General features: G+C 50.9%; 4 protein-coding genes and 1 long non-coding RNA gene across 59 annotated transcripts in view; 1 reads left to right on the top strand and 4 right to left on the bottom strand.

The window, feature by feature from the left end:
• The window catches only part of SPTAN1 (spectrin alpha, non-erythrocytic 1), a 61,703-nt gene extending 15,027 nt beyond the window's left edge, over positions 1–46,676 (bottom strand). For 2 of the 26 annotated variants that reach the window (XM_082695808.1, XM_082695812.1), the window contains exons 1-39: positions 46,254–46,497; positions 33,500–33,739; positions 32,216–32,341; positions 27,844–27,984; positions 27,594–27,740; positions 25,724–25,857; positions 25,425–25,569; positions 25,188–25,342; positions 24,523–24,658; positions 23,198–23,299; positions 22,250–22,387; positions 21,791–21,901; positions 21,033–21,110; positions 20,738–20,893; positions 20,306–20,510; positions 19,633–19,814; positions 19,062–19,305; positions 18,749–18,871; positions 17,986–18,203; positions 17,090–17,182; positions 16,612–16,746; positions 15,402–15,550; positions 14,299–14,358; positions 12,958–13,156; positions 11,864–11,968; positions 10,966–10,989; positions 10,383–10,421; positions 8,593–8,640; positions 7,636–7,727; positions 7,270–7,414; positions 6,987–7,168; positions 5,216–5,315; positions 4,846–5,043; positions 4,602–4,748; positions 3,819–3,922; positions 3,544–3,706; positions 3,149–3,163; positions 1,398–1,529; positions 843–980 (exon numbers count right to left, since the gene is read on the bottom strand). In XM_082695808.1, the coding sequence (XP_082551934.1) occupies positions 843–980; positions 1,398–1,529; positions 3,149–3,163; positions 3,544–3,706; positions 3,819–3,922; positions 4,602–4,748; positions 4,846–5,043; positions 5,216–5,315; positions 6,987–7,168; positions 7,270–7,414; positions 7,636–7,727; positions 8,593–8,640; positions 10,383–10,421; positions 10,966–10,989; positions 11,864–11,968; positions 12,958–13,156; positions 14,299–14,358; positions 15,402–15,550; positions 16,612–16,746; positions 17,090–17,182; positions 17,986–18,203; positions 18,749–18,871; positions 19,062–19,305; positions 19,633–19,814; positions 20,306–20,510; positions 20,738–20,893; positions 21,033–21,110; positions 21,791–21,901; positions 22,250–22,387; positions 23,198–23,299; positions 24,523–24,658; positions 25,188–25,342; positions 25,425–25,569; positions 25,724–25,857; positions 27,594–27,740; positions 27,844–27,984; positions 32,216–32,341; positions 33,500–33,736 (5,046 nt within the window). In that variant the 5' untranslated portion in view covers positions 33,737–33,739; positions 46,254–46,497. Of the gene's footprint in view, positions 1–842; positions 981–1,397; positions 1,530–3,148; positions 3,164–3,543; positions 3,707–3,818; positions 3,923–4,601; positions 4,749–4,845; positions 5,044–5,215; positions 5,316–6,986; positions 7,169–7,269; positions 7,415–7,635; positions 7,728–8,592; positions 8,641–10,382; positions 10,422–10,965; positions 10,990–11,836; positions 11,969–12,957; positions 13,157–14,298; positions 14,359–15,401; positions 15,551–16,611; positions 16,747–17,089; positions 17,183–17,985; positions 18,204–18,748; positions 18,872–19,061; positions 19,306–19,632; positions 19,815–20,305; positions 20,511–20,737; positions 20,894–21,032; positions 21,111–21,790; positions 21,902–22,249; positions 22,388–23,197; positions 23,300–24,522; positions 24,659–25,187; positions 25,343–25,424; positions 25,570–25,723; positions 25,858–27,593; positions 27,741–27,843; positions 27,985–32,215; positions 32,342–33,499; positions 33,740–43,062; positions 43,114–46,253 lie in introns of all 26 variants that reach the window. The other 24 variants (XM_082695798.1, XM_082695811.1, XM_082695810.1 and 21 more) reach the window with 18 other exon arrangements.
• LOC309846615 lies at positions 40,246–44,492 on the top strand. Its single transcript, XR_014302013.1, has 2 exons — positions 40,246–41,907; positions 42,124–44,492. It is a non-coding gene; the product is annotated as an uncharacterized lncRNA (long non-coding RNA).
• Positions 46,677–52,156: 5,480 nt separating the features above from the next.
• Positions 52,157–80,313, bottom strand: GLE1 (GLE1 RNA export mediator). The gene is made up of 17 exons (XM_082695849.1): positions 80,118–80,313; positions 76,469–76,690; positions 75,375–75,485; positions 71,153–71,301; positions 70,788–70,848; positions 70,300–70,560; positions 64,461–64,692; positions 62,991–63,103; positions 62,761–62,830; positions 60,569–60,711; positions 60,279–60,469; positions 58,001–58,130; positions 56,912–57,016; positions 55,436–55,518; positions 54,409–54,472; positions 52,810–53,551; positions 52,157–52,600 (listed from the first exon to the last, which is right to left on the bottom strand). Exons 1-16 carry the CDS (start codon positions 80,214–80,216, stop codon positions 53,483–53,485), a joined length of 2,103 nt encoding a protein of 700 aa, XP_082551975.1. The 5' UTR covers positions 80,217–80,313; the 3' UTR covers positions 52,157–52,600; positions 52,810–53,482.
• Positions 80,314–82,330: 2,017 nt separating this feature from the next.
• Positions 82,331–119,373, bottom strand: ODF2 (outer dense fiber of sperm tails 2). 23 transcript variants are annotated; one of them, XM_082695831.1, is made up of 22 exons: positions 118,642–118,839; positions 115,918–116,008; positions 115,307–115,422; positions 114,913–115,066; positions 114,506–114,631; positions 108,121–108,291; positions 107,120–107,280; positions 106,245–106,374; positions 105,519–105,650; positions 98,541–98,612; positions 96,800–96,871; positions 96,562–96,678; positions 95,850–96,035; positions 95,314–95,423; positions 93,694–93,829; positions 90,202–90,312; positions 90,000–90,104; positions 88,896–89,054; positions 87,494–87,594; positions 85,138–85,300; positions 84,562–84,687; positions 82,331–83,750 (listed from the first exon to the last, which is right to left on the bottom strand). In XM_082695831.1, the coding sequence occupies exons 1-22, from the start codon at positions 118,803–118,805 to the stop codon at positions 83,562–83,564; spliced, it is 2,892 nt and encodes a 963-aa protein (XP_082551957.1). In that variant the 5' UTR covers positions 118,806–118,839; the 3' UTR covers positions 82,331–83,561. The 23 variants fall into 23 exon arrangements, with proteins under 23 accessions (XP_082551957.1, XP_082551942.1, XP_082551953.1 ...); XM_082695816.1 differs by lacking the exons at positions 115,307–115,422; positions 118,642–118,839 and adding an exon at positions 119,312–119,373 and having other exon boundaries at positions 114,913–115,029; XM_082695827.1 differs by lacking the exons at positions 115,307–115,422; positions 118,642–118,839 and adding an exon at positions 119,312–119,373 and having other exon boundaries at positions 108,142–108,291; positions 114,913–115,029.
• Positions 119,374–124,482: 5,109 nt separating this feature from the next.
• Positions 124,483–137,547, bottom strand: CERCAM (cerebral endothelial cell adhesion molecule). 8 transcript variants are annotated; one of them, XM_082695851.1, is made up of 19 exons: positions 137,267–137,404; positions 136,092–136,271; positions 135,900–136,021; positions 135,189–135,262; positions 134,804–134,908; positions 134,435–134,575; positions 133,664–133,811; positions 132,172–132,282; positions 131,866–131,983; positions 131,188–131,322; positions 130,877–131,081; positions 129,617–129,736; positions 129,209–129,285; positions 129,001–129,107; positions 128,112–128,244; positions 126,558–126,685; positions 126,159–126,362; positions 125,534–125,792; positions 124,483–125,030 (listed from the first exon to the last, which is right to left on the bottom strand). In XM_082695851.1, the coding sequence occupies exons 6-18, from the start codon at positions 134,496–134,498 to the stop codon at positions 125,534–125,536; spliced, it is 1,809 nt and encodes a 602-aa protein (XP_082551977.1). In that variant the 5' UTR covers positions 134,499–134,575; positions 134,804–134,908; positions 135,189–135,262; positions 135,900–136,021; positions 136,092–136,271; positions 137,267–137,404; the 3' UTR covers positions 124,483–125,030. The 8 variants fall into 8 exon arrangements, with proteins under 8 accessions (XP_082551977.1, XP_082551981.1, XP_082551982.1 ...); XM_082695855.1 differs by having other exon boundaries at positions 134,419–134,575; positions 135,155–135,262; positions 135,900–136,271; positions 137,267–137,408; XM_082695856.1 differs by lacking the exon at positions 135,900–136,021 and having other exon boundaries at positions 134,419–134,575; positions 135,155–135,262; positions 137,267–137,386.
• Positions 137,548–137,772: the final 225 nt, after the last annotated feature.

Genomic DNA, 137,772 nt, shown 5'->3' with positions numbered 1-137,772 from the left:
CACAAGTAGATGGAGAGGCAGGCAGAGAGAGAGAGAGGAAAGCAGGCTCTCTGCTGAGCAGAGAGCCCGATGCAGGACTCGATCCCAGGACTCTGAGATCATGACCTGAGCCGAAGGCAGCGGCTTAACCCACTGAGCCACCCAGGCGCCCGGAAGAATTCTTTTTTTAAAAGATTTTATTTGTATATATGACAGGCAGAGATCGCAAGTTGGCAGAGAGGCAGGCAGAGAAAGAGAAGGAAGCAGGCTCCATGCTGAGCAGAGAGCCCGATGCAGGGCTCGATCCCAGGACCCTGGGATCATGACCTGAGCTGAAGGCAGAGGCCTTAACCCACTGAGCCACCCAGGCGCCCCTTTAGGAAGAATCCTTAATGATTCAGAATAACACTCCCAAAACACACTCATGAAAAATTATATTCTGAGATCAACTCCATATACAAACAGAACTACGCTACTGTGATGGAAATATGCGTAGACTGGAGAGAAATATTAACGGTAGGCTCCAAAAATTTCTTTTCCCGAATTTTCTCCTAACTCTGGCTTCCTGACTTAGCTGCTACGTTGGTTTCCACCCAGGCAGAGTCTCTAGAGCTACCACCGCAGAGACCCTACTGTCGCTCCCTGTTCGCATTCCCACGGAGATAAGCGAGCCACTGCCTAATTCCTATCAGCGCTTTCTTCTTGAAACTTTCATTCCCTCTGACCCCTTAGAGCACAAGACTCTGATAAGGAAGATTCTGTGGAAAGGGGTGCCTTTTTTCATGGTTTGGAGCTGACTGACTGCCCGGTTATCCCAAACGACCAGAACCCCTCCGCTGGTGAGAGGGGAAACCTGCCATTACCTCGGAAAGCCAGAAGTCGAAGTCCTTGATGCCGGTGTTGAAGTTCTGCTGTTTGTTGGCTTCTTTCAGCTTCTGGCTCTTCTCCGCTGACTTCTGCACCAGGAACTGCCACTGGTCAGCTAAGGCAGCCAGTCGAGCCTGGCGAAGAGAAGGGGCCATCAGAGATGGGGAAGTCCAGGAAGAGCCCCTTCTCTGAAAGCTGAACAATTCGTGGGGAGAGAACAGACAGCCTCATGGGAGCCCTTCTTACCAACTCCCCATCGCTCATGTAGGCAAAAATCTTTATCTGCTTTTGTTCTTTTTGTTTGTTTTTTTAGGATTTTATTTAATTATTTAACAGAAAGAGCGAGCGAGTGCACAAGCAGGAGGAAGGGCAGAGAGAGAGGGAGAAGCAGGCTCCTCACTCAGCAGGGAGCCCAACGTGGGGCTCAATCCCAGGACCCCGGGATCATGACCTGAGCCAAAGGCAGACGCTTAACGACTGAGCCACCCAGGCACCCCCATCTGCTTAGTTCTTAAAGCCATATTTCAAAGTCGTCACCACGCGGCCCGTACCTTGACAGCATCCTCACTGCCCGCACAGGCCCCGCGCTCGATGAGGGAGTTGCCCGTGTCGATGACCCCGCGGATGCGGTCGGCGTTGGCGTGTAGTTCTGCTTCGAAGGCCTGGTGCTTCTGGTGCTTGCTCTAAAATTCCAGAAAGATGACCTTTCAGAACCAGGTCCTGTGAGGTTACCTCCGTTTAGGGAAGAGGGAGTCTCAGAAACTTAAGACAACTGGGGGCAAGTGTCAACATTTCTTCTAGAAGGCAGTCATGGCATTTGTCAAACAATGTGGGGTTCAGCCTGCTGGGAGCAGGGCAGAAGGACCTGGCTGGGAGAAAGGAGATGGACCAGCTCAGGAGCAGGGAGTCAATTCTTCAATCAGCTGGGAGGGAAATCCGAGAATTGAGTACTTTCTACAATTCTGCAGAAAACGCCAGCAGCCAAGGGCAGTGTTTAAACTACTTGGACATCAGTTTCCATCCACAACCTTCTCCTCCACGGACAGACGATCTTAACAGGTGACACACACCTGGCTCGCCTGTCATACACATGAGGCCGTGATCACTCTGGCTGGCAGGCAGACTCTCCGCCGACAGGCGAGCATCTACGGCTGCCCCAGACCTGGACTTTGCGGCCTTTTGTAGCTGTCATTAACCAAAACTCCTGAGCACTGTTAAAATCCAAGCTTGACTGGAGGTAGGAAATGACTTTTGTTTGCTCAGGAAAGAGAGGGCTGGGAGAAGGCTCCTGATGCTACGTCTCAAGGGGATTTTCAAGAGTCTGCAAAGCAAGAGAAGGCACGGGAAACACTACAAGACAATGCAAGGACACAGCTGTGACACAATTCTGGGTGAGAAAGGCAGGGTCTCGGGAGATGTTATTTGGGGGGAAAGAACTAAAAGAAAAAAAAAAGTACGGTCAGGGAAGGATTCTGCACCAAATGTTTCATTTCAGGGGCAGCAACTGTCGAAGGACGGAGCCGCCCGGCAGGCGGAGCGCAGTGCCCACATCGGGCGGCCTCCTTCTGCGTTCCGCTGCCCGAGTCCGAGCAGGGTCTCAAATACCCACAAACCCTGACCCGAGTCCAGTTCCTGCTTCTCTTTCTTGCTCTGATCACTCTTTGGTTCCAACCCCACCTATCCCATTTCTTCATTTCTTCGATCCGTTTAAAGCACCACCTGGACTACATTTTCACCGAAAAGTCCCCTACGCTGCCCCCTGCGCAACAACGTCCCTCTTTTTCCTTAATCTCTCACCCCTGGCTCCGGTCAGCTTTGGAAGCAGATCATCTGCTTCCCTGAGGCAACTTAACTGTCTGTCTCCAGGGACCAGCACCTCTGATGGCAGCCTGGCTGCGTCATCAGACTTGTACCACGCCAGACGCCTTGTCCTCGGCCACCGAGAACCGGGAGCACAACTCCATACAGAAAAAACTGATTACTCCTTTTTTTTTTTTTTTTAAAAGAAGCACCTCTGAAAAGCCGTAGTTAACTACTGCCCCCAAATAAAACATCGTACAGAACTTGCCTAAGTGACACATGGGGACAAGGGAGGGGGTGCAGGGGTGCAGGCTAATTACGACAGAGAAAGCCACATCCCACAGGGACACTTGAATGGAGTGTGATGGGTCATTAGAAATGAGAAGCACGCGTGAGGAGACGCCAGCCGACCACGCGAGGCCACGACAAGGATCTACGCAGAGGGACACAAACACTGGAGCGCATTTAACTAAAAAACTCTTGAAGAAGATTAGAAACTTACCAGCAGCTTGGAAAGCTACAAAAACAGATTAAAATAACAAGAGTTCAGTACACGGAGGTGAAAAGTACATATCCGCTCCTAAACAGAGGCTCACTCTGTGGTCCTTCCCCTGGAAAGCGCGGCGTGGGGCAGAGCTGCTAGAGGGGGCGCCGCACACTTCTCTAGCGGACACAGCCTCCACGGGGACCAGTGAGGAAGGCACTGTCTCCCATCGGGTCATTTAGTGACACCTCTCCGCGGGCTGAGCTTCTTGGAATAACCTTGGCTGGCTTCCCCAAGGACACAGGAAATGGTTCTCTAGGTGGAGCCCCCACAGCTGAAGCTGCCTTCTTTACCAGAACCTGTCCTGACACCAAGGCTGCCTTGGGGACGAGCGGCCACTTGGCTCGGCTCACCTGGATGTTAGTGGGGTCCTTGTAGGACTCATCGCTTGCGGTCTGTAGTTTCTCACTGATCCACGCCTCGATCTCATCCACGTCCCGGCTGAACTGCTGGAGCGTCTGCGATTCTCCTAGCTTCGACCTCTTCTCAATCATCTGGGCTTTTAGGCGGCGCCACCTGGGATGGTGAAATGGAACCCAAGCGTGAAGCTCCCGGAGAGCAAGACGGGCCGGGGGGGCCCCCGGGGCCCGTGAGCGCGCGCAGCACCCCCCCCCCCACCGACACGCACCTGTCCAAAACCTCGTTGCGCCGGCTGCAGATGTCGCCCTTGGCATAGTGGCCGGCGGCGACGAGCTGCTCAGCAAAGGACTGCAGGGCGGCGATCTTCTCCTCCTGTGGGCAAACAGAGGCATGAGGCCAAGACGGGCGGGCGGGCGGGCCCAGCCTTGCACAGGCCACAGGTCTTGCACAGAGAGTGGCTGTTCTGGGTGGCGGGGCCCGAGCCGGCGCCGGGATCGGACTACGCTGACACTTTAGAAGCCAGAGAGCAGAGGCCAGGAGAAGCTTGATTTCGACCACTAGCAGAGTTTAACTCAAGACGACTCCAGGTCACCCTGGGGACAGGGGCTAGGACACCAGGAGTTGTCACACACAAAATCAAGCTGATTGTCAGATGGATGCCAGATTTTCAACAAAACGGGCTATAAATCAAAGAGGAGCCCATCTTCCTGAGCTGTTAGCGCTCAGGCGTTCTCTCCTCACCAGCACATTTGTGATTCTGCTTTGACAATACGTTTTTTTCTGCGGGGCATCGCAGTTACTAAAACCTCACGAGTATCAGAACTTAGAAGTTCTAAAAAGCATCCAGGTCCATATGCGCTTTCCCACAAGGGGGGCCGCTCTTCCTTCGTGTGGCCAACAGCAAGTCCCTTCGCTTCAGGGAGCCGCCAAGGCTGAGTTGGGCACGTCAGGGACGAGTTTTTATTCTAGTCGTTGAGACGGAAAGCGGCAGCAGCCCCCGAAGAGAGCCGTCCGTCTGGACAAACCGACACCGAGGAGAGAAAGGCCTCACCTGGACGTTGATGGCTTTGTCGAAGTCCTCGTGTTTTTTGATCAGAGCCTCCACGCTGTCCAGCGAGTCTCCTTTGTCCTCGGTATTCAAGAAGGCCTCGCGGGCAGCCATCCAGTTCTCAGCTTGCTCGCAGTCCCGATGAAAGAGCTAAAGAAAAGGAGGCAGGTGGGCAGATGGGGCCGTCGGCCACGAAGCTCCCGGTTCGAAAGCCCATGGCAAACAGGACGCCACGTCCTGTACGCACCTGCAGCTCGAGGCACTGATCCAACATCATCCTGCGCTGAGCCCAGGCCTTCTCCAGCCCCGCGCGCTCCCGATCTAGAATATCTAGTTTCTCCTTGACCTCTGGGCTGGCGTAGTGCCCATGAGCCAGCAGCTGCTGCCCAAACTGCTCAAAGGCCTGGAAAGTGCCAGCCCTGGCATCGATTTCTGTCCGGTGCTCCTGCCAAGAGGAGGGAAGGGGTTAGGTAACCGGCACGAGATGCCCACCGCCCTGTCAACCACTGATGCGCGGCTAGGGTGCTGCTGGCGGCAGGGGGGCGGGGAGGGCGCACAGTCTTCCTAGCCCAGCAGCTCAACACCCCCACCACCACTTGGCGGGCAGAGCCCCCTACCTGGTGTCGTTCCAGCAAAGCTTCAGCTCCGGTGACATCCCTGGCGAGCTCGTCTGAGGACACCAACCCTCGTATTCCATTGATCCAAGACATGAGGTCCCTGGCAAGCAGACACAAAGGAACAGCGATTACATTACCTGGCAAGCAGGCTTTCTGCCCAGGAAAAGAGAACCACACAATTCCTGTCTCAGAAGATTATTTGGGGTCAAGTAGTTAATCTACTAAATGATTATTCAGGGTCAACTAGTTAATCTACTAACCAGCTAATCTACTGAATGGTTAACTAGTTATAATCCGCATCTCTGGGCAAAATATTTCAAAGCCTCTTGTTCATCCTATTGAGATGTTAAAAAAATTAAAAACGACAACAAAAGACTGAGCATTCCTCAGAAATCAACGCACTAAACTTGTGACTAAGATCTTCCAGCCGTAAAGTAGGTTTGACACAAGCAACAACTATGGTGCGGTTTTCCACAACTTCGGAGGAAACACTTTTCTCTGAGCTTGCAGCAGTCCTGAGCCCACGCAGGCGCTGAACCCAGCTTCTGACCGATGTCTGCACGTGAGGGCACAGAAATCAACGTGTGAGGTCACAGGTCCTATCCTAGAATTCCTTTGATCAGATACACCCAGGATCGGCAAATCCAGAGACGGAAAACAGACTTGATGAGGAGAGGAGAAAGGGGGGTGACTCCTCATGGTGCTCGGGGTGCTCTTCTGAGGCGGTGGAAAGTATAACTTCAGAGAGGTACTACTCGTATAACACAGTAAGATTACCAGTGAATGACATCCTTTAAGACACATAACTGTTCTGTTATTTGATTTTTACCTTAAAAAAAAAAAAAAGAAACCGGAAACCAAAAACCCAACTGGGACCTCCTACCAGAGGCCTGGGAAGGGGAAGCGCATCACCTGCCCAGCCCAGCCCCGCAGAGCTAGTGCCTGGATAAAACACACCTATGTGTATACCCCCGTGTGCACACACCCGTTGTGAAACCCTTGTAAGCACAGAAGCGTGCCACAGAGAAACACCTGTCCTGAATGGGTGCCAGGGACCAAATTCTACCTCACCCGCCGGTGGGGCACTACGTAGCCTTAAAAAAGCCTGAGGCCCTGGTCATGGGACATCCCGCTAGACACCCAGCCTCGACCCTTCAAAACCGTCAGTGTCATGAAAGACAACATGCAGAGGGCGGAGGGGTCAGGCGACCACTGCCACTGCGATGGGAACTCTCCGCCGGACCCTGGACCCAAACACAAACCCGGACTCGTGAACACACATTTGAGACGACCGGGAGAACCCGAACCGGGACTAGGTAAGCCGTTGCTGTGCTGGCCTTGGACGTGAGGGTGGGGGGTGGAAACGCGGGGCACGCAGGAGGCAGAGGCCCAGGTATTTAGAGGAAAGGGGCCGCGTTATCTGCAAAGCACCGACAGCCGGGTCAGCAACACAGAAGCGTGTGTCCGGCGGCAAAGCCAACTGGTGGCTACCTGCGAAGGGTGTCGGCCGGGTTCCTGTTTCATCCTTTCTATTTTTCGAAGACTATGAAGTTTCTCTCACTAAAACAGGTTTGCGAAAGAGACTACGGTACATCTGTAGTAAGTGAGAGAGACGTCGAAGGCAGAAACCGAATGCCATCCGGCGGGAAACGGTGCGCATGTGGACAGGGACGCGGAGACTTCTTCTGGCACGGGGGAGCCAGACGATGCCGCCTCGCCCAGAGGGACCTGCCCGAAGCGAATGACCGCCCACCGGCTTCAGGCCTCGTACCGGAAGTCACTGAGGAAGCGCTGCAGGTCGTGAGAGTCGCCCAGCTTGGCCTTGCGCTGGTCCGCGCGCTTCCCCAGGCTGCTCCACGCCTGGTCCAGCTCCGTGCACTTTTCCTGCAGGTCCTCGGCCGACTCGGGGTGGGACTGGATCAGGCGCTCGGCCGTCTCCCCCAGCGAGTTGACCTGCGGGAGCAAGGTGGCGGCACGTGAGGGAGCTGCGCTCTGCCGAGTGGAAGAGTCGCGCTGCCCGGGGCCCAAACGTCCCCCGCCCTGCCACCTCTCACCTTGTCGCCGAGAGCCGCGAGGTCACGCTCAAAGCCCTCGTGCTTGCGCTGCAGGGCTTGAACGCTGGCCAGGTCGTGGCCGTAGTTGTCGGTGTTCAGAGCCTGATTCTTCTCCTCAATCCACTCTTTGGTCTCATCCGCATCTCTGTGGGGAGGCGCGCGGACGGTGATGGACTGCTGGGCACAGCGGCTACCACCAAAAGCTCCACAAAGCAAAAAACCCACATTCGCTCCCTCCCTCCGTCTTTACTGAGCAGTGCACCCCGGGACAGGTGTGGTCCCGGACGCCAGAGCACGGAGTGAGCAGAGGCAGCCCGTGCAGGGACCGCCAAGGGCAACCCACTGCAGCCCGGAGCTGCCCCTCACCTGTGGAACCTCTGCACCTCGTGAGCGCTGCCCAAGAGCTGGCTCCGCTCCTCGGCCAGCTGCTGCAGGGACCGCCAGCGCTCGTTCAGCTCCTGCAGGAGGACAGCGGTCAGCGCGGTTGCACCCAGGCCAGCCTCCAACACGCGGCCCAGAACCAGAGGACCGGCGCTCGGCTTGCAAGGAACGGCCGGAGCACGGACGATTTCCTGTCTCCACCCTTCCCAGCGCAATAATCAGTACAGACGCGACAGCACAAATCCAGAAGCTGAGGACTGCAGCAAAGTTAGCCACGTCTGATGGCCTGAATGCTCCGTGAGCATCTGACCTGGAATCATCTCGAAGGCTGCAGGGATATGCAGCCGACTCAGCCTCCCTTTCAGCTCCAAGCTGCCGCCTGGAGCAGTTGCTTCATCAGCAACTACCCTGCCGGGGGGCGTCTCACTCCACCCCTGTCCTGATCTCAGGGTTCTGGGCCTGGCCTGGGTCTGGCTCCCTGCTCAGTGGGGAATCTGCTGCCGCCTCACCCTCTCGCCCTCCCATACATGAGCTCTTTCTCAAATAAATGGACAAAAATCCTTACAAACAAAGGAACTAGCGTGTGGATGAGTCCCAAGCCCTGAGCCCAGCCACACCCCATGCCACGGCAGGCCACGTGGGGCCCGGTGCTTGAAGAGACAAACACTGGGGGGACCTACACTTCTCGCAGCTCCTGGCCCTACTAGAAGGGAAGGGAAGGCTAATTTTACCACTAAGAGCAGGTGAGTTCTTGAGCAGGGAAGGCCACCCGGCCACCCTGCTGTGGGCGGAGAGCAGGCATTTCCCCAGGAAAACCTTGCAGCCGGGACAGCGACAAGTGCAACAGCTCGCGTGATGACTTAGGACAAGAGCTCTGCCATAGTCCGGAGAAGAAGAACAGGGAGGGAGACTGGGAGACGAGGGGGCTGGCCAGTTTCTTACCTTGATGGAATTAAAGGTGGCCACGGTGTGAACCATCAGACGAGCAGACTATGGAGGGAGGAAAGCAAAAGAGCAACGCTAATCCCGTGTCTGCCAATTACGGCACAATTCCCATGTCTGCCAATTACGGCACAATTCCGAGGAGCAAGTGCCATTCATTAGGTCTCAATCATCAACCAAAATTGTCTTAAGGGGACACGGTCAAAATGCTGAGCAGAGCCACAAATAAAGGATTAACCAGTAGAAAGGCACAAAGCACCCAAGTGCACAATTTAACTAAGTTCACTGGACGAAGAGTCAAGAGAGAGTGGTGACAACCACAATTAAAACAGCTGGCTGGGGCGGGGGCGTCTGGCGGGCTCCGGCGGGGGAGCACACAACTCTTGATTTCAGGGTTCTGAGTTCAAGCCCCACACTGGGTGTAGAGATTGCTTAAAAATAAAATCTTAAATACACACACATAAAACCCCCCAGCTGGCTGACAGGAAACAGAGCTCAATGTCTAAGTATTAGTGTTGTTCATGCAGAATAGGCCAGAAAACACCCAGTTTAACAAATGCTGGCAGTTGAGACTGTTTATGCCTAAAAATGCCAAGAACCTCATATCTCTTCTTGGCTATCGGGCTGCTCGTCTTTTTAACAGTGTCCCCCTTGAACTAAGGGCAACAGCCTTACCAGATAGGGGCAAAAAACCCCAAAACAAAACACAAAGACCAGTGAATTAGCTTTCTTCTCACCAAGGTACAAACCAGACATTCCTTGGGATCACAGAACCCACCAGTTTTATGTTTAAAAAAAAATCCCACATTACAATACCAGTAATCTTCAAATATGTTAAGAAAATCAGGGGCCAAAAGCTGGGATGTGGGGGAGTCGGGCTCATCGGTGCTGCCGTGACACGCCCAGGTGACATTTTCAACCAGTGTGGGTGTGTACAGGTTCAAAAAGTACACACCTTTGTCTCCAATCCGTTTTAGAAATAAAAATTAAAAAGAAAACTCGTATGTATTTGTTTGGTGGCGTTGGTGTTCACAAAGCCACCTGAAGCACACTTCTGAAAACATGCCCGTTACCAGAAAAACCAGGAGGGGAGACGGGTGCAGATGTTGCCCACTCACATCACCAATGATCATACCCTGCAACCTAAGAATAATTACGATTGAAAACAAGGAGAAAAAGCTGAATCGAAGAGAAAAGTCATGCTCCCCCCCCAGTGTGAAACTTCTTTAATGACGGAAACATCCGGGCCAGGAGGGGTGAGGAGGCCAGAAGCAGGGGGCCCTAGCCAAGCACCCTGTGTCTGTCTGGAATCGTGTCTGTCATGGAAGATACATCTCTTTCTACTCCTCCTTCTACATCTCTCTGCAGGATCTGGTATCTTTGAAGAAGCATTTCTTAGGCCCCTGAGGAAAGTGGCTAGGCAGAGGTCGGTTTCTTGTCTCTGTTCTGTCCTTCGGGACTGCAATCCCATGGGTGCAACCACGCCTAACCACGCAGCGCCACCGTGCAGGCTTTACTCTGGCAGTGACAGTATACAAGGCCATCTAACCGAACTCGTCCTGAGCACCTGCACGGAACACCTGCTTCTTTTTACTAAGGGCTGCATTTTAAGACATGACAGAATCAAAGGATAGAATGCCAGGGTCAAAAGGAAACCAGCCAACAACTCCAGAAATGACCAGAGACTCTCAACATGCCCAAATCCTCAGAAATAGACACACCAGAAAAAATCATAAAATATGTCTATTCCTGAAAACCTTTGAAAACATAACTGGCAAGGGAGTTCCTACCTTCCACGGGGATGCAGTCTTGGAATCCGTGTCATCCTGCTTAGGGGAGAGGCAGACATTAGGAAGCCATGCAGAGCAGAACAACTCAGCCTCCCCACCTCCCATCCATGGTTGGGGGTCTCTAGAGCCATCAGCCAGGGTAGCATTTCCCTGAGATCAGAAACTGACTGCTGCTCAGAGCACACCACAAGGCAGCTTGAGGGAAGGGAAGCCAATAAACAGGAGAGGAAAATTTCTAGTCTTTTATGAAGTGGACAAAAATGAAGAGAATGAAGAAATTTAGTAAGAAAACACCAACTCTTGTCTCTGTCCTACTCACTGGATTCTTGAAAAAAGGATAATAAATAAACATAAAATAATTGCTGTGGAAAAAGCTTTAGAAAACTGAAGAGAACTTTTTTTTAATGGTCTTCAGGAGAATGGCAAATTAAAACCTGTTTCTGCTCTTCTTTCTCTTCCACAGATTTTTACCAACAAAAGGCCTCTCTGAGGTTTGGGGACGGAAATCCGTAAGAGGTTCATGACTGTCTATTCTTCCCCCAAACCTACCCTTCCTCACGTTCCAGGTTCCACACAGACTTACCCTGGGCATCATGCCACACACCTCCTACAAGGAAAGAAGAAAACGAGTTTCATTATTCGAGAAAACACGCAACTTTCTGTGACACTTTCTGATCCCCCGGACACGGGGACAGAATCACAAGACAGACAAATTGCCCCAAAGAGCTTCTTAAGAGTCTGACAGACTGTTTATATGCAAGACCTTTTATTCATTTAAGAAATGGGTAGGGTAGGTGGCTCTGTGGCGCAATGGATAGCGCATTGGACTTCAAGAAATGGGTAAGGTTACTACTAACTAAGGGCCATGTAACAGCAAACAAGGGGCGCCTGGGTGGCTCAGCTGGTTAAGCGTCTGCCTTCAGCTCAGGTCATGATCCCGGAGTCCTGGGATCGAGCCCCACATCCGGCTCCCTGCTCAGCAGGAAGCCTGCTTCTCCCTCTCCCACTTCCCTTGCTTGTGTTCCCTCTTTGCCGGTGTCTCTCTCAAATAATAAAATCTTTAAAAAATAATAAATAGGGACGCCTAGGTGGCTCAGTGGGTTAAAGCCTCTTTCTTCGGCTCAGGTCATAATCCCAGGGTCCTGGGTTTAAGCCCCGCATCAGGCTCTCTGCTCGGCAGGGAGCCTCCTTCCTCCTCTCTCTCTGCCTGCCTCTCTGCCTACTTGTGATCTCTGTCAGATAAATAAGTAAAATCTTTAAAAAAACAAATAATAAAAAATAAAGAGTAAACAACTTTCACGACATGAAACGGGCACATGGAGAAGACAGGAGGTAGACGAAATGGGGCCAGAGAGGACCTGACCACACGTGGGCCAGCACAGTGCGCTACGGGACGCCACGTGCTGGGCCCAGAAGGGCACAGGAAGGAGCCACGTTCCTTCCCGCCGGCACACGGCTCCATGCGAGCCCGGGGTACTCGCCTGCTGCTGCACGGCCTGCACCTCCTCGGCCATCAGACCTTCGGACTCCAGGTCTTCAGCCACCTTGTTGATGTCCTTTAGCCGCGACTCATTGGCCTTTAGATCCTGTAAAGCAAAACCCGTAACAGCTAAGACGCTAAGAGTAATACAGAGGAGGAGGCGAGCAAAAGAGTTCAAACTGTAGTTTGAACCTACAGGGTTTCTGTTCACTAGGTATCCTGTGAACCAGTTTCTCTATTCCACGGGAGTCACCTAAACCAGGAAGTCCTGACTGTGGCGATCGAGCAAGCAAGGCAACAATAGGGCACTGACTGACAATGCCTCGTCTGCAATCTGCCTCATCAACGGTGGTTCATACGCCACGATTCTGTCAGGATGGGAATTTGTGTTTCGCTTTCTTCGGAGGAACATGTTTTTAAAATGTGCTGAAATTCTAATGACAGCTCCTGGGGGCGGCGACGACAGCCCCTCACCCACACGAACTGGTTATGAAACTCTTGAAGTGGGAACGAGAAACAAGATGTGGTTTAGGCACACAGTGGAGACCCATTCAGCCATTAAAAAGTTGTGGAGTCCCGACACCAGGGAGGCAAGAATGAACCAGGAAAACACGCTGCTCCGGGACAGCCGCCGGCAGTGAAAAGTCACGTCATACAGGAGTCCACATGTACGGAATGTCCAGAATATGTCAATTTGGGGACAAAGGGCCAGGGATCCCGGGAAGGATGCTGTGCTGAAGGTGCAGCTCCCCCGTGACACGGGAAATGGCCCAGGACCAGAGAGGTCAGTGGCTGCGCCACGCCAAACCGCCTACTTGAAAAACGCGTAACCGTGTGTTGGGTCCACTTTACCCCATTTACAAAAAGTACTTTAACATGTTTTTGTCTTTTAAGTACAAAAGCTCTTAAGAGAATTAGAGAAAAGCGCCTCGACTTCCGTGAGGCTAATTCAGCCAAAGAAAAATTCTGGTTCATGTCCCTGTGACGCGGCTCCCCGGCGGGCCAGCGCCACCCGGGCCCTGTGGGTTCCTGTGAATTTCAGTCACGAGGCCGGCACACCCTCGGGCTGCTCATCAGAGGCCAGACCGCCCGTACCTTCTGGAAGTCATCGAACTTCTTCTGCAGCACCTCGACCTGCTCCAGGTCGGCGCCCACCTCCTCGCTGGTCAGGGCCGCCTCCTTCTCGTTGATCCACTGCTGCAGCTCGTTCGCCTCCCGGAACAGCATGAAGCGCTTGCAGCTCTTCTCCAGCATGGCCTTGCGCTTCTCGCCCAGCTCCAGCAGCGAGTGGTACCTGCGGGAGGTGAGGAGGGTGACAGAGGGGGCGGGCAGGCCGTTAGCTTCCCACGGACGCTCGCTTACGGCCAAACCACCAGTGTCTCTGAGATGCGGGTCCAAGGCCATGAGTGTGTCGCGATGGTGCCCGGGTGACAAGGTGTCAGAACACAGATGAGGAGGCGGCTCCTACGGGCCCGCGCCACAGCCTCGGGGATGAGTGCCCACGGTACTGGTCGCCACTGGTGGCTGGGACAGCCGGCACACTCATCCCTGGGCCCACGTGGCCCCGAGAACATCACAACCACAAATGACTGGAACCAAGCGTCGAGCACAGGAACACAGGGGGCATGCGAGCAGCGCGGAGATGAGAGGAGTGTGCGGGCACGATGCAGACCGAGGTGCCGCTCCGCTCTCCTAACTCCCTGAGCCGCCCCGGGCCGGGGGCGGGGGTGGCGGGGGGAAGGCATGCCCGGCTTTACAGCAGCCTCGTACCGGACGCTAGCCTCTCTGAAGGGTGGCCGAGTGATACGCTGATTTCTCAGTGGTTTAGCAACTAGATGGCAAATCAGGTCAAGTACAGAGTATCCACACCATTTTGGTGTTGGAAGATTTCAGAGGAATCCAAGAGTATTTGAGCTCTTAGGAGCCAAAATACAAAAGGATGAGCTACTTACTAGCTTTGGAGATATGAACGTGACAAACGTAGTAAAAACGAAGTTAGAGGCCAAAGAAAATCCACCGTCACCATCAAATCTAAGCTTCTCCGAGTGAGATTTAAAGAAAAAAAAAAAAAAAAAAAGCAACGCGGTACCCAGACTCAGAGCACTTTAAAGGGAGGAGTGGCGTCTGCTTCCTACTAAGAAACACTATGGGCCCGGCCTTCAGGTTCGCTGCCGAGCGCGGCTGGCCCACCACCAAAGCCAGCGGGGGACGCGGGGGACCAACGACACCGAGCGCACAGCTGCACACGGAAGCGACCCAGAAGACAAGCGGCCATCGACTGACACGGCGCCACCGAAACCTCATCCCTGGTGAGCGAAGCTGCCGCAGGGCGGCGCAGTACCCCCCCACCTCGTCCTTCCGGATGAACAAGAGCCTTGGAGAGAAGCGGCAGAGGGAGAACGGACACGGGCACCGGCAGGGCCGCCGCCTACTCACAGTTCCTCCACCTGTTTCATACGCAGAGACACGCTGCCGGCCTCCTTAGTTACGCGCGTCCTGCACGGGGGGCACAGCAAAAGCATGCACAGATTAGTGCGATTAATCCACGGGAAAGGACAGTGGCCGCTCCGACGGGCGCCAGGAGGCCGGATGCTTCGAGTGGGGGCAACTGAGGAGCCATTCAAAAGCTCTTAGGAAGGAAGCCAGGCCACGAAGGAAATCAGGAAAGAAACAGCCAGCAAAGTAAATTAGAGGGTTAGTTCACTTTCCTTTTCCACAACAGTCTGCCACGTTGAAGGCGGACAATTTTCCTTATACTGGCCGCTCTGGGCACTTGACAAAGCAAGGCCAGCGGCGGGAAGGGCTGCTCCAAGGAAGGGACTGGATAGAGTGAACACAGCCCTCCAGTCACGTGTCAGGCCGGCGGCTTTACTCCCACGGTTCGACCCCGGCCCCAAGCGCGGTCCTGTCTCAGCAGGAACGGAAAAGGTCTGGAAGCGGACACGTAACTGATCTTCTCAGGGATCATCAGACTCACAGAAGTTCTACTCTAATAGAATCTAGTGAGAACGTAACTTCTGGATATTTTCTAGTGTCTAAAAACTTCCGAGCTCATTAGCAGAGCGAGACACCCTACGGGAGGGACTCAGGTCACTACGGGAGCTTAGCTAGAGGACAGAGGACAGAACTACTTCGTAAAAAACCACCTCTGCGCCAGAGCAGAAAGCAGGAGACACCCACTCTCCCAACAGCCTTTGAAAAGGAGAACCTCTAGATCTCAGTCCCAGAGCGCTCTCCCCAACTGAAGGACAAAGATTCAGAGGCTGAGGTTTAGAAAATGCTGTGGAGGAAGAGAAACTCACTTTAGGGGAAGAAATAAAACATGGAAAATAAAGGGGTCAAGGGTTTTAGGTCCAAACAGAACGCTGTGGGTTAAAAGGGACTTGGCGGCAAGTGGGAAGCGGGTGTCCTGAGTGCACACAGGCACAGGAACAGTCGCTCCGAAACTTCTGGACACTGCCTCAACCGTGGCCTACATGGGACGTGAAGGAAGCCCCGAGGGACACCGGGGCCGTGCTAGTCGCCCGTGGGGCCCTTACTGGTGGTCAATCTGTTCTTGCCGCACAGCTATGCTGCCCTGCTCCTCCAGGAGGTTCTCGCGGGAGGCCGACTGCGCGGGGTCCAGCTTCTTCACGTACGCCGCCGGCACGAAGCCCTGCCGGTCATTCACTTCCACCTTCCACCAGTCCTAAGGAGACAGACGGACAACCGGAAGCATGAATTCCCGAGACCGAGGAGGCCTGTGCATACGCACGTGCGTGCACACACACACACACACACACACACACACACAGGCACAGCCCTGACCAGGTCAGGAGGATCCCATGACAGTGTAAAAGTCACGTTCCTCAAAGACTATCACCTGCCAAGCACAGTGTCACAAGAAAGCTGTGACAATACCCAGCATGAAAGGCAGTCCTGTTACTCTCCGGAACTGCACTAATCGTGTGGCCACTAGCCACACGTGGCTGCGTAAATTTAAATAAATTAGAATAAAACTAAATTTAAGAGCTCCATTAACCACATTTCTAGTGCTTAATCAACACTTGTGGGCACAGCCACGGCAGAGCCGGCACACACAGCAATGTCCACCATCACGGTAATTTTCTTGGGACAAGACAGGCTGAGAATCAAAAGAAACACAAATCACAGATTTCCTCAAACGCTCACGGTCAGGGTAAAGGAGGGCTGTACGAGTAAGGGTCGTTGATGGCGACGGCAGCCATCTGTCCGGCCTCGACTGGCAGCTTTTGTGATTTATCGGACAAAACTTGTGGCGTGCCACGCACCTCACTCCAAGTCACTATCAAACCAGCACAGGTCAAGGAAGGCAGGCTGAGGACCCGGGAAGCATTTAACGTCAAGGGCTTATGGGGTGACATCACGACTGCTGTCAGCTCTGCTGGAGCCACACGGTCTAGGTTAAGAACCTGCAGCTACGAGTTCCAGAAAAGCAAACTCTGGTCTCAGGAGTAGGAATTCCTCCTAGATGTGTGTAATCAGGAAAAGCAGCTGCCCTCTAGAGTGGGAGCCAGTGCACTGCCCCCAGGTGTCGGGCAGACGCACAGATTACCTTCTTGATCTCCCACGAGATGGACCTGTATCAAGGGGGAGACTGATGGGGTGACTCTGGTCTCTCCTCAAATTCTAACCCAGGCTTGGTCCAGACACAAAGACCCACAGAAACCCCATCGAGCAAAACCGGCGGTGCTAATAGAAACAGACACAGGACCACTTCTGATGCCTTGCCTTGTTGGTGCTGTTGAGCAAGGTGAGAATATCCCCTTTCTTCATGGTGACCTCTCGAGGGCTCTTCTCCTGATAGTCGTAGAGAGCCAAGACCAGCTCCTTCCCAGTCTCGTCATCCATGGGGGCCACTTGTTGCTAAAAATCCCAAGGAAGGGCAAACCCGATTAAAGGATGCTCATGGTATGTCACTGAGCACAAGACAGACTCCGATTTCAACTCCAACTGGACCAAATGTCCCAAACATACGTTCATGAGAGTTCTCCTCTAAGCTACCAGTAAAATCTGATTCCAGAACTTTAGCTATTCTGAATCTTAAACAAAACAAAACAACAACAAGAATCTCATTTTAACCCGTATATACGTCTTTGTGTCCCAGGACGTCGCAGTGAGGCCACCAGAACGTAGCCTACGACCGTCACACGTGCTGGAAGGGCCGGGGCCCTGCAGCTTCCTGTGCCCCAGAAGGGCCCCAGCTCACCCGGCATGACTGAGCCTGGTCCCGCAGAGCCTGGATGCTGCTGCCATAGGCGCTGAGATCTGACATCAGAGCTTCGTGTTTCTTCAGTAGAGCCTGAAACCAAAGTCACAGATGAGCCCAGCGCAAGGAGCTGGGACGCTCTGGCCACGCTGCCCCAGTGACCCGCCAGCGTCCCGAGACGCACTTGGTTACACGCTGATTTCATCACCTCCTGCTCCACGCTCTCCCCCCATTTCTAATGAACGTCAAACGTGGAGGGCGTACTCTATGTTGATTCACAATACTCTCTTTTCTCCCTGCCTGTTCGTGCCTCTGCGGGGCTGGGAACAGACAAGGAGACACAAGGCACAATGTCGTACACATGGGGAGCCCACTACCCGTCATGAGAACTCAACAGCATTCGCAAACCGAAGCGCGCCGGGTACGTGCCCTCCCCGTGGCTGCTACTCTCCCTCGCCACGTGGGGCTTCACCATCGCCTGCCACCACCGCTGCCCAGGCTCTTCAGTCCCCGCGCCCCGTCTCTGGGCAGAATCCGGTTTGCTGCATCAACATTCAGCTACTCTGCTCACGCAGACTCGCAAGCTAAGAGGTCAGTAGAGCGCCACCAGCCCTTCGTGAGCAAGATGTCAGAGTTTGACTCAAAAATGCAAAACATGGGCTCATGGACATGTGTGCGCGTGCATGAGGAGAGAACAGAGGGACAAGAAGAGAAAGACGCTCGAGGTAGGAGGTAGTCTCCGCTCTCTCATGGCCAGGCTGAGTTTCCACGGTGGAAAGTAAACAGGTTCTAAACTGCCCTGAACACCGACAACACAGAGGCCACACCCGCCGCACACAGGCACTTCCCAGCAGGGCCCCGCCGCAAGCCCCGGCAGGCTCCTGGCGCTCGCTCACCTCCGCGGAGTCCTCGTCCTTCCCGTAGTCGGTGCTGCCCACGATGGGCTCCTTCTCCCGCATCCAAGACTCGGCCTCGTTGGCGTCGGCGAAGTACTGCTGGGCCTGCAGGGAGTCTTCCAGGTCCTGCCGCCGCTGGGAGGCCTTGGACTTGAGGGACTCCCACTTCTGGTTCAGTTCACTGAGCTTGGCTTTCACGTCCTCGGCAGCAAAGTGGCCTGGAAGGGAGGACAGTGCAAAGGAGGCTGCCAGGGCGCCAGACAGACAGACAGACAGGCCTTCCAGGCGTCCACGGCCCCTCGCTGATGCCGCCGTGGCGAGCCAGGCCCCTTAGTCCCGTTTTAGGAGGTTCGGGTCCCAAACTTCTAAGCAATCTGCTCTATTTTTGCCTCTTTGAGCCATGATCTCCATCCAGACCCTACGAAGCAGATACCCCAACTGACACCAGGGCCTGGAGCGCAGACACATAAGGAAAGCTTAACAGCGCCACCCCCGGGTCCTCACTGAGACACGCACCAGGCTGTTCCACTCTGTCCCCTACTTGACCTCAACCGACCCTCACAGCGAGGTCAGGAGGAGGCCTTATTACCCGCATCTCACAGGTAAGACGTTCAGATCGGGAGGACAGGGTCTAGTCAAGGGCACACAGCGAGAGGACGGAGAAGATCGACCCCACAGTTCCACCTGACTCGAGTCCACACACTTAACCACAGAAAGGACGTAAGGACAAGGGCACAGCGCTCCCCGGGTGGCAGCCTCTCACCTTCCTCCACCATGGCGTCCCCCTTCTGCGTGACGGCTTTGATGCGGGGCTCGTGGCCAGCAATTTCTGCTTGGAGGGCCTGGTGCTTCTTCAGCAGATTCTGGACGCCAATCAGATCTTTGCCTGAAAGCAGAAACCGCTCCCTGGTCACCCAAGCCATCAAGGGCAAAGTCAGCCAGGTCGTTCTTCAGGTTCCACCAGGGTTCCAGTTTAACTTAAACTTGACCTTCCTTGTTCTGACATGCACCTCCTTAGGCTAGGAGAGTAGAGCCCCTTCTCAGACTTGATTCTCATCTGGCGGAAGCAGACTGACCTCTGTTGGTGGACGCGGCGATGGGCTCTTTCTCCCGAATCCACGTCTCCTCGTCCTCCACATCACGGAAGAGCTGCTGCAAACGCAGGGAGTCAGCCAGCTTCTGCTTTCGGGCGATCATGGGTTCTTTGAGCGCCTCATAGCGAGCCACAAGGGCTTCCTGCTTTTTCTTGATGTTTTCGGCGTCAAAATGGCCGGCATCCTGAAACTGGCGGGCCTGAATGGTGATGCCATCAATTCGATCCTGGGGACAGAAGAGGACAGAGGCTTGAAAGCGTGGCAACTGGGTTCTGGACGGATCCGATCCGACTTCAAGGGTCGTTTGATCACATACAAAAATACTCTTCCCAGCCCGGGGAGCATTTTTTCTGCCATCTCCTCCCCGCCATTTGGGGCCCCCAGAAGGCTCCGTGGGAGGAGTTTAACCAGAGAAGACGGAACACGTAAGGCCACCGAAGCAAACCCACACCTTTCATCCTTCCAAAAACAAGTGTGGTCTCACGTCGCCTGCCGGTCTTCGTTCCCATTTCCACACCACTGGCCTGACGAGAGCCCCCAAGTAACCCTCTACCTGGTGAGCGGCCACGTCAGCCTCCAGCAGGGCGTGCTTCTTCTGGAGGTTCTGGACGTTGGTAAGATCTTTGCCGTAATCGTCTGAAGCCAGGTGACCCTCCACCTCATACAGCCACAGCTCGATATCCTCGACGTTGCGGTTGAACTGCTGCTGCTGGTTCGCCTCGCGGAGCTTTATCCCTGGTCAAAGGAGCACGTCTGATTACCTAGCCGTTCACGCAATCCTTCTGCCAACAGCGCTCACCACGACGGCACCCTACTGAGGGACTCTGGGTCAGGACCGCAGCTAACGCTTTGTGTCCTTCACAAAGGACAAACAGTGAGATACGGGCTTGGAAGTTCCGGGGGAGAAGAACATCTGAGAATTACTGAGTGTCCTCGTCTCTCAGCTGAGCCTCGATTTTCAGTGATGGGGCCCAGTCCAGTCACGGCCGAGTGACCAGATCTCCCCCTTCTGACTCGGGCTCCCGCACTCCCCAGCAACATCAACCGCACGTGCCCCATCACAAAGCATCGAAAACGCATGGCAAGTAACTCCCGCCCGGGACATGAGCCTGCGTACATCTCCGGGCCCCCCTTCCCTCGGTGCTGTAAGTCCCTGCACTTAACCGGGAAGGGACGTGGAAACCCCCAGCCTTCCTGTCACGACCCAGGGAGACACCTCCTCTCACCCTTCAGTTCAGTGGCTTCCAGCAACTTCTTCCACAAACTGATGACCTCATTCATCCGAGCGGCTACCTCATCCTTGGCGTAGTGGTTGACATCAATCAGCTTTTGCCCTGCTTTCTCCAGGGCGTCAATGCGGCTCTGGTTGGCAGAGAGCTCAGCCTCAAAAGCCTGATGCTTCTGTACTTTTCCTTGTAGGTTGGATGGGTCCTGCCAATAAAAGGAAAAAGGGGGTTCTACCTTGAACCTGAGCATGGTCAAGCTACCCTGTGTTACCTTCATACTTCTCTTATTGGCAGGGGGTAGAGGTAGAAAACCATCTAAGTTAAATAGTGCAGTTTTGGGGATTCCCTATTTCTTTCTTTAGCTATAATTTATCTGAGAGCTGCCTTTAACCTCCTAGCCTAACGCTACACCGCAATGCTGCAAGACGTTACTTTATAAGCTTCATCTGTGGCAGTTTTCATCTTCTCGTTGACCCAGCTCTTGAGCTCATCCGAGTCGCGGAAAAACTGCTGCAGGTGGAAAGAGTCGGCCAGCTGGGCCCGGCGACACATGGCTCTCTCGTGAAGGGCGTTGCGGCGGCTCAGCAGCTGAAAGACAAGGAGCCACGTGAACCTCTGCTTCCTACTCCCCAGGCATTTCTGGCTCAAGAGCCTACATGGCAACACACGTCCCAGAAGGGAGAGCGGGGGACCGAAGGGAAGGCACGTGGGGAGCCCCGGAACGCACCGCATCTCGGCGGGTGGCCACGTCGTCCATGGCGTAGTGGTTGTTCTGAATCAGCTTGGTTGCAAACTCATCCAGCGCCTATGAGGGAAGAATCGGGGTCCCTCGCTGGTAACCACACAGTGGCACAGCGTGGCCTCGTAATGACTGACCGGTCACAAAACACTAAATCCTAACACAGGTCAACGTTTCTCCTTCACTTCTGAGCGTCTGCTTGACGGTGTCAGTCAGAGCCAGCACGATCCCGCCAGCTCCCTTCCGGACGGGAGACGTTTGCTGTACCTGATGTCAGGACACGTCTGACAGGATCAGACAAGGGGCACAACAGGTCAACGGCCTTCTAGTTCCTGCATCTAAGAACTGTTTTCCAGAGGAAAACCTCTCGCATGAGCTCCAACTACTTCTACTCTTTAATTTTATTTTTTGAAGATTTTAAGTAATCTCTACACTCAACATGGGACTCAAACTCATGACCCCAAGATTGCACGGTCCGCTGACTGAGCCAGCCAGGCGCTGTGAACTCTAACTACTCGCAGTGGAAGTGAAACGTCGGTGTGGAGGTTGACATCATTAGAAGATCTCGTCCCGTGAGCGACGGCAGGCCTCCTGCGAGGCCGAGCTCTGCCACCACGGTGAGGGCTGCAGCTGAACCCGGTCTCGCGGGTCCTCTGACGTGTGTGCCCAGAAACCCTCGAGAAGAGAATGGACTCTGTGCGGAACCTGAGGATCACCCAAAGCTGCGACAAAGAGAAGGGTCTTACTGTGATCTTTTCCTCCTGGGCGCTGAGGGACTTCTCGAAGTCCTCGTGTTTCTTAAGGAGCGCCTCCACGCTGTCCAAGGAGTCTCCCAAGTCTTCGTTCAGCAGGAAGGCCTGGAGAGAGAGACCGAAGCGCTCAGAGAGATGCCCCCGTCCTTTCTCCCTTAAGGGTTTTGGCCAGCAAAGGAGAGGGTGGCCGGAACACGCAAACAGGAGATTCTACAGCTTTTAAACTCGCAAGATCTCTTCCAGAAAGCCTATCGCCCTTTTGATTCCCTCAACACTAATCTAATGAGAGGGTGACCCCCGAGCCCGGCGGCGGGAGGCAGTGGCGCTGGGGGTCCCTCGGCGAGCCCTCCTCTCCCGATTCACAGCCGCAGCGCTGGGGACTTCCTGCCCGAACCAGGCCAGCCGCCCCAGCAGCAGACGCCAGGGGAGGCCAGCGCGGCACGTGGGCCGTACCTCCTGCTTGCTCATCCAGTTGTCCACCTGCTCGGTGTCGCGGTAGAAGAGCTGCAGGTCCATGCACTGCTCGTACTGCTGCCGCCGCAGCTCCCACAGCTCCAGCAGCGCAGCCCGCTCCTCGGCCAGGATGCTCAGCTTGGGGGGGGGGGGGACAGGAGGGCCGTGAGGACAGGGCAGGGCAGCCGCCCACCCCCACGTGGAGTTGTCTAACCCTCACGCTCATCTTCAGACCTGTTTTCGGGCTGGCAAAAGGGGGCGAGTCACAGGCCCTTGTGTCTGCCACGTCACAGGGAAACACGCAGACCCTGAGCGGCGTGCGTGCTCATGCGAAGCAGAAGAGGGAACTCCAGCTCGTCTAGAATTATTTTACTGCCACGTTATCAAAGGACATTAGGTCAAAATGCTAAGGAAACTTCCGGTGGCAGAGGAAGGGCATCTTTCTAAGGGCGGGCAGCAGGAACGGAGTCAGGGGTCTCTGCGGACAAACGTCGACTGGGTGGGTGTCCCGTAAAACATGGGCAGCAAGCAAATGCCCAGACGGCGTTTTTAGGCCCCAGAGTTGACAACAAGTGTCTTTGGAATGTCTCTTCCTAGTGTGCACAATCTTAAAACATCACTCTCTGTGTTCCTCAGCTATCTGTATACTCCGATCCCGTGGCGTCAACTAAAGAAGGCAACTCCTTTGGCTCCACTGCTAACGCGGGACTCCACTCCCTGCAGAGTCCTCTTTCAGTAGGGGATGGGTCACAATCGCCCCAGACGGATGGGACTTTCCGCCTCCGATCACACAGGTCTTCTTTCTCAGTCCCTCAAGGAGCTGCCCCTGCACTTCCCAGCGCAAGCTCTGGGGAAGCTTCCCGCACACCATGGCCACGTGGCCTGGGTACTCCAGGATGGGTTAAGAGCTCTCAGAGGCGCTCCGCTGAGGAACCTCTCCTCACTTACCTTCTCTCTCACTTCATCCGAAGCATAATGCCCAGCGGCCAGCAGGGCCTGTCCGGACTCATCTGCAGATTTAAAGCTGTCCTCGTGAGCGTCGATCTCACCCTGCAGCGAGAAAAGGCACGATGTATGCCAGCAACGCTGACTTTCACACAGACGTTACAAATCAGGATATCCCATCTCCATCGAGGAGCGGGACCAGCAAGGAGGCCACGCTCCCTAACATCAGTCTGGGTTACCAGCCACAAGGGCACCATTTACTGGGAAGTTTTTTGCCACTGACTTCTCAGGCCACCTCTGTCCAATCCTACCACACTGCCATATGCGCGAGGGGTCTGAGCCCTGTCTTCTGTTCCGCTGGGGTCTCTCTGTCCTCCTCTGCCTGAGGAGTAGCTTTAGGATTTTAGAGTACCTGGGAGGGAGCTGCTTCCCCTGGTCCCACCCCGTTCTTCAAAATTGCCTCAGCTGTTTTTGAGGGTTTTTTTTTTTTTTTTTTTTCATCTAAATCAAGTTTAGAATCAGCTTGTCTCACTCCGGAAACAAAGACCTGCCGGGGTTCTGTGTGGAACAGCACTGGGCAGAAAGGTCCTAGGGAGAGTTTTTCTACCTTTACAAAACATTGTTCCAGCCACACGAGAGAAGACATTCTCCTTTTCTCTTTCTTTCTTCAGTCTTTCAACAAAGCCTAACTGCCTTCTCCACAAATGTCTTCCAAAACTTTTGTTACACATATTCCCAACTACATTATACTTTCTGATACAATTATAAGTAGCATTTTTAAAAAGTTATGTTTCTGTTGCTGGTATATTTGACATTCATATATTGACTTTTTTGTATCTACCACATTAAAGGCTCTCAGAAGGCTTACAGTAATAATTTTTACAGTCCTGTTTCATAGTGCTTTACAAAACTACTCAGCCATTCAAAACCTTTCTAGGTAAACCTATTAAGAGCCCATAAAACCAGTTTTCTTTGGAACATAGCTTAGGAAAAAAACAGAGTAAGAAATTTAATTACACCAAATATGAGACTCAGCATTTAAACGAAGACACTGTTTAAGACGGTACGTGACTGATGCACAAAACGGTTACACCTCCATCCTGCTAGGGTGAGGCCCTCACTTTTCCAGACCAGCTTACTCTCCTGACATTTAGCCCACTTCGCCATCTGTGAGAAGCAGGCAGAGCCAGTCTCCAAAGGCAAAACCAACAACAATCCCGTGGTGAGAGCCACCGGTGGACAAAGTTTCAGCCACCTGGCTGTGAGAGTCCCATCCTGATGCCTTACAAGCTAAGGCCTTTCCTTCTAGAAGATGTTGGAGACGCTACCTTATGCTCCTGATGCCTGTCCAGCAGGGCTTCTGCCCCGGCCACGTCATTGGCGAGCTCATCTGCATTGATGAGGGCTTTCATCTCAGTCACCCAGCTGGTCAGGTCGCGGAAGTCAGCAAGGAATCGCTGAAGCCTAGAGAAAACCCAGGTAAGTCGTTAGATGTTCCCAGTGGAGAGCCCGGATGAGAAATGCCTTTCTAATAAAGCTCTGAATTCTGTCCTCAGACAACTCTAGTCCTGGGATACAGAGGATTCTTCAGTCTGACCATAAAGGAGAGCAAAAGAGGTTATGAAATCAATCCTTTAAATCAATGCTTTAAAATCTAGGTTGTGTCCACTACTGTGATTCCCCTCTCTCCAACTTCCTTGTCCTTCCCCAGCTCCAGCTCTGGTGAGGAATTAGCATCCTTTCATTTCCTAGTCCTTGATTTACTCAGTTGTAATGGTATATTCTTTCCACTGGTGCCCTGATCGCTAAGGAGAGATGCCCACTTCTACTGGTCATAATGCAGCAATATAAAATGGAAAGATATTCACAAAGTCATAAATACAACACACACACACACACACACTCTCTCTCTCTCTCTCTCTCTCGGCCAGTCTCCAAACACACAGGTCATAGGCAGGAAAGCCCGTCGCTGAGCCGGGGAGAGGTTTCCCACCTGTAGGAGTCGTTGAGGCGGGCGTGTCTCTCGGCGGCCAGAGTCCGGATCTGCTCCCAGTTGGCAATCAGCTCCTCTCGCTTCACTTGAATCTGCGCGGCGCTCAGCGGGTGCGACTGCTGCAGGCGGTCGGCCTCGGCGCACAGGGCTTTGACCTGGAAACGGCCCCCCCTTCAGACTGTGCTCATAGCCCGCCCCCCCCACGCTAACTCAGGCATGGCTGCTTTCTGAACCCACCTTGTCCTCCAAAGCAGCAAGATCTCTCTCCAAACCCTCGTGCTTCCGCAGCAGAGCCTGAACGCTTGCCAGGTCGCGGCCAAAATCATCAGAGGCCATTAACTGCTCCTTTTCCTTAATCCAGCTGATCGTCTCATCCACATCCCTGTGGGAGACACCAGGGCAGCCGTTTTCGGCGACCGTCTGAGCTCGGGATGCCAGACCCCGGGCAGCTCCAGCACCTTCTTGGCATGTGCCGAATCCGGGACCTGGTCCCCCAGGTGCGTGCCCGCGCCCCGCAGCCCGCCCCGGCTCAGTACCTGTTAAATCGCTGAACCTCAGCCGCCCCAAAGAGCTTCCCCTGTCTCTGCAGGGCCAGTCCCTTCAGCCGCTGCCAGGCCGCATTCACTTCGTCCTGCTTGGTCTTGATGGTTTCCTCCTCGGGATGCTGCTCCTACATGAGGGAGAGCAGAGGCCGGCCTGGGTCCTGAGCCCCCAGCTCCTCCCAGTCTCTGCTTCGGCAAACCTTCACCTTTCCGAAGAAATACTGGGTTTTTGTGTGAAATGAAGCCAAGCTTGTATAAAACTAGCTTCCTGGGGCACCGGGACATCTCAGTGGCTTAAGTGTCTGACTCTTGATTTCGGCTCAGGTCATGACCTGGGGGTCTTGAGTTCGAGCCCCCATGTCAGGCTCCACACAGCCTGTTTAAGAGTCTCTCTCTTCCTCCCCCCCACCCTCCCCCGCTGGCTCTCACGCTCTCTTGCAAGTAAATAAATAAATAAGTAAACACAACTGGCTTCCATTTCGTCTTACCTAAAAAGGGGAGAGTCACTATCTATCCCTTGGAGTAGATGGTGAGGCCATAAAGCAGCAGAGGTCATCAGTACCAAAAACCTTTACGTTGTAACAACACTTCGGCCGCTGTGGGGTGGCCTCACCAATGTACCCATGCCTGCCCAAGTGCTGGGAAATCTGTTATTTCGAATGTTCACGAGCCCATCACGCGTTCCTGCCCACAGACGTGATCTTCAGGGTCTGCTCCTCCCTTCAGACTGGAGCTCTCTTTAAAAGCATCCTTCCCCACCAACCACATTTTTTAAATAAATGTGGTTTAATAAATAATTAACTCAATAAATAAATTTATTTAATAAATTCAATAAAAATGTTTTTGTTTTAATAAAACTAACACGTAAAGTAACAAATGAAGCATTTCAGGGTTCTGGGATCCATCTGTGAGATCTCGGGCTTGGCCTGACCACTCTTCTCAGCACAATCTGAGGGTGCCCCGAGGTTCTGGGGCAGGGGGTGGGGGCTCACTTTGGAAGGTGAGGTATTTCTGAGGAATGCTGGCTCTTCATCACTGGCCAGAGAGGGAACAAGCACCAGCCCTGAAGCAGATGCATACATTTAAGATTTAGAGCCCCCAAATCAAGTTTCCCTGAAAGCAAAAACTAGATCCTGCTGCCGGACATCTGTGGAGCGCTCTGACCCCTGCTGCAGACACAGAGGAGAAAGCGGCAGCTTAAGGAGCCGGCACACAGGCAATGGGGAAAGGTTCCATTATCCCCTCGTAATGGCTGAGCCGCCAGGGGAGAGCCCATTCATTACCGGGTTCCCCAGGCTCCCAGGAGAGCAGGCCCGCATCCGTGGATGCGGGCCAACCCCCGAGGCATTCACCACCACACCCTCCTCTGGGAATCCTTGACACCAGCTGCAGCAACCCAATAAAAGCATCGCCAAGCCCTACCCGAAAGTGGGTGGAGGCAGCAGATGAACTCTGCCCTTCCTGCCCGTGGCCACAAGCTAGAAAGCAGTTTCGACCTTAGGAGTAATCAGCACTGCTGCCTTACTTAGATCTGAGCAAAACTCTCACACAGGCTTACCAAACCTCGCTCACTCAGAAACCAGGGAAGTGCCCATCCAAGTTTTCTTCTGGGGCCCCTTGGGGGGGCTCAGTGGGTGAAGCTCAGGTCATGATCCCGGGATCGAGCCCCACATTGGCCTCCTTGCTCAGCACTGAGTCTGCTTCTCCCTCTCCCACGGCCCCTGATTGTGCTTCCTCCCCCCCAAATAAATAAATGAAATCTTAAAAAAAAAAGTCATTGGAAAAAAGAAACATAAAATTTTCTTCTGAAAGCATCGGAGAGTTCTATCAGGACAGGGAAAGTGTACAGAGCACGGCTGCCTACCTGAATGAGCTTGGCGGCAAACTGGTTCACTTCATTAACTCTTTCTTCATGGGCAGCCATATCTGTTTGAAACTCTTCAAATTTCTTCTGTAAAACCTCCACGTGCTCCAGGTCCTGGCCCAACTCCTCAGAGGTCACAATCGCTTCCTATTCGGGGACCATGAGAGCCAGAGTCACCAACCGACACTTGGAAACAACAGCGCCCAGAAATGCAGCTCGCACTCTGCAAACCCACGCCCGGGACACGTACCTTGTCATTGATCCAATCCATCACGTCCTCACACTCGCGCAAATACTGCACGAGCTTCTGGGCCTGCAGCAGTTTGACTCCCTTCTCCCGCATCTTCTCCAAAAGCAGCTCCCACTGGCGGTGCAGCTCCATCAAACGAGTCTGCGGGTTAGAAATCAGCCCCAGAGATCACAACCGTTTCTATGGGATCTGGCTCCTCCACAGACTTCCCACAGGTCAGAAACCCCACAAGTCAGAGCTCAGAACAAGTCTTTCTAAAGATAACCCCCCCCCAAAAAAAAGATACTCCTCGAAAAGAGAGGAAACCAGAACTCTGAGAACAGGAAACAGTAGACAGCATACAGTGGATCTGGAGGTCTTAAAGAACAAAAGAACTGACCTTCGTAGGTGGATTTTGATTGTGGTTTACTTCAGGGGATTATATTCAACTATTATCGATATTCTATTGTTTATAATTAATGTTCTTAATAATGAGGCATTAAGTGGGATTTCTGGGTCAGAAGGCTACTGTGGAAGGAGAGAGGAGGAAATGACGTGGAAACTGAGCAGAAATCCCTGAAGGGTGTGCTCGGAATTTGTGGAGGGAAAAAATGAAACGAGACCCTATGGGCACCGTGAATGCAAAGAAATAATGACAAGCCCAAGTCAATAGGAACACCTTCATATAAAAGGAGAAGAGGGCACCTGGGTGGCTCAGGTGGTTAAGGGTCTGCCCTCAGCTCAGGTCATGGTCTCAGGGTCCTGGGATCGAGTCCCACATGGGGCCCAGCGGAGAGCCTGCTTCTCCCACTGCCTCTCTCTCTCTCTGTCTCTCATAAATAAATAAATAAGATCTTTAAATTAAAAAAAATAAAATAAAATAAAAGTAGACGGGATGGTGTCCTGAAACGTAATCAGCGACTGAGACGGATTTTTGGCAGAAAAGGTTTTGGAACTTCTGTGAGAAGATAGTTTATGGGGGTGCCGGGGTGGCTGAGTGGGTTAAAGCCTCTGCTCTTGGCTCAGGTCATGATCCCAGGGTCCTGGGATCGAGCCTCACATCGGGCTCTCTGCTCAGCAGGGACCATGCTTCCTCCTCTCTCTGACTGCCTCTCTGCTTACTTGTAATCTCTGTCAAATAAATAAATAAATAAATAAATAAATAAATAAAATCTTTAAAAAAAAAAAAAAAAGATAGTTTATGGTCCAATATGTCTTGGGTTGGGTTTATTTTCAACTTCGCCTGAGTGGCAGCCCAAGGCCCAAACATACTCACTTCCCAGCATCTTTGGGTTCCCATTGGCAAAGTCCTAGTAAGGACCCGTCCACAACTGGGGGCACGTGATCACCAATTCCAGTTTCTGGGATGCTTTCCGGTATCTAATCCGATCTCAGTGTGTTGCCTTCGCCTACCCAAGATACTGGGAGTTTCCACCTAACACTGGTAGGCCAAAGGGCAAACACACAGCAAGGCTGAAACACTCACAGAAGAGAAGTCTGGGATTCACCCATGGTTGAGACGCCCCTCCCAGCTGCCTAAAAACTTGAAAGCCAAGGGACAGCCAACATGGGTGGATCCTCTTAGAAACAAGAGTGTGCGGTTTCTCGTGAAAGGAGAAACAGCAGTGGGAAATAAACGCTCACACAATTCACTTCCACCACTGGCAGGATGCAAAGCCGCCTGCCAATGGGAAGAAAGTGAAAGGCACTCCAAGGTTGTGGGGGGAGAGGGGGACACAGGCAAGCAGCAGCCACTCAATGTTCCACCTACTCGGATATGGGACCCGATGTGGGTGGCGGTGACTATGGGGCGCCACGCAGTCCGGTACGGTGTGAAAGTCTAAACCGGTGACAGACAGGTTATCCAGGATGCAGAAGCAATCTTCACCCTCCACTCCCCACCCCCGTGAACCAGCCTGCCAACCGCTCTGAGTTATAGGACCAGGTGAAGCTCCAAGCCAGGATCACCAGGGGAACTGTGAATGAAAGCCCTTTGCTCCAATTAAAAACGAGACCACTGGGGCACCTGGGTGGCTCAGTGGGTTAAAGCCTCTGCTTTCGGCTCAGGTCATGGTCCCAGGGTCCTGGGATCGAGCCCCGCATCAGGCTCTCTGCTCAGCAGGGAACCTGCTTCCTCCTCTCTCTCTGTCTGCCTCTCTGCCTACTTTTGATCTCTGTCTGTCAAATAAATAAAATCTTTTGAAAAAATAAAAAATATAAACATATAAAAATAAAAATGAGACCACTGAAGGCTCCCCCCAAAACCTAACCCTCAAGTCCATGGTCAGTCTCCCACAAAGTTCCCTTTCACACCCTCAGGTAAGGAACTAGGGCAAAGCCTGCTCCAGTATTGGAACCACCTCCTGCTCCTGGTGCCTCTGATCTCAGAAACACTGCAGGTCAGAGAGTCCAGCTTCCCCAGTGCACTGCTGCCCGGGAGCAGGAGTGGGCGGGCAGGCAGGTGCACTTGGGGATTGCATGGAAAGAGGCCAGGGCGGCCCGGTTCTGGGGCATGAGCAAACAGCAGGAGCTTGCAGAGAAGCAGCTGGCCAAGAAAATAAGGAAAGGGGACAGAAATGACATACAGCTTGGAAAAATACAGGAAATAATTGTCAGTAGACAAAGGCGTGGACTGGAATTCCAACGGCCATCTACTAGCTGTGGGATTTGGAGAAGTTACTCAAACTTCTTGGAGCTTCCGTGTCTTCCCTTCCATACTGTGGGGATGGGGGTACCTAGCGAGCTTCTTCTGGAGATCGAAGACGACTTGTGTCAAAATGGCCAAGTGTTTGCACATAAATAGCTACTCAACAAACAGTGGCTAATAGTACTTTTAAATACTGCTTTAGTAAAATCTCCAGGAGAAGGGTTGTCACTAACAGCTGAATGGAGTGAGTGAGTCTCCTCCTCTCCAGATTAATCACTAAAGTCAAGCACCTGACCTGTCTCTCTCGTTTCCCTTCTGCCGCCTGGTAATACACTACATCACCGCGCACTCTGGAAAACAACTTCTATCGAGCAAATAATACAGCATGCTGCTTTCATTTACTTCAAGACGGTGGACAAAACAGTGGGAAAACGAGCAGAAAGATACTTATATTTAATCGCAGAGACACATGGTACATATTTAATTGCGGGGATACATGTTAATTACCCAAATGGGTTGAATGTAATTAAATAGTTGGTCACGTGGCATTCAGAATTTACTCTTCTACTCACGTCATAACTAGTAATAGTTAATTATTAATAATAAGCCCAGGGCTGACTTCAAGTCTTCAATATGAGACTGTGGAGTGCATTAGTGCAAAAGAGAGACAATAGGTATTTATTGTTGAAAACCACTAGACCGGATCCTACGGAAATGAAAGCTCCACAAGGGTGCTGGGGAGGAGGGGGTGGGGCGTCTCTACTGGGGCTTATGAATGTAGCTTTCATCGAACTCTCCACAGTTGCCTTGACTGCTAAGGGACTGCAAAGGCCAGTCCCTCAAGAGAACGGGCCTTTGGATGACAAAGAACAAGACACACAGACAGGAAGGAGATAAATCAGAAACAGGAAAGAGTATCCTGTTATGAGAAACCAAGTGTGCAAACTTCATCCTAAAGAGGTCTGCTTTCCCTTAGTACCTTGGTACTGGAAATGTTAGGGCCCAGACAGATCAATTATCTGTGAACTGGAACCAAACGGGCCCAATCACACACTGTAAGGACATTTGCTTCACAGCTGGCTGCTTCAGTCACTAGGTCACCGACCAACAGGTGCCACAAGTCACTGCTAACAGCTGGGCCCTTAACTGGCTTGAGGACGAGACCTCAGCAAACCACCTCCTAGGGCAAGTCACCAAGATCCAGGCCTCGAGTTTTCAACAGAGAACTTTATGGTGTCTGTGATTAATCCTACTGATCTTTGTGTCCTAATACCCAAATTCACCAATTTCACTAACATGCTCTCCCCTCTAATTACCATCTATACATTTAGGTTTCATTTATGTAATCTTCTTTAAAGTATAATCACATTCTAATCTGTTTTACAAAAAGAATATTAACTCCCCACTGAGCAGATACATACTTGTTTACATTCATACTGAATCATCATATAACAAAGGCAAAACTTCACAAATTCTCTTAAAAGGCTAGAAAAAGCTAGTGACTTTGGCTCAGATCACAATCTCATAGTTCATGGGATCGAGCCCTGTGTCGGGCTCCACACTCGGTGGGGAATCTGCTTGAAGGTCTCTCTCTCCCTCTGCCCCTGCCTCCCTCTCTTGCTCTAAAAATAAAATCACCAAAAAAGCTAGAAAAGGCTTTTTTAGAAACCCAAATTGGCACTTAATCCACATTCCTCCCCCAACCAGACCAGATGGCCTCCAGTAGCAGGCACAACTCCTACTCACCCTTATGGTTTCAGATGCAAAGTGCCCTTCTGAGATCATCAGGTTACCAGTTTCATCCAGTTTAACAATGGCTCCTGAGTTGGCCTGGACTTCAGCTTCAAAGGCCTGGTGCTTCTGAAGCTTGCCCTGTTGGGGGACCGTGAGGTGAGACACAGCTGCAACCACATACCAGCCACCTTTCTGCCCCGCCCCGCCTCAGGTCCCCTTAGTTCTCCCCTCGTGAATCCCGTTCCCTCTAATTAGGGACACTCAGCATCGCCCCCACTTCCCCACAATTACTCAAATACTCTGACCTCATCTATACGGCTTTTGGAAGCTTGGCCACTGAGGGCCACCAACTTTGCACTATCTTTACTACCAGGAAATTAGCCTTTATGTGGACATCCAATCCCTCTAGAAATACAGGGCCACACCAACAATTAGCATGTACGATTTACTCCTGGATAATAATCCATCCACATTCACTCAGTATATGACACTTTCTTCTCTTCTGGGAGGACTCTGGGGGTAGTAAGAGAACCATGTGTTCCACTTGCTAAAAAAAAGTCCTTCACCAAAATCAATGAGAAGAAAGGCTCTGTCCTTTTTTAAAAAAACAGCTTTACTGAGGCACAATTTATATCACAAAATTAACTTCAGTTACAATTTAGTGATTTTTAAAGGCTTGCTTCTGATAAGACTTACCAGTGAGTTGCTTAAAGAGATACCTAACTATAAAATCTCCATCAGCAACACTATTAGTGTGTCTTTCTCGAAAACTCATTCTAAGAGCTCAACCCGGGCCACCTGGGTGGCTCAACTGGTTAAGCGACTGCCTTCGGCTGGGCTTGGGTCATGATCCCAGAGTCCTGGGATTGAGTCCTGCTTCAGGCTCCCGGCTCCACGGGGAGTCTGCTTCTCCCTCTGACCTTCACCCCTCTCATGCTCTCTCTCTCACAGTCTCTCAAATAAATAAATAAAATCTAAAAATAAAATAAAATTAAAATTCCAAGAGCTCAACCCACACCCTCCCCGTGAAACCACCAACAGTTGCAAGCCAGTGCTTTGAGAACCATCAGCTAGAAGCATCCAGAAAAGAATGCCCCCAAGATTCCACATACATCTTCGTGTGTACAGTATAACACACACACCAAGGGCTTTTCAGAATAGTGAGTTAGTCCTGCCTTATGTCTGATCTACATTCTTCTTGCTCAAGGTCATAATTAAATGACTTTTGTGTGACTTTGGGGCAAAAACATTTGCGCTCCTGAGTCCTGGCAGGAAACTCAGGGAGATGAGGCGCACCTGCAAGTTGGTTGGGTCTTTGTAATTCTCATCGGATGCGATTTGTAGTTTCTCCTGAATCCATTTCTCCAGCTCCTCAGCATCTCTCTGGAAAAACTGGAATCGATAGGAGTCTTCGAGCTTCTGGCGCCGGAGGGTTGAGAGCTCCTTGAAGCGGTGGTATCTGTCTAGGACCTGCTGCCGCCTCTCCTGGATGTCCTCCGCTGTTTCCAGCACTTTGACCCCACTTGGGTCCATTTTCTGAAAAGACAGAATGCCCTGAACTAAGTAAGCACCACACGACCAAAGTGGCTTTTACGGAGTCAGCCTCTCTGAAGGAAAAGAATTACCAGAGAGCCCTGGCAGGTGAACAAATGGAGAAGGGAGTCCCTTCTCAGGACGGAACAATGAGCATTAACTCTAGTCCTTTGTGAAAAACAGCCATCCACTCGCTACGACGCTCCCTCAGAGGACGCCTCACCAACACCACAGCCAAACCCAGAGAAACTGGGAGAACTAGAGCTTCCCAGCAATTCTACACAGGCTTGAAGAATTCAAAGGAAATGCCAAAGTGGTTCCCAAAGAATTACTGAGAAATCCATTCGAAGGTCCTGAAACCTGGTCTCTGCATTCCACTGTGTGGAGCTTAGGAAGAATTTACTCTTACTTAAATCGGGTTTTCTATCTCTCCAGAACTCAGCGTATTATCCAATGAAGAAAAGGGGAGGATTACAAAGTAACCCAGTCCTTAACGTCAACGAGACTTCACCTAGTCAGAGCCCCTGAGGTCCTAGTTCTCGGGAACCATAATCCCACAAGTCTTCCTCAGGCCACCAGAGCGTCTGTGCCAGGAACAGGCTGTGTCCCATGAATGTGCACAAACGGAAAGTCACAGTGCAACTTAAAAAAAGAAAGTGTGGTGAGTTGCACACCCAAACCTAGTAAAAATGGTAGGTCAACTACACTTGAGTTAAAAAAAAAAAAAATTCAGGTTTATGTCACAAATACTTGCATTACATAAATTTTAAAGCAATGGATGCTTTACATAAAAAAGAGTTATGGTGATTACTAATAAACAGGAGGTTGTGCCTCTAAATCTGGATCTGATGAGATACTCAAAACCAGAAATCTAAACACAAGAACAAGAAGGGGTGGTGCCAGGTTTACCCTGCCCTCCGCCCGCCTGCTCCCATGGACGGCACACTGGCGTTCAGCATCAGTTTCAAGTTCGCTACAAGGGCAGGCTGAGGGAGGAAGCAGCACTCCCCACAGTGCTCAGTTGGCCCTAACTTAAAACCCCAGATTTCTGGACACTTTCACCAAATTCTCACGTCAAAAAGAAAACCTGAACTATAGGTGGGCAAAACCCAGAAGAGGCACCCCACGCTCTTCAGGAGTAAGCCTGATTCCTCTAACCTACGGACCACAGCGGGACAGAGGTACAGACTGCTGACGAAGAGCTTCTAAATCGGGCACCTGTGTGGCTCATTCGGTTAAGCGACCGCCTTCGGCTCAGGTCATGATCCAAGGGCCAGGGATGGAGCCCCGCATCTGGCTTCACTGCTCCTTGGGAAGCCTGCCCCCCCGCCCCCGCCTACTGTGATGTCTCTCTCTGTCAAATAAATAAATAAAATCTTTAAAAAAAAAAAGGAAAGAAAGAAAGAAAGAAAAAAGAGCTTCTAAATGTGTCAGTACCACATGACCTTGTGCGAGGCACTTTCCTGTGCCTCGGTTCCCGACGAGGACTAAAAATGGCAGGTGAAAATGGGGCATCTCAGAACCTGTCGGAGGTCAAATTCCATTCTACAGAAGATTCAGAGATTTGGTGGGAAAGCAGAGCAGATAAACTTTCTAGCCCCTCCGGCTGCTGCCCCGTAATTTATATACGGTATAAAAACCGTGCTGGCCAGGAGACATTTGAGAGCTCTTCTGGCTCACCCGGCTGGGCTAACAGGAGACAGGAAGCAGGCGAGGGACCGGGACCGCAGGGAAGACGGCTCCCAGCATCCAGCTGGGACGGAACCCAGGTGAGGTCACTGTTTTTAACTCTTTAGGGATGAAATCAGCTTCAAGAGGTGGCAACAAAGCATCCTTCAGACCTGATCCACTCTCGGACTACCTTCCTAGAAAGCTACCAGATTCCTTACCAAGAGGACATAGGGGATTCTGGCCAACCACCGTCGTCTCCAAACGATTCTCCACATACTGACCCCTTCTTTGGGTTGTATTATTGTTTCTCCACAAAGTCTGGTTGATTGGGGCGCCTGGGTGGCTCAGTGGGTTAAGCTTCTGCCTTTGGCTCGGGTCATGATCTCAGGGTCCTGGGATCAAGCCTCGCATCAGGCTCTCTGCTCGGCAGGGAGCCTGCTTCCCCCTCCTCTCCTTCTGTCTGCCTCTCTGCCTACTTGTGATCTCTGCCAAATAAATAAAATCTAAAAAAAAATAAAAATGTTAAAAGAAAAGAAAAAAGAAACATGTTCTTGGCCACATCGCTCCTATGCCTTAAGATCTTTCATGGCTCTGTCCTGAGGGAGGAAAGGATCCAGCCCTTTAGCAGGGCGTGGTGATCTGGCCCAGCACATGAGGCCGGTGTCAGCTCTCTTCCACGTTCCCTACCCTCTAGGCATGCTGAAATATACTTTCTTCTCCAAATACAGGATTCCCTTGAAAGACTCCACGCTAGCGGGGCGCCTGAGTGGCTCAGTCATTAAGTGTCTCCCTTTGGCTCAGGCCGTGATCCCACTGTCCCGGGACTGAGCCCTGAATTGGGCTCCCTGCTCAGGGAGTCTGCTTCTCCCTCTCCCAAACCCTAAGCTCAGGTTCTCTCTCAAATAAATAAATAAATAAAACCCCCCAAAAAAAGAAAAAAAAAAAAAAGAAGAAGAAGAAGAAGAAAGACCTTAAGCTAGAGACGCTGTGTGCCTTTGTCAGTGAAGCATCTGCCTTCAGCTCAGGTCACAATCCTGGGGTCCTGGGATCAAGTCCCATTTCAGGCTCCTTGCTCAGCTGCAGCCTGCTTCTCCCCCTGCCTGCCGCTCCCCTGGCTTGTGTATGAGCTTGCTCTTTCTCCCCTTTGACAAGTAAATAAAATCTTAAAAAAAAAAAAAAAAAGAGGCAGACTCCCAGCTATTTGCCTAGGCCTCCTCTGTGTAGAATGTTCGGCCTCTCCTCTGCCTGGATAACTCCTATTTATACCTCAACGCCCAGCCGAGAGGAGTAAGCTGTACGTTCTTGCCTCCTCCCCACGCTGGGCTCCACACTCCCTCCTTCCCTCCTCCTCAGATTTAATCACACTTTTGTGCAGATTTATGAAGCACTTGTATATACTTCCCACGGTATAATTAGACGGAGCACCATAATCTTTGTATCCGCGATTTCTGGCATATACGGCCATTAAGAAAAGTGTTGAAAACAACCAACGCTGAGTGCTGGTGCTGCTATGCAGGACACGGGAATTCACTTGTAAAAGGTGAGGCCAGAGCACCATCGTCCGCCCGAGTCACCCTCTCCATACTGTCAAACTGGAATTCCAGAGAAAAGCCAGATTTGTGACAAGAACAGCAAATGGAGAACGAGTGTCTGCAACTAGGTGTCAGCCTGCTGAGCAGAAGGAATTACTAATCTGGGCCTGAGCACATGGCAGTTTTGAGAAATGAGGTGGCCTCTTCACTTGGCCGGGGAGGCGGGGGTGGGGCGGGTGGGGGGCTTGATGAAACAGAGCTCAAGAAGGCCGTTCCGTTATCAACAGACCGCTGTGTCTGCAAAAAATATCTTCTAGCCTTGAAACCAAAATCTGAAGGTGCCCTTAAACAATTAAATGTCTGGGGGCGCCTGGGTGGCTCCGTCGGTTAAGCGTCCAACTCCTGGTCGGTCAGTGATCTCAGGGTCCTGGGATTGAGTCCCCGAGTCAGGCTTCATCCTTGGCACGGAATCTGCTTGAGATTTTCTCTCCACGCACCCTCTGCCCCTCCCCCTGCTCCCTCCCTCAGGTAAATAAATTAATTAATTGATAAATATTTTATTATTTTTTTTTAAGTAAACATCTGGGGCACCTGGGTGGCTCAGTGGGTTAAAGCCTCTGCCTTCAGCTCAGGTCATGATCTCGGGGTCCTGGGATCGAGCCCCACATCAGGCTCTCCGCTCGGCAAGGAGCCTGCTTCCTCCTCTCCCTCTCTCTGCCTGCCTCTCTGCCTACTTGTAATCTCTGCCTGTCAAATAAATAAAATCTTTAAAAAAAAAAGTAAACATCTGTTTGCGGCGGAGCGGAATTTCTGTTAACAATACTTCGTCACAACGGGGCAGAATCTGAGCGTGCCTGCGGGCTGACTGCCGGCCGGGCTCTTGACAAGGATCACGAGCACCACCAGCCACACGGTCTAGAATGTAAACGTGACTTCACGGACTCGCCTACACGGTCTGCTCCAGCCGGATCTCTTATCAAACTCCCACGCCAACTCCAAGTTACAGGCCCTGGCAGGGCCCATTTCCCAGCTCAGGAAGTACCCCTTAGGCAGGACTGTTCTCTCCCACTCACAGCTCCAGCAGCGAACACCACACAAAGCCCTGCAAGTCTAGAGCAACTACCTTGTCCCTGTCCTCTCTGCGGTCCTCAGTCAGCAGTCTTCACTGTCCCCATGCTCTTCAGAGGACCGTCACATTCTGCCAGGTTTTCTCCCTGCCGTCTTTGTGGTTCTTTAGTAAATTTAGAGTTCCTAAGGGACTATATAAAAAAGACCTTATCTTCCTCTTCCTCTCTGACCACAGCACTTGGCACACATTAGAGTCAGTTACATTCGCAACTTGGAAACAGAGAAACTGCTGCCACTTCATTATTAAGTAGGCAGGGGACACAAGGTCATCCAATAACCAAGTCACAGAGCCTACCTGGGGTGAGCCGGGACCCTCTGGTTCCCAGAACCAATGATTCTGCCCATGACTGCAGCTGCCATACTCTATTTTTATTTTTTAGAGATCGTATTTATTTATTTGATAGAGACACAGTGAGAAAGGGAACACAAGCAGGGGGAGTGGGAGAGGGAGAAGCAGGCTTTTCACCCCAGAGCAGGGAGCCCGATGTAGGACTCGAACCCAGACCCCAGGGTCATGACCCGAGCCAAAGGCAGACGCCCAGGTACCCCAACATACCCTTTACTGGTGGCTGTTTGCTTATTCCTTCCTTTCACTGTTATTTTTCCCATCACCACTTTGGATGGAGAAGGAAGAATGCAGATATATTAATTATTCAAAAAATAAAAATTGGGCACCCGGCTGGCTCAGCCAGTGCCGCATGTGACTCTCAGGATTGTGAGTTTGAGTCCCACACTGGGTATAGAGAGGACGTGAATAAAAAAATTTTTTTTTTAAATCAAGAAATAAAAATTGATTTTGCTTTTGTAAGAATGAGTCTTAAGATAGCAAACAATCAGGGTTAAGAAGTTACATACTTCCTTCGTTCTAATCTCTTGGGAAACGGTTTCAGATGAAGAAACAGCAGGAAATTGTGCCTAATTTGCTCCCTCACAGAATTTTCTGACAACAAAATGTGCCATGGAAGGTGCAGGTATGTACGAAACCAGCACAGTGCACATGAGCTTCTGCAAGATGTCTGAGTCCTGGGACGCTTGGGTGGCTCAGTGAGTTAAAGCCTCTGCCTTTGGCTCAGGTCATGATCCCAGGGCTCTGGGAGCCTGCTTCCCTAACTCTCTCTCTGCCTACTTGTGACCTCTGTCTGTCAAATAAATAAATAAAATCTTAAAAAAAAAAAAAGTTTGAGTCCTTAGATTAATGCTTAGGGCATCTGTCCTGCTTCTTCACACACAGGATTCACTGCATTTCTAAAATCCTTTAGCTGCCACGGAAATTTCAAAGAAATCACATTGGGGAGCAAGCCCTTTGTGTTGAAGCCAAGAATCTCTAACATAATGTGGCAAGGGCACCACCTTAGCAAGTCCCCCTGCGTGGGTCCTGCCTGTGGATTTGACTCTACCAATCCAGGGAGACAGTCCAGCGAGGCCCTGCTGAAATTAACCAACCTAAAAGGCCCTCTTTGTCACCCCAGTGAAGTAGAACGAGTCAATTCTATACCAAGTGCTTTGGTCAGGCAATAATGGACTTTTCTTTCCTGCAGATCAGCTGACGTCAGTAGGTGGGAGCTCTGCCAAGCCACCACTGGCTGTCTCTGGGGAGCTGGGCATCTGAAAGTCATCAAAGCTCTCCCACTGCTGTGGGCCTGCAGGATCCTCATTTGCATGGTTACAGGAGCCTGAAATGATGCATTAGTAAGAGTTCCCCACCCCTTAACCTGAGAGGGAGCTGTCTCCCAGTTTATCTTTAGACACTCTAGTTTCCTTGCTCCGAAATGGGTCATTTCCATTGATTATATTAAAAATAGGAAAAATATTCCTATCACCAAGAAATGCTGCCACCGGAAGACGTGTTAGCCTCTCACCCAAAACTCTGTGAGGGAGTCAGTGGAATTTCCTGGCCTCGGCTTGTGTGAGCAACACGTCCCCCCCAGGACCGAGGCTGTAGGCTGCAAGAACTCCACCCCTGGCCTGAAATATGCAGCTGACTGATAAGGCGGGCTCCACTGAGAATGTTCCAGGCCGGTTCCCAACCCTAATGGGATTAACACCTTTTGAGAGCTAGAAAGGAAGACTTTGGGAAATGTGCCATTAAAAAACAATCTCCAGGGGCGCCTGGATGGCTCTGTGGGTTAAAGCCTCTGCCTTCGGCTTAGGTCATGATCCCAGGGTCCTGGGATCAAGCCCCGAATCGGGCTCTCTGCCTGCCTCTCTGTCTACTTGTGATCTAAGAAATAAATAAAATCTTAAAAAAAAAAAAATCTCCAACCACACCAGCCTATCTATTTTACTAACTGCCTAAAAACCCACAGAGGGACCAACTTCCTAGGATGGCAGACGACTGCTTATCTCGAAGGAGTCCCTCAACTCTGATTTTGCCAATCAGGTCCCTGTCCACGGAAAACAGAGGGCAAATGAAGCGCTGAATATATTCTCTGTATGTTCAAGGGCAGCTTCCCATGGAAGATCCTGAAGAAAAAAGTCGTATTTTTGCTAATATTTTTCGCAAAGACCGAAGATGCAGGCTATTTATAAATGCTGCAATGCAGCAGTCAAAATGTTAGCCGCATCATTCAGCAAGGAGTATGAATTGATCTCAGGGGATAAAACAGGAATTACAACTATGTCCTCTATTGTAATAAATAAAAAGACCTTGTCAGCATTCTTACAATACTGCCAGATCTCTGGGAAGAAAGAGAGGGGTCTAAAGATATGGACCTTGGGTAGAAAGTTCTAGCTTAATCCAAAGATGTAACACACCCGAGAATGATTCCTCATATCTGACGCAAATTCACACATATTATCATCTAAAAATGGATTCCTACAGAAAAGCCTAGCCACTAAATAAAAATTGTCTTCTTGTCAATGCCAAGAGACAGCAATATGAGCTAGTTCCTGGCACTGAGGGAATTTTTAAATGCTTGGGCCTCACCTACAGAAGCTATCCGCCCTGCTATGCATGGGCATCCGTCCGTCTCTGGAGGGCGGGTGAGACCCGGACAGATGGACTCCGAGTTAGGCAACAGAAAAGACTGCTGAGGGAAGTCATTCTCAGACCAAAGGTCAGATGCCTCCCACACAGCGAACCTGGCACCTGCAGTGAGTAGTTTAGGGCACCGTCCCGCAGATCTTGGGAGGACGGAGGAATTCAGCACAACTTCCCCGTGGAACCCCAGCAGAGAAGCCACTGGTGGTGAGCAGGCAGGAGTCACGGAGACAAAGCCCCCGTTCCGCCACGGAACGTGCTGGATGTAAGAGGCATCTGGAAAACTACACAATGAACTCCAATTTCACCAGATACACTCTTTTGCAAGCAAAGGGATTTGGGGGGACTAAGGGGATGAACAGATCACTGGGCTCTATGGGAAAATTCATACACATCGCCCAAAGCAAAAGGTCAGAAAAACCATCCCTTGGATTTACCGTGGTTGCTTTGTCAGAGCTCAAAGGTGCAGGACTGACAACGCAGGTTTTTCCCCCTGGCTCCGAAAGCCAACCCATTCTCGAATTTTACAGGTGCCAAGCGGAACTACAGCCACCCATATGGACGGGCTTCTCTGGAGAACAATCCACGGAAGAACCCTTTAGCACCCATTAACATGTTCCGGCAGTGGAGTCCCACATCAAGCTAATGAGCCGCTAACCAGCCTTGCTGCAGATTTCAGCGGCAGAGCGGATGGGAAGTAGCGAGGTAAATAGTACAAAAATGAAGAGTTTCAACCATGAATAAAAACTAGTTTTGCTTCTGTGGATCTGCATGTCAGCCTTCAGACTGATTAACTCACTTCACCTCATGGGCCCGTTTCTGCAGAGGTGAGCAGGGACTTAGCTTTAAGAAAGCAAAAGGTTGGGGCGCCTGGGTGGCTCAGTGATTAAGCCGCTGCCTTCGGCTCAGGTCATGATCTCAGGGTCCTGGGATCGAGTCCCGCATCGGGCTCTCTGCTCAGCAGGGAGCCTGCTTCCTCCTCTCTCTCTCTCTGCCTGCCTCTCTGCCTACTTGTGATTTCTCTCTGTCAAATAAATAAATAAAATCTTAAAAAAAAAAAAAAAAGAAAGCAAAAGGTTCATACTGCATTGCATCAAAATCCAGAAACGCAGAGCAACGTTGAGAAAACTTACTTCTGAATGCTTCCCAAATACTATCTTGCTGCGACTTACCTGTTAACCTGTAAAATTCAGATGAGAGGTATTTAAGTGCAAAATATTGTTTCTGACAATCAAAACAGGGAAAGGTTAAAATGTGGCCCATTTTTATAAACCTCATTTCAGCCAATTCACCACTCTGATTTATAAAAGGGCTTGCCTTGGATTTATCACCCATAATCACTAGAAATTCGCAAAGTTTGTATTTCTCCTTATGGGATATTGAGACATTAATTTTAAGCATTTTTCTTTTTCAAAAAGGTCCAATTCAGCAAACATTCAAAAACTACAAAATGAAATATATACAGGGAGCTTTTTTTAGCCAAGAAAACGCAAGCTCCATTTCATTACAAGGCCTGTGGCAGGAAATATAAGCCGGTGGGAACAGGAAACAAACCCAAGTTTATGATATTTGTCAAATTTAAAAATACTACTTTTACGACACATTTTCAGATTATTTTTTTCCAAATAGCTAAGATAATCTGTTTAGTCCCTTGGTTCTTAAGAACCAAGTAACCATCAATTAAAAAATCAGCAAACATTACATGCAAACACCAGTAGGGTGAGAAGAAATTAATGTATTCATGCCTGAAAGAGAGGAAGGCAAAAAGCAGGAGGCTTTGGAAATTTTACAATCAATGTACTAAGACTTCTGTTCACGTAACACCAAAAAAAAAAAAAAAAACAAAACAATGGAGAAAAACCCCAACCCAAACCAACTGGCTTAACAGAAAGGTCATGCAGGCAGAGTTTTCTCCCCCTCTCTTTAGATCATTCAACCTCTGCCACAAATGTGTCTTCACGGCAAGCCAGGCAAAACCAAAAAGGCAACCCGCTTCCTGCATGCTGGTCAAATACCTGGACTCTGCGTTTACGAAACGATGACAACATGATGGAGGAATGTGGAGTCTAAAGAGGGAGGGGGAAGAGCGAGATAACAAGCTTCTAAGGGCAAACTGAACAAAATAATGTCAAAATGAAGAAAACAGACCATTAGGATATACGAAATACAAATAAAAAACCACATTCCTGGTGTTCTCCCTGTGCTTTTCTTGTTCTTTTTTTTTTTTCCTTCTGAACCCCACCAGGGATTTAAAATGTGGAAAGAGAACTCAAGTTCTCTGTCTGGCCCCTTAGCGGTTCCTGGTGATCTAGATGTGCTGCCTCAGCCAAGTTACACCCCCTCTGGGCCTCAGTTTCCCCACTTTCCAGATAAAGGATACTGAATATGCTTTCTAACACTAAATACGCCCTCCCCAGAGCCACCGCCCAATAAACTGAGACTCCCAGGACTAGCCAATTTCTAAATCCCCTTCCATTCAGTCATAAAATAACAGAGAGAGACCCATGAGAAGAACGAACTCAATCTATAGAGATCTGACTTGGGCCTCCTTTACAGGTACGCGTCCTTACTAAAATACTACTTCCTATTCAAAACCCATACAAGAGGAATATGCAAAAAAGGTGGAAGAGGGGGTGCCTGGGTGGCTCGGTGGGTTAAACCCTCTGCCTTCCGGTCTTGATCCCAGGGTCCTGGGATTGAGTCCTGATTCGGGCTCTCTGCTCTGCAGGGAGCCTGCTTCCTCCTCTCTCTCTCTCTCTCTCTCTCTCTGCCTGCCTCTCTGCCTACTTGTGATCTCTGTCTGTCAAATAAATAAAATCTTAAAAAAAAAAAAAAAAAGGTGGAAGGGAATTAATAACACAGCTGCTCTCCCGCCAGGGCCTCGGCCCCAAAAGCGATCAGCTCTGTACTCCTCCTCGCATTCCCTCCTCGGCATTCCGGCATTCCCGGAGTCAGCACTTGCCATGAGCACAGTGCTGTCTGCTACCTAGTCTGACCACAGCTGCGGCAGCCCAGACCGCATAGCTAGCGGAGTCCTTGCATAGCCCATGGAGGATTGATTACGAGGCCGGCCTCCTGCCCACTAGCCTTCGTGCAGCTTCAGCAGTGACAGGGCTGTGGACCGCATGGGACTCGCTGCTCAGGGTCTGCAGTCAGCCCCTCCCTTTGGGATGAAGGCAGGTAAGGGAAAATAGAGCAAATACTGACCAAGGGAACCAAAAGAAAGATGGAATTTAAAAACCTGATCTTGGGGCGCCTGGGTGGCTCAGGTGGTTGAGCGACTGCCTTGGGCTCAGGTCCTGATCCTGGAGTCCCCGTGGAACAGATGAGTCCCACATAGGCTCCCTGCTTGCCAGGGAGTCTGCTTCTCCCGCTGACCTCACTCCTTTCATGCTTTCTCTCTCTCCAATAAATAAATAAAATCTTAAAAAAAAAAAAAAAAAAACCTGCTCTCCTCACCTAAACCCATCCATCAGATTATTTGACAAGTTCATATTAGAACCCGAGACATACCCGATTTCTCCAAACGCTAGTTTGCTACAAAACCCATGGCCAAGACCAAAAGCATACCCCAGGATGTTACCAATTGATGGATTACTCTAAGAACGGCTTCACACCTGTCCGGCACAGGGCAAATCCTCCTTTGAAGGCTCGTCTCTCCGTGGAGGTCCCTAGATAACAGCTAACACACTTTGAGGGTCCCAGTGAGTCATTATTGGCCCAGTTACTAAAAAAGGCTTTCTGTTAATTTCCTGCAGAGGCCCTTACTGCAGCACATTTTTTTTCCCCCTACAGCACATTTTTAAACTTTTGACTTCAATTCGACCTTTGAAAATCTAAGACATTAGCAGAAACAAAAGGTTAAGGAGTTTAGGAGGTGAAACCTTGGCTCAATAGCTTCAGACAGCTCAGTATTCCCACCGCTCTTCTTAAGATTTTCTGTTTCCTGGCTGCAAGACACCCCCAACCCTTCCATCTTTGATACATTGTTTTACTTAGGTCCAATTGCTATGACTCCGCAATTTCTCCACATATTATTAAAATACTTCAGAGGGTCTCTTTTCTATTCTTCTCTAACAGCCACGATGGTTAAGTTTTTCTAAAATGCTGTGATGAAGACAGAACAAAGGGCTTACGTATTTTAGAATCTATTATATAAAAGAGATTTGACAAAAGTGTTGGGGGCGATTCAATCATCTCAAGCCAGCATTCTGGGCTATTCAGGCTTTTCATTTAAAACATATGCAACCCTTAACCTTAACAAGCCCCTTATTTAGAATATTCTGTCCCAATGCATCAAAGAGACTCTTAAAGGCAATTTTTTTTAGGAAGCATCTTGTCAAATTTGCAGGACTAGCTTACAAACAAAAGGCTGCTCTATCAGTCAACACTGGCGTGGCTGTAGAATTTTTGACCAATAATATAATGTCCTCGAATCGAAGGACCCCCGTCTCGGGTGGGGCGGGGGGGGGGAGGGGGAGGGGAATAACTCGTAAGCTATTAAGTTATTGGATTTGAGTCTCAATACAAAGAAACGCCGCATCTACCTGTTATTTACAAGCAAATCACAACTGGGTAGGAAAGAAATGTTTATTACGAGGAAGGAAAAGGAGATGGCCGGTCTCAGACCTTTCTGCGTCTAGAGAGAAGGCCAAGAATCGCCACAGTGGATGAAATTAAGGTCAAAGAGCCCTTTTCCTCTATGCTCTCGGCTCTTCCTCCCTCAAGGGTTGGGGCGGCACTGCTGTGGGGACTGGGGAAGAGGAGCTGCAGAAGTCGCTCCCCGCCGAGGCAGGCGATCGGGGGCGCTGGGGGAGCGCTCCGCAGGAAGGGGGATGGTGAGGATCCCGCCAGCGGCCCCCGCCCCACCTGCCGCAGCCGGATGGGGCAGGGCGGGGTCGCAGCCAGGCTTGGGGGTGGGGGAGAGGGGACCGACCCGCTGGCCTCGCCTCCCCCCTCCACCTCCGCCCAGTCAATGACATTCCAGCGGCCGGCGCCCAGGCTGGGCCGGGCGGCTCCTCGCCAGCCCACGCTCCCCCCGGCCGGTCGCGGCCCGCCTGCCAGGTCCCCGCCCGTCGGAGGCAGCTGCGAGGCCGGCCGGGCTCACCTGTCCGCGCGCCCGCCCCGCCCCAGGGGCTGCCCGGCTCCCCGCCCAGGGGTCGGCGGCCCTCGGGCCCTGCTCCTTCCCCCCAGCTCCCCGTCTCACCGGCTCCTGCGGGGTGAAAGCGGTGGGTGCGCCGGGATGGGGGTTGCTGAGGGAACCGACGCGCCTCCGCGACCTCCCGCCTCGCCGTTCGCTCCGCAGCGGGTAGTGGCGGCGACGCGCGCGTCTCGCCTCTTTTATAGGCGGCCACGCGCGTTCCGGTGGCGGGCGGGCACGAGCGTGGGGGAAGCGCCGGGGCGCGGCGCGAGGGGCGGGGGCGAGCGCTGGCAGAGCTAAGGGGGCGGAGCTCCCGCCGGCTCGCTTCCCGATGGCACGACGGAAAGGGCCGAGGGCTTCCGGAAGGAGCCGAAGCGCCGCTGCTGGGGGGAAAAGCCGAGTCCCGGGAGCGCGGCGGGAGGATGGGAAAGGAGGGCGCGCTCCAGGGGCGGGGGGCGATGGTGCAGTGGAGTCACTGCCTCCGCCCGGGCGGCGGGAGATGCGGCAGCCGCCCCGCCCTCCCCGCACCTCGGATCCTCCAATCCTGCCCCACCCCGCCCTGCAGAGAATCTTCTGCACCCCACCCCTCCCCTCCGCCCCTGGGAGTCCTGCCAGGACTGCAGCGAAGGGCGGGGCAGGGGCCGTCGCCGCAGTCTGGCCGGGGATGCTTCGCACCCTTGTCTGTAAAACGCCCAGTCCCAAAGGGTGAGATCACCCCCAAACTCTTCTTCCTCCTGCCTCTTTCCCTAGGAGATGGCTGCGGCCGGGACCCAAAGTCAGCCTACTCTGGTGGGGGCTGAGGTGTAGAAACCGAGAATGATTTGGAGCTCCGGGTTTGAGGTGGTGGTAAGAAAAGGCCAAATCCGATCCCCGAAAATAAAGACTAATTTGGAGTTAAAGTCTGTCATTTGGGATTTGGGGAGTTAATAATTTCTTAATTCTTATAGCAAAAGCTTTCTGACAGGTCGCCGGTGGAATAGGATGCATTAATCTTATTTTATAAACAGGACATTAAAGTTCTTCAGCCCACAATTAATTGAACTTTCCTTATGTACCAGGCGCTGTGCTAAGCATTTCATGTGTTACTTTTTCTTTTTCTTTCTTTCTTTTTTAATCTGGGTAATCATTTTACAAGGTAGGTATTAGTTCCCCATTTTAGAAATGAGCACTCTGACATGGAAGATAGGTGTCTCGCCCTAGGTTAGGCAGTTAGCAAGAAGAAAAGCTAGGATTAAAAAAGAAGAAGAAAAGCTAGGATTTAGATCTAAGCAATCAGAACCTTCTCTTAAACAGTCATGTTGTGCTCCCCTAAGAAAGGGAGACACTGCAATGGTGGGTGCTGGGGTGGGGGTGAGGATTTCTGGAGTTTCTGTTCCTTACAGTCTTAGCAGTTTAAGGGTCTGGCTCTGAACTCGGTAGTGTAGCCCAAAGCCCTCCGTTGGGAAGCCCTTTCTCCCCACCCCCACTTCTGCGACAGCTGGGCCGCAGCCATTGGGAGTAACACCCAAATCATTCCTGTGCAGTCAGGCAGACCAGGATCTCCGCAGCTCGGAAGGCCTCAGCCTCCTGGTTACCAAGCAGCCCTGGGCACTGCACCAGAACTTGGGCCCAGGCCCAGCCCTGAGCTTCCTGGTTCTCTGCAGTTTGGCCTTCTTTCCCTGGGAAAGATTGCCTGGGATCTGCAATCTGGTTTCTAAGCTGCCCTTTCCAAGGAAAAATTCTCTTATTCCCTCAACCCATCACAGTGCAGAGAAAAGAAAAGGAATGGCCACACCCCAGAAGCAGCTTTGTAGAATCTGGAGGAAAAACGTAGGAGCTAAGAGGCATTTCCTGCAATCTTCTATATAGAGAAAACAGGACCGAGTAACTCCTCCCTGGGGTGTGCGTTTCTCGAACAGTTGATGGCATCGACAGCCTCTTCTGCACCGGGGAGCAGCAAAATGTTTAATCATATATTCAGCTCTGCGTACAAAATGGCTTACACAATCATAGCTCTCCAAAATTTCCAAGACCTGCTCCAGCAAGGAATGGCTCTCAAGGGCCTGGGCAGGGGCTGTCAAAGGGAGATCTTTCTTTTAAATCACTATGGCCGGACTCCTGGTGAAATGGGGGGTTTTTGTCGCTTTTACCAGAAGCAAAACAGATGCGAGAGCTTTGGTATTGGTACAGAAACTGAGTCTTTTTTTTTTTTTTTTTTTTTGAAAGATTTTATTTATCTATTTGACAGAGAGAGATTACAAGTAGACAGAGAGGCAGGTAGAGAGAGAGGAAGGGAAGCAGGCTCCCTGCTGAGCAGAGAGCCCGATGCGGGACTCGATCCCAGGACCCTGAGATCATGACCTGAGCTGAAGGCAGCGGCTTAACCCACTGAGCCACCCAGGCGCCCCCAGAAACTGAGTCTTACCCGTTGATCTGTCTGATCTGAGACAAAGCCCAAACCCATTACCTCTGGCCCTCTACACCTCCCCACTCACTCACCCACCCCATCCTGCACTTGGCACTAGAAATGAGACACTGAGAAAGCCCTTCTTCACTTGTTCTGTGGTGTGCCTACCTCACCTCCCACCAATTTCACTCTATGCCCAACAAACAAACGCTCTGCTAGGTGTAGGGAGAGATGACAAAGCAGATAATGGCTCTCTTCGTTTTGGAGAAAAACTCAGGAGAAAAAAAAAAAGCGCACAGGACAGTATAGCAATCAGCTCCCGGCTCCTAGTATCCTCCTGAACAGCAGGGGGTAGGACTGAATTCCAAGCTTTTTCTATTCTGCACCCCCCCCCAGGGTTTGGTATGTACCCCAAACTTAGGCATCCAGGTAGTCCCAATACCTTTTCAAGTCCAAGAGTCAACTGATTGGAAATACACAAAATGTAATGATGTTTTCACCTGTTCCAGCCACGGAAAATTAATCGCTGGCTCTCCCTGGAGAAACTCCCACTTCCTCCCGCTTCCCTTCCTCTCTCCCTCCTCCACCCCACAAGCACAGCAGTGAGCAAGCAGCAAGCTCTTACACTTTTCCTCCCCCACAAAGGAGCTGATTGAGAAGTTACCCTGGCAAGTGGACTGTACTTCTTCCCAGATGACATTTTGCAGTGTCACAGCTGGCAAGGAACACAGCGACTGGATGCCCCCCAGGAGGCTGTGATGTTAGGTGAAGTACGCCAGACACAAAAGCACAAAGACTGCACCGTGAGATCCCCAGAAGAGTCAAGTTTACAGAGACAGAAAGTAGAGCAGAGCTTGCCAGGGGCTGGGCTGAGGAGGATGGGCAGTGAGTGTTTAACGGGGACAGGGTTTCAGTTGTGCAAGAGGAAACTGTTCTGGACACGGGCGGTGATGGCTGTGCAGTGGGCATGCACTTAATGTCACAGGGCCATACACTTAAAAATGGCTGAAATGGTAACTTTTTTTTTTTTTTTTTTTTGAAACGGTAACTTTTGAGTGACGTATATTTTACCACAGTTAGTCAACAAAGCAGGGGCGCCTGGCTGGCTCAGTCAGCAGAGCAGGCGTCAGGGTCGTGAGTTTGAGGCCCATGTTGGGTGCAGATATTACTTTGAAAAATTAAATAAACATTTACTTCCTTTAAAAAAAAAAAGGTTGGGGCACCTGGTGGCTCAGGCGGTTAAGCAACCAACTCTCGATTTCCCTTCAGGTGGAGATCTCAGGATCTGTGAGAGCACAGAGCCTGCGTGGGATTCTCTCTTCCTCTGTGCCTGCTCCCTTACCCTCCCTCAAAAAAAAAAAAAAAAAAATCAAAAAGAAAAAGCACAAAAGGGGCACTTGTTGTTGCTCAGTGGGTTAAAGCCTCTGCCTTCAGTTCAGGTCATGATCTTAGGTTCCTGGCATGGAGTCCCACATTGGGCTCTCTGCTCAGCGGGAAGCCTGTTTCCTTCTGTCTCTCTCTGCCTGCCTCTCTGCCTACTTGTGATCGCTCTGTGAAATAAATAAATAAATAAAATCTTCTTAAAAAAATACCATTATCTAACTTATAGATCTTATTCAAATTTTACCAATTGTCCCAATGTTCTTTATAAGACAAACATACAAAAAGATTTTTTTTCTGGTGTAGGTTCCAATTCAGTCATGTACTACGTTTGTTTAGTATAAACATTCTGAAGAAGCTAAAAGAAAAATGTTTCCTGAATGCATCATCTGTTTAAATTCGTATTTTTTTCTTTTAAATGGAGCCCAACTATAAGCTAGAGAGTAAGTTTTTCTTTCTCAAGTAGGCTCTACACTGAATGTGGGACTTGAACTCATGACCCTGAGATCAAATGACATACCTTACTGACTGAGCCAGTCAGGTGCCCCTAAATTTATCATACCTGTGAGTGTAAATTCACCGCTGCTCTCACCTGCTTTCTGCAGTCCACAGGAAATCTAGTGTCAGGAACTCATTTGGTGGGACAGAGAAAGGGGAAGTGAGAGGTTAGGTCTGATTAAGGGATCTGTGTGAGGCACTGCGGCTCCCCTGCCTGTCCTGGCACTGAGAGAGATGACACCAAACCTAGTTAGGTCGCTGCTTTCATCACAGGAAGCTTGAGGAGTAGGGGAAGGAACTCTCCAAAACCATTCTTCTAGCCAAGGGATGTGCTGAGTTTCTCTCCTGTTGGAATTTTCAACTCATCATCAGATTTGCTTTAAAATGATGGAGGACAATGACAGGACAAAAATATGGGTATTCAGCCTGAGAAATGAGGTCAAGCTTGAAAGTAAACAAGCAGGCAAGTGACTGCTTGAATTGAAAAACTGGATGCCGGCCTCAGTATTCCACTTTAAGCAATCTGATGCTGCTAGCCATCAGGGTGACTCTATCGGCCAGCAATCGTTCCCTTTCACGGTGACACTATCAGTGAGTATCAAAAACTTGGCTTCCCCAATGCGCTCCTTTCTTGGTTTACCATTGAGAACCTATTAGGAATTCTAAGCATCAAGTGACGTGTGCAAGACTGTTAAACACAACTAGAGAAAGAACATTCAAATATCAGGAGAGGTGTTTCCTATGGAGTGGTACAGATAGATTCAAAGTAGAATAGAACTCAGAGATCATTTTGCCCAGTGATTTTTTTCACATTGCATTTTTGGAGAAACATTCCCATATATAATCTTACATAGAACCACAATCTATACACACAGCATAGAGAGCAAAATCCCTGTGGCAGAGAAGATCCCCGGGTTCCCTTAGCGCCCCATGTGCAGCTGGGCAGAATGTAAGCTTCTACCTCTAGCAGGCCCCGCGCACCTCAGGTGATCAGATTTTCACGGTTCCGTTCCAGCAGATGGCAGCAGTATTCTGAAGGAAGGGATGCCTTTAAAAAATGTGCACAAAGCCTCCATTTGTCGACCCTGACTGTAGGGCTGGGCCCCATCCACTCAACATCCTGAAGTCAGGGCTTCCCAACCTGTTTCTGGTCACAATACACAGAAAGCGATGGCATCTGTAAAGCACAGGGAAGAGAGGAAGTGCAACGGGCAACTGGCCTTGGGGGTGCGAGGGTGGCGAAGCCACTGCAGGTTCTGCAGGCTTAACAGGGTCTGTGCCCTGACACCCCTGCTGGGAGGTTCTGCCCTCTGGCACAGCTACAGAGCCCTGAAAACTACTATGCTCCCAGCTAACCCAATTCTTGTGTTTTTGCAGGGGGAGGGGAAACTGAGGCTCAGAAGAGGTGAATGACCCGCCCAAGGCCACAAAACCCAGAAGTGAATTGCACCAAGTCTCCTGACACCTTCTCCAGAGTTGTGCTGTTGCATCCACATGAAAAGACTTTGGTACTTTTCCATTCCTGCTAGATAAAACAAGGTCAGTTACTGGTACATAATTCCAGAAAAGAAATGACCAAAAAACAACAATTTCCCAAGGTGAAGGTCAAGAAGACAAAATACAAAGAAACCCTAGAGCTGGGCCAGTGATGTACACAGGTCAAGGTATAGGAATGCAGTCATATCAACCAACTAGATACTGGCAATGGGTTTTTAAAAATCAAGCTTTATTCCTTGTTTTTTTTGGCATCAGAATCAACGATTCACAGAATGTGTCACTTCAAGCCACTCAAGAGTACCAGGGGATCCCCCTGCCCCCCAGAACACCTCCCCGCAGACGACACGTAGTACAGAGTAGATCCATAGCTGCTGCGTGTTGTAAAAAAGATGGTGAGTCTCTCCTGAAAAAACCTCAATTCTTTTCTGAAAAGCCAAGCTCTGAATTTCTGTAGTGGCTTTAGTCAGGTGAATCTATTATCGCTCTTTACTCAGGACATGTCAACAATTCTAAAGCAGTTCCTAAGTTCTCTCAAACACCTTTATTTTATTTAACCCCCGAGTCACTGCTCGTAGATGCTGGGCTCAGGTGTAATGTTGCAGGCCCATCTCGGCCTGTCTTCATCCAAATTCAAAAACAAACACAGGGGCACCTGGGTGGCTCAGTGGGTTAAGCCACTGCCTTCGGCTCAGGTCATGATCTCAGGGTCCTGGGATCGAGTCCCGCATCGGGCTCTCTGCTCAGCAGGGAGCCTGCTTCCCTCTCTCTCTCTCTGCCTGCCTCTCCATCTACTTGTGATTTCTCTCTGTCAAATAAATAAATAAAATTAAAAAAAAAAACAACAAAAAAAAACACAGCCGCCCCCCCCCCCCCCCACCATCCTTGACTCATGCATCCCTGGCCATACAGGGCCCAAACTCCAAATTAAAAGGACCAACAGTGTGTCCTTTTCAACGTAACATGTATCAACGGTCCTAGTCCCAGATGCTAAACTATTTGATACAATTTGGGACTTAATCTTCGCCTACAGGCATTTCCTCTGAATTTATAACAACTTCACGAGCTGAGAAAGGCACAACCACCACACCGGGAGCTGCATGCGAGAATGTGGGCCTCGACCATTAACCATACTCTGACCAGGAACAGCAGGACTTGGGGCGGGGGCGGGTGCAGTGGAAGGGGCGGGCTCAGAGGGAAATGGTGAAGGGACTACACAGACTTCCTGAAAGACACCAGACACAAAGGGGATGAACCATCAAACCAAGTACTAAACTGCTCCTCCCCACACTTCAGAAATGAGAAACGCCAATGCCATTTACTCTGCCATGGGGACCCCTTAAAGAGCATTCAGCCTTTGAAGAGACCCCCGAGATTTAGGGAACCCTGAAAAGTCTCCTCTCCGAGGCGCCAGGTACAAATAAATTGGTGGATTTCTAAATCTGACATGACTTCTCCCAAATACAGCTGTTTTCAGTTGCTTTATTATTGTCCCTCTCAAACAAAACGGTGATGGTGGGCAGGCGACAGAGGGCCGTCAGGAACGCCAGAAGGAGGAAGTCAGAAAGCCCTTGGGGACTGGAATCTCCTTGCGCTGCAAACATTTCTGGTCAGGGAAAGAGGGAGAAAACAGTGATTTTCTGGGTACACTCCTCCCGACATCGAGCATTTGGAAGCAGCTTTGAGCATTTGGAGCTAGCTTAAGTCGTCCGAACAGCGGTCAGCAGCGGGAGGAGTGAGACCAACACCAGGCAGGAGCCTTCTGCCTCCGTGTGAACCGCAGCAGGGGCCCAAGGCCAGGCTGCCGGTTCCACTGCACCACCCGGTCCCCCGCAGCCCTGCCTCATCCTTCTCACCTGCCTTCTGCCCACTCAGGCTATAAGAAAGTGCAAGTCAGGGGGCCGTCCCGGCAGACCTACCACAGGCTTCCAGGCTGTTGGTCACACTGAGCCTCTGGTTTCCAGCAAATGGGAGGAAAAGGGAGGAGACTGGCCGAAAGTGTGGTTTGTTCTCACGGAGAAGAGGGAGCAAATTTCCCAGTTCCCCAGAACGGAGACTGAGGAAGGAGCCTCAGCCAGCAAGCAAGAAATGTATTAGTGATGCCAGACTCACTTGGGACATTTTATTCATCCCTAAGGCAACTTCCCCTCAGGCAGCATGGACGGCGGCACAGGAGAAGATGATGAAGTGCCGCCCCTTAAGGTGAAGGGGGACTCACGGACCACAAAGCAGAGTTCAAAAACACCAAGGAGGGGGCGACTAGCTAGTTCAGTCACAAAGGAGGTGACTCCTGATCTCGGGGCTGAGTGTGAGCCCCATGTGGGGTGTAGAGATGACTAAAATAAAATAAAATAAAATAATCAAGAGGAAGACTGCAATTCAAGAGCCTAGAGGTGCGTGAGAGACATGGGCGCCCTCGAGGGCAACAGAAGCTCAGAATGTGTTGGTCTAAGGCCATCTTACCTCTAAGAACTGCTTGAGGCGTATGAAGGAACCCATCTGTCCTGAGCTTGTGACAGCTTCAATCCTACAGTGAGAGGAAGAAAATACACGGATCACAGCTGTGATTCCCACTCCCCTCTGGGAGAAGAGTTCGGGACACTGCTGATCCAGAGGAAGGGGTAGATTGAATGACTCGGAGAGACGGCTTCTGGACTAAGGATGCGGTCATTCTTCCAAAGGGTCTCGGGCTTCTTTTCAAACCAAGGGATAAAGCAGAAGAGAGGACATTCCTTTCCAAGGTCTTTGCGATCAGGCAGCGTGGGTGCTGCCAAGGCCTCTCCCCCAGCTGAAATGCCAGGGTGTTGAGAGGAATGAGAAGGGCCCCTAAAGGCGAATGCCATGACAGCGTCAAGCAAACAGCTGCAGAAACTGATTTATTAAGGAAGTTGGATTCTCTGGGTTAATTCCTGCCTGCATGTAATCACCGTCCCAGATTAGCTGGGAAGTTTGGAAAAAAACAGAGTAAAAGAAACGTCAGGTATTTGTAACCCAGATCTTCTTAATTCATTTTTCATTTAATATTTATTTATATTATTTATATTATATTATATATATATATATATATATATATATATATATATATATTTAATAAACATTTAAAAGACTCGGGTGCCTGGGTGGCTTAGTTGTTAAGCATCTGCCTTCAGCTCGGGTCATGGTCCCAGGCTCCTAAGATCGAGCCCCACATCGGGCTCCCTGCTCAGCGGGAAGCCTGCTTCTCCCTCTCCCACTCCCCCTGCTTGTGTTCCCTCTTTCGCTGTGTCTCTGTGTCAGATAAATAAAATCGTAAAAAAAAATTCTTTTAAGACTCTTATTACAGTTTGAAAGCATTTATTCAAATGTCAAAGAGGTGAAGGAGAAGAGATGACGTCACACGTACTACAGGTGCATCTCGAGTCAAACCCAGCACGTCACAGCGCACAGAGGCCTCTGACACCACGTGTTTCACCCACTGAATCCCACGTTGTCTAGTCAATGCGCCACATACCTGGGGAAGTAGTCTTCTTTGATGAGAAGTATCACCTTCCAGAACTGCACCTGGTACTGCTTCATGAGGGCATTCCCACACACCTACAGGAAGAGACAGGCGCCGTCAGAGCAGAGAATGCAAACTCACGCTCAGGCAAGAGACCCGTATAGCACACCGACACTTTGCCTTTACTCCTACCAAGAATTTCAGCCTCAGTGCCACCTAGCTAGCTCTGCAAGGGAATAGATGGAAAGATCTAACCTTGTTCTGAAGCATTTCTCTGTATATAACACCTCCATTACACCAGACATCCAAGAAACCAGGTATTTTAGCAAACTGGGAAATGTGAATCCAACTTATTTATTCTTCTGTGATTCTACTGAATGGAAAGCTTTCTGAAGGCATGGCATTCCTCCGAGCCATAGCAAGCAGAACATACAGAACATTACCATGTTCTCAAATTTATTCAGGATCTCTGCTCATGTTGTGTGACTTCAGGAACTCCAAGGTGAACGGAAGCATTTGGCATTCCTGGCTTGACAGCCCAGATCTGTCATGGAATGTGCTCCAGGTCTTTAACCTTTAAGAAATGTCTCCTCTCCACAGAAACCCTTACCCTCATCCTATAGTGGTGGCCCCTCACGGGCAGACAGGACTGTAAAGAACCTTTTGGACGAGGGAGAGACCTGACCCAAGCAAGCTGATCAGATTTATTTTCCCAGGAATGAGGGATCACAAACAGGGGGTGACAGTTGCACTACACTGGGTGGCCACACTGAGGCAGAGGGCTGTAGCCCAGGATGGCCATCGTCTCCACTGTGCACAGAGAACTAGAGAAAGCCGGCCTGCGCAGTAAGACTGAGGAAGCCTGCGGGGAGAGCACAGGAAGGACCACTAGCCCCAGGGAGATTCTTGGTACCTCGTAACATTCTAGTTCCTGGTTCCGGGCCCACATGACAGTTGCCTGTACACTCTACCCTTGGTTCTGGGAGTCGATGCTCTATCCCTAAAACAAATGTCCCTTTCTGCTTATGCTGGGATGTACAGATATTTTCTTCTTTATAATAAGAAGACAAGCACACAGAGAAAGAAAGCACAAGGGGAGGGGTGCCTGGGTGCTCAGTGGGTTAAAGCCTCTGCCTTCGGCTCAGGTCATGATCTCAGGGTCCTGGGATTGAGCCCCGCATCGGACTCTCTGCTAGGCAGGGAGCCTGCTTCCCTTCCTCTCTCTCTGCCTGCCTCTCTGCCTACTTGTGATCTCTATCAAATAAATAAATAAAATCTTAAAAAAAAAAAAAAAAGAAAGCACAAGTGGAAGAAAACCCAAAGGCTAGGTTTGTTTTCAGCACTCGGGGAAAATGTGTGACAGTGACACTGGGTCCTAATGCTGCTGACCATTGGCCTCTGTTTCACACTGTTTACCAATGCAGGTCTCATGGTGACCAAAGGCTGTGTCAACCACTGTCCCTCTTGTGTGGTAACTGCATTACATACCTCCAAGAAGTCGAAGAGGAGGGTGGCTGTCACATCTGACAGGGGTTCCATATTTAAGATTTGTGCCAACCAGCGCCAGCCATGATTTAAACCATGAGGATGAATCTGGGAGGGGAGACACTTGGTCACGATTTGATCTCATTGTATCCAGAGATCTAAACCCTCAAGGTTATCTTCCAGCTGTTACTAAGTAACACGGACCCCCAGATTATCGAAATCAAGCACATGCCAAAGGGCAGAAACAACACAAGATGAACAAATTCTGTTTTCACATGTGCCAACACCTTGGAACCCACCCATTCATTAAAGGAATCCCTAATCCCCATGTAGCAGCTTTGGTTTCAGGGATCCCAACAGTTACCTATACAGACATTTTACTTATTATCCTTGGTACCCTTAGCACAGAATGGGACTCAGCAGGTACATGGTAAAGACTTGGATTCGATCCACTTACGATCCCTTCTCTTTAGGTCCCCAAGTACTTCACTTCTCCATGTCTCTAATCTGCATTCTTGGAGTAAAGCACTGGGCTAGCAGCTCAAAGCCTTGCACCCCAGCTGTGGCTTTGTCACTGGCAATGTGTGTCCCTAAAGTTCGCTGAGACCCCATCTGCTCATCTGAGACATGAGGCACCAACCAGGTCTAAAATGACACTGAACTGGGGCACCTGGCGGGCTCAGTCGATAGAGTACGTGACTCTTGATCTCGGGGTCATGAGATCAAGCCCCATGCTGGGCGTTAGAACTTACTTAAATAACAACAACAACAACACCTGATACTGTATCATTTAGAGCACTCCTCTTCTAATAGAATACTAAACTTAATGACTGGCTCACAACAGACAGACACTCTTACAAACCCAGTCCCTTAAAGGCTCAACTAAGTCAGTTTTTGAACAAATAGCTTTGCTGGTCCAAGTTTCCTAACACTCAACATCAACTTCTCTAAAGCACACCAAGGGGGCCGCAGTACACACGAAGTTCTCGTGTAATGAGGCCACCCCCGCAGCAAGAAGGGCAACAGGCCCCGGGGACAAGATACACAAATACGGTCTGACCTCTCACTGGGAGAGCAGGCCGTCTCCACTACCTCCTGCCGGCTCCCGTACGGCCACCGGAGCTGGATGATGGCGGCGTAGAGTCGGATCATCCCAGACATGCGCTTTAGAAAGTTGTCCTGCTGTTCTACTTTGGAGTCCTTCACTTGGTAGCCGAGCATCCTGCGTGGGAAGAAAAGATCCAACGTGATAAGGCCAAGGCGAGGGTGACAAATCACTGGCTTTTTAGGGCTAAAAGGAACAATCTAGTACTGTACCATTTAGCATTATTATTATTAGCAGTAATAGTCTTTTTTTTTATTTTATTATTTTTAAACATTTTATTTATTTGAGAGATAGAGCGAGAGAGCACAAGCAAGGGGAGAGGCAGCGGGAGGGAGACATTAGACTCCCTGCTGAGCAGAGAGCTGGACATGGGCCCAATCCCAGGACCCTAGGATCATGACCCAAGTGGCAGGAAGATGCTTAATTGACTGAGCTACCCAGGAGCCCCAATATTAGTCTTTTTTTTTTTTCTTTTTAGATTTTATTTGACAGAGATCACAAGTAGGCAGAGAGGCAGGCAGAGAGAGAGAGAGGTGGAAGCAGGCTCCCTGCTGAGCAGAGAGCCCGATGCGGGGCTGGATCCCAGGACCCTGGAATCATGACCTGTGCCGAAGGCAGAGGCTTTAACCCACCAAGCCACCCAGGCGCCGCCCAATATTAGTCTTTTAAAGTAGGCTTCGTGCCCAGATGAACTCTCCATCTCTTGACTGAATAGCTACATAATCTACAACTGAGCCAACCACACGCCTCAATTTTTTCTTTTTTTTTTCTTTAAAGATTTTATTTATTTATCAGAGAGAGGGGGGGGGAGAGAGCGAGCACAGGCAGACAGAATGGCAGGCAGAGGCAGAGGGAGAAGCAGGCTGCTTAACCAACTGAGCCACCTAGGCGTCCCTTTTTTTTTTTTTTTAAAGATTTTATTTATTTAAATTTTTTCTTTTTTTTTTTTAAAGTAAGCTCTAGGCCCAACAGAGGGCTCAAACTCACAAGCCCAAGATCAAGAGTTCTATGCTCTATGGACTGAGCCAGCCAGGCGCCCCTTTTTAGCACTATGTATCATTATTTTTACTAAATATCATTATCTCTGCAGAATACTTTGTTTACAAAGCACGCATATGGGCAATCATATCTATGTATTACATAAGTCTCACAAGGCAAACTCACAGAATTTCTTTAAAACAATTTTTAAGCAATCTCTGCACTGACATGGGGCTTGGGCTCACAACCCCAAGATCCAGAGTCACACGCTCTACCAAAGGAGCCAGCCAGGCACCCCAAAGTCACAGGACTAATGGATATCATTACTCCCATTTGCAAATAAGGAAAATGATGCTCACAGAACTTAAGTGATTGGACATTTTGCAAATCATTAAATGATGAACAGGGCACAATTCTAAAACCCCTGGCTCCTGGACTCAGTGTTCTTCTATGCTAATTATTGCACCTGAATCCACAAAATCCCAAAGCAGCCAGTCTGTATGAAAGACATTGGATTCTCTGATAGAACATTCCAGGTATGTATAAGGAGCTGTGAAATGAAGGAGAATAAACCCCAGTTCATTTTTTTTCTCTTAGGATTATTTTTTATACACACACACACACACACACACACACATTTCTTTTTTTTTTTTAAGATTACTTATTTATTTGACAGAAAGAGAGATCACAAACAGGCAGAGAGAGGGGAAAGCAGGCTCCCCGCCGAGCAGAGAGCCCAATATGGGGGCTCAATCCCAGGACCCAGAATCATGACCTGAGCTGAAGGCAGAGGCTTAACACACTGAGCCACCCAGGTGCCCCTCATTTATATTTTAGAGACAGAGAGAAACAGAGTACACAAATGAGCAAGGGGAAGGGCAGAGGGTGAGAGAGAGAATCTCAAGCAGACTTGGTGCCCCGCCTCCCATGACCCTGAGCTTGTGACCTGAGCTAAAACCAAGAGTCAGATGCTTAACCTGTGCCACCCAGGCACTTTCAAACCCCAATTTTTTTTTTTTTTTAGATTTTTTTTTTTATTCATCCATCAGAGAGAGAGAGGGGGAGAGAGTGAGCACAGGCAGACAGAATGGCAGGCAGAGGCAGAGGGAGAAGCAGGCTCCCTGCTGAGCAAGGAGCCCGATGTGGGACTCGATCCCAGGACGCTGGGATCATGACCTGAGCCGAAGGCAGCTGCTTAACCAACTGAGCCACCCAGGCGTCCCTGAAACCCCAATTTTATTTGCATTTCATTCACCCTGAGGAGAGTGAGGAGAAAAACCACCTCACCTCTGATAGTCTTCCAATGCCATTCCCTCCTTGAAAGCCGGGTAGAAGGGAACAGAGTAGGGGCACTTCCTGTGGAGGTGAGCGAGAATGAGGTCGCCCACTCTGGGGTGGAGCTCCCAGATTCCCGACGCCACGACCGCGATGGGGAATGCTGCCTCGTGGTGAGAGGCCACCTCCTCCTCTCCTTGTTTCTGTGGGAGCAGAGACAGGACTGCTTTAGTTACTAGGGAGAGAAGCTTAAAGGCTGTGCACCAGCCTCTCCCCAGACTTCTGGCTACAAGGTTTCTCACCACGAATTTCTCTGCCAGCTTGTACTGCACGAAGTCCAGGCCCTGTGGGTTCAGGGTGACGGACACGGAGTGCCCGCCACACTGAACGGGTTTTCCAGAGAGCAGGCTGTGGATCTTGTCGAAGATCTCCTTCAGCTTTGAGCCTGGGAATGACAAAGTCGGTTAAAAGACTCTACTGCAAACCACTCTGCTTCTCATCATTGCATTAAGAAGGCCTCCACGAGAATCCAGCCGTGCAGCCCCCCACAAGGTCAGAACCTGAAGCAAAAATACTTTTGCAGAAAAAGATATGACACACAAATAAAATATGAGCTGCCTGGGGTGTACAAGTGCATGAAACGTGGTACCATTTCAAAGGAGCTCCTTGTTTGGGAGTGAACGCCTTCTGAAGCGGACACACTGAACAGAGCGGGAAACGGTACGCAAACAGGTGTGCAGCGGCTACCGAGCCCAGGAGCTGTGGCCGACATCCCTAGAGGGGTCATGTGCGTCTCTGGGAAAACCTTTCTAAAGGATCTTCCCAGCTCTCAGTGACTCCCCCTTCCCCGGGACCGGCCTCCCTCATCCACAGACACGCTGAGGTGGGCTCGTGGTGGCTGTGCGCCCCAGCCCCACACTGGCTACGGTGTGACGAGGAGTAACCAGCTGAGGCAATCAGCTAGCGACTGAGTCACCTCCTGGAAGTGACTGGCCCAGCTACATACGTGCTCACGAACGTCACACCCCTGCACCTGCCAAGTGGTCTGAAGAACAGTGGTCTACCTCGTGAGATCAGAGATGTGCAGAGGGAAGATGAGAAAAAAGGTTCCTAAGGTTTCTAACTGCTGAGACCTAGCCCCATTCCTGCCAGCAGGTTCTGAGAAACACCCCTGTAGCTTTAGAATAAATGCCTTTTTTGGGGCCTAAGCAGATCTAAATTGGTCTTCATTACTCAAATCTTACTGAGACACCAAAATAGCAGCTCCCACTCCTGCTAAGTCATACTTCTGTACTACTTTCCTGATGGTTTCAAAGGACCAAAATTCCCCATCAGCCCCCTTCTCTGTGCTGCTCCAGTTAGGAAAGTCAGCTCCCAACCCTCTGCATGGCATGGCCTCCCACATCCCATATGCCACACCAGCACCGAAGACATTTAAATTCGGCTCCAAATCTAACCACTCATGGATGTCTGCCTTTCGAGAGGCAGGAATCAGACCCTCTCCTTCTCCGTCCTCAGCAGGTACTGGGCCCTGACTCCAGAGCATGTCTGCCTCTGGCTCTTCAAGGACTTAACCCTGATGGTGCGATGAAGGGCGTAGGAAACGTGCAGTAAGTGCAGACCAGCAGAACTCGGACCTGCTCAGAGGTGAAGAATGAAACAGGACTGGGGAGCCTGAGGAGAGGAGTCAGGGGGTGGCCTGGCTGTCATGTGAAGCTTGCCCTCATTGATGCTGTGAGCAAAGGAAATGGCGCTTTAAAGTCCTGAAAGTGATTCATGTTTATTTGTACCTTGCCCTGATCTGGAGAGAACTTTCAGGCAGCAGAGTGATATGTACGTTCTGCCATAGCCCCTCCCGTGGGCAAGAACTGCAACTTGTCGACACATTCTAGGCCAGGAGTGAGTCAGGGGAGCCGGGCCCCGGGCTAAGTCAGAGCAGCTTTTCCACTGTTCATGCTTGCCAGCCACCGGGCCACACAGCTTGTAAGCTGGAGGCTTCCACATCTAGAGCTCGAGAGAAATGAACCACTGTTTCTGAACGAGAGAGAGAAGGGTCTTTCCCCTATCTAGTTCTCACTCTCTAAAGCTCAGTCTCCGGAGAGATCAGGAAGACTTTCTAAAGTATGAAGGTAGGTTTCAAGCTTGGACAAGCTAATATTATAAGACAAAAGGAAAGAAGGCGAGTCACATCCTAGGTTCCTGGAGCCATGTCTTCAGCAGGGATTTTCAATATCACGTAAGAGCCTTTCTAAAGAACTTACTGTTAACAGTGCAGCTTATTTATAAAAAGCTAGTCAACCAACGTGTAACAAGTACCTTCTATGTGCTGAACAAGAAACAAAGGACAGTAAGACCTAACTCATACATGCGTGATCCAATGTCACCTGTCTGAACAGACTCTGCCTACAGGAACCTTACAGAGGAGGAGATCTGGAGTCTTAAAAAACAGAACAAAGTGAAGCGGAGGGCCACGTTCTTAACTCCTCTGACCAACCTGCAATGGTGGAGATTTGGCTCACTGGGATGGTGGCAGCCTTCTGGAGGTCCATCTTTATCTTTTTGACCTGCCGGGAGAGAACGGGGAGAGGCAGGCAGTGTTTGGAAGAGCTGAGTAGATGCCAGGAGGATTATGGAATGTGACACGCTAGCGACATTCCTTTGGGACATGAGGCTGTTTACAGAACTACCAGGCCCCAAGGGTTCCCAATCTACAGCCCTTCCTACCTGACTGTCTTTGCTGTTGGTCAGTTCCTCAAAGGCCAACACGCACTGACTAGAAGCATCCTGCAGCTGCTGGTACCACTGCATTGTACTGTCCTGTACCTTCACCTGGAGGTCTGAGAAAAGAGAGCCTTCTGTGATAGCTAGCATTCACTGAATACTGTTTGTTTGTTTATTTGTTTAGTAAAGATTTCATTTATTTATCTGACACAGAGAGACACTCGAGACAGGGAACACAAGCAGGGGGAGTGGGAGGGGAGAAGCAGGCTTCCCATGGAGGTAGGGAGCCCGATAGGGGGTTCAATCCCAGGACCCTGGGATCACGACTGGAGCTAAAGGCAGATAGTTAATGACTGAGCCACCCAGGTACCCCCACTGAACACTTAAAAAATATATATATATGTATATATATATATGTATTTTTTTTAAGATTTATTTATTTGACAGAGAGAGATCACAAGCAGGCAGAGAGGAAGCAGGCTCCCTCCTGAGCAGAGAGCCCAATGCGGGGCTCGATCCCAGGACTCTGAGATCATGACCCAAGCCGAAGGCAGCAGCTTAACCCACTGAGCCACCCAGGCACCCCTATATATATATTTATTTAAGCAATCTCTACCTCCGGTGTAGGGCTCGAACCCATGACCCAGAGATCAAGAGCCGCACACTCTTCTGCTGAGCCAGTCCAGCGCCCCTTCAGCAAACACTTAATATGAGCCAGGCACTGTTCTCATCAGCTGATATAGATATTGTTTTCATTGTCACAATAATCCTACAAAGTAGATACCATTATTATCTTTGTTTCCTAGATAAGGAAGTAGGTGTAGAAAGGTTAATTTGCCAACATCACATTGCCAGGAAGTAGAAAAACTACATTCCCATGGATCTCGCTCCAAAGCCAGCCTTCAACCATTTTGCTATACTGACCCTCTCCTATGTATTAAATGAGCATCTACTGTGTACAGATTTATTTTACACTTAGAAGGCTGAAAAGTGATTGTTACATTATTTTAAAGACTCAGAGCAGTTGAGATGCCTGGGTGGCTCAGTCAGTTAAGCGTTTGCCTTCGGCTCAGGTCATGACTCCAGGGTCCTGGGATCAAGTTGCGCATCAGGCCCCCTGCTCAGCAGGGAGTCTGCTTCTCCCTCTGCCTCTGCCTGCAGCTCCCACTGCTTATACTCTCTCTCAAATAAATAAAATCTTAAAAAAAAAAAAAAAAACCCAAACCCAAAAACCTTGGAGAAGCAAAACCTGGGATAATACATCTACCAGAACGATACATAATTTTAAGTCCCCATGGCAAGCATCTGGCGACACATCAACCAGACTGCATGTAAAGTCAGTAAAAACTCAGTAGTAAATTTTACTTCATATAAAAGTTCTGGTATATCGTCCTGAAGCTTAACACCGTATTGAAACACATGCTTGTTTCCTCACATTCTGGATGAAAAGACCATATCCACGGCAGCACCCACCTTCATTCTGTTTCCCTCCTGGGCCCTGGCTGGGAGCTGGGGCCTCTCTGGGGGCCTCCGGGCCCTGCTGCATTTTTGACTCCTGCCGCTTTTCTCGGGCCGCCTCCTCATCCTGCCTCCTCTTGTCCTCACGGGCCCTGGTGATCTCCTGCTGCAAGCTTGTCAGGAGGTCCCGCATTTCCTGCAGGGCTCTCTCCGCCACAGCCTGGTCCTCTGCTGTGGGAAAGCCGTTCTGTCAGGGGGACAGAGGGAGAATTTGGTGTCCCTTCTCTAGGCACCTGTGAAGCCGAACCACAACTCACACATGAGTCAACAATTTCTAAGTTGGAACTGCTGCACCAGTGGAGTGCCCATGTTCAACATGTTGATGCCGACTGTCTCCTGTTCTCTTAAAGGCAATGACCGATTTACTGTCACAACCACAGACACACCCGAGTACGGATTCTTCCATGCTCTCACCAACATTGGCTGGAATAACTTTTTACAAGTTTGTGACAGTAGTCTAGATAAAAATGATACTGTGTTTGGGGACCCCTGGGGGGCTCAGTTGGTTAAGCAACTACCTTCAGCTCAGGTCATGATCCTGGTGTCCCAGGATCAAGTCCCTTATCAGGCTCCCTGCTCAGCAAGGAGTCTGTTTCCCCCGCTGATCCGTCCCCCTCTCACACTCTCTCTCTTTCATTCTCTCTCTCAAATAAATAAATAAAATCTTTTTTTTTTTTAAAGATACTGTTTTGTTTTATTTTAAAGTTTTTATTTATTTATTTGACAGAGAGAGATCACAAGTAGGCAGAGAGAGAGAGAGGAAGAAGCAGGCTCCCTGCTGAGCAGAGAGCCCGATACGGGACTCGATCCCAGGACCCTGAGATCATGACCTGAGCCGAAGGCAGCGGCTTAACCTACTGAGCAACCCAGGCACCCCTGTTTTGGTTTTTTTTTTTTTTTTTTTTTTAAAGATTTTATTTATTTATTTGACAGAGAGAAATCACAAGTAGATGGAGAGGCAGGCAGAGAGAGAGAGAGAGAGAGAGAGAGAGAGAGGGAAGCAGGCCCCCTGCTGAGCAGAGAGCCCGATGCGGGACTCGATCCCAGGACCCTGAGATCATGACCTGAGCCGAAGGCAGCGGCTTAACCCACTGAGCCACCCAGGCGCCCCTGTTTTGGTTTTTTTAAAGATTTTATTTATTTGACAGAGATCACAAGTAGGCAGAGAGGCAGGCAGAGAGAAGGGGAAGCAGGCTGCCTGCTGAACGAGAGCCTAATGTGGGGCTCAATCCCAGGACCCTGAGATCAAGACCTGAGCCCAAGGCAGAGGCTTAACCCAGATCATGACCTAAGCCGAAGGCAAAGGCTTAACCCACCCAAGTACCCCGATACTGTGTTTTAATTTGCATTCCATATATTAATGGTGATTTTTACACTTAATTTCAGGGGGCACCTAGATGGCTTAGTCAGTTGAGCATCTGCCTTTGGCTCAGGTTGTGATCTGAGGGTCCTGGAATGGAGTCCCATATCTGGCTCTCTGCTTGGCAGAGGGAGGGAGCCCTCTCCCTCTGCTTGTAGCTCCCCCAGCTTGTGTGCTGTCAAATGAATAGATAAAATCTTAAACAAAATAAAACAGTTTCAAATTTACCAATTATATTTCTCCTTTTACAGCTGCTTGTCCTGTCCTTTGCTCATCTTTCTGTTAGTGGAATGGAAGTAGACAGAGAATGATTTGTTTACCTTTTCTCCCATAGATCTTGAGAGCTCTCTCTGAACAAGGACATTAAATTTTGGTCTGCTATAAATGTTACAAATGTTTCCTAAGTTATGACGTGTCTTTCAGTTTTGTGTACTTTTATCTATTGATCCTTCCCATTATGACTTGTTTTCATTGCTATGCCTCCACATCTTAACATAATTCGAACATTCACCTAGATTTTTTCACTGAACATGATTTATTTCTGTTTGTCTCTTTGACAAAGATTATGGAGTTAGATGAAAGAATGGTACAAATTTAATCTTTTTTATATTATTTGACAGAGAGCGAGCGAGCGAGCATCAGTAGGGGGGAACAGGAGAGGGAGAAGCAGGCTTCCCACTGAGCAGGGAGCCTGATGCAGGGCTCAATCCCAGGACCCCGGGATCACAACCTGAATTGAAGACAGACAACCTACTGAGCCACCCAGCCATCCCTCCTTTTTTTATTTTTTGTTTTTTAAAGATTTTTACGTCTTTATTGAGATTGAGTGTAAGATAGAGAAAGCACGAGAAGGGAGGAGCAGAGGGAGAAGCAGGCTCCTCTCTGAGTAGGGAGCCCTGTGCAGGGCTCAATCCCAGGATCCTGGGATCATGACCTGAGCCAAAGGCAGACATTTAACCGACTGAGCCACCCAGGTGCCCCTAATCTTTACTTTTACAATTCTAATTAGTCTTTTCCCCACTGATCTGAAATGGTAACTTTTTTTTTTAAAGATTTTATTTATTTATTTGATAGACACAGATCACAAGTAGGCAGAGAGGCAGGCGGGGGGGTGGGGGGTGGGGAGCAGTCTCCCCACTGAGCAGAGAGCCCAATGCGGGGCTCGATCCCAGGACCCTGAGATCATGACCTGAGCCTAAGGCAGAGGCTTTAACCCACTGAGCCACCCAGGTGCCCCTGAAATGATAACTTAAAAAAAAAAAAAGATTTATTTGAGAGAGAGAGAGAGAGAGAGAGAGATGGCTCACAAGTAGGGGGAAGGGCAAAGGGAGAGGGGAAAAGCAGACTCCCCGGATGAGCATGGAGCCTGACGTGGGCTCGATCCCAGCCCTCTAAGATCATGACCCGAGCCGTAGGTAGATGCTTAACTGACTGAGCCACCCACCTACCCAGATCAAGAGTAGCATGCTTCTATGACCAAGTCAGCCAGGTGCCCTCGGTATTCACTTTCTTTTTTTAATATATTTTATTTTTAAGTGATCTCCGCACCCAACACAGGGCTCGCACTCATGACCCTGAGAGCAAGAGTCACGTGCTCTACAGACCGAGCCAGCCAAGTATCCCTCACTTTTTTAAGATTGCATTTATTTATTTGACAGAGAGAGACACAACGAGAACAGGAACACAAGCCAATGGAGAGAGGGAGTGGGAGAAGAAGGCTCCCCACTGAGTGGGGAGCCCAAAGCAGGGCTTGATCCCAGGACTCTGGGATCATGACCTGAGCTAAAGGTAGATGCTTAATGACCGAGGCACCTAGGCAATCCCTGCCAGGTACCCCTAATTTAAATTTTTTTTAAAATTTAAATTCAGTTCTTCAGGCATAGTAGCCATATTTTAAGTCCTCAGCAGCTACATATAGCTAATGGCTACTATGTTGCAGAACATACATATGGAACATTTCCATCACCACAGAAAGTTCTGTCCGATGGCACTGTCCTTAAGTTGCCAGTTCACAAAAAATACAGACAATAAAGAAACCTAATACAATATACCACGGGTTTAGGGTTAGCAATTGCATTCTGGAGTTTTTCAGAATTGTAGGAAATTTTATAGAACCAATGATCCAGATTCTTTGATAATTAAATGGTAAGGAAAAAGAAATAAGGGATATGGAGTCTTGAGATTAAAAGACTTAATTAAGAGACAAAAACCAAAAGGCTGAACCTTGTGTAGATGGTAATGTTCCAACCAACTGTTAAAAAAGTCTGAGACAGGAGTGCCTGGGTGCTGTTGGTTAAGCATCTGACTTCGGCTCAGGTCTGATCACAGGGCTCCGTGCTCACTGGGGAGGCTGCTTGTCCCTCTGCCCTTCCCCCTGCTGGAGCATGTGCATGCTCTTTCTCTCTCTCTTTCAAATAAATAAATAAGATCTTAGGAAAAAATTTTACACAAGTGGAAAAATTTGAACACTGATTAGATATTTGGTCATAGAAGTTATTGGCTTTTTCAGATGTGATATTCTGGTTATGTGAGCAAAAAATTTTATCTTTTAGAGATACATACAAAGTATTTTCCCAGATAAAGTAATTAGGTCTGAGAATCATCCTAAAGCCATTTGGGAGAGGGCATACAGCTGGAAGGAGAGATGAAACAAGACTGCCATGTGTTGAGTCTTGCTCAAGCCGGGGAATGGTTGCATAAGGTTCATACCACTATTCTAGGCTTGAAAAACACTTGTAGGCTTAAAATTTTACAAAAGGTAAGGTAAAGAAAAGCTATAAAGCTAATTCAATGGGAATGATAAACTATAAAAATAAACTTCTGCCTCAAATATGATAAATGCCTAAAGTTCTTAATATGTAGAACACATATCAGCTGAATTTTTAAAACAAAAACTCGGGTAGAAATATGAACTAAGGGCAAGAACATACAATTCATGGGGTGCCTGCGTGGCTCAGTGGGTTAAGCTTCTGCCTTCGGCTCAAGTCATGATCTCAGGGCCCTGGGATCGAGCCCCATATCAAACTCTCTGCTTGGCTTCCCCCCTCTCTCTGCCTACTTGTGATCTCTCTGTGTCAAAATAGATAAAATCTTGAATAAAGAAAAAGAACATACAATTCATAAAAATGTGAATTGCAGGGGGAGACTCTGGCTGGCTCAATAGAGTCAACAGAGCAGATGACTCGATCTCGGAGTCATGAGTTCAAGCTCCACGCTGGGCATGGAGCCTACTTAAAAAAAAAAAAAAAAAAAAAGTGGGGCACCTGGGTGGCTCAGGGTCCTGGGATCAAGCCCGGCTCAGTGGGAAGCCTGGTTCCCCCACTCCCACTTCCCCTGCTTGTGTTCCTCTCTTACTGTCTCTGTCAAATAAATAAACAGAATCTTAAAAATATATATATGAGGGCGCCTGGGTGGCTCAGTGGGTTAAAGCCTCTGCTTTCAGCTCAGGTCATGGTCTCAGGATCCTGGGATCGAGCCCCACGTCAGGCTCTCTGCTCAGCGGGGAGCCTGCTTCCTCCTCTCTCTCTCTCTGTCTGCCTCTCTGCCTACCTGTGATCTGTCTGTCAAATAAATTTAAAAAATATATATTCATATATATTCATATATATATATATATATATATCAATTTGTACAAGTTTTGGGTAAGAATTAAGAACCTTAAAATTCTCTGACCAAGTAATTCTATTTCTAGGAATTTTTCTCAAAGAAATACAAGACATATATAAAATGTTATCACTACAGGGGCGCCTGGGTGCCTCAGTGGGTTAAAGCCTCTGCCTTAAGCTCAGGTCATGATCCCAGGGTCCTAGAATCAAGCCCCGCATCCAGCTCTCTGCTCAGCAGGGAGCCTGCTTCCGCTTCTCTCTCTCTCCCTGCCTCTCTGCCTACTTGTGATCTCTGTCAAATAAATAAATAAAATCTTAAAAAAAAAATTTTTTTTAAATGATAGCACTATAATGCTATGCATGATAGTATAAATACAAAAACCAAAATGTTCAACAGTAGGCATTTTTTTTAATCATTTGGCATGATTAAATGTGGGAAATGTCCAATTCTGACAACTTCTACATGTCATGGCGATACTTGCAGTTTTTAACACTGCTTTAATTAAAAACATCAAAATATTGTTAATGGTTATCGTAATTATATATTCAAAATACAATGTTAACTGAAAAAAGCAATGCACATTCCTGTGACGTTTTAACTTTTACCACAGTTTTTCAGGTGTTCAATAAAATGTTACAGAACAAACGCCATTATTTTGTGATCAGAATAAACAATGAATTGTTTACCCAAAGACAGGACCCCTGGTATATACAGGAGTCCAATTTGGGATGGGGATAACTGCCCCCACACACAGAGTCCTTCTCGGGGAAGTAAGATGAACTGCTAACCAGGATTATCTCTTCTAGGTCCCTCTTCCACATCCCTCACCTCAGACGTGGCCCGAATGATCCCCGAGACAAGGCCGCACAGCTGGTTGCCTCGGGTCCGGAGGGCAGCCGGGTCGAGCTTCAGCAGGTCTCCGTGCGGCTGGGCCTCGGAGGCGTCCAGCTGCTGGTTGAGGTGCAGCACCTCCTCCTGCAGGGCGTAGAGGCTCCGCAGGCGGGCCTGGCCTTCTTCCTTCCGCAGCCGCTCCTGCTCCGCCTGCTTCAGCCGCTGTTGCTCGGCCTCCCGCAGCTTCAGGTTGAGAATCTACAGACAGGGCGGTTCCGTTACCTGTCTCTGTGGCACCCCTGGGCCTTCTCCTTCTACATCCCCCCGAGCCTTACTGGGCCCAGGACTGGAAGAGGAGGGCCCAAGGTGAGCCCGGTGGAGGCGCGATCTGGGCCAGGTCCTCCACGCAGGTTGGCTAAAAGCCGACTCTGGGCAGGTTAGCACCAGACCCGGAAACACCCAGATGGATTCTCCCAAGCTCTGACCTTCGCTCTGTGACGATGCTCAGCTTTCAGCTTCTCTTGGTGGCCCAGGGCCTCTCTGGAGCTGCTCAAGAAAGGGCAGAAGCGCAGTCAGGCGCGCTTCCCAAAAACGTCTTAGCTCCCCTCTCCTGAAAGTCTTCCTTCTCTTCGTGATGCACTGGTCATCGTTCAAAGTTAGAAGCTTCTCTGGCTCTTTTGTTTGGACATTTCAGGCCTCAGAAGCAGCCCAACTCACTCCCTTTAGGTTCTGTGCTGGGAAAGGGATGCTGCTGAGCACGCGGACAGCCCGCTTACCTCTTCTCCATCACTTCCCGGAAGTCCCGGAACTTACCTCTTCTCCATCACTTCCCGGAAGTCCCGGAACTTACCTCTTCTCCATCACTTCCCGGAAGTCCCGGAGCTCCTTATGATGTTGTAGCTCCTTCCGCTCATCAAAGCGCTTTAGCTGCTCACATGCCATCTCGGAGAGGGCTCGCACCTTCCTCTCCTGCTCCTCTTGCCACTGCCGCAGGCCCTCCTGCAAAGGATCGGCACCAGCTCTCTGCCACTTGCTCGCTCACCCACAGGGACTGCCCTCCCGCCGGTTCTTGGCTCCGGAGACACTCAAGGGCATGGATCCAGCTGCTTACTTCTCAGAAGCTACACTTGAGTTCCGTCTCCCCTCTAGGTGGATGTTTACACTCAGCTGTTTTGGAAAGCTCCTCCAATTTGCCCCATTTGGTTTCTGTCACTCCCGTATCCGCCGAGAATGAACACGTATCTACCAACACAGGGTCAAACAGCCCTGCGCACCTATGCCTCCAACGTGTGCATGTTGATGATGGTTCCAGAGTGACCAGCAGAAATCCTCATCGGAGTCCATAAACATGCTGTGCCCATTCCTACCTCACTCCTTTCCTTACCTTATCGTCTCTGCCTCCACCCCCTCCCCCACCTCCAGGTAGGACAGCCCCCTTCCTCCATTCCTAAGGGCATCAGGTATCCCACTCCCACTCGTGAGAGTACTCTCACATGGTTTTTTTTTTTCTTTTAAAGATTTTATTTATTTATTTGACAGAGAGAAATCACAAGTAGATGGAGAGGCAGGCAGAGAGAGAGAGAGAGAGAGGGAAGCAGGCTCCCTGCCGAGCAGAGAGCCCGATGCGGGACTCGATCCCAGGACCCTGAGATCATGACCCGAGCCGAAGGCAGCGGCTCAACCCACTGAGCCACCCAGGCGCCCCTCTCACACGGTTTTTAAGGGTGACCTTGACATTCTAACTATCAAAAGTTAAAGTGTATAAATCCTTTGACACTAGTTTAATTTTAGGAATCTATCCTGAGGAAACATTTGCAAGCATGTGCAAAGATATACGTCCAGGACGCTTACAGCGGCCCTGCGGATGATGGCAATAAATTTAAAACAATTTAAATTAACCGGGGATTGACTAGACCTTTGACAGTAGGTGGGACTAAGAACACCCAGCAGCCTTCAAACAGCACGAGCTGCTCTACGAACTGGGATGAAGATACAGCAACATGTATTGTGAAGACACTACGTTATCCTATTTTAAAGCTTCCAGTGCAAGAATGCAAAGCGACCACAAGCATACATAACCTCGCCTCTGAGCCTCTGTATAAACAGAGAATTGGGAAGGAAAAAAGGACTCAACAACAGAGAGCACATGGGCTCTTCAGCAGGGAAAAACTTTCAACACGCCTCTGGAAGATAGAAAGTTTCTGTGGAGGAATGTGGCCCGACAGAGCAGGGCTGAGAAAACGCGAGGATGCACACACGCACACACTTGCACACGCGTGCACAAGCGGGCTAAGTCCCTAGAGCCAACCTAGCAGAACCCCGCCGAAGAGGCTCCAGACAGGGAAATGCCAGAGCTGAAATCAGGTGTGGTTCATGGGGCTGAAGGCAGAAACAGCTGAGTGTTTGTGGAAAAAATAGTCAGCCCTTACCCCCGCCCCAAGATCATGAGATTAGAACAGCCAAGAGCCAGGTACGTGTGCTGTAATGATTTTTTAATATCTTTCTCATGTGTTTCTTTGCCTGTATCTTCGGCAAAGTACCTCTACTTTGGCCCATTTTGTGCTTGATTTGTTTTTACTGTTGTCCTGTGTAATGATTTAAAAAGAGATCCGCGCATTCTCAGACACCCTCCCGCCTCCTGCACTTCACCCTGAGCAGAGCTTCAAGACTGCCCTGACCAGGGGCGCCTGGGTGGCTCAGTGAGTTAAGCCGCTGCCTTCGGCTCAGGTCATGATCCCAGGGTCCTAGGATCGAGCCCTGCATCGGGCTCTCTGCTCAGCTGGGAGCCTGCTTCCTCCTCTCTCTCTGCCTGCCTCTCTGCCTGCTTGTGATCTCTCTCTGTCAAATAAATAAATAATTTTTTTTTTTTTTTTTTTTTAAAGACTGCCCTGACCAAAAGAGCACGGCAAAGAGAAAGAATGTTACACAACTTCCAAGACCATGTTATTAAAGGCCACACGACTCGGCCAGTGTTTCTTAGGATGCTTTGCTATGAGGAAGCCCTGCCATGGGAAGAGGACAGACGTTCCAGCCAACAGCGCACTTCAGCTGCTACCCCGGTGGCAGGGGAAGCCGCTCAAAGAACTCTGGCCCCAGCCGCTGCAACCTCCTGGCCTCTAAGTGAGGACCACCCAGTGGAGCGGGTTGACCTCCAGAAACGTGAAAGACAGTGAAGAAATGCAGTGATGGTGGCAAGCCGCAAGTCTGGGGGTGATTGATTACACGATCACACTCACTCCCACCCCAAAAACATGCAGAGATCTTCCCTGTAAGAAAATGAAAAACCTGTCTGGAGATAACTAGACTGTCTAGCATGGAGGCTGATGTTCCAGAACAATACCCTAGGAACGCCGACACTCAGGAAGCCCAAAAGCATGATAATCTTGCTTCTGACTATGGACCTGGAAGCCTTGGTCCAACCCCTGGCAAAGGAAGGTCCTCAGCTATTAGAGGAAACTCTGTACCCTAGGAGATCAAGGTGAACAACTGGAAAATAATGAATCTAGAAGAAATAGCTACTTCAAAAAACACAATTAAATCTGAAAAAACGACGCTAATATGATATAAGAGTAAAATGCTCTGAAAAAAGAACAAGTGGAGAATAAGAAAAAAACTCATCATTTTAAAAAAATATATATACATGTCTTTTCAAACCACAATGGAGGAATAAAATAAAGAAATCTTCTGGAAAACAGAGAAAGACAATAGGAAAATGAGAGACAGAATAGGAGAAATAGGGAATTAATCTAGGACACCCCATCTCTGACTAATAAAAGTTCCCAGAAGGAAACAAGGAAATGGAGGAAGACAAACCAATCAAAGGGAAAACATTTCCCAGAGATGAAGGACGTAAGTGTTCAGCTGAAAGGGCCCCACCTATCCAGGATCTACCCACTTCCCACTATGCGCATTGCCACCACCCAAGTGGAAGCAGCCATTGCCTTTCATTCCGAGTGCGACGGCTTCCACCTACTTTGTATTTAGTTCTCTCGTTTACTCCTACCTCTCCTTACCAGTGTAGATTCCCCATAAGAACCTGGATTCGTGTCTGCTTTGCTCAGTATTTTCTCTAGACAACAGCATCCAAGTGCTCAGCAAGCACATGACAGCTATTGGTTGACTCAGTGAAGGAGTGAGTGAATGGATGGAGGGCTGATGCCAGAAGACTCGCACTTTATAAACTCATGTCATCTGTGGAATGTTCACAAAATCATGCATTGCTTTTTTAATTAAAAAATAATAAAGTCAGCTCTCTGGGTTCAGATCTAGTTGGTTGTGACATGGCAAAGGCACCCAGAGGGTTGGAATCCTCTGTAAATACAGGAGCAGTTATGGGGCCTCCCTCAGGAAAATGGTGGAGAAGACTGAAATAAACCAGCACAACGCCAAGTACACGTGCTTCCTCTATGGCAAAAACAAGACGAAAAGACGAGCTGTGGGGAGCTGGCACTGTGGTTCTTCCATGAACACGACAACCGGTGGGGCCCGGACCTACGGCATTTGAAACACCGCTAGCCTATAATAAATGGGTTACTTTATATAACGTAATTATATTGGTTCGTTGTTAAATTTATGAATTAGGTGTTCCAATTTCTGTTGCCTTAATGTTGTTTTCTCAAAAGACTTGGGAATTAAAATCTTTCTAATTTTTATTGGCAAATTATGAAAAAATAATAAAGTCAAATAAATTATTAAAGTACTGTTAATCTTTCCTCAGGAGACTGTTAAGATCCATCTTCTCGAAAAAAAAAAGATCCATCTTCTCATTATAACCTTATCTGATAGCCCCAGATCATCTTCAAATTCTGAAGAAGTAAATGGAAGCCAGGAAAGTCTAAGTAATTTTCTTGAAGTCATATGTAAATCCTAGAAGAGCTAGGATTTGAACCCAGATCTCCCTTCAGAGAGCTCCCTTGTGACTGCTACATTACACTATCTCCCCAAATGAATCAGGGGCGACCAGCACTGGCGACAGGACAACTAGCACGGGGTAGACATCCATGACGCCTGCAGAACTGCGCTGACATATGGCTCCCTCAGGTCAAGCCTGCCGGACCTCATGGGTCACTTACCGCCCCTCTCATCCTGTGCACCAGCTCATACATTCGGATGCAGCCTTCCACCTGCATCCCCCGGGAGGACTGAAGTACCATAGGTTCTGTATGCCGGGACTCATGTTTGCCCTATATAGACAAAAAAACGGAAAAATTAAGCATTCTAGATGGTAAACTTGGTGTTATCCCTTCTAGATGGAAACCACATCCCTACTTATGAGTAATAAACATAAGAACAATAAAACAATTTAGGTTAGAACCAGTGTGCTTGGGGCACCTGGGTGGCTCAGTCATTAAGCATCTGCCTTCAGCTCAGGTCATGATCCCAGGGTTCTGGGATTGAGCCCCACATTGGGTTCCCTGCTTGGCCGGAAGCCTGTTTCTCCCTTTCCCACTCCCTCTGCTTGTGTTCCCTCCTTCCCTTGATCTCTCGTGCTATCAAATAAATAAATAAAATTTTTTAAATTAATTTTTTAAAAATATTTTATTAACATATAATGTATTATTAGCCCCAGAGGTACAGGTCGTGAATCGCCAGTTTTACACACTTCACAGCACTCACCATAGCACATACCTTCCCCATTTGTCCATAACCCAACCACCTTCTCCCTACCGGCCTCCCCCCAGCAACCCTCAGTTTGTTTTGTGAGATTAAGAGTCTCTTATGGTTTGTCTCCCTCCCAATCCCATCTGGTTTCATTTTAAATAAGTAAAATCTTAAAAAAAAAAAAAAAAAGAACGAACCAGTGTGCTTTTCATGATGTTGATCTTGTTCTAACTGTTTTCCTCAGTAAAGGAAATAATAATATAAATTATATTTATGTAGCAATATATAAACCAATGAATGGCTTAGTTGCTCTGGACAGTTTTTTTGTTTGTTTGTTTGTGCTTCATTTTTCCCCTTTCTTCTGAGTGTCCGTTTGTGCTGAGGTGGTTTGGATGGGGCAATCCCAGCCCACATCCCATAATCAACACACTCAACGTGGAGCTCAAACTCACGGCCCTGAAACAAGAGTCGTACACTCCGCCACCACACGAGCCAAGCGGGACCCCTTAAACTTCAACTTTTTGGTCACCACTGCCTACGATCTCCCACTGAACACAAACCTTACCTCAGGTCCATCTGGAGTTGCTGAGGAGGATGGTGAGCAGGCAGGGGTTCTGACAGGCGATCCAGGAACACATGAAGGTTGGTCGAGGGTGGAGGCGGATCTAGAGGATGCTGAGGTCTCAGAAGAAGGTGGGTTCTCTTGTGTGTGAGGTAAGACATGGTCTACCACCCAGCCGGAGTAGGAAGACAGCTTGGGAAGAGACATACATTCTTCCAAGACATCCTACAGAGAAGAGGGTGAAGCCCAGCTTGTATGTCAACTAATTCAAGCAACTGGAAATAATTTTTTTTAAAGATTTTATTTATTTATTTGACAGAGAGAGAGATCACAAATAGGCAGAGAGACAGACAGAGAGAGAGATGAGGAGAAGCAGGCTCCCTGCTGAGCAGAGAACCCAATGCGGGACTCGATCCCAGGCCCCTGGGATCATGACCTGAGCCGAAGGCAGAGGCTAAACCCACTGAGCCACCCAGGCGCCCCGCAACTGGAAATAATTTTGTCCTTACTTCCCACTATCTGCCTTACTGGTAATCTACGAAGGCCTGAATAAAGACACACACACACACCAAAGACCCATTCTCATTGTATTAACAATTAGAGATGAAGAGAAAGTAGTTTGTTTGCTTCTTTCTCTTTCTCTCTCTTTCTGCCTGAAATGGCTCAGTCAGTGAAGCATCTGCCTCTGGCTCAGGTCATGATCCCAGGGGCCTGAGATGGAGTTCTGCATGGGGCTCCCTGCTCAGCAGAGAGTCTACTTCTCCCTCTGCTCCTTGCCTCCCACACGGCTTCCTCTATCTTGCAAAAATAAATAAATAAAATCTTTTAAAACAATAGGCATGGACAAATGGATACTCACCTAAAGGCCAATGCCTTGAAACAAATGGGATTTATAATAGAAAGCCTATAAAACAAGTTCTAGCCACCCTGTAATATGTGGGCGACAACTGACTCAACTCTACCAGTTACCTACTATCTCTGTGGAGCTGCCATATAGCGCTTCAAACCAGAGAAGCTTGTACTATTTCACCGCAGTTAAAATACACATCAATTCTGGCTGAGAACTTGACTCAATGTCACAAAAATATGACCAGGAAATATGGGAAAAGGCTACAACAGCGATTGCAAGCTCTGACTGTGGAATCAACCTTTCTTAGCCTGAGTTCCATCCCTGCATTTCACTCACCTGCGTGACCATGAGCAAGTTACCTAACCCCTCCATGCTTAGGCTTCATCGCTTCTAAAACTGAACAATAAAGGATCCACCTCAGGAGATTTGGAGAGGATTAAATGAATAATAAATGGCTTAAAAGACTACCTGGCCCATAATAACTACTCAAAAATTGTAAGTTACTATTTTCCCTAGATCAGTGGTTCTCCAGCAGGATCAGTTTCACCCTCCAGTACATGTCTGGAGACATTTTTTGTTGTCACCACTGGGAGTGTGTTATTGGCGTCTAGTCAGTGGAGGCCAGGGATGCCCTTACACAACCTACACCGTAAGACAGCAGCAGCAGCCCCTCACAACAAAGAACTATTTGGCTCAGCCCAAAGTGTCAATAATGCTACAGCTGACAGATACTGATCTAGACCACAGGCACACATCCCATGTGCAATAAAAAGATATTCAATCCATGGAAATAATCCAGACACAGAAGCAAACAGGCTATATGCACACTTATAAAGTAATGGGACTCATTTCCAAGACGTAATAGAAATAATGTTGAAACAACACCCTTTTCCTCATTCCTTACACCAAAGTATATTCCAGGGCCAAAGTTTGAAATGTAAAAACAATAAAACCACACATACAAAACCCACCATAAACATAAAAAATGTCAACTGACAAACTAGAAAAAAGTATGTCCAATATGTATCCTAGATAAAGGGCTACTATTATCCCTAACATATAAAGAACTTGTAAAATTTGGGGTGAAGAAAAACTCCACTAGAAAAATGAGAAGACATAAATCAAGTCACAAAAAAAGACATAAAACTGGCTCCCAATGGGACGCCTGGGTGGCTCACTCAGTTAAGCGTCTGCCTTTGGCACAGGTCATGATCCCATGGTCCTGGCATGAGTCCCACATCAGGCCTCTGAGCAAGGGGATCCTGCTGCACTCTCTGCCTGCTACTCCCCCTGTCTGTGTGTGCTCACGCGCTCTCTCTCTCCTTCTGACAATAAATAAAATCTTAAAAAAAAAAAAAAAAAGATTAAAATTGATTCTTGGATATATGAAAAAAATGTTCTATCTAAATTACAAAAGCCACTGTAACACGATCCTGAGATTTCATTCTTACCCGTTAGATAATCAGAAATTAGAGGTATAATAGTACATTCTGTTGACAAGGCTGCAGGCAAAAAGACACAGCCTTTGTTGACTGGAAGGCAATTTGATGCATCCGTATGGGGAGAAGGGGGACACCTCCCTTTACCTTTTGACCCAGCAATCTCAAGTCTCAGAGTTTATCCTGAGGACACATTTCCCACACAATGAAAATACACAGGCACGCGTACACACACACACACACACACACAAGCACACAAGTAATGGATTACAACTCATGGAATAAAACAGGAACCCAAGAGTATATGATGATACAAATAAATCATTAAACGTGAGAAAAGAAAGCTCCTCCTAACAGTAGAATGCCAACTAGCAAGTGTAGAAGGAACGGTGGGTATCAAAGAAACGTCATTTGGTTACCTCAAGGGTTAACTGATTCAGACAGATATAATGAATGCCAATGGTGGAGGTTTGACTAGGAAAAGGATACTAGTGTAATCTTGGATTACGTCCTCAAAAGATACTAATCAGTTACAAAAGGAAAAAATGAGGCATTTTAAGCGCAGTTATCTGGCAGGTAACCCAGTGACCGGGTGATCAAGGTTAGGATTCCCAGCCTTAGGATGGGTTGCATCATGTGTGTGCTTCCTGATAGGACTGAGAACAAGCATCATTTCTACGGTATTCCTGCCAAAAATGCACATCCTGACTCTACACCAGACAGACCCACGCTGGGATTCATCCGACAGAATACAAGTTATGTATTCCCCCAAACTGCCAGTGATATTAAAAGACAGGGAAATGCTTCAGAATTGTCCCACATGTAAATGTAAAGAGGCAGGTAATATCCTATCTGTAACTAATTATCAGCAACTCGGGTACAGGCGCTATGCCTTAACCTTGTCCGCAGCCCTACAGTCTAGGGTTTCGTTTGCAAATTCTAGGTATAGGGGCCACGCCCCCATTAAACTTTCCATCTGCCCAAAGTCATCTAGAATTTTGGCCTTTTCAATCGTTCTCCGCTCAGTCTGGATCTCCTAGCACAAGAGACGTGCAGTACATAACTGACCCCGAGAGGGCTGCTTTCACAGCACAGCGGAGGGGTCTAACTCTGGAGGTGGCAACGAAGCCTTCCGAGAGAAGAGCACCTTTGGAATAAGAGAAGTTCCCTGAAAGGACAGTATAGGCAGGAGAAGGCAGACACTCAAGGACACGAAGATGCACACACGGGAGTCCAGAAACAAATGCGGGTTGTCAGAAAAACGCACGTGTTCCCAGAGCAGGACTTGCCGAGGGCTAGGGAACTGCAGGGTCCCGCGGCCAGAAGCCAGAAAGACACCACCCACTCCGGGACCCCCGCTCACCTCGCCCCGCAGCAGCCAGTCGCGGTGGTAGCAGAGTCGACCTTTCTCAGAACTGCGCAGCGCCTGCAGAGTCTCCCAGCAGCGACCCTCAGACGGCATGGTCCACCTACGGGAGCTTTTCAGAGTCTCCACTTGTGACAAAACAAGTCCTCGAATCAGCCGCCCGGAAACGAACCCTAACTTCCGCTTCCGGGACGCGCACGGAGCCGCGCAGCGCAACCCCGCCCCTAACGGCTGCGTAGCCCCGCCTCCGGCGCCGAGCCCGCTCTTCGTTGCGCTTGCGCATAGGGTTTGCTCTCCCCCCGCCCCGCCCCCCAGGCCACCTCTCTTGCTTGGATCTGGGAACAGCATCTTTTGAAAGCTGGAGTCTCTGGATTGCAGGACACTCAGCATGTTTTGATGAGGATGTGGAGAAATTGGAACATCGCTGGCTCTAAAATAGGGCCGCTCCTGTGGAAGACAGCCTGGCAGTTCCTCAAAAGGTTAGCGTTACCATTGACCCAGCACTACTTCTAAGTATGTGCGTATACGCACAAAGAAATGAAATATGCATCCACATAAAAACTCGTAGAATGTTCGTAGCAGCGTTACCCATAGTAGCTAAAAAGTAGAAACACAAGTGTCCCATCAACTGGTGAGTAAATAAAATGGTGTGTGTTCAAGCAATGGAGTAGCATCTGGCCATAAAATGAAGTGCGGTTGCACGCTACAACATGGATGGATCGTGGAAAACATTATTCTGAGTGAAAGCACTGGTCATAGTATTTTATTTCATTTTGCTAAATGTCCAGAATAACAAACATCCTTAGAGACTTTGCGATTGTCAGGGGCTGTGGGGAGGGGAAAGGGGGAGTGGCTGCTAAGGGGTATGGGCTTCATTTGGGGTGATGAAAATGTTCTAGAACTGGATAAAGCTTATGGTTGCACAACTTTGTGAATATCCAGGAAGTGACTGAATTATACACTTTCAAAGGGTGAATTTTAAGGAATGTGAGTTCTATCTCAATACATCAGATAGGATTTACCTTTGCTGGGAACCAGCTTTTAACTGGGACTTTTTAACTTTGGGCTTCTTTTGCCCATTTCTGTGGGATCTCAGTTCGAGGTGGAAAGGAAAACTCTCTGGAGTTTGAAACATTTTCATTTTTTGATATTTTTTAATAAACTCTCTGAACTGTTCGTAATAAAATACAAAGAAAAAAAATAGAACATTGTCGAGAGGCCCAGCCATAGACTCCAAAAGAGGTGTTTCTTTTTTCTATTTAAAAAAAAAAAAAAAAAGATTTTATTTGACAGAGATCACAAGTAGGCAGAGAGGCAGGCAGAGGAGAGTGGGAGGCAGGCTCCCTGGTGAGTAGGGAGCCTGATTCGGGGCTCAGTCCCAGGACCCTGAGATCATGACCTGAGCCGAAGGCAGATGCTTAACCCAACTGAGCCACCCAGGTGCCCCAATAGAGGTGTTTCCCACCAGCATTGTAAATAGCAGTGCCCTTCACAGAGGAAGTTTTCATTAGTTTGACAAAAATACAAATGATCTGTGTAGATGTGTACCACATTGGTGAACATTTGCCAACTGTTTTTTTTTTTTTTTTTTTGGTGGGCAGCAAAGTAAAGTTTATTGAGTGATAGTACAAAGCTCCCAAAGAGGGAGGGGACCCAAGAGGGTTGCCCCCAACTGTTCTTTCTTGGAAGATCTTTCATACATTGTAAGTTCTAGTCCATTTATCATTAAGGCTATGAAAATAGGCTGGGTATTGTGGCATTGATAGCTGGTGCTTGTTTTTCAAATGATCTCCCTTGGCAAAATTAAAAGCTGGAAACTCCAAAATGTCCAAAAATTTGAGGGGGAAGGAGATTTACTGAATCTTGACGCCTGTGTGGGCCCATTGTTTTTGAGGACACAGGGGAATTCTCTAGAGTTTTGTAGACAGGACAAGACTGGATCACCCAGAAGGCTAATAACAGCTAAAACAAAAAGGTTAGGGTTCAGCACAGTACCCCATTCATTCACCTCTCTAAAGAATGTGTTGTTCTTGTAAATACAGGAAAATGTGAAGAGCATAAAAATAGCCCATAATCTTGTCATTCAGAAACCAGCTAACGGGCGCCTAGCTGGCTCAGCTGGTAGAGCACGCAGCTCTTGATCTCAGGGTTGTGAGTTCAAGCCCTACAATGGGTGTACAGATTACTTAAAAATAAAATCTTTAAAAAAATCATTTTTAAAAAAAGATTTTATTTATTTATTTGAGAAAGAAAGAACACAAGCAGGCAAAGGGAGAGGGAGAAGCAGGCTCCCTGCTGAGCAGAAAGCCTGACATTGGGCTTGATCCCAGCACCCTGGGATCATGACCCCAGCTGAAGACAGACACTTAACCTTCTGAGCCACCTAGGCACCCCCCAAAATAAGATCTTTATAAAAGGAAAACCAGACTAATATTTTAAAAATAGTAACATATACACGTCCTATCTTCATCCTGTCCATCCCATTGGACACTGAGCAGTGCCTTACAAACGGTTTCCTCCAGTCATCTCACAGGATTATGATGTGAAGATGATGCACAAGGAAGAACCGACCTGGGCCAGAATAAAATGAGAAGCCTCGTGTCCCAGGCACCAAGCACTTGTTTACTGGCTCTCCTGTAGCATTTTCCTTGATCATTTTTAGAAAAGGGAAGGGGTGAGTAAAGGAAATCATCCAATGGAGCCTTAAATATTGATTATAAAAGCTTCTTATAAAATAACACACATATTTCCAGAATAAATGCATTCCACAGATACAAACCTAGCAAAGAGAAACAAAAATCAGTGAGACTGGGATTACACTTTGAAGAGGCCACTGGACATGGGCCCTTCAGTGTCTGTTGTGAAGTGCGTGGGGGCAAGCGGCCTCACGGACACTTGAACCTGAGGTTTCCACAGGGCATGGGGGGGTGGCACTGGGGCAAACACCGAACCCATAACAGAAAACAGCAAGTGAACGTGCTCACAGCCCAGGAGAGGTGGTGAGGACCTCGGGCTGATAGCTCCTGCTGGTTCAGGGAAGAGAAAACCCAAGAGACAGATTCCTCAAAAGAGGAGGGCTGTGAAGGAACTGGAAGAAAAAGTCCAGATCATTTTCTCAGGGAAGGAAGGAGCAATGTCATGGTGAGTTAAAATCTGGTACCCTAAGATTAGTAGATTTAAGGCTTGTCAAAAAAAAAAAAAATTTTTTTTAAATCTCCCATCAGGTGACTCTGTCAGAGGAACGAAAACTAAGTCCTTCCTGCATACCCCCCCTCCGCCCCGCTGCTTTAGGGACTTTACTGGAGCCAGTAGCTCAGACAAGATCCTGAACACGCTTCCGTCAGTGGAAGCGAGAGGAAACAACAGGCTTTCCGGCTATGGCTTGGCCCCTCCGCAGTTCCCATGGCATCAATCCGGGCTCCTGGCCCAAGACTGGCAGCCTTAGGCAGGAGGAGATCGGGAACGGATGGGAGAGCTGGTCAGGTAGGTAGTGTAGGGACTGTCCCCGAACACGTTGGCATAGGAGGACTTGAGGAACTGGACGTAGTTCTGCATGCTGCGATTGGTGCTCTCTGACTGCTCCAGGCGATCTTTGAGGTCCTGGAGCCGGCTCTGGTAGCGACGGTCAGCCTAGGAGGAAGAACGGGAGTACAGGCCAAGTGTGCGAAATGTCCAGAACAGAGTCTTGATCACTGGTTGCCAGGGACTGAGGGCGCGCTGACAGGGGACTGGGAGTGACTGCTTGCTGGCTATGGGGTTTCTTTCTGAAAATATTCTAAACTTGTGGCGATAATAGCACACCTCTGTGAATATACTAAAAACCACTAAATTTTACAGTTTATTTTAAGATTTTATTTATTTGACAGAGATCACAAGTAGGCAGAGGCAGGCAGGGGGGAGGGGGAAGCAGGCTCCCCGCCGAGCAGAGAGCTCGATGCGGGGCTTGATCCCAGGACCCTGAGATCATGACCTGAGCCAAAGGCAGAGGCTTAACCCAACTGAGCCACCCAGGCACCCCGAATTGTACAGTTTAAATGAGTGACTTTTATGGTATGTAAATGATATCTAACAAAGCGGTTAAGAAAATAAAGGGGATCTGCCTGGAAAATCCTGAAGGGATGGGTAAGTGATTTGAGAAAAATAAAACTGTGTCATAGTTATAAAAACACCTTGCCCAGGGGCGCCTGGGTGGCTCAGTGGGTTAAGCCTCTGCCTTCAGCTCAGGTCATGGTCTCAGGGTCCTGGGATCGAGCCCCAAGTCAGGCTCTCTGCTCGGCAGGGAGCCTGCTTCCTCCTCTCTCTCTGCCTACTTGTGATCTCTGTCAAATAAATAAATAAAATCTTTAAAACAAAACAAAACACCTTGTCCTGCCGGCCCCAGGAAGCTAAAATCTAAATTCACTCCCTTCTCTCCTGCCCCCTACCCTCCAACCCGACTCACATCATCCCGGCTCCGCCGCAGCTGGCTGAGTTCAGTTTTGGTCCTGCTCAGCTGGGTCTCAAGGTCCAGGATTTTGCTCTGGGCGGCTCGCTCCTTGGAGACTGCGTGTTCCTTGGTTTGTTCCACCTGCCCATAAGACATGGAGGTGTGGCTGGCCTACCTGACCTGGGCAGCAATGGTCCGTGAAGCCTGGGCCACTCCCACTCTGCTCTCACGGACAGCCCTTGCACATCGCTATAGATGGTTCCCAGGAGCCCCGGGGCAGGAGCTAACTACGGGGACTTCTGCAGCCCACTCTACCTGCCCCTTCCCCACACTCCATGAGTCATCACCCGAGCTGTGGTAAACCCAGCTGAGTCCCATGCAGGCTTGGGATTTTTTCATAAGTCCCAATTGAACTGAACAAGCCATTGTGAATAAAGGGCCAAATCCTTTACAGTAATTGCTTCTTACAACGAATTCACGAGGCAGGTGCCACTACTGTGTGCCCATTTTTTAGATGGGGAAATAGGCCCAGAGAGGTCAGCTGATTTGCCCAAGGTCACAGAGCTAGTTAGTAAGGGAATCGAGACCTACCTGCCTCCTAGCATCTTCAATGGCGCTCTCCAACTGCCTGGCCAGGGTCCCACACTCCCGTGTTTTCTCCTCTAGCCGGAGCTGAGACTGGTGGATTGCCTCCTCCCTCTTGGCAATCACCTGTAGGAACTCGATATTCTGGGCGCTGGTCGCCTCCAGTTTCCTAGGTGAAAGCGCTTAATCAGATCCTGCTTATATCCCTTCCTGTCCTGTTCCACCCCACTAGGGGGCTGCCAGTCACCCCTGGACCGGGGCTCTCATCACACCAAGAGTCTCCAAGGAACCAGAGGAATAAACCAAAGGAAACTGCTGATCAGCAAGACGGCAGGGAGCTGAGCAGGCCAGACAGCCAGTTGAAGAGCGGGAAGAGGGAAGAGTGGGCGGGCGAGCCAACAGAGCGTGCCTGTTAGCACACGTAACATGGTTCCTTGTACTGAACTTAAAATTTAGAAGTTATACAATGTTTCACAAATGCAATTAATTTGTTTCTTATGCATGTGGGAGAATGGTTAGGAGAGAAGGAAGTTTCTAGAATAAGATTATTCCTTTAGAATTAAAATTTTAGGGGCGCCTGGGTGGCTCAGTGGTTAAGCTGCTGCCTTCGGCTCAGGTCATGATCTCAGGGTCCTGGGATCGAGTCCCGCATCGGGCTCTCTGCTCAGCAGGGAGCCTGCTTCCTCCTCTCTCTCTGCCTGCCTCTCTGCCTACTTGAGATTTCTCTCTGTCAAATAAATAAAATATTAAAAAAAAATGTGTAGAATTAAAATTTTAACCTTAAAAAATGTATAGAGGACAAATAAAATTGCCACTTGTAAAACAGAACAAAACTCTACAGATGAAGAAACTGAGGCACTGAGAGCTAACGTCATTGGCCCAAGGTCAGCACAGGGGGCAGGTTTGTCACTAAAACCTATGCCCTCAGCTTCTGTTCGCGGCTGCCCCCTCAGCAAAGGGACTTCTGCTGGACCGCCCTACCACGGAAGTAAGCCGCCACAGGCTGCAGTGACCATTCTGATATGCACATGTGGTCCCCACGGCACTCCCGGAATATCTTCCAGTTGCAAGCTCTGTAAGTCCTGTTGGTCCAGCTGCATACTGGCGGCCAGCAGAGCAGAGCACAGACAGAGCCCAGGAGACCCGCTGGCCTAAGTCCCTGCATGCAGACTGCAAGAGCCATCTGGGCGGTCATGACATCCCAGGGCAGGTCTTTCAGCTCTGAAAGTAAGGCTCCCGCCCTCATTTTACAGATGCTAAAAGCTCCGGAGGAGGACAGTCAGGGCCCTACATACAGCTTTGCCAGATAGCAGCTGTGTCACCTTGGGCAAGTCACTTCACCTCTCTCCATGCTCAATTTCCTCATATTTAAAATTGGGATAATAGTAGGGGCACCTGGCCAACTCCCTCGGTAGTGTGTGCGACTCTTGGTCTCAGGGTTGTGAGTTCAAGCCCCATGCTGGGCACAGAGGCTACTTTAAAAAAAAAGCAGAGCGGGGGTAGTAATAGCTACTATAATACAGCAACACATTAATACAGTGCACTTCTCTATGCCAGATAATGTGTTAAGGCCTTTGAGGAAGGGCTCATGGAAGACTTACAGTAATCTCATGAGCTAGATTCTTATCCCTTCCTTGATCCCTTTCTCAAGATGAGTCAACAGAGATTCAAAAGGGTTCAAGGAGGGGCATCTGGGTGGCTCAGTGGGTTGAGCCGCTGCCTTCGGCTCAGGTCATGATCTCAGGGTCCTGGGATTGAGTCCCGCATCGGGCTCTCTGCTCAGCAGGGAGCCTGCTTCTCTCTCTCTCTGCCTGCCTCTCTACTTGTGATCTCTGTCTGTCAAATAAATAAATAAAATCTTTAAAAAAAAAAAAAGGGTTCAAGGATTTGCTCAAGCTCACCAGACAGGTTAAGGGACCAAGCTGAGACTCAAGTCCAGGGCTTCTGACTCCAAAAACTGTACTCTTCCCCTAACTGCCTCCAACAGTCCACAGGTAACAGAAGAATCAGATCGGAAAGGTCTTGGGGAAGGAGGATGGGGGGCAGGGGGATGCCCCCCAGTAGCCGCATACTGGTCCTACTGGTTTGCTAGGTGAAGTGTGCCTTTCTGGTACATGGAGCCTGTGGGTGGTCTGAACTTGACCCCTCTTCTCCTGGAGCATCCCCTAGTCAAGAGACTGCCTTCCTCTCTCCCACAGCGCTTACCACTGTAATGGAAGCAGCTTTTCCTCTGAGGTCTGCCCTGCACCTTCCAGGGCCTTGAGTCCCTCAAACACTTCTGCACACTAAGCCCAAAGCAGCTAAGTGGCTGAAAGTCTCAGGTCCTAGGAAGCGGACAGAGATGGGACCAAGTGCCTCTAACCTCTCCAGTTCATCCACCTTCAGACTCAGCTGTTTATTTTCCTTCTGGGAAGACTGGTGTTTCTCTCTTGCCATCTCCAGCTTGTCCCCCTGATGTTCGATCTAAAATGACAGGAACACAGACCTGTTTATGAAGGAACTTCCCGGTGCAGCCCTCCCTTCCCACTAGGACCTGTCATCCACACCCAGGAGAGGGCCGTGCCGCCCTCAGCAGGCATCCCAAGTCTCCACGCACAACCTGGAGGAGAGAGAGGAGGGACAGGTTAGGCCCAACTCCCGTGAAGGCTTGCCCCACACGGAGAGAAGCCAGGTTTGATCCCGATGAAGCATGGTGACACTTTCTTGATCAGAAGCCACTCAGTGGGATCCAGGGCAGACATGAGAAGGCAGAAGCAGATGGCAGGTTTAACTGGCCCACACGATGTGCCACGGAGCTTTACCAGTTACATTGTTGGCACCGCTGATTTCATTTTCCCTTTGAATGGGGACAAGGACACGCAAGGCAACAGGAAACCTAGCAAGTCTTTCAGGTTGGCGAGTTTGATTGGTTCTTCAGAGGGCTGCCGTAGGCCAAAGCCTCAGATACCAGGCTCGAAAGGCCCTCAGAATTCTCAGGCTCAAGAGAAGGCAGGCAACTGAAGAGGACTGAGAACACAGGCTCGGGACGCAGATGGAGCTGGCTGGGTTCCAAACCCTTTTCACTAAGCATCAACTCTGTGACCTCAGGAAATTATGCCCCTATGCCTTGGACTGCTTTCTGGAAAATGAGAGAAAACAGTATCTACATTTTCAAGTTTCTGGGAGAATTACATGAGACAATACCGGAGCACACACTCTGTGCTCAAGAATGACAGCTAATTTTATTATTACGAGGTAGCAGGTCAAGAGAGGGGAAGGGCCTTGCCCTGCAAAGGAGAGGCACATAGTCTCTTAGACCATAGGCAGGATTCCAGTCACCCAGGGACAGACTGCTTCTGGGAGGAAGGGGACCCTCTTTCGGGTCAGAACCTCAGGCAGTGGGTCTGGTAAGAGCAGTGAAAGGCAGCTGAAGCAAGAGAAAGGTGGAAAAGAGCACACAGAGGGCGGGGTGGGAGGCGGAGTCTCCCCCTGAGGGCGTGGCCGAGCACAGCGACAGAGCAGAGGCGGGTGGAGACTTGGTGGGGGCGGGGTGGGGCAACACAGGAGAGTGACGGCTCCTATAACTACAATCACTTTGTGCAAACACAAGGCATTTGGCACACCAGACTTTTATTTCACAGCACTGATGATAGCTCACTCCTTTCAGAAAGCGGCAGCCAAGAAAAAGGAAGTGGTCCTCCCTTGGGGGGGGGGCGTGCAGCTCATCTCGGTAAGCGGGACCCTGCTCGCGCCAGTTCGTGGGACCCTTTCTGCCAGTCCCTTACCCGGCTGCGCAGGTCTGATATGATGGCTGTGAGGTCGATGTTCTTCCTCTCATAGCCCTGCAGCTGGTCTTGGCACTCTGCCAGCTTGGCCTCTGTGATCTTAAGGATGTCGGGCAGCTGCTGCAGGTCAGCCAGCTGGGACTGGAACTGCCTACGGGCCTGGAGTGGGGGAGAGAAAAGCCCGCCATTGGGAAGAGTCCTGCTGCGGGTGGGGTCAGGCAGAGTCCTTTGGGATAAGGGCAGGGCCACCCTCCCCAAAGGCCACTGAGGGTGTCCAGCTATTCTCTGAGGTACACACTTGACCCCCAAATGGCTTTCAGAGCCTGCCACTCCTTTAGTCATTGAATAACAATGGCAACCACAGAGCAAACCCCAGGACCCAGACCCTGTGCTAAAGGCTCTCTCAGTTAATTCTTACAAAGACCTATAAAGTGGGAGCTGTTGTCCCAACACAAGGATCAAAGGAACGAAGTCATTTCCCTAAGGTTGCCCAGCAGGAAACGGACAGAGCCAGGATGAAGGTCCAGTCCAACTCCAAAGCCCATAGGAAGGCAATCCCAATGCTAAAGTTCAGAGGAGAAGGTCAGAACTCTGTGATTTAGTCCATCCCTGTATTAACAAGGAGGCTGAGGACCGGATGGGGCAAGGATTTGCCCAAGGCTTTGTAACACATGAGTGGCAGGGCCTGCACTCTGCCCTTCTCCTAGGTTAATATTAAGACAAGCCCTTTATCTGGAGAAGGCGGCTTTCTGGGGAAAAGCAGAGGGGAGGGGAGGCACATCTTTGGGTTGACGCAGAACAAAATAGGAAATGCCTAAGACCTGGCAGATCTGAGCATCTGAATCCACTAGGATACTGAAGCAGGAAGTATATTTTAAGAAAACCGGAGTAAGAAAAAAACCAGGAGGAAAAGGAATAAAGCAGCAGAGAGAGAGAGAGAGAGAGAGCTAGGGAGCGCGCGCGCACGGGCACGGTAGTGGGGATGAGCCCAGCAATGACAAAACTCGTCTATCTTGCTGGTCCAAATCAGGCCGACTCACGGGCAGCTGAGGGGGACAGACATGGGACTGGGTGGGGAAAGAGAGCCAGCGAGGGGAGCAGTACCGCTTCGATCTCTTTGTTCATCTCATCTTTAAGGATCTTGTTCTCTTTGTCACAGCGTTCCAGCTGGGCAGCCACTTCATCAGCCTCCAATCTGGTCTTCATCACCTGGGGACCAGCAAAGCATTGCACCCGGTTTCTGTGAGACACACCTTTACAGCCCAACCCTTCCTAGGAGAGGGTAACGTCCCGGGCAGCCGCCTACCTGACTCTTATAGTTGTCGATCATCCCTTCATAGTTCTTAACCGATACCTTCAGCTGCTGCACCTCGATGTGCGCCTGGTTGAGCTTGTCCTCCATCGGGGCGAAGCTGGCCTGGAAGGGGTGGCTACTGAGTCAGCCACAGGAAGGTCCCCAGAGCAGGTGGCCATCCCACCCCTAACCCTCACTCCGAGGGGCCGGTCAAGGGAAAAGCGCCTACTCAAACCCACACCAGCAGTTTTCCTCAGATAGGTGCCCGGGCAACCTCAGAACTGACCCGGGAACAATGAACGGAGGGCCACCAACCTCCCCCATGAGCGAACATGCACCTGTAACTTTGACTCCCCCAGAACTTAATACTAACAACCCACTGTTGACCAGAAGCCTTACCAATAACACGTATAGTCGATTAACACATATTTTGTGTGCTCAAGCCTTACCAATAACACGTATAGTCGATTAACACATATTTTGTGTGCTCTATGGATCACATACTGTACTCTTAGAACACGTGAGCTAAAGGGACGACTGCGTGGCTCACTCAGTTAAGTGTCTGTCTTGGGCTCAGGTCATGATCTCGGGGTCCCGGGATTGAGCCCCGCATCTAGTTCCCTGCTCGGTGAGGAGCCTGCTTCTCCCTCTCCCTACACCTGCTGTTCCCCCTGCCTGTCCTCTCTCTGTGTCAAATAAATAAAATCTTTAAAACAAAACAAAAAAAAGGAAGCTAAAGCAAAGAAAATGTTAGGCAAATCATAAGAAAAAATACCTTTACAGTACTAAACTGTATTTATAAAAAAAACAAAAATCCACATATAAGTGGACTCACACCGTTCAAAGGCGGGTATCAAGGGTCAGCTGTAGATGCAAATAAGCAAATCCTATATTTTCTTGTCCTCACTACAAAAGCAATATAGGACCATGAAAGAAAATGGAGGTGGAGGGCAACTGGGTGGCTCAGTCTGTTAAGCATCTGACTCTTGGTTTTGGCTTAGGTCATGATCTCACCGTCGTGGAATGGAGCCGTCAGTCAGGCTCCCTGCTCAGTGGGGAATCTGCTTGGGATTCTCTCTCTCCCTCTCCTTCTGCCCCTCCCCCTGCTCGTGTTCTCTCTAAAATAAATAAATAAATCTTAAAAAAAAAAAAAGAAAAGAAAAAAGACAACGGAGTTAAGACCAATGATGCCTGATGCCTTGCCTGATGGCTGTCCTAGCTAAGCAGATACTTTATTATTGTTTTTTTTTCAACAAAAATGGGATTGTATTTACTGCTTTGCAAGTAACAATTCCTTGTCCTACTTCTCAAGTCGATAGATGCCCTCCTACAACCTCAATGTTCACCTTCGTAGATGGAATGAAAGAAATCATGGTATGTCAATACAATAAAATAATGTGCAGTCATTTGGAAGAGATAAAGCTAAAAACAACAACAACAACAACAAAACCAAACAGATAAAGATAGCCATGATGAGAAAAAGTGAGTGAGAAAAGTAAGTTGCAGAATGATGAGTACGTGTTTCAGTATCTATATTCGTATTGGCAGGGGCGGGAACCTGGACAGATATGTATCTAGAGTTCCCAAAGAGCACCACTTCTGTATCACAGTTCTGTAATATTTTCCACTCTTCCTGGAGAACACGATCTAAGACAACACACGTCCAGAGACACCATTTTCGACAGCCACACTGTATTATGTGCCACAGACACACATGCTGTAACGAATCCCCCAGCCACTTGTTAGGCGTAGAGGCTGCCTTTCATTTCCCAGCAACCTCATTACAGCAGAGGAGCGGCCGCCCCTCCCACCAGAATGGCTCCAATGAGAAGGACTGACAATACCCCCAGGAGACAGGAGGAGACGCGGAGCAACTGTTACCTCTTGCATACCCTGGGTGGGAGTGTAACTTTGTATACCTGCCTATTCTACGGCAACATCTACCAAAGCTGAACTTAGGCTCACCATCTGACGACCAGCAATTCTAACTCAAGGTATTTAACTTGCGAAAATATCCCAAATAGGTATGCCCGAAGATGTACGAGGATACTGTACAAGTCAAATGTCCATTGACAGGAGGGATAAATGTAGCGTGCTGGGGTCCTACAGCGCCAGGCCAGAGAGCACGGACCCTGAGACCTGCTGCACAGCACGGATTGTTTACAGACAGAAGGCTCAATGAAAGCCAGGCACGGAATTCAAAAACAGGTAAGAAATTCTGTGCGGACTGAAGTCGGGAGGACAGTCACCTTTGCACGTGTTATTTCTAAGCGGGTGAGGTCAGGCAATGCTAGTAAGGTTTGGGTCAGGGTGGGTAATGGACAAAATGTGTCCACTTCATGAAAATTCTAGAATGTTGTACCTCTCCCTATGTCACACTTAACAAATAAATCAGTAAAAAGGAGTAAACCGAGGGGCGCCTGGCTCTGTCAGTAGAGGTTCTTGATCTCGGAGTTGTGAGTTCAAGTCCCATGCTGGATGTAGAAATTACTTAAAAATATATATTTTTTAAAAGATCTTATTTATTTGACACAGAGAGAGAGAGAGAGAGAGAGAGAACATAAGCAGGGAGAAGCAGGCTCCGTGCTGAGCAGGAAGCCCAATGTGGGGCTCAATTCCAGGACCCTGGGATCATGACTGGAGCCGAAGGCAGATGCTTAACCAGCTGAGCCACCCAAGCGCCCCTTAAAAATAAAATCTTTAAAAAAATAAATAAACCTAGACTGGACTGTCCAGACCCGTTAAAAAGACCCAGCCTGGCTCTGAAACATGAAAGGCTGTAGAGCAAGTGGTCTAGACCAGGAGCTCCAGAACAAGACTGGGCTCCAGATCTTAACGCCAACACTTCCCGGGCACAATCTCAGCAACAAACATGACCCGTCTCTAAGTCTGGTTCCTTATTCTATAAAGTAGAGACTCACTATCGGGAGGTTGGGAGATTAGAGAAATGGATGCACGTCAAGGGGACAGCAGCCCCCCAGGAGTCATGCCCACCTCCAGTCGGCTGTGTTGCACACACACGGGCTGGGTGTCCATATTAAGCGTCTCACACACATTACCTCATTCTCATCAGAGCCTCCTTTCCTCCCACTAAGAAACCACAGTGACAGAGGATAAACTATCTTACCCAGGGCTAGCTGCTAGTGAAAAGTGGTCAGAACTTGATCCAGGCCTTTATTTATGTCTTTATTTTAAAGATTTTATTTATACACTTGAGAGGGAGAGGGAGAAGCAGACTCCCCACAGAGCAGAGGGTCCGACACTGGGCTCGATCCTAGGACCCCAAGATCATTACCTGAGCTGAAGGCAGATGCCTAACCGGCTGAGCCACCCAGGCGCCCCAAATCCAGGCCTTTCTGATTCCAGTACAAACCCTCCTACTCATGTCGCTGCCCCCAGGCCCGCCGAAGACCCCTGAGTCATTTCTGGGAGTCTGTCCGGAGTGCCCCGTCAGGGGACCCACTGCCCTCCACCCGTGGTGCGGGCCCCGCTCTCACTACAGACCTTCAGCCTCTCGTTCTCTAGCTTGAACGCGGAGTACTCAGCCGTCTGCCGGTGTAATCTCTCCACCAGGCTGTCCCGATCTTCCCGCATCTTCTCCTCCAACGTTTGTTGTTGGTTTACGAGATCTGTCACCCGGCTGGCAGGTCACAGAGAGCGAGCAAACAAAGAGAAGTGTTATGTGGGTTCTGAGAAGCCCAGGTCTTTGTGTGGAGTGGGGCCAAGTGTTCCACCCCAGTGCCACCTCGTGGCGCCCTGTCTGCTCCTAACTCTCCACTCCGCTGCCTGCTCTGGCCGGGGACTGCCGCTGTGACGGTCCCACATACCGATCCCCTTCTTTCAGCCTTTATGTCTGTCTCCCAGACCACCCCGTCCAGAAGCCTTCTGTGTTCTGATCCTCCCATGAGGCCAAGACGCCACGTGAAGACAAGAACCAGAGATGCGTCCCTTCTCAGATCTCCATGGGCCCCCCTTGGATCTCTCAGCCCAGTAGGTCTTTAAGTTAGGACAGAACTCCCAGGCTGGGTGGTCAGTGACCCCCCGCAACATTCCTCTCCCTTGTTTATGTGTGTGAACATTCTCCTCGCACAGACGAGGAGGGAAAGAAGCCAAGTGCTCACGTGCCCTCACTCCCTTCCCCAACCTCCCAGTCACTCAGCAGGGCTGTGATCCGGCAGCAGAGACCGTGGCCCCACAGGAGCATTTGGGTTTGCAGATGCTTATCGTAACCACAGGCCCCACACAGAACCTTGACACAGTGTGTGCTCTCAGGAATGATCAGTCACGGTGCGTTCAGCGAATACGTGCTAAGCACAGAGCAGGCGCAAGCACGCAGGTCACGTTCGAGCTGGCAAATTCCTTCTCATGCTTAGATACCCAGCGAAGACTTCCCTCCTCAGAGCATCTCTTCCCCAATGCCCCCCCTCCGTACCATGGATCCTTCTACCTTCGTTATGTATCTTCTCCTACCGGACAGAGAACCCTAGGAGGCTGGCAGCTGACAGAGGGCCCGACCCAACAGCACGTTCTCAGAATGTCTGCTAAACTGAGTTGCATCCAGCAAAAGACACTTCAATGAGCTCCCCCCGCCCGTGACTGGCCCAGAGCCCGGGGCGGCTGGGTCTCTGTGGCCTGGTGTTCTCGATCAGAGCGCAGGGTTCACTCCGTGAGGGCAGGGAATGTGGTTGTCTAGTCTCTGTGGTGACCCCCAAGGCCAGCACACAGCCTGGTACAGAGCAGAAGCTCCAGAAATACTTTTCAAATAAATGAGTACATGATTGTAGAGGACACTTTGAGAATGTCTGAATGGTCCCTGGTCCCCAGTGGTGAGAAAGGTGTGGGTTCAGTCCCCTACAAATGGAGGCCACCTTTGCCCCCTACTCTGACCTACCAACTGTCTGTTGGGCAGACAACAGAGAGAAGACGGGTATTTCCAGTGGCTCCCAGCCCTCTGTGTGCAGAGGGCTGCCAGCCCCTCAACCCAGTGCACCCCCTGGTGGCAAGGCCACCCAGCAGCCCTGAGGGCGCCGGGCCCCTGCCTCAGCTGCCAGCCGCCCCCCCCACCCCCGCACCGTGCACCCGCTTCCCTCCATCAGCCCGTGCACCCTTGCCTAACACACGTACTCATTCAGGACGATAATTTCCAGCTCAAGGTCTCCCTTGTCTTTCACAACCTGATTGTAGCGGCTCCTCCATGATTCCAGAGTGGATAAAGCTTCAGCGACATAAAGATCCTAGGAACAGGGGACAACAGGACCTGTCAGCCCGGCGACAGTGCTGAGGCCAAGGGACCTGGGTGCCCGGCTCACCCTCCTCACCCCTGCAGTCCCTTTCCAGAGAGCATCAGGGGTGACTGAACTCAGCAGAAGCTTCTAGATTTCCAGCAATCAGATGCACTCTGTTTGTAAAGCCTTCCTTAACTGTCATTCCTGTGCATGATCCCGACGAGGCTCAAGTGTCCCCTCCAGCGTCCCTGGCCAGCCGCCCACCCTGGCCGGCCGCCCACCCTGGCCAGCCGCCCGCCGTGGTCAGCCGCCCGCCCGGCTTCCATCCTTTGCCCCATTTACCCACCCACCTCCTCCCCACTCCCCAGCACGGCCCCCTCCAGCCATCACACAGCCGAGCCAGCACCCCCGGCCTCCAGCCCCGGCCGCCCTCACCTTGTCGGCAAGTTGCACGTGCAGCTGCTCAGCATACTCCTCGCTCTTCTCAGCTCGCTCCTTCTGGGCTCGGATGGCCTTCTTTAAGGTTTCTTTGTCTCGGTCTCCCTTTTGCTTTAATTCCTTCAGCTGCTCCATGATGGCCTCCACTTCCGCCTTGTGCTGGTTCCCACTGCGCTCCAGGTTCTGGGAGCGCAGGGCCAGAAGCAGGTGGGGGGGTGTAGGGAGACAAGAATGAAGGGGAGGGGGGGGACCAGGGAAAAGCAGCGGTGAGGAAGAGAGAGAGAGAAAATCTGGGTCACCCGCTGGCTGGGGGCCTAGTGCTCTCAAAGGCAGGCCTGGGACGGGGGTCATTCCCAGCGCCCCATGGCATCTCTCCAGATCGCTGAACCCATCGGGGCTGAATGTTAGGACAGAACTCCATTCCCTCTCCCGAGGGAGTTACGAGACCAGACGGCCTAAGGGATTAAGTGGTCGGCTCTGGGTCAAGGCACCCAACCTGGTCACTGCAGGGAAGGGCACCCAGGGGGAGTGTCTGGGCCACTCCAGGGCCTACTACCCTTGCCATTGTCCCAGTCTCTCTCCACAGACCGAGTGCACTGGCAGCCAATGCCCCATAAACTGTCGGGGCAGAGCCTTCCTGAGTGGGGCCCACCGCCCTGGGACTGCCATGCCCCAGCCCCTGCCTCCCACCCACGGGGCGGGCAGGTACCTTGATCTGCATGCACAGGCGACTGTTCTCTGCCTCCTTGCACCGGAGCTGGGCCTGCAAATGCCCACGCATGGACTCCATGGATTTCGAAAGCTCCGATGCGGTCTTTGCTTGAGCCTTTGGAGAGATGGAGAATGCGACAGAGCCAGCATTTGAACCCACATCTCTGGCTCCAGTGCACACTCTGCACACCAAGCTCTACTGGCCCGTAAGGAGGAGCAACCATAAGGGATGGTACCTTCTCGCATTGTATTTCCTGGAGTAGCTCTTCTACCTCCTTGTCTTTGTCTTGCAGGAGTAACAGCAGGCGCTAGAGAGAACACACAGGGCTCTGAGCTCCCGGAGAAGGGCAAGCAAGCCGGGCCCAGTGCGGGGGGACAGCCACTCCTGTGAGCGCCCGGCCCCCAGGGCCCAAGATCCCGAATACACCAGCCCACATCACAGAGATCTTGGCAGGAGGCACCCAATATCTGTATTAAATATTTAAGACAACAGACATGTTACTGGTCTTGCAATTTAAAGTAATGTGAGGGGTGTGTGGGTGGCTCAGTCGGTTAAGCGTTCAACTCTTGATTTCAGCTCAGGTCTTTAATTTCAGGGTCATAAGTTCAAGCCCCATGTTGGGCTCCACGCCATGGAGCCTACTTAAATAATAATATTAATAATAATTAAAAAATAAATAGGGGCACCTAGGTGACTCAGTCAGTTAAGCAGTCTGACTCTTGCTTTCAGCTCAAGTCACTGAAACTGAGCCCCACAGCAGGCTCTGCGCTCAGTGGCAAGCTCGCTTCAAGATTCTCTCCCTCTGCACCCTCCCCCAGCTCACAGATGCGCTCTCGCTATCTCAGATAAATAAATGTTAAAAATAAATAAATAGGGTCGCCTGGGTGGCTCAGCAGGTTAGAGCCTCTGCCTTCGGCTCAGGTCATGATCCCAGGGTCCTGGGATCGAGCCCCACATCGGGCTCTCTGCTCGGCAGGGAACCTGCTTCTCCCTCTCTCTCTGCCTGTCTCTCTGCTTACTTGTGATCTCTGTCAAATAAATAAATAAAATCTTAAAAAACAAACAAATAAATAAATAAATAGAATACCGTTAGCTGGGGGAAACCATGAAAAACAAAACAAAAATGCTAAAGAATCCTCATAATACCCCAGCCAAAGAGAAGCACTGTTAAAATATATTAAAAAGTCTCATGCATATTTTGTTCCATAACCTACAATCCTACATTGACCATAATGTGATTAAATCTTCTACTTCTTTTGGAACAGCAGCTTAAAGTTTCAATTTACTAGCTTATCATAATTTGATTCCCAGCCTCTCACACTGGGAATACAGATTTGGGCATTATCTCCTTCACTGCCAAATCTCCCACTGGAAGGGGCCCTAAGGGCCGAGGGCCACACGTGGGAAACATGGCCTCCATCCTCCTCCTCTCGCTTGGCCATGAATACCTCAATTGCTCCAAAAGGTTTTGGAGTTAATTCAGTCAACTTTTTTTGTACAGCCCAGCCTGTTTCCCAGTTTATCTGGTCCCCCATCACTCGCTACGTTTGTTTCTGGCACCCACTAACATGGTGAGGAACTGAGGGTTCCATGGACCGGACTTTGGTGTGTGCTGCCTTGGGAGAGATTCCTAGAATCATAATTGTTGAGTCAAAGAGTCTGAATCTTTTGATGGCTTTTAATCCATAACACAAAGAAAGCAGTTCAAGGAACAGACACTGATAGTGGATCAGTGCAGCCGCAGCAGCAGCAGCGTCCCTCATGTTGTGCTCAGCATGCTGGTTCAAGCTCCCAAGGGATCAGCTAGACAAACCCAGTGGAGCAGGCAGGATAGGAGACATCAGCCCATCTTACAGATCATGAAACTAAGACCCAAAGAAATGTCAGAGCGAGGCTCCAGCGCAGCTGCTCCAGGCCCGCCCCTCTGCGTACTGTTGCCTATAAGCCACTAGAGCCGGCAGGGGGCGCTGTGTTACCGCTTTCTCTGAGTCCGCCTCTGCCAGCCGTTTGAGTAGTGCTCCTTGTTGCTCCATCAGCTTATCCGAATCCTTTAAAGGAAGACACAGGGAGAGCCAAGAGGTTAAGCAATGAAGCCAGATGTCTGGATTCTTTACCTTTTCTAAAATATAGGGGTCATAAATAAATTGCAATCTCGTAATATTCAGTGAACCACTAAGGCTAAAGTCCCCTAGTCCATCTCCAAACCCCACTCCACTGTTACTCATTTGATGAATGTCCTGCCTGTCCTTTCTCCACGCATTTACATATAGCTACACCTAGAGAAATGGTATCTTTTGGGGGTGGGAGGAAAGGATCTATGGGTGGGGCGCCTGGGTGGCTCAGTGGTTAAGCCGCTGCCTTCGGCTCAGGTCATGATCTCAGGGTCCTGGGATCGAGTCCCGCATCGGGCTCTCTGCTCAGCAGGGAGCCTGCTTCCTCCTCTCTCTCTCTCTGCCTGCCTCTCTGCCTACTTGTGATTTCTCTCTGTCAAATAAATAAATAAAATCTTTAAAAAAAAAAAAAAAAAAAAAAAAAAAAAAGGATCTATGGGTGATTTTACCAAAATGATAACATATTGTATTTTTTAACATATTATATTTTTGAGCCACTACTTGATTTTTTAAAAAAATTTTTAAAGATTTTATTTATTTATTTGTGTGAGAGAGAGCATAAGCGGGGTGAAGGGCAGAAGGAGAAGCGGACTGTCCACTGAGCGGGGTGCCTGATGTGGGGGTGGATCCTGGGACTGGGACCTGGGCTAAAGATAGATGTTCAACCAACTGAGGCACCCAGGTGCCCTGACTACTTGATTTTTTTAAAAACAGCTTTATTGAGAGGCAACTGGCTGGTTCAGTGGGTAGAGTGAATGACTGTTAAGATTAAAAAATTTTTTAATCTTTTTTTTTTTTTAAGAGTTCATTCATTTGTTTGTCAGAGAGAGAGGGAGGGAGAGAGAACACAAGGAGGAGGAGAGCAGGCAGAGGGAGAAGCAGGCTCCCTGCTGAGCATGGAGCCCAACGTGGAACTCAATCCCAGGGTCATGGGATCATGACCTGAGCCAAAGGCAGATGCTTAACTGACTGAGCCCCAAAATTTTAAAAAAATCTTAAAAAACAAAACAAAGGGGTACCTGGGTGGCTCAGTGGGTTAAAGCCTCTGCCTTTGGCTCAGGTCATGATCTCAGGGTCCTGAGATCGAGCCCCCCATCAGGCTCTCTGCTCTTTCTGCCTGCCTCTCTGCCTACTTGTGATCTCGGTCTCTTAAATAAATAAATAAAATCATTTTTTAAAAAATCAAACAAGAATCCCCACACGTACAGATACATAAGTATCTGCCTTTAGCTTAGGTCATGAATCTAGGGTCCTAGGGTCCTGGGATCAGCAGGGAGCCTGCTTCTCCCTCTGCCTGCTGCTCCCCCTGCTTGTTCTCTCTCTCTCTCTGACAAATAAATAAAACCTTAAAAACAAGCAAAAACCGAAACAACTTCATTGAGATGAAAATTCAAATACATACAAGTCACCCATTTAAAATGCTAACTTGGTGGGCGCCTGGGTGGCTCAGTGGGTTAAGCCTCTGCCTTCGGCTCAGGTCATGATCCCAGGGTCCTGGGATCAAGCCCCACATCGGGCTCTCTGCTCAGCAGGGAGCCTGCTTCTTCCTTTCTCTCTCTGCCTGCCTCTCTGACTACTTGTGATCTATCTGTCAAATAAATAAATAAAAATCTTAAATAAAATAAAATGCTAACTTGGGGGGCACCTGGGTGGCTCAGTGGGTTAAAGCCTCTGCCTTTGGCTCAGGTCATGATCCCAGGGTCCTGGGATAGAGCCCCATATCGGGCTCTCTGCTCAGCAGGGAACCTGCTTTCCTCTCTCTCTCTGCCTGCCTCTCTGCCTACTTGTGATCTCTGTCAAATAAATAAATAAAATCTTAAAAAAAAAAAATGCTAACTTGGGGCACCCGGGTGGCTTGCTTGGTTAGGTGCGTGCCTCTTGGTCGGATGATAATCCCAGGGTTCTGGGATCGAGCCTCGTGTTGGGCTCCCTGCTCGTTGGGGAGCCTGCTTCTCCATCTCCCACTGCTCCTGTTCGTGCATGCACGCTCTATCAAATAAATAAAATCCTTGAAAAATAAATTAAAAAATAAAAAAATGGGCGCCTGGGTGGCTCAGTGGGTTAAGCCTCTGCCTTCAGCTCAGGTCATGATCTCAGGGTCCTGGGATCAAGTCCTGCATCGGGCTCTCTGCTCAGCGGGGAGCCTGCTTTCCCTTCTCTCTCTCTGTCTATTTGTGATCTCTGTCAAATAAATAAATAAAATCTTTTAAAAAAATAAAATAAAATGCACAACTCAATGTTTTTTTGGCATATTGCATTATTAATTTAATTGTGGTTAAAGATTCATAACATAAACCTTGCTGGGGGTGCCTGGGTGGCTCAGTTAGCTAAGCATCTGCCTTCATGAAGCTAAGGTCATGATCCCAGGGTCATGGGACTGAGCCCTCCATCAGGTGCCCTGCTCAGCGGGGAGTCTGCCTCTTGTTCTGTCCTTCCCCGCCCCCACACTTGTGCTTGCAAGTTCTTTCTCTCTCCCAAATAAATAAATAAAATCTTAAAACAAAACGAAATGTAAACCTTGCCATTTTAACATTTTTTAAAGATTTTATTTGTTTATTTGACAGACAGAGATCACATGCAGACAGAGAGAAAGGCAGAGAGAGAGAGGGAAGCAGGCTCCCCACCGAGCAGAGAGCCTGATGCGGGACCCGATCCCAGGACCCTGAGATCATGACCCAAGCCGAAGGCAGTGGCCCAACCCACTGAGCCACCCAGGTGCCCCATTTTAACCATTTTTAAGTGTAAGATTCAGTGGCACAGGGTACATTCACGATGTTGGGCAACCATCGACTACTCGCTAGTTCCAGAACATTTTCATCATCCCAAAGGAAAGCCTACACCTCTTAAAGCAATCTCTTTGTCCCCCTCCCCCAGCCGCCACTAACCTTTCTTCTCTCTAGCATGCCACTGCATTTTATTAAAAATATTTTATTTATTTGACACAGAGAGATCACAAGTAGGCAGAAAGGCAGGCAGGCAGACAGAGAGAAAGAGGAGGAAGCAGGCTCCCTGCCGAGCAGAAAGCCTGACGCAGAACCCGATCCCACGACCCCGAGATCATGACCTGAGCCGAAGGCAGAGAGGATTAACCCACTGAGCCACCCAGGCACCCCATGCATTTTTTTTTTTTTTAAGATTTTATTTATTTACTTGAGTGAGAGAGAGAGCATGAGAGGGGAGAGGCTCAGAGGGAGAAGCAGACTCCCTGCTGAGCAGGGAGCATGATGCAGGACTCGATCCTGAGACTCCAGAATCCTGACCTGAGCGGAAGGCGGTGACTTAACAAACGGAGCCAGCCAGGTGGCCTGCCACTGCATTTTTAACCTCTCCCATGCATGGCCTCCGGGTGATGTTCACCAGTGGGTTGCACAACTGCAAACAGTGCAGTAATGGACTGGGCTGGGCTGGGCACGTACATGTCTCTGTGGCTGACACAAAGAGGAGGAATGCCGGGGCCAGACTTGTGAGCTGAAATGACCTACAAAATGCCTGCACGGATTTGCAAGGCTATAGGCAGGACAGGGGACCCTGGGCGGCAGGCCAGTCTGTGCCAGCAAGACTCCCACTGTTCTAGCTTGCATTCTTCTTTTCTTTTTCTACAAGTTTTTATTTATTTATTTGACACAGAAAGAGAGATTACAAGTAGGCCGAAAAGCAGGCAGAGGGAGAGGAGGAAGCAGGCTCCCCGCGGAGCAGAGAGCCTGATGTGGGACTAGATCCCAGGACCCGAGATCATGACCTGAGCCAAAGGCAGAGGCTTAACCCACTGAACCACTCAGGCGCCCTAGCTTGCATTTTTCTAATTACTCATATGTTTATCAGCCACTGAGTTCTCTCTTCCCCCAAATGCTGCTCCCGCTTGCCCATCTTCCCAACAGGCTGTGCCTGCGAACCTTCTGTATTCTTCCCTAGAGAGGGGCTTGCTCTCCCTTTTCCTCTCAGGCTCAATGTTCCCTGCACAAGCCAGAACAGGACTGGGAGCGGAGAGAAGCCAGCACTGTGGTTTCTCTAGCAACAGGGAGGCAAACACAGGATCAAAGCTTAGGCCGGAAGCTGCTCTCACTGTCCTTTATGCTGGGTCTTCTGAGCATCCAGGGGACACCACACAAGCTAACAGTCTCACCAAGTCCCCCATTCTAAGGAGCCCTGCACTACCACCACGCCCATTCTCAGAACAGGAGATCGAGGCTGGGAGCAGCGAGGGGAGCTGAGAGAGCTCACACAGCCGGAAGTGGCAGAACTGGGCCTAGGCCAATGGACACCACTAAGCGTCCTTAGCAAGCACCGAGATGTGCGGGGAGGAGGTCCTGTCCCAAGTGGCCCATGGGGAGGACGAGGTAGGAGCCTGGACTGAACACACAGCACCTGCTATGGGTAGGAGTCCAAATTGGCTGATCCTTCATCTCTAAAGGGAGATTCTGGAATTCCAGGACAGGAGAAGCTAAGGGGTCAAAAGAGAAAAAACTGCATACGAAGAGGTTTTCTGGGGGCCACAGTCCCAGGACCACAGCAGCAGCACTGACCACCTACCATTTACCAAGCACGTGCTGGGTGCCGAGCTGTATGCTCTTCCCTCAACCTTGTCCTCACGTGACGCCACGCGGAAGATGACAGCCTTCCCATTTTACAGGTGGGAAAGCTGAGGCCCAGGAGGGTTAAAACTTGCCCATCTAAGAACACTGAGCCAGACATTAAACAGGTATTAATGATTTTAAGAGCATAATTTAGCTGTAACTAATAAAACTGACAGGAATATATTCTAGAAACTCTCGGATATACCAGGATAGTGTACACGAATGCCCAAAATAACATTGCTTGTAAGAGCAAACTGAAAATAATATCTCCATCAACAAAAGAAAGGATAAATTGTGGTACTCATAAAATGGAACATAGCAGTGAAAATTAACTACCTTAGGCCTTAGGAATAAAAGTGGATGGATCTCAAAAATATTGAGGGGGGCACCTGGGTATCCCTGTCAGTTAAGTGTCCGACTCCTGGTTTTGGCTCAGATGATGATCTCAGCGTCCTGAGATCAAGTTCTGCCCAGCGCTCTGCTCAGTGGGGAGTCTGCTTGAGATTCTCTCTCTCTCTCTCTCCCTCCCCCTGCTCTCAACCTCAAATAAATAAATAAGTCTTTTAAAAATATATATGGAGTGGGGCGCCTGGGTGGCTCAGTGGGTTAAGCCGCTGCCTTCGGCTCGGGTCATGATCTCAGAGTCCTGGGATCGAGTCCCACATTGGGCTCTCTGCTCAGCAGAGAGCCTGCTTCCCTCTCTCTCTCTGCCTGCCTCTCCATCTACTTGTGATTTATCTCTGTCAAATAAATAAATAAAATCTTTAAAATATATATATATATATGGAGTGAAAAAAAGAAAACTCAGAAGAAGGCACATGGAACAACAGTATTTATGTAAAGTTTGAAAACACGTTAAACAATATTGTATGTCACTTAGGGACATACACATAAATGATAAAGATGGTCAGATTGAAGATAAAGGATCCCTCTGATAAGCTTATCACCAAAGGAGACACAGGAGGGATTTAAATAACTACATGGATAAGATTTTGTTTGGAAAGCTGGCCGGTGAGACCACCACTTTGTATTACCCTTTTTTTTTTAAGAATTTATTTATTGGGGGGCGCCTGGGTGGCTCAGTGGGTTAAAGCCTCTGCCTTCGGCTCAGGTCATGATCCCAGGGTCCTGGGATCGAGCCCCACATCGGGCTCTCTGCTCTGCAGGGAGCCTGCTTCTTCCTCTCTCTCTCTCTCTGCCTGCCTCTCTGCCTACTTGTGATCTCTGTCTGTCAAATAAATAAATAAAATCTTAAAAAAAAAATTTATTTATTGGGGCACCTGGGTGACTCAGTCCTTAAGCAGCTAGCTTGGGCTCAGGTCATGATCCGAGTCCTGGGATCGAGCCCCAAATCGGGCTCCTTGCTCAGTGGGAAGCCTGCTTCTCCCTCTCCCACTCCCCCTGCCTGTGTATTTCCTCTCTAACTGGGTCTCTCTCTGTCAAATAAGTAAAATCTTTAAATAAAAAGGAAAAAAAAAAAGAGGGGGGACCTGGGTGGCTCAGTGGGTTAAAGCCTCTGCCTTCAACTCAGGTCATGATCTCAGGGTCCTGGGATTGAACCCCTTGTTGGGCTCTCTGCTCAGCAGGGAGCCTGCTTCTCCCTCTTTCTGTCTACTTGCGATCTCTGTCAGTCAAATAAATAAATACATTTTTTTTTTAAAATGAAGATTTAAAAAATTTAAAAGAAAAAGAAAAATCATTTGACAGAGAGAGGAAGGAGAGCACAAGCAGGAAGAGGCAGGATGATCTTTCTCTGCGTCAAATAAATAAATAAATTTTTAAAATATATATTAAATACTAATTTTTTAAATCCAAACAAGAAGTTGGCAATGCTAAAAAACAAACAAACAAAAAACACAAGAACACCACACTACAGTCTTTCTTTTGTTTGAACCCAACAGGGAGACTACTGTTTTACCATGGGTCTTACCAGAATCATTCGCTAACACAGAGTATCATCAGGAACCCACATCTTTTTTAAGAAAACAAAGTGCTACCGTCTGTCACCCCCGAGCCATCCTCTGTTGAAGCAAGGACCGAGCCATTCCCTGCCACCAGTCCTTCCGGTGCCCCAGCTCCAGCTTTGACAGCTAAGGCAGCACCCTCTGCCAGGTGCCCCCAACTTCACGGGAAGACCCATCTTCCCGCAGCCCTCTCAGGGGAGACACAGAGAGTACCTTCTTGATGTCACAGGGGAGGAGCTGAGGCTCCGAGCAGACAGGCCTGCCATGCCTCTGGCTCACCGGGGCGGTCAAGGCCAGAAGCTCACCTCTTTGCAGTGCTGTTCCCTCAGCAGGTCTCGGAGGGTGCGGTTGGTCTCTTCAAATGTGCTCAGCTTCTGCAGGAGAAGTTCCTTCTGCCTCGTTAGGGTGTTGATGTCCGTGCAGGTCATTTGTTTCTCCTGGAAGACAGCAGGAAGACCTTACAAGGTACAGAGGGAGAAGGGAGGAGGGCGTGGAGGAAGGCCCCTCTTAAGAGGTGCGGGTGCCAGGAAGTCCAGGGAGAAAGCCCCAAGTTGTGTCCAGGGCCGCAGATGGGGTGGTCGTGGTTCACGGGCAGGCTTCCCAGAGGAGATGGACCCAGGATGGGAGCAGGAGCTCAGTCAGCTGAGAGCAACAAGTGGGGAGAAGGGCTGGGGGCTGAGGGTGGGCAAGTGCAGTCAGGGCAGGCTTCCTGGAGGAAGTGGAGGAAGACACCTGGTGGCCGATACTTGCAGGAATCAAACTGTGGCTGACACTTGCAGGAATCAGACTTATGCCTTGACTCACTGTGATCCCAGGAGACCCATGACGAGGTCTCCTCAAAGACCCTGGCCACCAGAGGTCATCCTCAAGGATCAGGCCCCGGAAGTGAGAGTGGGGGTGGGGGCTGAGGAGTCAACTGTGTCCTCCCCTGGCCTGCAGATGTCATAAAGTCAGCCTGATGACTGCGTAAAGACCCCTCCCCAGCTTGCAACTTGCCCGCCTCTGGGCTCAGTCCTCTGCCTGCCACCCACCGTCTTCAGCTTCCCGATAGTGTCCTTCAAGGCCATGACTTGCTTGGCAGCAGCAGCCCCATCCATTTCAGCTTCTACCAGCTTGGACATGAGGCACTCCTTCTCCTGCTGGAGGTGTTTCTTCTGAAGCCTGGGGCCAGAAAGAATCAGTGCTCTGTGAGCCTTCCTAGGCCCCTGCCCGCCCAGAGCTCTGAGGCTCGCCTCACAATGCCTTTCGAGGCTGCTCTCCCAGTCAGGGAACAGTGGCGGGGGGGGGGGGGCAGGCGGGCTCCTGGAAGGCCACCTGGGCACCAGAGCAGGGCTTTTACCTCAGCTGACATGATGCCATCCATGGCCCTGCTCGCCTCTCAGCCACTAGCATCACCCCTGTCCCCAGCCACCGCCACAGCCTCGTTACCCCCACCTTAGATCTGCTTCGGAGCCGTCCCATCCGCTCTTCAGCCCGGAGCCACGGCTGTCCCAACACTCCCAGCTTTGGAAACCCTTCCATGGCTCCTCGATGCGAACTCCCTAGAGCCACTGCTGAGAACGGCCCCTGCCAACCTCCACGGCCCTCCCCTGCCCTCTGCCCACACCTCTCCTCACCGCGGCCTGCTTTCGCCAATTCCCCCCTTGGGGCTTTTCACTCGAGACCCCACATGCTTTCTTACCCAACACCTACTGCCTATCTCTTGACCCCCCCTGCAGGGCTCTCTTTTAAATGTCGCTGGTTCCAGAAAGTCTGCCTTGCCCCCACGGCACCCTATGGGGTCCTTGTCCTCACAGCATGAACCACTGAATCACTAGCTTGTGAAGCCTGGGCGACACTGTGACCCGGGGCCGGCGCCTGGGGTGGCCGGGCGGGCAGAACGTACTCCAGGGCAGGGCCGCCTTACATGGTGAAGTCCTTCTCCTCCCTGATGCGCTCGATGTTGTGCCTCAGCACCGTGTTCTCGTGCTCGGTCTCGGCCAGCTCATGGGCCACCTCCTCCAGCTCCTCCTTTCGCTCTTCCAGGAACCTCTTGGCCATCTGGCGCTCACCCTTCTGCATCTTGACCTGTGCGGGAGCACGCAGGCAGGGGCCTCTGAGGGGAGGCTCCTCTGCCGCCACATTGCTAGGCCTGTGGCTTTGGACCAGTTAAGGGCACCTCCGATTGACAGACACACGGGCACTTGGGTCCTGTGGGGCGCAATCTCGGTTGATCTCGGTGAACACTGTTCATCTCACTGTCACTGAGAAAAACCAAGTACAGAGAGCCCGAGTGGCGGACGTGCTGGCTGGGGACCGAGCCAGGATACAAACCGTGGTTCAGCTGGCACACCACAGCAAGATGTCACAAAAAGACCCGCGCCCTGCGGGCTTTGGAGAAAGGGCTGTTGCCAGGCAGCCGGCCCCGGGTTCTCCAGGTGGGCCTGTGAGCCCCGAATGCAGGGCGAGGGACTGGAGACACAGGCCGCGCCAGCTGTCAAGACATGGGTCCCTTGCCCTGATCCCGCCCAAAGACACAGCCCACCGAGGCCAAACTTCCTTGGCCTCTTTGGGGCTCTGTTGTTTTTTTAAACTGTTGTGTAGAATGAGAAACACAGGTCCCAGTGTTCCAGTCACGTCGCCTCTAAAATGGGGACGATACCACCACGGGCTTCATCTACGGCTGTGACAAGTCAAACCAGGGGCATCTGTACAGAGGCACTGGGTGGGGTCAGAGCCGGGCTCTGGGCTAAGTGCTCGATGGAGGGGGCCCAGGTTGCCCGGGCTACCTCCTCAGAGGCATGTGAAGCCCTGGGCAGCCCACCGAGAAGTATGGGAGGCCCGCAGGCGGACCGACCGAAGGAAGCCATCCTGGGCGGTGTGTCACATCCTCAGGGCACGAGCTATTCCGGCCCCCACCCCCCTCACCTCAGACTTGAGACAACCAACCGCGTTCATTAGACTGTCAATCTTCTTATCATAACGGTTCATTTTACAGTGACCCGAGTCGTCATCTTCCGTAGAGAGGTCACTCAACCGCATCACCGAGACCAGCTTTTCTGAAGATGGTGGCGTGATCTCCAGACAATGAGGTGGATTCTGATGCAGAGGAGGGAGAGACACGTGAACTCATAAGGCAAGGCCGCGAGCATGGGTTCCAGCGCACCTGCTTGTCCACTGGAGACGGGAAGAGCTAAACCACTGAGGGCCCGGTCACAGGGACCCCGGGACAGACAGTGCGCCGGCCCTCTCGATGGAACGTTACCTACCCGTGTTCACACGAGGTTTCTGAAGATTCTCCACCAAGAAATAAACCCGTGTTACAATGTCAAGTTTAGACAAAGGGTAGAACAATATGGGCAAAAATACTAATAACAACCCAAGCTGGCCAAAGTTTGGGGCAATAGATGTTTTCATATACCTAGGGGGAAAGGGAAATTAGTCACAAGTCTTTTTTTTTTTTTCTTTTTTAGAACTTTGACTTTTTTTTTTTTTTAAGATTTTATTTATTTGACAGAGATCACAAGTAGTCAGAGAAGCAGGCAGAGAGAGACAGGGGAAGAAGCAGGCTCCCCGCAGAACAGACAGCCCGATGTGGGGCTCGATCCCAAGACCCTGGGATCATGACGTGAGCCAAAGGCAGAGGCTTTAACCCACTGAACCACCCAGGCGCCCCAGTCAGGAGTCTTTTAAGTGAATGTGAATGCGTGACAGTGGAGAGTTGCGAGTAACCCAAATCTGCTATGAAAAGTATTTTAGGGACAAGTGGGTAAATTTGGTATATGACAGTATGTGATAAATTTGTTAAATGATAATAAGAAATAAAGTTTTTAGGACTAATCAGTATTACTTTGGTTGCAGAGAAAAATAGTATTAGAAATGCATACTGAATAGAGGTCAAAAGGTGTGACACCTGAAAAACATTTAAAGGCATCAGCATAAAAACGTATTTTTTAAATCAAATGCATGTGCCCCTCTGAAAAGTTTATGTAAAGCTACATAATCCTTTGCTTGTAAAACTCCAGAGAGAAAGATATTATAATCTGGAAGCCAGGGTTTCCACGGGTTTTCGGTATGTTGAACTTGACCCTCTCAGTCTTTAAGTTTATTCTGTGGCCTTAAGTAATTGTTATTTCTCATTTTTTTGTACAGTTCTGTGCTCCTCTTAAGCTGACGGGGCCACCCTCCTGGGCCAGTTCCCAGGGGAAGAGGAATGAAAGGAATATTCAGTCAGAGAGTAACTCTCGTGCCCAACAAGTAAGACTTACAGGGTACAAAGTTAAAACTGCATGTGTCCTTTGTCCCAACAATTCTGCTTCGAGGGACTTAGCAAAAATATTTATGGATGTGAATCAATATTTAAAATCAAGGCAAGGGGACGCCTGGGTGGCTCAGTTGGTTAAGCAGCTGCCTTTGGCTCAGGTCATGATCCCAGCGTCCTGGGATCGAGTCCCACATCGGGCTCCTTGCTCCGCAGGGAGCCTGCTTCTCCCTCTGACTCTGCCTTCCACTCTGTCTGCCTGTGCTCGCTTTCGCTCGCGCTCTCTCTCTGACAAATAAATAAATAAAATCTTAAAAAAAATAAAAATAAAAATAATAAAATAAAATAAAATAAAATCAAGGCAAGGATAGAGACGAATGTAGGACCAGATAGTATTAAATACATCACAGTACAAACATACACACAATGGAGTACTACCTTAAAAAATAATGCACGGGGCACCTGGGTGGCTCTGTCGTTAAGCATCTGCCTTCGGCTCAGGTCATGATCCCAGGGTCCTGGGACGGAGGCCCACATCAGGCTCCCTGCTCAGCGGGAAGCCTGCTTCTCCCTCTCCCACTTCCCCTGCTTATGTTCCCTCTCTCTCTGTCTCTCTCTGTCAAATAAATAAAATCTTAAAAAAAAAAAAATTTTTTTTTAAATAATGTGCAATGTAAATATATCAAAAATACGTTTAAAAAGAATATAATAGGGGCGCCTGGGTGGCTCAGTGGGTTAAGCCGCTGCCTTCGGCTCGGGTCATGATCTCAGGGTCCTGGGATCGAGTCCCACATCGGACTCTCTGCTCGGCAGGGAGCCTGCTTCCTCCTCTCTCTCTCTCTCTCTGGCTGCCTCTCTACCTACGTGTGGTCTCTGTCTGTCAAATAAATAAATAAAATCTTAAAAAAAAAAAAAAAAAGAATATAATAAAAAATAAAAAAAGAATACAATGATAAGTATGGTCCTATTGTTACAAAAATCAAAACAAGCAGCCTCTTCATAAGAAGAGATCAGGTAGGCTTCCACCGAGAAGTTCCAGAGGTCTTCTCAGAGCGGTGCGATGACAGGTGGTTTTTACTTTCTTCCTTGTGTTGGTTTGGATTTTCTAGTTTTTCAACAGCGACCATGCATTGCTTTTTTTAAGACAAAAAGTTTGCCATATTTAAAAGTGGACAAGAAAACATTATATGATTGCAATGATATTTTAAAACCCAAAACTACTGCACAGGAAAAAGTGTGACAGTAAATATATCAAAATATTAGCAGTTTCAGGAGGATGTTTCCCCTGGGGATGATAATGACAGCTTTAGGACCAGAGGGGAGCTTCTGGGGATGCTGATGGTGATGTAGTTTCTTAAGTGGGGAAGCAGTTACACAGTATATTCAGTTCGTAAAAATTTATCAATCAAGCAATACACTTCTGACGTGTGTACTTCTTCCTACACGTTTCAAAGCTTTCAAAATTTAATAGCAGCCACATCAGAGTAGTAAGATTACAGGTGATGGTCTGTTTATCTGTATTTTCAACTTCCCATAACAAAAAATAAAAGACTTTCACTAACAGGGTAGAGGAAAAAACCCAGACCTCCTTCCTCCCAAACGTGATCAATCTATACCAGAAGGGGTTTTTAAAAAATCAAACAAAAGGGATGCCTAGGTGGTTCAGTGGGTTAAGCATCTGCCTTCAGCTCAGGTCATGATCACAGGGTCCTGGGATTGAGCCACACATCAGGCGCTCTGCTCAGTAGGGAGCCTGCTTCCTCCTCTCTCTCTGTCTACCTCTCTGCTTACTTGTAATCTCTGTCTGTTAAGTAAATAAATAAAATCTTTTTTAAAAAATCAATTAAGAATCCCCACATGTTGGGGCGCCTGGGTGGCTCAGTGGGTTAAGCTGCTGCCTTCAGCTCAGGTCATGATCTCAGGGTCCTGGGATTGAGTCCCGCATCGGGCTCTCTGCTCAGCAGGGAGCCTGCTTCCTCCTCTCTCTCTGCCTGCCTCTCTGCCTACTTGTGATCTCTCTCTGTCAAATAAATAAATAAAATATTAAAAAAAAAAAAAAAGAATCCCCACATGAACATAGCAGCTTCCAAGGTCCATGGCCAGATCACCCCATATTTCTTCCTCATAGGGTCTTTTTCTCCCTTGTCCACAATGGAAAGGGTCAGGCTAGGTCTTCCCAGAAACAAAGAGCACCACTGGGAAGGGGAAAGGCACTGGCTCAAGAGGGCAGCATGAAATATAGCTACTATCTGAGAGACAAGTCACCTCTCCGGGCTCGTCCATTCCTAGGATTCTGCGGCCAGAGGACTGAAAGCAGACACTGAGCTTTCCAGGGGGGACCATAGCTCCTAGCAACCCTGGTCAATAGGGATGTCAATTTCCATAGTGGCAGATCTTCCATGTATACTTCAAAACTACCAAGTTTTTTCAGTTTTTTTAATAAGTATTGGGGCGCCTGGGTGGCTCAGTGGGTTAAGCTGCTGCCTTCGGCTCAGATCATGATCTCAGGGTCCTGGAATCGAGTCCCGCATCAGGCTCTCTGCTCAGCAGGGAGCCTGCTTCCTTCTCTCTCTCTCTCTGCCTGCCTCTCCATCTACTTGTGATTTCTCTGTCAAATAAATAAAATCTTAAAAAAAAAAAAAATATATATATATATATATATATATTTTTTTTTTTTAATGTAATCTCCACCCCTAACATGGGGCTTGAACTCAAGACCCCAAGATCGAGAATCACACGCTCCACTGACTGAGCCAGCCAGGTGCTCCTAAAAGATCATTTTTAATTATAAAATAGAGTATGCTTGTTATAATGACATTCAAGCAGACCATAAAAAAATAAAGCCCTCCCATCCCAGAGGTAATCACTGCTTACGACTTGTTGTATATCTTTCCAGAAAATGTTATACATATACAAACACATGCATATACACATGGATACAGATGTCCTCTTTCTTTCTTTTTCTTTCTTTTAAATAGTCTCCATGCCCAATGTGGGGCTCAAACTCACGACTCCAAGATTAAGAGCTGTGTGCTCTGTGGACTAAGCCACCTGTGTGCCCCACACATGCTCTTTTTTGCACCAATAGGGCCAAACTCTACATGCTCTGTAGCTTCACACTTCATTATCATTTATAAATATCTACCCCCATCTTTGGATTGTACAGATACATAATGCATGGGTGTTCATAATTTAACCAATACCCTCCTGATAGACATTCAGGTAGCTTGGATTTTTCTCTCTTAAAAACGTCTTGATACACCATCCCTGTACTCTTTTGTGACTTCTTAAGGATAAATTTCTAAGTATAAAATTACAGCATCAATTCCTAGATATAAAACTATAGCATCCCTGGGATGCCTGTCTGGTTCAGTTGGTGGAACGTGCAAATCTTGATCTCGGGGTTATGTGCTAAAGCCCCAAACGGGGTGTAGAGATGGCTTAAAAATTTAAATGTCTGGAAAAAAATTTTTCAAAACTGAAACTATAGCATCAATGTTTCGATAAATGCTCCACAACTGTTAAATGGTCTTCACAACCTCTCAAAGTGATCTAAAAAGGTTTGCAGCTTTCTCATACGCTTGTCAACATGAGATTACCAGTAAGCTTTTTAACTATATGCCATTCAGCAAAAATGAGAGCTTGTGTCTTTAAAATATAGTTGGGTCATTTATATCTCACTGACCATTAGTGAGGTACATGTAGCAAAAAATGGAAGACAGCATTTTAATTCCAATCTTATATAAGTATATCCATATACAGATATATAAGTATGTGTGTGTGTATATACACACACACATAGATATACACATACATACGTACTGGTCAGAACACTTTTCATTTACACCCTAGAATACTCCTTACTCCCGTTGTCTCTTAGGGAAAACTGGCAAATCAGGGAGTCACACCCATGAAATAGGACTTCAGCGTAATTACTTTTATTTTTTATTTCTAATTTTAAAGGTAATCAACTATCGGCCAAAGACTGAACATTTCAAAATGGGCCAGGCACCATCATCATCTCAAAGCAGCCTCACGTCCTTTTCACTGGCCCGGATAGTGAGATCTTTGTGTAAAATGCAGCCAAAAGGTGTTGTCTCATCCCTGAGGTTTTCCATTGCAATTGACTAGAACGTAAGCCTAAGGAGAGGTGTGCATGGGAGTCCCCGCTGTCACACCAGGGCCCCGCCGCGGCTGGCCCAAGTCTCAAGAAACATATGCTGCAAGAATTGCAGCACAGATGGATGCACAAGCAAAACATGTTGAGGCGTGGCTAAAAAAAAAGGCAGGGGACAGTAATTCTCTTGGCACCTTGATGACTGATATAGAAGGCAATTATTCCCCAGGAGATTGTTCCAAAAGTGTGTTTGTGGTTTGTTTGGTTTTTTTTTTAAGATTTTATTTATTTATTTGACAGACAGAGATCACAAGCAGGCAGAGAGGCAGACAGGGCAAGGGAGAAGCAGGCTCCCTGCTGAGCAGAGAGCCTGATGCGGGGCTCGATCCCAGAACCCTGAGATCATGACCTGAGCCGAAGGCAGAAGCTTAACCCACTGAGCCACCAGGCGCCCCTCAAAAGTGGTTTTGATGACATCCGTGGAATACACACATGATCTCTTGTGGGGACTACCTCGAAAGAGGGTGTGCTTTCTTAAACATGCACCCGGTGTATATTTTTTTGGTCACGCTTCAGTTACTATCACGGTTACGTAGGGAAAGACACATGGCTCCGCACATACAGAGAGGCCAAGTGTGCACCTTCTAGAACGAGATCTCCCTCAGCCCTGAGCTCGGCCACTGTCTCCGGGACTTCCTCTCTCTGTGAACCTTGGTTTCCTCATCTGTCCATGGGGAGGGCAACACCTACCCCCCTGGTGGTGGTGGTAAGGGTTCAAGAGCATTCGCGTATTTGAGGGGTTAGCCAGGTGCTCAGTAAACACGAGCTACTAGGACATTTCTAAGAGCGATGGCAGACCCTGAATCATACCGAGTTTGAGGCCTGCTAGAACCTGACCAGTCCGAGAAGAAAAGCCTGAACAAGAATGAGCCTACCTCCCACTTGCATCCCACATGCCGGGCGGATGACTTTCCAGGGGGCATCCAAGGTACCTTGGTTTTCACCCGGACACTCCGCCGCACATTCACGGTGTCCCCTTTCATTCCGCGCTTATGAGATTTCTGTGGAAAGGGACAAACCGAGGGTCACTCCCCCACACAGATGGCCGTGGCCTCACTCTGGCGGTGTCCACTTCCAACTCTGCAGGAGAGTCTCTTCTGACTAAGGCGACCACCGCCACTCCTGGGTGATGGCGCGGCCTACCTTCCTAGCCAGGCAGCTGGCCTCTGAAAGCAAGTGCATTTGTCTCCCAAACCTTTGTGGCGTTGGAAGCCCGAGGAGGCTGTGCTGGAGGGGTTGCCCTGCTCCACAGCCTTCGCCTCGCCCGACTGGCATGTCCTACCTGGCTGCTGGCTGCTGATGGTTTCGGGAGTTTTTTTATGTGGACGTGGACAGGAGTGTTCTCATCCACGTGGACATGTAAGGGGGGGGTTGAAGAGCGGTCCTTCATGGTTCGCTTCTGGCAGGCGGGGGAGGACAACACAAAAAAGGTTGATCTGTGGATGAGTAAACTAGCATGAAAAACCGAGCTCACAGCCTCTGGGGGCCACTGGAAGCCTAGCCACCAAGCGAGCAGGACAGCTACCAACTACTGGCATGCAGGCGGGAACCAAGGCAGTAGTGCCGTTCAGCAGACTCCCGCAGAGATCCCGGCCGCAGACCACCTGGGAGATCAGGGTCCGCTAGAGAGAGAGAGGGATCGGCAAGACCCAAGGGGTCCACCCAAGAGCGCGAACCCAGGCCCCAGGGTCCTCAGAGCGGAGTCTCCTTCTGAGCCTGCTGGAAGGCAGAGCTCCTTGGTAGACTTAGCACAGCGCAGCTGGAAAGCAGGGGAATCCTTCTGCCCTGGGATCTGATCTGGACATATGCACATTAGCACAGAAGACACACGCACGGTTAAAAGGGCACAGTGAACCAGGCAGCAGGCAGGTAAAAGATGAGGGAAATGGAAAGCTGAAGGAAATGCTGAGATGAGAAGGTTGGATTGATTCGGAAGAGAACCTGAGCAGGGCGCGACCCCCAGCCACACACACCCCCAGCCCCCCACCCGCAACCTCCCCTTCCCCATTCTTCTCTTCTTTTTTTTGGAAAATGTGTTCTCGGGACTTCTGGAATTTGGAAGGATTAGGTTAAGACAACCTCCTCACACCAGCAGTTTTACCACAGGCCCAAACCCAAAATCAATCCAAAAACCCCCAATCAATCAGCAAGATATGCAGGAAAGCTTCTAGCAGAGCCCTGGGCCATGGTGGTGGCAGCGGGGAAAAGCGGCTCCTGGAAAAGGCATGCCAAAGTGTTTCTGGTAGGGCCACAGACCGGAGGGCTGCTCCGTGGGCACGTCACCTACCGTTACAGTCACACTGGGTGCGCCACAAGGTGTCCTCAGGACCTTTTTCTGCGTGAGACTTGTTACTCCGTTCTTCCCACACGATGGAAACCTGCACCCAGGCACAAGAACCAGATTGTAAGCAGAAAACCAGGGCTCTTCTAGCTCTTGGATCTCCCAAAATGACACACGAGTTCACGGCCGGGAGAACCAGTCTGGAATCGGTTGGCTCCCTTTACACAACCACCGAACACTCATGGTGTGCCCGGCAGGGGGATGGAAACAGGGTGGTGGGCATTTGCAGGGCTGGCCTTGCAACCTCTGCCGTCGCATCACACGTATTGTGACCTTTTGCTGAAAAGCCCACCTGTCATCCTGTCGGGTGACAAAAAGCAGGGAACACGGGAGCACCAGGCAGGGTACTAGTGTGGCCAAGGGTGAAAGTGCCCAGGACTGTGCCCAGAGCAGACATGACCTGGGAGAAATGTTCTGGGAGCAACAGACAGCAGGCCCAGCAACAAAGTGCCTGTGACTCATGCATAAAATTAACAGTCACATATTTAAGTAAGCTGATGCAAAGTTCCTATGTCCCCAAATATTCTACTTGCTACCTTTTAAAATCCGAAGCAGGATTCTTTTTTTTGCAAACGTTTCTGTTTGTTTATTTGTTTTTAATAGTATGTGCAATTTGTCATGTTCATACATAAACAGCCCTATCACCAGATCTGCAAATACAGCAAAAGTTTCATCTCCAGTATTTGGCAGCAGAGTGTCCAAGAATTCCATGATGGAAAGGGACTAGGAAAATACATTTGATCCATCCCGCTACCTCCTGACGGCCTTCAAATAGGACTTCTGCCCTCCCCACAAATACTCAGGGGAGAATACCACCACCTAAAAATGCAGCAGGGAAATACTCAAGCACTTGAGCACGGAACCTGCTCTATGTGTCACACCTGGATGAAAAAGAAGAAAATATTTACTGTGCCCTATTCATCGTTTAGGTGAGGAATACCAAATCTGAGTAGACAGATTTTCCCCCCCTCCTCCCTTAAAAGCCACTGTTTGGGAAATCTGTCTCCTGCTGCGGTCTTGCCATCAAATCACCTGGACCACATCAACACCTTGTTACCTGCCTACATCATTGTTATTTACATGTAACTTCCTTTCAAAAGGACGTGTGCCTAGTACTCCATGAAGACAACGGTGGCCCTGTTTGCTACCAGGGACTGGGGCACCTGGGGAGAAAGGGAGGGCAAGGAGGAGGCAGAGCTGGAATTGCAAGTGAGCACTTTTTTCCTCTTGGTCCACACTTTCAATACACAGAACAGGGAAGCTGAAAAGAGAAGCCTCCAGAGAGCCTGGCCTGGGGGCCCCTGACCACCTTTCCCTGCCCTTCTGCGAGGCGCGCCCCACGTTGGCAGTACCTGGGGGAGCCGCCCGAGGATGAGGCAGACATGGCTAGGCATCAAAGCCCAAAGGTGGGCAATTGGGTCAGCGGGCTCTGCTCAGGGGGACCCAGAGGGGCTTGTCAATGAGAATCTCAGGGGCCCGGCATCAAACGTCCTCTCTGAGGGGAGGAGGGTGGAAGCCTTAGGGGTGGCAGTTGGATGAAAACTTGGGAGGCGCTCCTCTACTGTCCAAGTCGCACAGCAACTGTCCTGCCAAAGTGGGGGGAGATAGGAGAGGCTGAGCGACCTGTGGGGCATCGGATGGGCGGCCGGTAGGTGGTTGCGGGGCGCGGAGGGAGCTCCCCTCCCCAGGGAGGGACAGGGACCGGAACTTCAGGGACAAGGACCACCACGCCCAGGCCCCACCCGGGAGAGAAGGTGGGTGGGCCACCGGAGGGAAAACCTGAGGCGCCGGATGGCATGCGTAGAGGGCGGGCGGGCACCGCTTGGCCCCCAAGTGGGCCCAAAGGGCCGAAACCCGCCGAGGGAGCTGGAGGGATACTCGGGGCGGGGTCAGGGCAACTGTCTCCTAGGAGAAGGGGCGTTCCCGGGAGAATAGAAACCCAGAAAGGACCAATAGTATTTGAAGGCGGGAGGGGCGGCGGCTGCAGGGAAAAGGTGCGCGCGGCCGCAAGTGGGTACCCCAGACCGCGTAGGGAAAATCCTCCCGAGCGCAGCAGCCAGAAGCCACTGGGATGTAGTATCCGAGTTAGAGCGGGTCAGACGTCAGGTAGTGCAGGGAGCGGGGCGAAACCCCCGGTGAGGCCCCCTGGACAGGTGATCCCACTCCCGCGGGGTCGGGAGGCCGGGAGGCGGCCGCCGGGGGACAGCGCTGCCCGCGGGGAGGGAGAGGCGGCCGGGGCGACGCCCACCGGCGGGCAGGGGGCGCGGAGCCTGTCTCCGTCCGCGGAGAGGGGGACGTCCACCCACCAGCGGGCAGGAGGGGACCAGTTTCTGCCCATAGAGAGAAGGGTGAAGCCCTGCCGGAGGGCGGCGGAGGAGGGAGCAGAGTCCTGCCGGAGGCCAGGTCAGGAGGGAGGCTGCGGGCCCGCCCGTTAGCGGGAGGAGAAGAAGGCCCGCGCCTGGGGGGGGGGGGCGGGGGCCACATTCTGACGAGAGCCGGACTGAGCGCGCCAGGGGGCCGGAGGCGGGGGCGGCCGCGGGGGGTGGGGGGCGGGGGGCGACGGGGGCTGGCCAGCCCGTTGGGGACCATGCTGCCCGTGGGGACCCGGCCCGACGGTGGCCGCGGAGCGTCCCGGAGCGCCCGGGGTCCCGCCCTTCGGCGGCGCCTCACCAGGAGCGACACGGCTGCGCCCAGAAACGTCTCCTTATGAAGTCGTTGAAGTCGGAGGCCAGGGCCGTGCCATGGAGACGCCGCGGCGGATGCAGTCCGGCTCCCGCGGCGGCTCCTCCCCGCTTCCGCCTCCTTTTCCGACACCCGGTCGGCAGCTCGCCCATTGGCCAGTTCAAACCCCCCCGGGAGCCTCTCGGGTTTCGCCATTTAGGTCCAGCCCCCGGCGTCACAGAGATGCCCCGCCCCGCCCGAAGCTCCACCCACGTCCTGGCCACGAGCGCCGTCGCCGTGGAGACGCGCGACGCCACTAGCGGGCCTTGCCTCGGCTTGCCCGCCGTTCAAGGCCCGCCTGACCCTCCGCCATTTTTACCCCGTCTTGGTCCTCCTCGAGTCCCCTGACTCCAAGGAGCGCTAAAACTCTACCCCGGACCGTTTCATACGTGTTAGGGAACTGGGTTCAGAAGGGGGACACAGAACATGTTTGTGGCCAGAGCTATGCGCTGCTTCTGGAAATCCAGCCCTGTCAGTACTGCGCTGTTGGTGCACACTACCCCGGCGCTCCCCCTCTCCCACCGCGCCTCCTCCGTCCTTGTCCAGACACGAGGACGGGGCCGCGTTCCCGGGCCCCTCGCCGCCCTCCTGCACACTGGGTGGTGCTGTGTGTACGGACCTACTTCGATGAGGTTCTCGCTGAGCCGCCATCTTCTCCACTATGCCCACTCTCGACCAATCGAGGGGGGTCGTCACGTGGCTCACCGCGCCGCCCTGGATTCTGGGAGACTTTGACATCCTGAGGCCAAGCTGGCCCGAGTCCCTGCACACCCTCCCGGCCAGGACTTTCCCCTGCGCCTCAGCCAGGCACTCCCCAGGGCCACACAACTGGTCCACGTGAATCTGAAATTCCAGCTTCCCCCCTCTCCACATAGTACCTGCTTTTCTGGCTTCGATGTCACCGGCCAGGGCCCGCCATATTCGTTCCCCCGTGTCAGGGAGTCGTCCGCATCCGTTCATTTTCTCCCTGAGGTTCTGCAAGGATGAAACCCACACCTCATTGCCTCCACCGTCTCCTGAGCCCTCACCACCACCCAGAATTGTTCCATTTGTCCCTGGATCCTTGCCCTCTCCCCAAGTGGCTTTTCCAAACCTTGGCCCCTTACCGACCCGGACTCCAATTCTCCTTTTTTTTTTTTGTAGAGAAGAATAAAGCCATCAAGTAGAATTCCCTCTACCTTCTCCCTGCCCGCCCTCATCCTGAACTTCCCCCATCCTGTAATTCCCCCTTCAGAGGAAGAGATGTCCTTGCAGCTCAGGGCAAACTTCTTGCTGCCAGGCCTAGATCAATTATCTCTGTAAAATGTCTCTTGTTACCCCCAGCACATAATTGTTGATCATTTCTCAACGCTCCTACATTCACTGAACCAATATTTATTTAAGTTCCTGCTATGTGCTAAACCCAGTTCAAGAAACACTAGGCCCTGCCTAGTCTTTGAGGAGACTATGGCCAACCTCTCTGACTTCAGATTGCTTGACCATGTCTTCCTCTTTTTTTTTTTTTTTTTAAGATTTTATTTATTTATTTATTTGACAGACAGAGATCAGAAATAGGCAGAGAGGCCAGCAGAGAGAGAGAGAAGAGGAAGCAGGCTCCCTGCAGAGCAGAGAGCCTGATGCAGGGCTTGATCCCAGGACCCTCATGACCCGAGCCGAAGGCAGAGGCTTTAACCCGCTGAGCCACCCAGGCACCCCTTGACCATGTCTTCTGAATGCAAACTACTCTGAGCTTGGCCAGGATTGGCCTTTTAAAAAAAAAAAAAAAGATCAACACCCTGCCCTGACAAGGACATTGGGAAACAAGCAGTCTCATATGTTGCTGGTAGGATTAAAAATTGATATAATCGGGGCGCCTGGGTGGCTCAGTGGGTTAAGCTGCTGCCTTCGGCTCAGGTCATGATCTCAGGGTCCTGGGATCGAGTCCCACATCGGGCTCTCTGCTCAGCAAGGGGCCTGCTTCCCTTCCTCTCTCTGTGATCTCTTCCCTTCCTCTCTCCTACTGTGATCTCTCTCTGTCAAATAAATAAATAAAATCTTTAAAAAAAAAATTGATATAATCTTTTGGGGCACTTAGGTTGCTCAGGCAATTAAGTGTCCAACTCTTGGTTTTGGCTCAGGTCATGATCTCAGGGTTGTGGGATAGAGCCCAGGGGTGGGGTCCGTCCTGAGAGGGGAGTCTGCTTCTCTCCCTCTGCTCTCCTCCCGCACTTCTCCCTCTCTCAAATAAATAAGTCTTAAAAAAAAAAAATTAAGGGGTGCCTAGGTGGCTCAGTCATTAAGCATCTGCATTTGGCTCAGGTCATGATCCCAGGACCCTGGGATGAAGCCCCACATTGGGCTCTCTGCTCAGCGGGAAGCCTGCTTCTCCCTCTCCCACTCCCACTGTCTGTGTTCCCTCTCTCGCTGTGTCTCTCTCTGTCAAATAAATTTTTAAAATTAAAAAAAAAAAAAAAAAGAGGTAAGAACAAATTTAGACCTTAAAGGGAAATTTCCTTTCAGCCTTTCTTTTCCTCGATGTAATTGTCTCTGGACTGACTCCTCCTTTCCCTCCCAAGGGGGTGAGAGACTCAGGGAAAAGAGAGAGAGGTGTCCCTCAGGCTTGCCTGTAGCCCAGACAAAAAAAAGAGGGCTCCACAAGGACCAGGAAACCTTACGGGTTTGGAGCAAAAGGCAATTAGTAACAGGCAATACGCATTTGCACAGTGCACACCCTGTGTGTATTATTTCTCCCTGGAAGCTGGTGCAAGGGTGAGCGGCGCAGAACAGTTACAAATAGAGAAGTAATCAGAAGAGAATGGGCAGTAATTTCTTTGACATTGGTCTTAGCAACATTTTTTTCAGTATGTCTTCTCAAGCAAAAATAAACTCTTGGGACTACCCCAAAATAAAAAAGCTTTTGTGGGCCACCTGGGTGGCTCAGTGGGTTAAAGCCTCTGCCTTTGGCTCAGGTCATGATCCCAGGGTCCTGGGATGGAGCCCCACATGGGGGGGGGGGAGTTCAGCAGGAAGTCTGCTTCCCCCTCTCTCTCTGCCTGCCTCTCGGCCTACTTGTGATCTCTGTCTGCTAAATAAATAAAATTTTAAAAAAACTTTTGCACAGGGAGAGAAACGATCAACAGAATGAAGAGACAGACTCTGAATGGGAGGAGATATACAAATGATATACAAATGATATATACAGTGAAGGCTTAGTATCCAGAATACATAAAGAACTTATACAACTCAACACCAAAAAACCACAAATAACTCAATTAAAAGATGGGCAGAGGACCTGAATAGACATTTTCCCAAAGAAGACATACAGTTGGCCAACAGACACATGAAGAGATGCTAAACATCACTCATCATCAGGAGATTGTAAATCAAAATGTCAGTGAGGGACGCCTGGGTGGCTCAGTTGGTTGAACATCAGACTCTCTTAAGATTTTATTTATTTGGCAGCGAGAGAGAGAGAGCACAAACAGGAGGAGAGCAGGCAGAGGGAGAGGGAGAAGCAGGCTCCCCACTGAGCAGAGAGCCCGATGCAGGGCTCAATCCTTGGACCCTAGAATCATGACCTGAGCCAAAGGTAGATGCTTAACCAATTGAGCCACCCAGGCGCCCTGAACATTAGACTCTCGATTTTGGCTCAGGTCATGATCTCCGAGTCATGGGCTAGACCCTGTCTTAGGCTCTGTGCTCAGTGTGGAGTCTGCTTGGGATTCTCTCTCTCCCTCTCTCCCTCTGCCTCTACCTCCCCCCACCCCAGCTCGAGCTCTCTAAATAAATAAATAAAATCTCAAAACCTCAATGAGATGTCACCTCACCCCTATCAGGACAAGAAAGAACAAGGGTTGGCACGGATGTGGAGAAAAAGGAAACTTCATGCACTGTTGGTGGGAATGCAAACTGGGGTAGCCGCTGTAGAAACCAGTTTGGAGGTTCCTCCAAAAATTAAAAATGGGGGTGTCCAGCTGGCTCAATGGGTAAAGAATGCGGCTTTTGGTATCTGGGTTGTGATTTCAAGCCCCAACTTGGGGGTAGAGATTACTTAAAAATAAAAGCTTTTAAGGGGCACCTGGTAGTTCAGTCGGTTAAGCATCTAACTCTTGCCTTCGGCTTAGGCCAGGGTCTCAGCGTCTTGGGATCAAGTCCTGAGTTGGGCTCCATGCTGGGCATGGAGCCTGCTTAAGATTCTCTCTCCCTCTCAGTCTACTCCTCCCCCTGCTCTCTTTCTCTCTCAAAACAGAGAAATAAAAATCTTTTCAAAAGAAAGAAAATGGAAACACTAATTCAAAAAGTTAATATGCACCTGAATGCTAATGCACCATTACTTTTAATAACCAAGATATGGGAGCAGCCTAAGTGTCCCCTGATAGATAAATGGACAAAGATGTGGTACACACACACACAATATGGAATACTGCTCAGCCATAAAAGAGAGAGCGAGAGAGAGATTGTGGACGCCTGGGTGGCTCAGTCAGTTAAGTATCTGGCTTCCGTTCAGGTCATGATCCCAGGTTCCTGGAATTGAGTCCCACAAGGGGCTCCCTGCTCAGCAGGGAACCTGCTTCCCCTCTGCCTGCTGCTCCCCCAACTTGTGCTCTCTCGGTGTCTCTGACAAATAAATGAATAAAAAATCTTTTTTTTTTTCCCTGCTCCCACTCCCCCTGCCTGTGTGTTCCCTCTCTCCTTGTTTCTTTCTGTCAAATGAATAAAGAAAATCTTTAAAAATAAATAAATAAAATAAATGGTTGTTTTAATGAGTGAAGGGGACACTGGAAGCCTAGAGAGAGAAGGTACTTGCTCAAGGTCATCACCATCTGGAATTGATGACTTTCACTCTTGGAACTAACAAAGCACCTATCCAGTAGCTTTGACTCAAAATCTTTCTCATAGCCATGCCAGGTCCCAGGACCAAAGCCAGGCCAGCTGAACCTCATCCCCAGGACAGAAGCAAGGAGTTCCTGCCTGACTCTGCCAGGACCCTGGTGCTTGTACAACCAAGTCAGGGGACTGCCATGGGAGGAGGCTCCTCTGCAGAAGGAAACCTAGACACGCCAGGGCCACAGACTTGTGCTGGTAGAGGCCAAGGCAAGAAGACACCTCTCTACCCCCTCCAGCTGCCGGAGTGCAGGCATTGGAGACAGGTGCTGGGCCCTGTGGAGGGAGGATGCAGAGGGAAGAAAGTCAGCAGTTCCCAAGCAAGAGAGGGGGAGAACCTGGAGCTGTTGTACGTAGCCTGGCAGCAGCACGACAGGTGGATTCCAGATGCCCCGGGGCTTCCTTCCCCCTTGTGGGACCCCCACCAGCAGAGGGCGCCCTGGTCCGCAAAGGTCCATGTTCTGCTTTCTTTCGCCCTCTGGTGGCCACACGGGTTAGGGCCAGAGGGGAGCCTTGGATCCATCTTCCCCATCCCTCTCCAGGGCAGGGCAGCCCCTGCACAAAGTAGAGTCAAAGGGGAGGAGGCTCCGCAGCCCGGGGTCTGAGCCCACCCTGCCCAGCAAGGTGGGGCTGGTGATGCCCAGGACTGCCCCAGTGCATGAGTATTCACTGTGGGCTGGGCTCCGGGTCTGGCTATTTTATACCCACCCAGTCCCTGCCGTGCTTCTCTTCCATGTCCCCTTCACCGAGCACACTAGGACCCAGGGAGGGATGGCATCCCATCCAAGATCACCTAGCAAGGAGATGGTGATCCCAGGTCGGCCTGACTCCTCCCCCAGGCTGCCCTCCCCTCTTTGTGGGCCCATCCATGGATCCGGAGCCCTTCCCTCCCAGACCCCAGGACACACAAAGAGGCTAGTCCAGGAGTTTGCATAAAGTGCAAACACCAGCTGGCTTTTATTGAGGGCCTACTCTGTGCTGGGTGCCAGGCCTGCAAGGGCTCTCTTCCCACCTCCCTGCACTTCCCAGGGGCCAGGGGAGAGGCTGAGCCCTGGCAAGTGAGACCCAGGTGTCGAGTGGGGAGGGGGCTGGGGTGGAGGTAGAAGGTGGCGGCGGGGCCCCAGCAGTTGGGTCCACGGAGAGGGCAGGGCTCCCGGCATCTGTCCAGCTTGAAACTGAAGGCTGGGGAGCTCCCTCCTTCCCTTCACCCCAGGCGCTGAGTCAGACCAGGCAGGGTGAGAGGGCCTGTGAGCCCTGCCTTCTCTCTCCATGACCTTCAGAGAAGGGGCCCATCTTGGAGTGGTTTCTCCCAATGCAAGAGAGAGCCAGAAGACAAAGTGGCCATGCCTAAGGTGACAGTCGGGTCTCTGTGGGGTCTGCGGCTCCTGGTGGTGACTCCTGAAGCTCTTTCCAACTCTGGTCCCCGGCCAGCGGCAGCCTGCTCCTGGGTGGTCCTCTGGAGTCACTGCCTGGCCCTGGTGGGATGGAAGAGACAAGAAGAGAGAAGTAGAACTAGAGCCTGATGTCCAGAGGCAGAGACAGAAGAAGACACAGGGGGCCTGTGTGGCTCAGTCGGTGAAACGGGTGCCTTCAGCTCAGGTCATGATCTCAGGGTCCTAGGATGGATTCCCACATTGCAGGGGGGTGGGGGGTCTCTGCTCAGCAGGGAGCCTGCTTCTCCCTTTCCCTCTGCTCCTCTCCTCTGCTCATCTCAATCTCTCTCTCAAATAAGTAAAAAAAAAAATCTTAAAAAAGAAAGAAGACACAGAGAAGGTCCAAGAGAGACAGAAACGGAGAGAAAGAGAGAGAGCACGAGGTAGAGAAATGCAGGGAGCCACGGAGCCGGGCAGAGCACAGCCAGAGAGCGGGAGGCGAGAAGGCAGGCTGAGAAGGGGAAACGGAGACCGGAGACAGCCTAGAAGGGGAGAGCACACCAAGGCGCACGGGGCTGGGGTCTTCTTCCCGGCCCCGCACTCACCTAGAGCTCATCCCGGGGGTGGGGTGGCGTGGGGAGGCTGTGCCCGCTGCTGCCAGCCAGGTCCAGGCGGGGGTCACGCAGGGTCTTGTGAGAGCCACTCCAGCTGACGATGCGGCCGCTGTCATCGTCCCAGGGCGAGGATGTCTCCGTGTCGCTGAGCCACTCGGCGTCCCCTGCGTAGTGCGTGGGGGCAGCAAGCAACGGCCGGGCAGAGAAGGCGCGCAGGTCCCGCGGCCAGAAGTGCGCCTTGTACTGCTCGCTGTGGGGCGGGGTGGGAGGCTCAGGTGGGCTGAGGTGGGCCCCGCCAGCCACACCGCACGCCTGCCCGGAGCCGGACTCCTCACAGACCTCGCCCTCAAGACTGCACAACAAACTCAAGAAGTAGGGTTTCTAGTCTCCCCATTTTCCAGATGGGGAAACTGAGGCCCACAACAGGGACGGGGCTTGACTAAGAACCACACAGGCAGCCCAGAATTTACACCTAGGTTGGTGTGACTCCAGGGCCGGGCCAGGCTCCTCCTCGGTGACCTCGAAGAAGTGACCCAGCCTCAGTCTCCCTGGCTGCCCTGGCCGTGGTGGGTTCCCCGGATGAGCTGACCCTGCCCGGCCCCCGTCGGAGACTCACTTGGGGTGCCGGTCAAACATGATGGGCAGGAACTCGTCCACAGGCAGCATTCGGCGCAGGGGCTGGGAGGCCAGCAGCTTGCGAGCTCCCGCCAGGCTCAAGACATAGGCCAGGGTCCAGTAGGAGTACCCCGCCACCACCAGATGCGGCAGCCTCTCCACAGCGGCCTCCTCCTCGGGGTTCACCTGCTTCCGACCTAGGTAGCTGCGGGTGACCCCGAGGGGAACCAGGAATCACTGTAGGTCCCCAGGGTGTCCAAGGACCCCTTCCCCAATCACATCCCATGGGCCAGGCTCAGTGGGGAGGACTGAACAGGCTCCCAGCAGAAGGCAGAGCCCCAGAGGCCGCTCCTCGCCCCCCAGACCCCCCACCCCCCTCCCGCAGGTGCAGGCTGCCTACATGAGGTCCCACGGCAGCTTCTCTGCTTCCACCTCCTCCATCAGCCGCTCTAGTCGCCCCCGGAAGTTGCTCTCAAAACGCACGTCGTCCTCAAACACCAGGACCTGGGCCAGACCCCTGGCCGCCACCTGTGATAATGGGGGGGGGACACACAACACGGGGGTGGCTCTTTAGATGTCCCCTTCCCCCGCCAGACACTGATAGACTTTCCCTGGCCTCTGTTATATGGCAAAGGCTCAGACCTGGCCCCGTCCCTCAGCTGCTCCGAAGCCCGCTGGGGCTCCCACCGCCCGGGGACTGAAGTCCTCCAGGGCCCAAGTCTAGCTCTCCAAGCAGACTCGTGATGGCAATCATAACCTTTGCTGTGTTCACTGAGTGCTGCTAGATCCCAGGGACCCTCGGGAGGCAGGACACATGACGTCCCTGTGCTGTAGTAGGGAAACTCCAGGCCCAGCTCCTCACACGGCCTCCTGAGCTGTCCTAAAGGAAGCTGGGCTGGCTGGGGGTGGGAGGAAGACCTAAGCCCTCACGATCCCTAAGAAAAAGTATTTTTGTAACTTCTGGAAATGTGAAAAGAACATGAAATCAGCTCAGTAATGATGAAATGGAAGTCATGCTTCAATCTGTTCAGGGACAGCAGAAGATGGGCGCCTGGGTGGCTCAGTTGTTAAGCATCTGCCTTTGGCTCTGGTCGTGATCCTGGGGCCCTGGGATTGAGCCCTGCACTGGGCACCCTGCCCCATGGGGAGCCGGCTTCTCCCTCTCCCACTCCCCCTGCCTGCTGTTCTGCCTGCCTGTGCTCTCTCCTTCTGTCAAATTAATAAATAAAATCTTAACCATAACAACAAAAAGGAACAATAGACGATAAACAAATATAAGCTCACGTGCCCCTATTTTGGCTACAGTGGAAAGTAAGAATAAGGAGTGGATCTGGGTGCTGTCTCCTAGAGGGGACATGTGCCCCTTAAGGGCCAGTCCCCTGGTCCCTCCTGCGGTGGCCAGCCAGTGACCTCTCACCAGTGTTCACCCACCCCCAGCCCTGAGCTGAGGCTTCCAGGCCAAGCCTGAGCCCTTTCTTCTTCCCATCCCCTGGACACACAGCTCCTGTCTGCCCCAGGGCCTTTGCCTCCCCGGTTTTCCTCTGCCCAGAAGGCTCTTCTCACTGACCCTCAATGGTGAGGCCCACCCTGACCCCACACCAGGCCAGGAATTCTGGCCAATCCACACTCCAGGACAGTGTGTACATCTCCCTTTCACGGCAAAGTTGGTTCTTCCCTGGTTTCCGTGCCCCGCTCTGGTCCCTGAGCCCCCGAAAGGGAGAGAGCACCTCTTCCTTGTTCCCCTCTGTATTCGCAGCTCTCCTGGCCCACAGGACGCGCTCCGTAGAGACTACAGAACAGACACGGCACAGGGCTGAACACACAGAAGGTTTAAAGGGCCTGACCAGGTCTTCCTTGGTTTATCCATTCACCCATTGGTGCCCCGGGGTGCGGAGCACACAGCCATGAACAGGGTGCCCCGCCACGGCTCTCCCTGCGGGGACAGCGTCCTCACCTCCTCCCAGATGGAGTAGTGGCTGAGGAAGCAGCCCACCTCGCCCTTGGTCAGGGTGCGGCCCGAGTAGGGGTCCTGGTAGCCGGGCAGCAGGTCCACGCCGAGGTTCCTCATGATACTGCTGTTGAGTGTCCTGAGGGAGACGGGAATCATGGGGTGAGGCGTGCCTGACGGGGCCTGCCAGGGGTGCCTGGCCTGTGCCCATTGGGGGCCGTCACACTGGAGTTTAATTTAAAGGTCTCGGCCTTATTACTGCTTCGTGTGGCCTGAAGACACTGGTGACAACCCGGGAAACCAGAGCCACCCAAGGTTGGGGTGACTCTCGAGGGCGGGAGCAGAAGATGGGGAGACGGGCAGCAGCCTGAGGGACACGGTCCCCAGGATGAACATGGGGGACAGGGCCGAGGAGAGGATGGACATCCTGCCGTTGCAAGGGCGGGGGGCACGAGGGGCCGACACCGCGGGCGAGTGCAGCCGTGTGAGCGCCGGTTCCCCCGACACTGGCCTCCACCCCCTCCCCCACCGTCAGGGCCCTCAGTCCATGACAGAGAAGACTAAGCCTGATAATAATAAAGACATGTAACCTTTGCAATACTTCCCATGTGCCAGGCCCTGGCTAAATCCTCACCGAGCCCTTACAAGTCCTACGAGGAAGGCACAATTTTTTGCCATTCACACAGCAGGGCTGGGAGGGGCCGGTGACTTGCCGGAGGTCACCCAGCTGGTAAGTGGCCCTGTTTCCTCTGTCCCGGGACTCTCCCTGTTTGAGCACCTCCTGGACAGCCAGCTCATTCCGCTCATTTGTCTGTTCTTCCCATCCCCAGGAAGGTCCGGGGGACCACGCTGCTCCCCCAGCTGCCCAGGACCCCGCCCCCCCGGGGAGCCTCACCGGCCGTCCACAGCTTCCACCACCCGCCCAGAAATCTCCATCTCCCAGAGCGAGCTTAGCATGCGCTCTCGGCGGTCGGGCCGGCGGGCCAGGCTGATGACAAACACCTGGAGGAGGCAGGGAAGGTGGGTGCGGGAGGGGTGGGTGCAGCGGGAGGGGAGAGCCCACCCACTTCCTGACCCCAGCTCTGTGGGAGGAGGGAACTTACCTCATCAAACCCCATCTTGCTGGGTCTCTTTGGGGGCCGGGACACGTGCCCTGAGGCCCGCATGGGGGGCCCGTCCACTGCAGAGGAAAGTGCCCCCCATCATGAATCCCTACTGGCTCCTGGCAACAGTGACCCTGCAGTCCCCGTGACCCCCCGTATACCCCTGCCCCCTCGGAACACCCAGGAGGAAGGGCCCTCAGAAATCACAGGCTCCACCTGCCTCTGTCATAGACGGGCACACCGAGGCTTAGCAAGGAGAAGGACTTGCCCAGAGGCAGGGACTAAGTTAGAGGTGAGGCCGGGACCCCAAGCCCACTGCCCAGTCAGGTCTGGAGCCCCGGAGAAGGGGCCCAAGGGGGTGGGAGGCCAGCGTGGCTGCAGGCCAGCATCTCGGCTCCCTGCCCTCACCCAGCGCTTCCAGGATTAGGTGGATGAAGTTGACCTTCTCGTCCTCCAGCCCCTGGTGGGATTTCACGGGCACGTTCATGTACCCGTAACGGTGCTCATTGCACACGTGGACCGTGACCCCTGTGGAGAGAGGCCAAGTGAGGGCTAGGGCGGGGGCAGGGCTCTCGGGATCCAAGGCAGGCGTCCCCTACTGTGGGGTTGGAGGGACAATGTCTCAGGCACCCTTCTAACTGAGAGGGCTTACACATTCAACAGACAGGTCTAGAGCACCAGCTGGGTGGGGGGGGGGGTATGGGGGTGAGCAGGACAGAGCCCTGCCCCTGGGGGTCATGGGGAGGGAGGAGCAAGCGAACTCCCATCTGACCACAGTCCGCGGGCCAGCCCATTGCCCCTACCCGCTCAAGGCCCCACCCCCCGACCCTGCCGCCCCGCCTGGATCCAGCCCCATCTTCTCATGCCCAGACCCCAGGAGCGGCCCCACACCCTTCTCATGCCTCTCTGCTCGGCGGGGTGCCTGCTTCCCCCTTTCTCTCTGCCTGCCTCTCTGCCAACTTGTGATCTCTCTCTGTCAAATAAATAAATAAAATCTTTAATAAATAAATAAAAATAAAGACCAGATGCTTGCCAGTCAGGGCCACATAAGCTGGCTCTGCCTACCTTCCCTGCCTCAGCCTCTGCCATGCTTCCTCTCACTTACTGTGCACCTGTCACCTGCCTTCTTACATTGCCTGCTACCACAGGGCCTTTGCACCTGCTGTCCTGTTGCCCAAAATGTTCTTTCTGGCACTTAATGCTTTCCCATACTTCAGATCTCAGCCTCAAAGTTCACACACTTCAGGAAGCCTTCCCTGACCAGACCTACTCTGGTCTCAGCTCTCTGAGCATGTAGAATTAAGAAGCGTTCCTTCCCATCATGGCTGTGATCGGACATTGGCTGGTGTGATCCTTGGACAGACTGGACCGGAAGTTCAGTGACTGCCTGACTTTACTCACCACTGTCTCCCCAGCGCCTGGCACATGGTGGGTGCTCCATAAATATTTGCCTAATGAAGGAATATGTGAAACTGCCATGGTGGGGAACCAGAAGGACATCTAACCTCCCAGGGGAGCAGGCTCAAGAAAGGCTACGACCCAGACAAACAGGAGTTTAACAGGATGGACTGGAGATTGGAGACCGGGGAAGGGCATGCAAAACAGAGGGAACAGCATGTGCAAAGCCCTAGAGGCCTCCAAGGGTCCTCACAGAGAGCTGGTCCTTACCAGCGGCCTGGCAGGCATAGGCGAAGACAATGATATCGTCGAAGGGCCAGGTGTAGTTGGGATGAGGAGGGTAGAAGGCGAGCTGGGCTGCCCCCTCAGCCCGCAAGGACACCAGGAAGGTAGAATGGACCATAGGGACCCGGAAGCAGCCCCGGCGCTGGCGGTTCTTGGTGGGGAAGTAGTCAGCCGTGCGACGGTAATAGCCCTGGGGAAAGGGGTTGCTCTCACCATGACAGAACCCTTCCATCCCCAGAACACTGTGCCCCCTGCCATGGCCCATAGACCCCCGAGGCCTCCATCCCCAGCCTTACCTGGGGCGTGATCCCGCACCAGAAATTGGAGTAGTAGGTCTGGGAGTCCAGCATCGGGGCCACAACGGGCAGCCCCTGCTCTATCAGAAGCCTCAGCGTCTGGTTGTTGGTCAGAATGTTGTCTGTATCTGCAAACTTTTCGGAGGGCTTGTCACAGACCTCAGCCTTGCCTGGGCAGTACCCTCAAGGAGTCACTGAGTGGGATCCCTCCAGATTGCCAGAGACCCCTGCATGTCTCCCGGGATCCAGTGGCGTCCTGTCAGTGAGATCTAACCTGTAAACCAGTAGGTCTGTTTCTGCACCAAGGATCTGGTCTGCAGCACTGGCTCTAGGATCGGGGCCAGAGATTCAGCCTGAGCTGCTGATCAAGGAGCTTTTATTCTAGATCTGACTTTGGGAGTAGAGCCAAAGACCTATGTTGAGTTCTCATCTGGGGAACCAAACTCAGTTTATACTCCGGGCTCTAGCCCAGGAACCTAGGCTCAGTATACACCCTGCAGTCTATCTCAGGGATTGGCTTCGTAGCCAATCTGCCCTCAAGCACAGGGATCCAAGCTGAGCTCCAATCCAGGTTGCTAGCAGAAAGGTCCAGCCCACAGGTGGGTAAGTCACACCAAGACTTCTGTCAGGGACAGATATTGCCACCTGTGGGAAACCCATCTAGCCAGGCTTTCTTACCAGGATGTAGTCAGCCCCCCAGTCCCTGGCAAAGGTCAGGGCTTCCTGTTTCAATTCCATCAGAAACTGGTGCCTTTCTTTGGTCCAGTGCTTGGGACCCTCTTCGTCTGGGTAGGACCTGAGAGGGTGAAGAGATGAGAAATTTGCCAGGTGCACGCGGTCCCCTGCGTGGCAGGGCAGTAGAGAGAGCCCTGGCCTGGAGGCGGTGGCTTCTGGCTGTCTGGCTGTCTGGCTGTCTGGCTGTCTCTTTTCCTCTCTGGGTTGTGGTTGTCACCCTCTTCCCAAGAACCCTTCCCCCATCACCACCTGGGATCCCCCTCGGGCCTCCAGACCACAGCGGCATAGTCGTCCCCCACAGCGGCCAGCCACTCCTGCAGCATCTGCGTGCTGTTGTCCGTGTTGTGGTCCGTGGCACACCTGGGGACACGGGAGGAAGAAGGGTGAGGGGGCACCGCCATAGAAGGGCCAAACCCCCAGGCAGCCTTGACCCCTGGAGCACCAATGCTGCCAAGGCTTGGGTGCTGCGGGGGAAGGAAGTGTGCTACAGAGTAAGGCAAGCCCCCAGGTCCAGGGCACAGGTCGGTGACCCACTGTGTGACCTCAGGCGAGTCCCGTCCATCTAGAGGCTTCTCTCTCTCCCTCTGGAAGGGATACCGGCTGTCCTGCCTGGCTCCCGGGCTGAGACACCAGAACACAAACGCGTTTGAAAGACAAAGCAGCTGGGCTGGGAGATCGTCCCTCCCCTTCTCTGAGTTAGGATCGGACAGAAGACCTGCTGCTTCCCTCCGCCCGAAAATTGTAATAAGGACCAATCCTTCCTGCGAACATCCCTGAGAAGTGCTGGTGGGCCTGCACTCCGCGGCCGCAGAGTATAACCTCTCCTCTGCAGAAGGGGCTCCCAAGACAGAGGGGGGGTGCAGAGAGCTTAGCCAAGATCCCAAGTTTTAGGAGATACTGCCCCTTTAAGCCAATTCCCCAGAACTGAAGACTAACTACGTGTCAAGTCCTGTAGGGGTGGGAACTAACTCCCAAACTGTGGTAATTGTGGGCAGCCTCCCCAGGCCCGGCCTCCACCCGTGCAACTTGGATGTGCTGGGGGGGGGGGGCGGGGGTTGCTGGTCAGTCCTCCAGTCTATCCCCAACCTCAGCTTGGGACTCCTCCCTGCTTTGGCTTTCACAGACTGGGGCCTCTGATTCCAGGGAGCCCTGTGGGGACGCCTGGGGAAGAGACTCTAGGGAAGGGGCTCTGGGGGGTGGGGGGGACTAGCTGGAAGGACCCAGACCCTCCACAGAGAGGCTGGAACCAGCCCCGGGAAGGAGGAGCAGGTCTGATGGCCCCCTGCAGAGGAGCACGGAGCCAGACAGCACCCTCACCTGCTCCCCAGGAACCCCCAGTTCTGCTGATCTCTGCCACGTGGGGACCCAGGGCACACCAGCCCTTCCTGCTTGCTCTGCTCCAGGTCAAGTCAACCACAGGGCGCACGGGGGTTTGAGTTTGGGCTCTGAGGCTGGGGCAAGAGGACACAACTTAAAGCCAGAGGAGGTCCCCAGAGGAGTAGGGGTTGGAGTGAGTGTTCCGGCGTCAACCTAAGCCTCAGAGGTCAGTCTGCAGGGCTCAGGGGATAAGGGTTCTGGTCCAGGGGCTCAGGACCGGGCGGGGCCTGTCTGCCAGGGGAGGGGCCTGTCTGGGTGGTGTCTGGACCACGCTGACGGGGTCATGGGGGTGGGGTGGAGGCTATCTGTGGGGCGGGAAGGGGGGGTACATGCCCAGAGGGTGCCAGTGCCCGGTCTCTCTCACCAGAGGGCCAGCCTGGCCCGGGGGTAGTCCAGCCGCTCCAGCGCGCCCAGGTAGTGGGGCAGTGAGTGCTCGGCATTGCGGGCCAGGATGGTAAGGACCACGGCGGGCAGCGGCGGCTCCACGACGCCCGCAGCCTGGGACCACGGCCCTAGCAGGAGCAGCAGCTGGAGCAGCGGGGCGGCGGGCGCGACGGGCATGGCGGGCGCTCCGGCGGCGGCGGCTGCCCCCGGGGCTCGGGCCCGGCGGAGGGGAGTGGGCGGGGCGGCCGGGGTGGGGCGGGGCCTGGGGCCAGGGAGGGGCCGAGGCAACCCGAGGAGGAGGAGGGAGCGTACCCCCCAAGACGGGGCTCTCCCTCCCACCCGCTACTCGCTGATTCTCAAGTGTCCTCTCCTGGGCCAGGGGCTGCGGGGGCCAGAGCTCGGAGACCCGCCCCACGCGCGACCCAGGGGCAGCCCCATCCCGGCTGGGCGCCGGGGGTGGGGGGGTGAAGGGGGACCCAGGGGAGGGTCCGGGGGGACGGCGTCCGAGCTGCCCTGGCGCCCGAGAACGCTCCACTCCGAAGCCCGGTGCGTTCATCCCCCGGAATCCGGCTGTAGTGAGCGTCCGACGCCCCTGAGTCCGGATTCCCCGGCCACCCACCCGTCCCCCGGACCTGAGCAGCAGCCCCGCGGGGCGGGACCGACCAGCCGCAGCCCTAGCCGGGCTCCCCGCTCCCGCCCCGCCTCCGCCCCCTAGGCGCCCTCTGGCGGACTCACGCGGAACTTCGCAGACCTGCGCGGTGACACCCCACGGCGGGGGAGGCAGGTGGGGGTCCTCCAGGACCTCGGCGTGCCATCCAGATTGGTCCCGAGGCCGCCGTCCTCCTCGTGTAGTCCTCCTCTCCTCCGCGGTCAGCGCCGGCGCTGCTCCCGCCTTTTAAGAGATCAAAGCCCACGCTCGGGCTGAGTGTAGTAGGTCCAGGGGGCATCCCAGAGGCTGCACCGTGACCCGCCCTGCTCAAAGCAGGAGGTGTAGCCTCCCCTGCGGCAGAGTCGCGGTCCCGAGGCCCCAGCTGAGATGGGGAGGGGGCTCCAGCTTCCCCTCGGAGAGAGCAGAAAGGGAGAGGCCTGAAGGCTCCAGTGGCAGACTCCAGCTCAGTACCTGCTGTGATCGACTTTCCCTGAGCCTCTGGTCCTCATCTGTGGATGGGTTTGCAGTGATGCTGGGAAAGAATGAATGCACTCGAAGCTTCTCTCTGCATGGAGCCTGACGCCGGGAAAGAGTTGCTGGGGCTAGAAGACAGGACTGGAGAAGAAGCCAGGCTCCCCTTCCATTCACCCCCCAACCCATGGACTGCGTGGAGGGGTTGGGGGGGGCGCGGGGGTCTACTTTTCTAGATCATCTTTGGGTCTCCGTTCAGGCTCTTCCCAGGGTCAGGGAAGAGGGCTAAGCCTGTGCACCCTATCTTTGCTGGTAGGGGAAGGGTGGGGAACCAGCAAGGGATGAACTTGCCTGGTTACCAGGCAGCCTTGTAGGGGCATCGAACCTGGGAGTCCTGGGCTTCAGTGTGTCTCCCAAACTTACAGCAGGTCCCAGTCAAAGCTTTGGCGGCCAGTGGCCCTGCAATGAAAGGTCTGAGGCCTCATGGAAGAGTCCCTCCCTTGCATGGTGGCCTCTGGTCGGAAGGCACACCCAGCCCCTGAATGGGAATTCCATTTCTGAAGCCAAGCTGTGTTTGCCCCACCTGACCTGTCCTGGGGTCGTCCCAGAGCCTCAGACCACCCTATTGGTCACAGGGGCTCCCAAATTCTTCTTTGGCCTCAAGTTCTCTTTCTCCTCCTTCTCCTCTGAGTGCACCAATGCCTCCCACTGTCCCCTTCCTCCTCCCACAGTCCATCCAGTGACCCATCCTGTCACTGACTCCCTTGCCTGTGGGTTCCCCCATCATCCCTGCCTGGGAAAACCCTGTAACCATCTTGCTTTTTGGCACAGTGTGGCTACTATAGACCCAGGATTTCCACTCTCAGCTGGACTCTCGCCCGGCCCAACCCAACCGGCCAGTTTCCATGTGCTCCTGCCCCGCCTCCTCACAGCTCCTGAAACCCGCACTCCAGCGAGGATCTCTGCCACTTTTCGCAGAAAAGAGAAGCCCTCACGTGAGAGCGCTCATTCCCAGCCTCCAAATCTCCATTCCCTGCCCCCAAGCCTGCCTCAGCTCTCACTGCCTGGTATAAGGGAAGACACCCCCCCTCCTCACCCTCCTCATGATGGAAAGGTCCCGAAGCTCCAAATGCCATCCCCTTGCCCTTCTTGGATCCTCAGCCTCCCTCTCTTCTGGGTGCTTCTTGTGACATTCCAAAGGACTTAAATCTCTCCCAGCTTAAAAGAGGAAAATGCCAAGCTGCCTGCTGGCCCCCAGCCACAGCCCTCTCTCTCTCTCCCTCCGAACCTCTGGCACGGGGATCTGTGCTTTGCTCCAGGACTCCCTTCCTCATCTCCCGTCGCGGCTGCTCTGGCCGAACTGCTCTGCCAAGACCAGGGTCCTGCTGGTCACTCCTCTCTACGGACATTGCCTCCTCATCCAAGAGGGCTCGTTTCAGCAGCTGACCACATGGGCCACTCTGTCTTTCTAGAAAACCCACATGTGTCTCCACTTTGTTTTTGTTTTTTAAGTCAACTCTACACCCAGTGCAGGGCTCAACCTCACAACCCTGAGATCTAGAGTCCCATGTTCTACCAGCTGAGCCAGCCAGGCACCCCAAGATTCCACCTGTTCAGACAGAACCCCAACTTTCCCCCCCCAAACGTGCTCCCCGCCAACCGTGGCCTCCTCAGTCTAGAGAACGGCACCTCAGCCTCCCTGTCCCTCAAGCTGGAGAGCCGGGTGTTCCTGATGACAGACACGCCCATTCCATCACCTCACCCGCCTTCTCAGGATCTCCTGCCCCACATGGTCAGCTCTTTCCTTCCTGCCTGACTCAGGGCACCAGCACCACTCATGGGGCCTGCGGGGTCTCCCAGAGACCTACCCCGCAAGCGTTCTCCCTGGAAACTGTTCTACCTGCAGCCATCCTTTCTAAATCCTGTGGTTTCCACCCTATAGGGACTGCCCACTGGGAGCACGGAGGCCCCACATGGGCCTTCTCCAACTCCTCTTCCCTCCCCTACCTCTCCCTTCCCCTCTAATCTCCTGCTCAAGCCAGTCTGGACAAGGTACAGTTTCCTGAACATTCCATGCTTTAGGACCGTCCCACATCCTTTTTGTTTTTTTAAGATTTTATTATTTGACAGACAGAGATCACAAGTAGGCAGAGAGGGAGGGGGAAACAGTCTCCCTGCTGAGCAGAGAGCCCAATGCAGGACTCCATCTCAGGACCCTGAGATCATGACCTGAGCTAAAGGCAGAGGCTTAACGCACTGAGCCACCCAGGTGCCCCCCCCCTTTTTTTGCTTCCATCTGCCTGAACTGGTCTTTCTGGCCAACTCCTACAGGCCCTCTCGTGTCCGCCTAAACTTGGTTCTTCTGGAAAGCCTTTTGCATGCCATGTCGGGGCCCATACCCTGACGTTATATATCCTACATTATCCCATTCATTCCACAAGAATTTATTGAGCATGTACTCACTACCTTGTGCAGGTAGAAGGTGCACAAGGAGGACGACCTCTGCTTCTAGGGGGCTCACATTCGGGTGAGGGAACAGACAGGAAGCAAGCAAGCAAACCGTTAAGTTAAGAGATAGTTTCCAAGAAAGGGAAGTGCTGCGAGTGACATCGAACCAGTTAGGAACAGGGAGCAGCTCGGGGTGGGAGGCAACATTGAGCAGCAAAGTCAGTGGAGCTATTTCAGGGAGCAAGGAGAGCCAGCCAGGGGCAGTTCTGGGGGAAGCGTGTTCCACAGGGACGGAACAGGTCTGGCCGAGGTCCTGCCAGGGGAACAAGCAAGGAGGCCGGTGGCTGGAGCCCAGTGAGTAAGCGGGGAGTGGGAAGAGGTGAGGATCCCCTAGGGCCTTGAAACTGCAGAAGGATTTTGGATTTTTTTTTTTTTTAATTTGACAGACAGAGATCACAAGTAGGCAGAGAGGCAGGCAGAGAGAGAGAAGGAAGCAGGCTCCCCTCTGAGCAGAGAGCAAT

This window comes from Mustela nivalis (assembly GCF_964662115.1).
Source record: "Mustela nivalis genome assembly, chromosome: 13".
Classification (NCBI taxonomy): Eukaryota; Metazoa; Chordata; class Mammalia; order Carnivora; family Mustelidae; genus Mustela; species Mustela nivalis.
The sequence above is the reverse complement of the archived record's forward strand: the minus strand, read 5'-3'. Positions and strand labels throughout refer to the sequence as shown.

Bases quoted from the DNA above. Each gene is read 5' to 3' on its own strand.
- CERCAM (XM_082695851.1), bottom strand. From the start codon at position 134,498: ATGGCACGCCGAGGTCCTGGAGGACCCCCACCTGCCTCCCCCGCCGTG. The intron at 128,245-129,000 runs GTGAGGCTCCCC...CGTCTCCCTCAG, and splicing joins GTGGAAGCTGTGGACGGCCG to GACACTCAACAGCAGTATCA. The intron at 126,363-126,557 runs GTAGGCAGCCTG...GGTCACCCGCAG, and splicing joins AAGCTGCCGTGGGACCTCAT to CTACCTAGGTCGGAAGCAGG.
- GLE1 (XM_082695849.1), bottom strand. From the start codon at position 80,216: ATGCCGTCTGAGGGTCGCTGCTGGGAGACTCTGCAGGCGCTGCGCAGT. The intron at 70,849-71,152 runs GTAAGTTCCGGG...TTTCTTGAGCAG, and splicing joins CGGGAAGTGATGGAGAAGAG to CTCCAGAGAGGCCCTGGGCC. The intron at 53,552-54,408 runs GTAAGATGGCCT...TTCCCTGACCAG, and splicing joins GCCTCAAGCAGTTCTTAGAG to AAATGTTTGCAGCGCAAGGA.
- ODF2 (XM_082695831.1), bottom strand. From the start codon at position 118,805: ATGGGCGAGCTGCCGACCGGGTGTCGGAAAAGGAGGCGGAAGCGGGGA. The intron at 96,679-96,799 runs GTACCATCCCTT...ATCTCTCCAAAG, and splicing joins AGGAAATACAATGCGAGAAG to GCTCAAGCAAAGACCGCATC. The intron at 89,055-89,999 runs GTACTGCTCCCC...CCCCCACTCCAG, and splicing joins TGAACAAAGAGATCGAAGCG to GCCCGTAGGCAGTTCCAGTC.